This window comes from Canis lupus, chromosome 31 (assembly GCF_048164855.1).
Source record: "Canis lupus baileyi chromosome 31, mCanLup2.hap1, whole genome shotgun sequence".
NCBI classification, from domain to species: Eukaryota; Metazoa; Chordata; class Mammalia; order Carnivora; family Canidae; genus Canis; species Canis lupus.
In genome coordinates, this window is record NC_132868.1 from 3,219,504 (window position 1) to 3,363,682 (window position 144,179).

The window sequence follows — 144,179 nt, forward strand, 5'->3', positions numbered from 1 at the left end:
GTTATAGCAGCCTGAACTAAGGTGTATGGCATATACAAAAATAAAGTATTTGATAACAACAGTGCAGAAGATGGGAAAGAGGAGTGATAAATACACTTTTTTTTTAAGTTTTAAGCCATGCATGAAATAATATAATGTTATATGAAATTAGACTGTGATTTATTTAAACATGTATATTATAGATTCTAGAGCAGCCACCCAAAAGCATAGAAAAAGTAAGTATAAATTATGATAAAATGGAACCATAGAACATAATTAATAATAATGCAGGCAGAATAAAAAGAGAACATGCAATAAGAACAGATATAAGAAAGATAAAACAACTATCAAAATGGTAAATTTTTGTCCAATCATAGAATTCCATTAAATGAAAAATCTGAACAAATCACTTTAAAAAACAGATTTCTTAATTTCATTTAAAAAGACCTCATTAGGGATCCCTGGGTGGCGCAGCAGTTTGGCGCTTGCCTTTGGCCCAGGGCGCGATCCTGGAGACCCGGGATCGAATCCCACGTCGGGCTCCCGGTGCATGGAGCCTGCCTCTCCCTCTGCCTGTGTCTCTGCCTCTCTCCCTTTCTCTCTCTGTGACTGTCATAAATAAATAAAAAATAAAAAAAAAATAAAAAGACCTCATTAAAAGATATCTATTAGAAACACACTTTACATTCAAAGGAAAAGATAGATTAAAAGTGAAAAGATGGCAAACGATATACCATGCAAACACTCATCCAAAGAAAGCTGAAGCAACCATGGTAATACTAAAAAATGTAGACTTCGGAATAAGCGATGTCATCAGAGACAAAGAGAATCATGGCATAATGATAAGGAGGACAATTCAACAATGGACATACTGGTCACATATGTGTATGCACTGAAAAGCAATCTTCAAAATATCTGATGCAAGTATGAATAGAATGTAAAGAATAGACAAACCCACAAGTGGAGTTGGAAACTTCTACACCCTTTTTGGTACTTGATATCATTTTATAGATATTAGAACTGCTAAATTCAAAACTTCTGATGATTTGAAATGTTGATATAAAATGAGAGCACCTAGAAATGGATCATATGTCTAATGGAAGTTTACAATATTGCCAACACTTTGTGGAGCTGACAGATAATAGTAAAGCTAACAATATAACTACTCCATGGAAAGCAATCCCACTCTTTGGTATTTTATCAAGATAAGGGAAAACATTTTCTAACACAAAAAACTAATCAGAACAGTATTTTTCATAATGCTAAAATCCAATGTTCATCAATAGATGAATGGATAAACAAGCTATTGTATGTCTATACTACTTAGCATGGGAAGTGCTCAAATGAAGTATTTATAGATATAAAATATGGGTGATTCTCAAAACTTTATCCTGAGGATCAAAACTAGACCCAAATGAATGCATTCTGGATGAGTCTATCTGTATAAAATCCAAGAGGAGGTAAAGCTAATCTTGGGTGATGAAAATAAGACATTATTTGACTTTGAGGGAGCAGATTTTTCTGGAATTAATCATGAGGCAACTTATCAATACTAAAGCAATTAGCATACTGATAACAACATCTGGGGGGGTAAATTTATTTGATCAGGAGCACTTGGGTGGCTCAGTCCATTAAGAAGCTGACTCTTGATTTTGGCTCAGGTCATTACCTCAGGGGCCTGGGATTGAGTCCACATCAAGCCCCACATCAAGTCCTGCATGAGGCTCTGTACTCAGCCAAGAGTCAGCTTGAGGATTCATTCTCTCTCTCCCTCTCCCTCTGCCTCTCACCTCCACCCTTCCATCCCACTCACACGTGCTTTCACTCTAAACAAATAAAATCTTTAAAATAAATAAATTTAGGGACGCCAGGGTGGCTAAGCAATTGAGTAACTGCTTACAGCTCAGGGCATGATCCTGGGGGCCAGGATCGAGTCCCACATCAGGCTCCCTGCGGAGCCTGCTTCTCCCTCTGCCTATGCCTCTGCCAGTCTCTTTGTGTGTCTCTCATGAATAAATAAATAAATAAATAATAAATAATAAATAAATAAATAATAAATAAATAAATAATAAATTCATATGATCGGATAATATATACTAAAAATTAAATTTGAAATCACTCATTGAAAAATAATGCCAATTGTAAAATTCTTATATAATACCTGTTGCTATAGATATAAAAATACATATGCTATTATTGCTTTTATTAAAAATGCTTTTACATAGAATATGCAAATGCAACATTTAAACAGATTAGTATGACCATAAGGGACTCATGCAGATGTGTATATTTTATGTTTGAAACAAATAGAATTACCAAACCTATAGGAAAAACATGGATAATGCAATAACACTGTCAATTTTTTATCCTTTGGTAAAAAAGTAATTAGATCCTTACCTCCTCCTATATGTAACATAAATTTCCAGAATCAAAGACTTAAATAAACATCAATAGAAAAACTGAAATCTTTACAATAAATCATGCCTATGGAGGTTAACATTCTGTGAATTGGAAGATATCTCTTATGAAGTTTGACCATATATACATTAAACAACAACATTTCATGACAAATGTGTCATAAAAAGTGAGGTAATAAAGTCAGAATTGGAAAATGGTTTCCAAAAACACGTGGGTTAACATCTAACACCTTCTAGAAATCTTTCAATCCAATATTTCCATTCATAAGAAAGAAATGCAATATAAATTAGCAAGATAAATAAACAGGAAAATCTTAAAAGCACAAAGCAAAATAGGACAGTTCCAATAATTGAGGAAATGAAGAGACTATTTCACAGCATCATGTTAGCAAAGATTTAAAGATCTATAAGCATAATGAATTCAAAAGAAAATGGAATGTAAAACAACTTTCAATGGGCTGAAAATTGATATCTGATATGTAAAAATCTGACTATGAGTCCTTGGAGTTCCTAGCATTCCAGATGATGCTCTGATTTTGAAGAAAAAAAATACTTTTGCAGGAATATTTTCATTGTAATATTACCAAAACCTTGAAAACAAGATGTAATATACTTTGTTATAATTGAACAATGGAAATTACAAAGCATTAAAGTGAAATTAACAACACAGGCCAAAATAGATGGTCAAAGTATTTTTTCAGGATGTCTGTTAATTAAATGCAACTCAGGCATCTAGTTGATAATAGAATAAAGAATATTGCTTTAAGGGACATTAGTGAGAACTAGGAAACACTGGACTATGTACTGTGGATGAGATAATCATCTTGCATCAATATCGAACTTCCTAATTTTGACAATTGAATGCTAGTATGCAAGAAATATCCTTGTTCTTAGGATATATATACTGAATTATTTAGAGAAAATTGTCACAGTATCTTTAACTGTATACCGAATTATTCAGAAAATAAATTATATATGTGTGTTTGTGTATGTGTAGAGAAGAATAAGTGAAAAAGGAAATGTAGCAAAATCATAAAATTTGGTCCATCAGTGGGTGCCTTTTTGCAACCTATGAATTTTAAATAATAAAATAAAATATAAAATATTGAATAAAATGCAAGTTGCAAAATACATATTTCATGAGATAATTTATTCACTATTTCAATATATATCTTGTAACTATACATTACATATACATACTGCACAATTAAAAGACATGAGTAGGATGGGAAAAAGCAAGTTTATGAAGCTTTTGCTCTAAAAGAGGGCCATATTACTTTATATTTTCAAATCCTTTCTTTGATGCTATAACCTAGAAAAGGTGTCTCTCCCTTTAATCTGCTTTCTAAACCAATATGAAAGACAAGGAAAATGAAGCAAATGAAAAACAGAAATGATAATTATAGTTTTTATGATTTTAACAACTCCTTTATTCTCCAAACACGGTATAAATGAGGGTGGGTTCCCAAGTTCAATGAATATTAGATCAGCTTGAGAATGGATGCAACAAGAACATCCACAACCCAGGTAGCGCTTGCAGAGCACAGGATTTTCCAAATTAAGAAGCACAGGTTAAGAAGCAAGATCTATGATGGAAATACAATTGTATTGATTCTAGGAGCCTCCCTAAGAGCCATCTGAAATCATGGAATCACAGATGTACCATTTCTTGAGATGACCAACAGGATTGTTTTACAAGTTCAAGTCTATTAAGGACAGAGACATACATTAAAGCATAAACTTGTGGAATCACTATGGTGCACACCTGAAACTAATGCAACATTGTACATCAATTATACTCAAAGGAAAAAAAAAAAAACACCCAGCTACCAGTGAATTGCTACAGGATATCTACACATGCTTATACACTCATACACACATGCATGAGCACACACAGACACACGCACACACACGCATACTCCTTGTCAAAAGAGCTCCCGAGTCAATCAATATGATGTCTATCTAAATAACCTTAATCACTCACTACCTCCTTTTTAAATTGCTTTGCTGCAAGGAAGACGTGTAGGCATGCAGAGATGAGGAAAATTGGATCAATATTCAAAATATTGAAAAAAGAGGTAAGGAATGCTGAAAACAAATAAGAAACACTAGAGACATATTTTGTCTATAAATAGGTGAAGTTGTGACTAAAAAGGATTCAAAAATATGTATTAAAATGTTCAAATAGTGCACTCTATGCATGTAAATATCAAATAAAAATTATAAGGATTAATGAAGAAATAGCAACTCAACAATATAAATTAAGTTGCTGATGATAAAGTTAATAAAGCCATAGCCAAAATTAATGCCATAGAGAAAGTAGCAAAGTAGAATGATAAAAAAACAACTAAACAGAATAAAGAGAGCATTGTAACTCTAAAGAAAAGGAATAGGCTTTCTACATGTTCAAAAAAAAAAAAAGGCTAAATAAACTTGAGGCAAAGGAAAAAATACAATTTTATAAAGAAATTATCAGTATAAGCAAAGATAGTTCATATAATAAAATATATTTAAATAAAGGGCATTAAATAAATTATTCAATTAAAAATACTACAATATTTTAAAATTAGTTTTGAAACTAAACGTATTTCTCATACCAAATACTAACATATCTATTATTAGGAAAACAGTCTTAAGTTTTAGTTTATAGAGCAGAACCCAAATATATACTGCATTCCAATGTCACATCTAATATACATGTTCTTGAAATGTTTGAAAGTAGACAAATGGATATAACAATACCAGACAAAGGCAATAATAAAAGGAAAAAATGAATGAAAATATTAATAATTGTCACTTTAAAGTCTATCAAAAGTTGTTAAATGTGAAAGGGAAGGGCCCCACAATAAATAGCTTGTAATCATGAATATGCACGTACCAAGTATCATAGCATCAACATTCATGAAGCAAAAAACCAGAGGTATAGGAAAAAGTACCCTTCTGATGTTTCAGTTCATGATAGACAATACTGAGAAAATATTAGTAGTAATATAGAACACTTCAATAAAATAATATATAAATGTAATTGATATATATAAAAGAATTTACATAGGAAATACCCTGCCCAAATGTTCAGGAAACAATAACAAAATCTCAAAGTATATATTACTAATAGCCATGAAGAAAAAATATGATAAGTACAAGTAGAGAAAAAAATCTTGTAAATAGCATGTTAATATTTTCTTATTATGTAAAAAGCACACACATATACACATCCCTTATAAATGTTAAAGTACAAAAGACAGTTCCTTCATAAAACAATCTTCAAGCAAGAACAAAATAAAAATTGAAATTCAGAATATTTTGAAAATAATCATGAAATTACTGATGTCAGCACATACAAGAACAAATTATGTGATACTTATATGGACATATATATTCATTAATGACAGAATAAAGCTACATGAAATAAGATCTTAAAACTACATGTGGCAAAGTTACTAAAATGTATCAAAATATAAAAAGAATAAATTAATAAAGGCTAAATCAGAAATTAATAAATTACAAAAAAGAAAAATGATGACCAAAAACAAGTATAATAAGTAATATCTGGGAATAAACAAAACAACAATCAAACAAATCCGATTAGCTAACAAAACCTAAAATACAAAGGAAGAAGCAAAATAAAAAAAATATGAAAAATAGAAAAAGAATGGTGGAAAAAAAGTTGAATAAATCTCTCCATTCTATGGAAATAAACATGCCAGCCTAGAAAAAAGGAAGATTTAAAGAAATGTAAATAACTTGAATATGACATCAGAAAAATATATAATCTAAATGGAACACTTACCACAGCATAAAGAAAGATACAGATAAAATGAATGAAAATAGCCAATACATTTCTGAAAAAAACCTGAACAGAATAACAAAACTGCAAGCTGATGTACTATCTTCATTTTTGATCGTCTACATAACAAATTACCAAAAATTATCAAGCACTTAGCAATTTGAAACTCTTCATTATTTCACAGTTGCCAGAATTTTGGAATAATACATCTTGTTTCTGTGTACAGGATATCCCCACGGCTGAAATCAATGTATCAACCAGGCCAAGTTCTCATCGGGGATTTCGGTACTTAATCTATCCTCATGATCTTTTAATTGTTTTTCTCTTTTTCCCTCAGTTTCCCTCTTTGCCATCCACTTGTCTTCTATGTCACTCACTGGTTCTTTTACCTCGTTAACCCTTGTCGTTAGGACCTCTAGTTTGGATTGCATCTCATTTAATTGATTTTTAATTTCTGCCTGATTAGATCTATATTCTGCAGTCATGAAGTCTCTTGAGTCCTTTATGCTTTTTTCTAGAGCCACCAGTAGCTGTATGATAGTGCTTCTGAATTGGCTTTCTGGCATTGAATTGTAATCCAGATTTTGTAACTCTGTGGGAGAGAGGACTGTTTCTGATTCTTTCTTTTGAGGTGAGGTTTTCCTTCTAGTCATTTTGCTCAGTGCAGAGTGGCCAAAAGCAAGTTGTACTGGAAAAAGGAGAAAAAGAGAAGAGAAAAAAGAAAAAGAAGAAGAAAAAAAAAGGAAAATAAAGGGGGGAAGCAGACAAGAAACTAAAAACAAAAGGGAGTATCCTCTGATTCTATATACTGTAAATCCCTCGAGTTCCCCTGAAGTTTCCAGTGCTGCTTGGTCAATAACTTGCTTTTCCCCTGTCCAACTCAGTGGTCTTCTGGGGGAGGGGCCTGCTGTGCGATTCTCAGGTGTGTGCCCCTGGGAGCGCTGCCCAGCCCCCTGCCAGGTGCATGGCTGAGTGTGAACTGTTTTTCCTGTGAGGTCTCTGCTCAGTCCCAGGTACAAGGTGACACCAGGAAGAACAGCGACAGTGGTGGCGGCCAGCTCTCCAGCCCTAAAGTCAGCTACCGCAGTAACTATGGAGCTCCCAGTCCGCAGGGGCCTGGATCCTCCAGGGGCCGGCCCGGTGATCTGCTCAGCTCGGGGCCACCCGGCAGCTGGAGTGTCCTTGCTGTTCTGGGCCCTCCCGGCCTCAGCCTGTCCCTGGGGGAGCACAAGATCCTGGCTGTGTCCCTGGTGCCCTGGGCTCCCGGGCCTGCGCTGCTGGAATCGCGCTCCCAGCCGCGTAGCCCCCTCCGCCCGGAGCCTCTGCCCGAGCTGCCTCCGAGCTGCTCCCGGGTCCAGCTGGGCATGTGCTGCAACCCTTTAGGGAGCTCCGCTGGGGGTGTGGCGGGGTCTCCCTGGGGCGCAGGTGACTGTTAGTATCCCAGGGAGCCTGAGGGCATCCCTGCCCCTCCTGGGGTCCTGCTCTAACTCCCTGCGATTGCCTTTCCTCCCGGGAAAGTTGGTGCAGCTCCTGCTTCTCTGGGGCGGGGCTCTCCTGTCCTGGGGACACTAGCCCAGGCCTTAGCTCAGCTCCTCGTGGGGCCCCTCCCCCTTGGAGGCCTTTTGTTTCTTTATTTTTTTCCCCGTCTTCCTACCTTGATAGAAGCGTGAACTCTTCTCACTATAGCATTCTAGCTGTTCTCTCTTTAAATATCAAGCCAAATTCGTAGGTTTTCAGGATGATTTGAAGTCTATCTAGATAAGTTGGTGGGGACAGGTGACTTGGGGACCCTACTCTTCTGCCATCTTGCCCTGTCTCTCATATTGGTTTCTTATGGAAAAATATGAAGGCATGTAGTCCATTTATGATCCTTTGATGGTGTAATAACACTGCCCATGTTACATGTGTTTTTGTGTGCTAAATATTATGCATTGTGCTTTGGTGATTTACCCACCTCATCTTTATGATAACCCCCACGTAATTAATTCTATTTAATCAAGATTGTATACCTCCCATGTTTATTTGGCTCTAACCTCCTCTGAGCCATCAGACATTTACACAAAGGAAAGTGAATACACTCTTGTCCTAACACTGATGAAATCTCAGCCTCCTCAAATTGGCCCCTGGCCTGGCCTCCACTGTGCACACCTAAGCACAAATCTGAACCACTCTATGAGGCCCTTCTTGACTAGACTCCAAGAGGCTGTGGCCACTCCATCACATCAGGGCTAAAAGGTACACAATTGATAGTACCAGGCTTTGTCAACTGCTGCCCAGAAGAGCCTGGTGCCAGTTCAGAGGTATGGGAATGTTAATGTTCCATGAGAAATATCTTGACAAGAGGCAGGAGGTGAGGAAGAGCTGACCAAGTGGTTTTTCCTTTCTTTATCCCTACAAACTACTCCAAAGCAAGAAATTTCTATGCAACTCCCTTACAATTCATTTCACATTAGCAGAATGATTAAACGAGCCAAAAGGATGTCTAGTTAAATCTGAATTCCCGAAAAAACAAAAATCATTTTTAAAATATATTTTATCTAATTCTTTTTAACTTTTATAAGTGGTTGCCCTAGCATTTGCAAAATACATCTATAATTAATCCAAACCCATCTTTACATAACACTGTACCACTTCATGGGTATTGCAAGTACCTTATATTAATATAATAAAATATTTCTAGTTCTTTCCTCTTGTCTCTTATGTCATTGTCAACATTCAACTTATGCATAGTCATTATAAGCATGCGTACTCACATAGATCTGTACAGCCACATCCATAATCAAATACACTGTTGCTATTACTATGAAATGTTACCTATTAGATCAGTTAAGAATGACAAAATAGAAGTTTTATTTTACCTTCTACTAATTTGTCTCCAGTGATCTATTTTCCTTCGTGTTGATCCCCGTTTCTAATGTACATTACTTTCCTTCTTTTAAGACTTATTAACATTTCCTGCAGGGCAGGTGTACTGGCATCTTGTAATTTTTGTTTGTCATGAAAAGTTTTTACTTCCCTTTCACATTTGAAATATCATTTCATAGGATAAGAACTCTAGGTTGGTAAGGTTTTTCTTTCTATGCTTTAAATATTTCTCCTTTGTTTGCCTGCCTGGTTTCTGAGAAGTCAGATGGAATCTTTATCTTGCTACTCTATAGGCAAAGTGCTTTTTCAACTCTGGCTTTTCTGAAGATTTTTTTCCGTCATTTTTGAATTTTCTGTATTTTGAGTGTGGTACGCCTAGTTTGTGTGTGTGTATACACATTGTATAATTCTATTCTGTACAATTTATTCTGCCTTTTGTTCTCTGAGTTTCCTACAGTGCTATGCTCACCACAAGTGTTGCTACCAGTGGTCACCATACAATCCTCCTATAGTACAATTGACTCTCTCTGCTTACATTATCCATCTGTTCTTGCGTACTGTCTGCTTTTTACATTATGGTTCTTAGCACATCAATCATAGTTGTTTTAAATTCCTGCCTGATAATTTCAGCATCCCTGCCATATCTGAGTCTGGTACTGCTGCTTGTTCCATCTCTTCGAATCTTATTTGTTGCCTTTCAGTATGCCTCGTGATGATTTGTTAAAAACTGGACAGGATATACTAAGCAAAGAAATTCCGGTAAATAGGACTGTAATGATGTGTTGTAAGATGTGGAGAAAGAGAAAGTGTTCCATAGTCTTATGATTAGATCTCTCAATGAATTTGTGTCTTTATTGAGACATGAACTTCATGTGTACCTCTCAGTACCTCCCTCTGTTTGTGAGGTGATTTCTCCTCAAGATCATTTACTCTAAAATTTAAATTTTTTTTAGGGGGGATGCCTGGGTGGCTCAGCAGTTGAGCATCTGCATTTGGTTCAGGGCATGATCCTGGAGTCCTGGGATCGAGTTCCACATCGGGCCCCCTGCGTGGAGCCTGCTTCTCCCTCTGCCGGTGTCTTTGCCTCTCTCATGAATAAATAAATAAAGTCTTTACAAATAATAAAATAAAATCTTTTGAATCTATTCTGAATTTCTGTGCTACTGATAAGACATATACTATCATTCTGATTTTTAATTTTTAATCTATCTAGAATCTATTGCAATGTTTACCTTTAGTCTCTGGAGACAGTCTAATTAGATAAATCACTCAATTCCTAGAGCCAAAGATCAGTTTTGTACTTGCCATTCCTAGCATTGTAGTTGATAAACAAGCTCTTGCTTTCCTTTCCATGTATAAAATGAAGAAAATGACAGCTGTGTCGGGATGTATGGAGGTTTGTTTGAAGGGATTCCAGATGGGATTTTTTTTCCAAGCAAAAATGAATGACATAAATATGTTGTTAAATGTTTTAAGTTTGGATTTACATTAAAAATAAATAATGTCTACCTATTTATAGCTCATGACCCTTGGGTATCCTAGCATCCAGCATGCTTTAGAAGAGATTTAGCTGACACAGAGTTGTGAGCTGAACATCTGCATTCAGCATAAGCTCATTTGACAATGAATTCTTGCTTTTGTGGTTTTAAAGAATACGTAGATTTCCCCATTTTGCTGTATGATGCTTGGTTGTTGCAAAAGTCCCTTCATTGTGATTGGTTTTTCCCATTGCCATCTATATCTAAAGAAGGTAAACAAAAACAGGCTCAAAGGAACCTAGCGCCTGCATTCTGTTTAACTCAAATTGTGGTATAGCTCTTGCTGGAACATTTTTCCATTTCCACTTTTCTTAACTTGGCCTCATTTCCTTCATTAAATTCTTTACCTCAGTACTGCTGCCACAGCCACTTCAAAAGATAATTCCCTGGAGGACCAAGGAGCCAGCCTACTTCCCTAAAAGACAATGCCTTGTTTAGCAATCTGGTCAGATGCTTTAGCCCAGCACAATTGATTGAAAAACTGCTGTCTGTAGATATGGCTTGAATTAAGTTCAGTGAGCTTAAGCAAGGTACTTGTCACTAATTAATCACACTCACCACCACACACATTTCTAGAATCAGTTCTTAGGCTCATTTCCTTTGATTTTTTCCTTAGTAGAGAGTAGCTGGATTACATTAGTGTGATCCACTGAACAAAGTGTTCTTCCGCAAAAAGTTTAAAATTTTACATTACCAGAATAAAAAATTGAAAGACAAGCAATAGAGAATGACAGAAATACTCCAAAATCGTAATAACCAGTAAGATTTTTAATGTAAGTAGAATTAGGTTCACATGTGCATTAAAGCAGGAGAATGTTTTTTGCCAATAAAATTCTGGCAGTGATACCACCAAATAATTGATTAGTAGAAATTTGAAATAAAAGACAATTTAAGGAGATCTAAAACTATACTTTTTTTCTAAATTAAAAAAAAAAAACTATTCTTAGCTTAATCCAAACATTTTTTTTTTTTTGCTTTGTACAGCTATGAGATTTGACAAGCGCATGACATCACGTACCATCATTTCAGTATCATATGGAATAGTCTTTCTCCTTGTATGAGTTTTGTTAGTTTGTGTCTTTTAAGAAATTGACTTAATTCATCTAAGGATCGAATTGGTAGCCATAAAGCTTTTCATAATATTTCTTTATTACCACTGTAATGTCCATGGTATCAGTAATGAGGATCTCTTTCATTTGAGAAATTAGTAATTTGTGTCTTCTCTCTCTTTCCCTAGCTATTCCCTAGGAGTGGTTATCCTAGCTATATATTTATACATGTTATTGATCTTTTCAAAGAATTAGATTTTATGGATTTATTGATTTTCCACAATCATTCATTTGCTTTTAATTATACTGATTTATGCTTTTATTTTTGACATTCTTTTCTTCTACTTGCTTTTCTTTTGGCTTTTCACTTTGTAGTTTCCTAAGGTGGAAGCATATATTATTGAATTTTTTTTTTTTTTTTAGTAAGTGCTGAGGATGTGACCTAACCAGTGTTTCGTTGACCTTTGTGTTCTCCTACTTGGGACAGGAAATCTGGGTTTGGAGAGGAGACAAGGGTTGTTTAACTGCTGCTCTATTTGTTCTGATAAGACTCTGGTAAAGTAGTTTCTCTTCCAGGGCAGACCATTGTTATGAAGAATGCTCTGGGCATATTTCGACATTTTTGTTTCACCCTCCCCTGCTTAAAACTGGAGAGGACATTTTTGTAATCTTTACTGTGAGAACTCAGTGTAAGGGTGGGGCCCTTGTACTTATCATCCATGATCTTATAGGGTTCTTCTAGGACAAGAACTCTAGGAGCTCTTAACTCTCAAATTAACTTACTTCAGCCTGCAATAATTCATCAAAATGTATTCATCTTTGTTCTTATTGTGAGAATAAAAGTGAGGAGTTCTAAGCCTTTTTTCATGTCAGATCTGAAACTGGAAGTCCAGGAACATATCATTATAGAAGAGTTTTCCCACATCCAAGACAACTTGTACTTAAAATTATGTGTCTTTAATTTTTGAAATTAGGCTCTCTGATTTCAGTTAAATGATCAAGTATTAGTTTCTAATGCTGCTCTAGCATTAGTAAATTTTAGTGGCTTAAAACAATACAGATTTGAGGCACCTAGATGCCTCAGTCAGTTAAGCACCTGCCTTAGGCTCAGGTCATGAGCCCAGGGTCCTGAGGTTGAGTCCCATGTCAGGCTACCCCCTCCCTCAGCCTTCCTCATGCTCTCTCTTGCATTCTCTCTTTCAAATAAATGAATAAAATCTGTATTTTTTAAAGATTTTACTCATTTATTTGAGAGAGAGAGATAGCAAAAGAAAGCACAAGCAGTGGGGAGGACAAGCAGGAGGGAGAAGGTCAGGCAAAATGAGGCCTATATGTCATTCTGAATGAAGGAGAAGGGTGTAAGAATGCATGTACACATTTTTTTTCTTTATGTGCTGAGAACAAGTCAAAAGCTATTTTTATTTTTTTCTATATGGATAAATTCTGTTTTTTTTTTAATCTGGATGCTCATATTTTCATATGTTTTTAAAATTCAGGATTTCAATAACAATATTTATAGGGATTAGTCATCAGCATTAATAGTATCTGGGTCCCAGTATGGCTTTCAAAATAGAGACACAAGTTTCTAGCATTCCCCTGAGGTAATCATTGAAGTGACACTGTGTCCCTTATTTTAAATACTAATAGTCCTTTATTTGTATTATATAAGTAGATACTCAAAGTATTTGGAGTTTTTATTTATTTTTATTTTTATTTATTTATTTTTTTTATTTGGAGTTTTTAAAAAAAGATTGATTTATTTATTTGAAAGAGAGGACAGGGGGAGGGGCAGAGCAAGAGGGAGAGAGAGAATCTCAAGCAGACTCCTTGCTGAGTACGGAGCCCGATGTGGGGCTCAGTCCCACAACCCTGAGATCATGACCTGAACTGAAATCAAGAGTCCAACTCCTAATTGACTGAGTCACCCAGGTGCCCCTGTATTTTTTTTTTTAAGAAAAGTTTTGTTTTCACAGGTAAATAAAAATTGGCCACTGGAAATGGGGAAAGAATATATTCTATAGATAAAGGGAAGAGCAAATAAAAATAGCAAAAAAAGAATGCCTTTCAGAATTACAGGTAGTTCCATTTCCTAAGAATGAAGGTGAGTGAGACAGGGACATTATCTGAGACAAAAGAAATTGTCAAAAGAACAGTGTATACTGACCAAAATATTTTATTTATTTTATATACTTTATTTATATGTATTTATTACTGAAATATATTTGACATATAAAATTATGCAAATTTAACATATTCAACATACTAATTTGATACATTTATGTGATATGATTGCCATTGTATGAATTAGTACCATGTCACATAATTATCATTTCTTCTTGAAGATTGGAATAACTAAGTTCTAGTTTTTTTGGCAAGTTTGATAATTATAGTATAATATTGTCTATATTCACTATACTGTGCATTGCATCTCTCTATATATACTACAATTTCTTTATCCATTTTTCCATCCATGGTTGCTTAGGATATTTTCATATCTTGGCTATTGTGAATAATGCTGCAATGAACATGGGAGTGCAATTATCTCTTTTTGAAGTATTGATTTCATTACTTTTGGATATATACCCAGAAAAGAGATTGCTGGATCATATAGTAATTCTGTTTTTAATTTTTTTGAAGAACCTCCATAACATTTGCTATTCCTTTAACTGGAATGCCCATCTCCTGGAATTTCACAGGGTCATTTCATACTATTAGGTCTTAGCCATAGGTCACTACCGTGGTAAAACCTTCCCACTTACAGAGGTAATGTCCTGTGCCCTCCCCCCACTGTCAAACACACACACCCACACAAAGCATATCCTATTCTTCTTTTTCTTTCAATATCTCTGTAGTACTTATGATTGTCTAGTGTACTATGATCTTTCATTAATCTGTTTAATTGCTTGCTCTGATCCACCGAACATTATTTACACTTCTTGGAACAATGCTGAATGCATAGTTCCCAGAAGAACACTCAATGGTTGCTTGTTGAATGAATAAAGTAACAGTACTATTGACATCTTTAAATATGTTAAACAAACTTTTAAATTTCTTTTTGTTTTTATCATAGTATTTATTAAGAATATACCAAAATCCTATTGTATTTCTCTAGCTTTTTAAATTGTTTTTATCATTTTATAATGAAATCAATATCTTATAGTGAGTAAGATTGTTTATATATCATGTAAGAAATTAGAATAGGCTAAAGGCTGTACCTATTTGTTTAAATTATAATAGCTCAAAATAAGTTTAAGTCAGATAAACGTAAAACCATTTATTTAATATTTCATAAAAAATTGTCTCTTATTCTCCTGCTGCTCATTAGTGAGACTATATGCATTTTTATAAACAATGTGTGGAAGGGGAGGGCATGTGCTGTGATGTGTTTATTGGCACATTTCTGTGAAAGGTGCACGATGTTAGCAATGATCGGGGAGTCTTATCATCCAAGTACTCACAACATAAATTTACAGCAGGTGGTAATTGTCGTGAATCCATATAAAATAATTTCCTTGGAGAACTATTTCAATTTGAACACATATCTAAAATGTGCTATTTTATTTGTATCCATTTTCCTGAACTGTATTATTTTTTTCTTTCCACGACCATGAATTATAAACCAAAATTGATTTGATGGCAATCTTCTACTTGCTTTAGTCATAATGAATTGAATCAGTGCCATTCAGCACTTGAATAAATTTTTGATACTACAGTATAAGAGAGAAAAAGTCTGTGCATAACTGGATTATTTTCCAAAATCTGGTACTGTTAACATAAATAAATAAATAAATAGAAAAAGGACTAAAATATGAAAGCAGTAAATTTGCAGAGCCAATATGAGCAAGAGAAAGGAAAGCAGGAGTAGGGCAAAAAAGAAGCCAGTCTGATTCTATATTAGACTCTCTCTCTCCAAAGAGTCAACTGGATCTCATTTTATTTGACTGTGTTTTATTGCTTTTATTACCTTTTTTATGTTAATTCCAGTATTCTTAACAGTGTTATATTAGTTTCAGGTGTACTTGGATCCTATTTTAATCTATTCTTTATTTATGTCACTCACAAGTAAAAACACATTGAGCCATCTTAACATGTGAACTTTTTTTAAGATTTTATTTACTTATTCATGAGACACAGAGAGAGAGAGAGAGAGAGAGAGGCAGAGACACAGGCAGAGGGAGAAGCAGGCTCCTCGAAGAGAGCCCGATGTGGGACTCAATCCCGGCATTCCGGGATCCCCTGAGCCGAAGACGGGCGCTCAACCGCTTAGCCCCCCAGGCGTCCACAACATGAGAACTTTAAGTTGAAGCATTCAATTGATAAAATACCTGAAATGTAAAAAATATTATCCTTAATCCCTCAGCTTTATCCAGTCTATATAGCACAAAAATACTCACATATCCCATCTACGCAGCACAAAACTACTAGTGCTACTGTAAACACACACACATCTGGATTTTTAGATTTGACTTCCAGTTCTTTCTCAGTCTTTTAGCAATGGTACTCTGGGCATTTACAGATCTGTCTCAATCTATGTTTATAACCCCATTTCTTTCCATTCCCAGTTTTTCCGCTCTTCCTTTCAGCCACATTAACAACTCACTGCCTCCTACCATTTTCCGAACATTCTATTATTTTCACAACTCACAGCTCTGCACCTACTTCTTCCTGGTGATATCTTACTTCCTCTTTTCCATACCCGTTAACTATATATCCTCTAGAAAAATAAGATCCTATTTTCTCTAAGTAGTTTTTTCCTCTCTCTAATCCTTTAAGGGATTAAGGATTTTTTAAAGGATTAATTCCCATCTCACTAGTTCCATAGAATTTTATATCCTTATCATTGACACTCACAAGTGTTTTTATGATACACATTATTTTAAAGATTGTTTAAATCTTTATCTTTATCTTTATCTCTCAATCTGTGTGCTATTTATTATTTGAAATTGAGAATTATGACTTATTCATCCTTTTTTTTTTTAATTTTTTTTTTTTTATTTATTTATGATAGGCACACAGTGAGAGAGAGAGAGGCAGAGACACAGGCAGAGGGAGAAGCAGGCTCCATGCACCAGGAGCCCAATGTGGGATTCGATCCCGAGTCTCCAGGATCGCGCCCTGGGCCAAAGGCAGGCGCCAAACCGCTGCGCCACCCAGGGATCCCGACTTATTCATCCTTTTATTGTGACATGAATCCTATTTTCTGGCACTTCATAATTAAAATGAAGAAGCAGATGGTGTTACACAAAAACTCTCAAAATGCCCTCCTCCCAAGATTCCTATACTATGGCTATTCATTCAAACAGGAATCCAGGTACTACTATGAGGGACATTGCAGATGGAATTAAGGTTACTAGTCAGCTGACCCTAAATTAGGGAGATTTTCCTGAATTATCTAGTTGGATGGAGGTAATCATGTGAGCCCTTAAAAGCAGCAAAATGCAAAGGGGTCAAGTGGAGCCATGTTGCACACAGGGATGGAAGGAGAAGAGGCAGACAGGAAGATGAGAGGCATTTGGAGCATGAAAAGGACCTGCTATTGATGGTTTTGAGATGAAGGAAGAGCACTGTTAACCAAGAAGTGTGGGTGGCTTCTGGAAGCTGCAGATGACCCTTGACTGGCAAGCAGCAAGAAAACAGACACCTGGGTGCTACAGCCTCATAGAACTGAATCCTGCAAACAACTTGAATAAGCCCAGGAGCTCATTCATCTCAGAACATCAGAAAGGAATACAGCCTGACTGACACCGTGATTTAAGCTTTGGAAAACCTTTGCCAGGATTCTGACTTCCAGAAATGTGAGATAATAGATAAAACTATGGTAACTTATAGTGATGGTAGAGAAGTAATATAGAAACAATGACTTGTATTCTCTCTTCAGAAAAAAAAAAAGACTTTGTTCTTTCAGTGTTTCAGTTAAGGCTCCTTACCCTGGATGCTTTTCTACGGACAAAAAATACAATGGTGAACAGGACAAAGTGTCTGCTCTCATGGAGCTTAATTCTATTTATCTTGCCTTCTTGCTAACAGGATAAACCTTTTTTTGTCATGAATTATTTGCATGACAACAAGCAACCCAATGACTAATCAGTGTGGAGAATTAAGTTTACATGATTACAACAGATTCACTACCTCCTACTACCCTTGATTTAGGATTTATGTTCATATACCTACCCTAGTATAGATCCTGTGGAATTATTTTTCCCTTGTTGAATGGATTGTATACTATTTTTTTTAAGAAAATGCAGTGTTTTCCAGTTATTTTGAGAAATTAGATTGCCTAATGTTAAGAGGCGCAATTTAATGATGTTACTGAGGTTTTATTTTCTTAATATTTAATTATTTTCCAGATGATTTTGCAAAAACTGCCACATGTACAGATGTGGAATTTGATTTTCATCAATTTCCCTCAGATTTGATATTATTTCAGCTTTTGTCACCAAAATTGTGTGCATATTTTTAGTCAATAGTATGCATAATAATGAAGTAAGCTCTCAGTAGGAGAAACTGTTTTTAGAACTATTAACATGCTTTTCTTAGTTGCCTTTTTGATAACAAAAGTTTCATTCTGGTGGGCCCCTGTTGACTGTTATTTGTTTACTCTCTTGGACTGAGAGGTGGGAATGAGTTGAAGATTGGGATATTACTGAATTCATGTACAGAGAAGGAAGACTGCAAGGACCACAAAAAGTTGGGGATTAGAAAAACAAATAGAAATAATATAAAGGGTTTTGAGATTAGAAAAACAAATAGAAATAATATAAAGGGTTTTGAGATTAAACGTAGGATTATTTTAAGACCCTCCTTTTGTTTTGAGAAAAGATTTTCTAGAATCATTTTCCTCTACTGACAACATCGAAGGCTTGACCTGGAGGATTCAGCTTAGAGAGTCAACTCCTCCTGTGGAGAAGATTCCACCTCATTTATGACATCAGAGCTTGGAGATTTGCTCACGGGTATGTGTTAGAAGAGATGGAAACAGGACTGACTCACAGATAACTATAGAAAAATAAGTAAAGAGAGGTAGAGAAGCTTCTAGTTCAGATTTATTTGCCCCTTTCATGCCTTGGTCTTGAGGTAAGGCATTTTGTTAGATAGGAGAAGCAGATGTAGAAATCTTGCTTTGGATTCCTTTTTCGTGCTCTTGGGGGGAACCACTTCTATGCAGAAATAACTCCTAGGCATGCATCATCCAGCCTAGTGTAGAAGGTGCAGAGGGACACGTGGAGGAAGAGTGGGCCAGGCCCTAGTGGCATGGCACAGACTTGGCCAAGATTATTACAGCAAACTTCAGGTACTTTGATACTTCTTCTCAGGTCAAGGGCTCCAGGAATAGAAGAGAGTCTGAAGCTAGAGAAATTCTTAAGGAATAGCTGAGTCTTCAAGGGTATAGGCCAATGATCTCCAAGAGTTCTACCTGAGCCCCCAAAGCAAAACTGTATTTAACAGCTACATTGCTGCTCTCAACAGAGAGAAATGGGACATTGCCTTGGAAGCTAGGGAGAGTCAAAAATACACTTTCCTCAGGTCCTACACTCGGAGTTCACAAGGAGCCCACATGCTCCCACATGTGCACTCAGACACACCTATGGAAAGGGCACGGAAGGTGGATGGAAGGCAGAAAAGTCTGAGGCTGAAGATGTTACCGGAGCCCAAGTTCGACTGCCTGTTACTCGAAATGCCAAGTCGCAAGAGATGAGTGTTGACTCGAGTATGAGCTTTATTCAGGAGGCCAGCCCCCTGGGGAGAAGGTAGGCTTTTGTCCAAAAGGCAACTGCAGGTTTCTGCCTGGCCAAGAAGGCTGGAAAGAGTTGATCAGGGAAGGGGGGCAGCAGCCTGAAACATTTCCCGATTCCATGGAGATGTAGTGGTAAATATGAACAGCTCTCGGTGCTTCAAGGGTGCGCAAGGACTACTTCCAGTTCTGTGACTTGTGAGAGCTTCCTATTCTCCTCCTAGAAAGGGCCGTGAGATTTATAGATGTTGTGCTCAAGATTGTGAATCCGAGAGAGCCACAAGGAGCCGACACCGATGCAAGTACACGAGGGTTTATTAACAAGCTCGAGCTTGGGTCCAAGTACACCCGACACAGCGGAGCAGGGACTTGGACCCTTAGGGGGGTTACAACTGGGTTTTTATGGGCTGGTCTAGGGGATTTTCAGAAGAGGTGGAGGAATTTCTTAAGCTCTGTTTTCATTCCCAATACGGGACTTTCTGTCTCTGTCAAGGGTGTTCTGCGGTTTTTCCTGTAAAGTTCAGCTCTAATTCCCAGGGGCCTGAGATGGCTGTACTTGTGCTAATGCTGAACTTGAGGTGGAGTGGCCTTAATTTTTTCGGCCTCCACAATATACACAAGGAAGGTTAGTAAATAAATCACATGAATTTAAGAACATTTAAAGATCACCAGGCTAGTTATGAAGATCAAGAGCCCTCCAATACTCCATTTTTAAAAGAAAAAGTACAATTACTAAATTTTTGGACCTGACAGAGTAAACTCAGCTTCCACCTAAAATTATGTAAAACTTACTGTTATTATTTTTTACTGTTAACCAGCACACGGAGGATCATGGTAGGACCCAGGTTAGTTCCCGGCCAATCGAAAACGTCGGTACACTCAAATGTTAGTGCAAATTAAAATCTGTGGCTCCATCTTTTATGTTTTGGAAATTCCTTTCTCATTTTGGGGTTTTGCATTTTCTACAGAGCAGTTACAATTTTCCACAGTTAACCAAGTTTTCGGTGTCGTGTATTCTCTGGAGGCATATGACAGCAAGTACTTATAATCCTAGCACCTTGTATTCACATACTTTTTTATAGATTCAGTGTGCTTTCCCATGCATTAGCTTTCTTGATTCTATAAAAACTTGTGAAGGAGGCTGTATACAATTTCTCCTGCAGCATGCTCTGGCATAAATTACCTAGGTCTAACCACTGCTGCGGCTCCCAGGAGGAAATCACTGGGCTGCAGAAACCGAAGCCTGACAGGGTTAATCATAACGGTACTACTAATGGAAGCTAACAACTATTAAGCCTTATTTGCTGCACACCCTCTTTACAAGGCTTATGCTGATTCCTTCATTTAATTCCCACAGATACATTTTTCAGGGAGGCGTCTCAAGGTTAAAGGAACTAAAAGTCAGGACTCCTATGCCTGGTTCAGAAAAGTTTCTACAAAGTCCCATACTCAATTTTACACTAAATGTGTGGGGATTTAGAGTTGAAAATCCAGAAAGCTTAATAGTTAAATTGATTTATAATATATAACCCTAGGTCCCAGGGATTATTTCCAATACCACTCACTTTTGGCAGCTCTTTGTCATTTAGCCTTTAAAAATTAATCAAGCCAAGATATACTTTTCAAGATATATTTTTATTTTCTCTGGTAACTTAATAAGAGTCAAATGTTATCTCAGTTTGTTGAGCAATTTTTTGTAGCTTTTTCCTTAGATACCCAGTAACTGGTAAATTTAACTATTTTCAATGTAATACGTTTTTCTTAGAACATGCCTACTATAGGAGCAGAAATTTTCCCCCCCTTCTTCTCTTCAAGGTTCTCTGGTTGGTCTAATCATTAAATTAATATAAAGCAGAATAATGGAAGAAATACCAATTTTGTACATGTGGGAGCCCCACGAAAATATGAGACTCAGGGGTGCCTGGGTAGCTCAGTTGCTTAAGCTTCTGCTTCAGCTCAGGTCATGATCTTGGGGTCCTAGGATCCAGGCAGCATCAGAATCCCTGCTCAGTGGGGAGCCTACCTCTCCTTCTTCTGCCTCTCCTCCTGCTTGTGCTCTTTCTCTCTCCTACTCTCTGTCTCAAATAAGTGAATAAAATCCTTTAAAAATATGAGATCCAAAGGACATTCAAGTAATATCTTGAATTAAGGAAAGGGGTCTGAGGATACAGAGAGGAGGAAGGCCATTCCTAAAAAGGTTGACTTGTCATGTAATATGTTTCCTAGATACCTAGGAAAGGTATCTCTGGTGATAGCTTTCTTTCTGGTACAGGCTCCCTTTCCAATGTAAATTTATGCAGTTGAGGAGGTAAAGAGCTTTTTCTGAGTCCACTAAGTTGTTTTTTGTTTTTTGTTTTTTGTTTGTTTTTTTTTTTGTTTGTTTGTTTGTTTGTTTGTTTTTGAGTCCACTAGGTTTTGATTGCCTTTAGTTCAAAATAATTCTTCTGTCAAAGAGATATATTTTGGAGTGGCTAATTCTGTTCCCCTTCATGGTTAAATAAGAGTACTGTGGTAATTAAGTTAATGAAAAATACGGAATACCACTTGTTATTACAGTTTAAAAAATATCAAACCAGTGTGACAGATTTTGGATGGTAGACAAAGGTCCTTAATCAAACTGTGGTTGTTGTTTCTACTTTGCTGAGAGCCCCTTGATTTATAAATATGTTCTTGGCACTTTTCTCCTAACTAAAATAGTCTCAGTTAACCAGTTTAATTAAAAAGATAATATTCAGAGACCGAATTAATGTAAAAAATTTGTTTTATTCATGATTCCACTTTATCATTTGAACAAAATGTAAATATAGTACTTTTGTTCAGACTTGGAGATTGTTCTGTTAATATATCTAGACTACAGAAACATACTCAGAAAATGCATTTTATTACAAGGACCTAGATTCCATTTGGTATTTCAATGTATTTATACATTTACATCCTAGATATGATACAAATTAACTATCAGGGTATTAAAAAAATAGAGACAAACCTTTCATTAAAATGAATAAGAAAAAAATCAATTTAGGAAAGCCAAATGTTTTAATATAGAGCATCTGTTATTTGTGCATCTGTCATTGTGTAACTCTTCATCATTCCAGGCTACCGAGTGCTGTCTGCTCTAAAGCAAGAAAATAACCAATCTGATCATTTATTCTTACTTGGATCAGTTAGCGCTCTAGTCCAGACCCTTATACAACACACACGCAAAACACATTTTTTTGATCTCTAAGTAGAAACTACTGACAGGAATCAGGAGACTAATGGCACCATCAGTGCTGGAAGGAAGTACAGGGAATGAGGACCTGAACCATGATTGGTCAGAGGCTACACCCAGAACACAGGAAAATAGACCTACTTTTCATTAGGTCTGTGACCTTGGAGGAGCAAAAAGACTTTTCTTGGCACCATGTTTGCATCTGCAATGTCAAAGAACTTAACCAGAAGTTCCCAGTGTGTATGAATCTGGGTTCTTTGAAGCTCAGGAGAAGACTGATGCCCCAGCTCCTAGCCAGGCAGGCAGAGAGAGTAAAGTCTCTTCCAACTCAGTCTTTTTGTTACATTCAGGCCTCCAAGGGATTAAATAAGGTCCACCTGCATTAGAAAGGACCTGGTGCTTTACTCATTCTACAGATTCAAAAATTAATCTCATCTAGAAACTCCTTCCCAATCACACCCAGATTAATGTTTAACCAAATATTTTAACACCACATAGCCTAGTCAAGCCAACACATCAAATTCACTGCCACAGCAAACTTTATTCCAGATATTCTCTGTTCTGGTTTACTGATATTTTGCTAAACCAGATCCTCCATTCTCTTCCTTTTACTTTGACCCAAACCACAATATTTCCTTCCATGAAAACATGTCATATGTTATATTTTATTGTTTTCTCTTTTATACTCTAATTGTACTAGCATTGTGAGTGATTACACAACCCTGTGACACAGTCTACCATGTATTCTCTAGCTCTTTGACAACTAGGTTCTCTAGTCTTCATTCATCAGATCCCAGTCCCAGGGCTGTATCCTTGGACTTTATCTCTCTGAGATAAATTCAGACAATAAAAAGGAATCTCTTTTTTGCAGAACGAAAATGGAATACTATTGGCAGTTTCTGTTTCAGTGTCATATTACCGGTACATCTGTTCTAGAACAAATCAGGACATTGAGTTCATTAACTTTCTTTCTTAATTCTCTTATATTTATAGTCTCCTATGCCTGTTTTTCTTCTTGCTTATATGCTTAGAGTCTATCATCTAATATCAAAACATTCTTTAACCAAGATTCTTATCTCAATTTTCTAGTATCTTTCAGCCAAGTAAATATGGCAACTGCATTACTGACCAAGTTTAGCAAAAAATTGCAAATGAACAGATCAGATTTACTCTTATCTTGTGACATCAATAAAAGCTCCAATTTCACCCAACAATCTGACTCAGTTTTCCTATTCAATGCTCATTCACATTTTCAAAAAACAAATATTTCAATATTTTCCTTTGCTATCTTTCTTCTGTTCTCAGCAATTAACTCTACATTCTGTATTACGGCAAATATAAAAACCAAAACTAAGAGTTTTCTTGAACTTCCTATCATTAGCCAAACACCAGACAGCATATATACAATGCATTTTCACCTTTCTACCTAAATAAAATTAAAACTCGTCCTTTCTGCTATGTTGCTTATATTGATTTGATAGGATTTCAAATCTACCTGTTGATGAAAGAAAAAGAAAAATTGTGTTTAGAAGTAAAGTAGTTTTGATATAAAAATGAAGTGAGTTGAGTCAGCATGGGCACCATCAAATGTGTTCTCACCAATAAGAACTCAGTAGCTCAGCTACAGAGGGGCCCTGGTGGAGGCTTATCAACAAAAACATAAGTAGAAACAACTATGGCAAGACCACATTTAGATAAATACCCAGAGTTTGTGAAAAGTGCCCAAGAGTGTTCAGTCTGGTCAAGGTGGTTTTGCTGATCTAAAATAGCTCTCTGAAGACACTTGGGCAATGAGCTCCTGTTCCAGTAAAGGTGACTCCTTTACCAACAGTGACAAAAGCCCGTCAGATAATTCTGATTATCTTGCCCACCAATGGCAGTATCCGTGTTCCTTAGCAAGTCCTCCAGTGAAGGGCACTGGATGTGAGCTCTTGGTTGGCTAAGCTGTCCCTCCTGAGGACCAACTCATGTAAAGGTACACCTAACCCAAATTTGGACTTTGTTCCTTTCATCTCTCCTTGCCTAGAGCAACAGTGTGATTAATCTATTATTGGTATGGACTATATTATTTCTCTATTGGCTTGTTAATAGACTTTATCCGCTATGCTATTAAGCTTATGGAATTCCCAAAATGAATCTGTGTTAAATAAAGTATTGGCCAAGACCATTTCAGTCGCTGGGCAGTAATTTGCCTCTCCAAAATGAAACGTGTAAGTTAGTGTTCTCCATTTCTCCCCACTGTTTTTTTTTTTTTTTAAGTGCCTCATAATATTACATGCCAATCAATGTCCAATGTTTTCAAACTCTTCATTTTTACTGACTTGTTCCCACTATCATTTAAACTCAACTTCCTCCCCCAGAGTACAATGTCTGACCTCAAGTCTACCACCAGCTATCACCTTTCTCTCTCCTCCCATTGAGTTTCCTTTGATATTATCAAAACGGAACTATTTTTGTTTTAATTTAATTGTATACTTCTTAGCTCCTAGCATATACAAATAAAATTGTTTTTTGTATATTAGCTTGTATCTGTGTACTTGGCTTAATTCATTTGCTTCTTCTACTAGTTTCATGGTGGAATCCTATGTATCCAGTAATGCCATGAGTAAGAAGAGACCATTTTCTTTCCTTGAAAATTTCATTCCTTTAATTTTTTCACCCTTTTCTCATCAAAATGGCTAAGATCTGCCGTGTAATGTGTTACAGATGTAGTGAGAATAGGCACTTGTTTCCTATCTTGCAGCTGGACTTGGGAGGCTTGTAAGCTTATCTCTGGGGATAACTATGTCCACTTTTGACTGCTGACCAACTTGAGAAACCTTGTGATATGTGGTTAAATTTCAAAACTCTCTTGTAATACCAGGGCTGGGTTTATTTTTGATGTCTTTCACTTGATTCAAATGGTTAAATAGTCTGGTTTGGCTACATAACCAGAGGAGCATGAGCCAAGATTAACACTCAAGTCTTGGTTAAACCTGAAGAAGAGGGATCCCTGGGTGGCGCAGCGGTTTGGCGCCTGCCTTTGGCCCGGGGCACGATCCTGGAGCCCCGGGATCGAATCCCACGTCGGGCTCCCGGTGCATGGAGCCTGCTTCTCCCTCTGCCTGTGTCTCTGCCTCTCTCTCTCTCTCTCTCTGTGACTATCATAAAAAAAAAAAAAAAAAAAAAGTTAAACCTGAAGAAGAGCTTTCTGTGCCAGTGTTTATATAAGTAGGACCTTGAGGAGCCTGTACCTGGATAGCTCTTAGACCTATAATGTTGCCTGCACTTTTGTTTTCTTGCTGCATCATATATTTTACCTTTAAATGAAAGCCTTATGTGAATAAGTTCTGGGAGGTCTTTTGAGTCTCTCAAAATATCCAAACTTGAGAAACCTTTCCTCTACTTAATGAGGAAAGCATTCAATTTTTTGTGATTCAGTATGATGTTAGCTGCTGTTACTTTTATTTTCATGGATGCTTTTTAACAGGTTGAGAGGTTTTCATTAAATTCCTAGGTTCACTGTTCATTTTTTTTTTTTTAATGGTATCTTCCAATATGGTCACACAGTTTTTGTCCTTTATTAAAATGGCAAACTGCACTGTTTAATTTTTCAAAAGTAAACTAACCTTGCTCACTAGGACAAACTCTTCTTGGCCATTGCATAGTTATTGTATTTTATATTTTTAATTCAATTTGTTAATTTTTTCCATCTATACTCATGAGTGATATTGGTCTTGGGGTTTGTTTGCTTGTTTGCTTGTTCTCAATATTATTCACAGATTTTGTTTTGTTTTTTATTTTTTTTTAAAGATCTCATTTATTTGAGAGAGAGCAAGCAGGGGGAGGGGCATAGGGAGAAGCAGACTCCCCACTGAGCAGGTTGTCAAATCATGGGCTCAATCCCAGCACCCTGGAATCATGACCTGAGCTCAAGGCCCAAATGAGCCACCTAGGTGCCCCACAGATTTTGTTTTTATGGTTATGCTGGTCTTACAGAACGAGTTAGGAAATGTTCTTATCCTTTTTATTTTCAGAAAGTCTTTGTGGAAAACTAGGGCCACATCTCCCTTTTGTGTTTGACAGAATTTGGTACTGAAGCCATCTGAGGTTGAGCTCTCTTGAAGGAAGTTTGTTGATAATTAATCAATCTTTTTAACAAATACGGGACTACTCACCTTTTATGTTCCATCTGTATCATCTGTGTTAAGTTTAATTTTTTTTCAAGGAATATGTATTTTCCATGTAAATCAAGTTGTCTAACTTTTTGGTGTAGTGTTGCTCATACTATTTTCTTATTATCTGTTCACTTTTTATATGATCAGAGGTGAAAAGCTCTCTTTTGTTCCTAATATTGGTAATGTGCTTTTTTTATTAGTCTATTCAAGGCTTATCAATTTTACCAACTTTCTCATAAATCAACTTTTAGCTTTATTAATTTTCCTTATTCATATTCAAAATTTTATTTTCCTGATTGTTATTATCTCTTTCCTTATACTCATTTTGGGGATATTTTGTGTTTACTTTTCTAGCTCCTTGGTGGCTTTGGATCTTTGAGATTTTGGACATTTCTTCTTGCTTACATAAGCACTTCAAGCTCCAAATTTTATAATAAGCACTGCTTTAAACTAAATCCCACAACATTAGGTATGCTGATTTTTTTATTATCACTCAGTTCATAATCTTTTATTTTTTAGAAAGATATTATTTATTTATTTGAAGGAGAGAGAGTGAGAAAGCACAAGCAGGAGAAGGGCAGAGGGAGAGAGATAAGCAGGCTCCTGACTGAGCAGTGAGCCTGACAAGGGGCCCCATCCCAGGACCCCAGGATCATGACCTGAGCTGAAGGCAGATGTGTGACTAAGCCACCCACGGTCCCCATAATCTTTTCAAATTATAATTTCTTCTTTGATATGTATTATTTCATCCAAAGCTCACACATCCTTCACTAATAGGCTATTTTAATAAGTTAAAGTGATGAATAGAATCTTATATCAGAGAGTGAAATGAGCCCCATGGTCTGATTCTCTCTAGGGTGTGAGATTCTAGAGCAGGCAATGGGCAGGGAGTTCCTGCAATTGGCAGCATAGTAGAGTTTTCCTCTGGGTTTGGAAAACATTCCTATGACACCTCCATAGAAAGAATTCTCTCCTTTATTTTCTTTTCTACTTGGTCCCATGAAAGGTTCTAGATTTTCCTCACATTTTTGCTATGATTGTCTTTCAGGAGTCCTAGTACTCTACTAAAAGCTTTTAAATACCTGGGTGAAATACAGAGAAAGGAGTTAAAATTAGTGATAATGGATTAAAGGGATGTGTGGCTGCTTAGTCTATCTAGAAATACTAGTACTTCTCTTCATGAGCATTGATGGCTATCTGCAGCACAAGTGACATAGTTACTTCCACAAGTGAATCAGATGTGCTATACTTTTGAAAACGAGAATGGTGGATCTTATATGTCTTTGTGGTATATGTCCAATGGTCAGTGTTATTTTCGTGTCTTGGGTTTGTGTAATGTAAAACTGATGAAATATTTGCTTTCCTTAGGCAAGAGCTATAAGAAAACAGAAGTAGAAACTACGTTTAAACAGAAACTGCTCTGTGAATTACTTAAATATTTTAAGTTGATGGCATTCTCAAGGGAGGTCAAAATAGTTATTGTAGACTCAGACTTGCCAATCAGAAAGACATTTTAAAAAATAAAATATTTCAAAAAATGTTTGGTTCCATGTAATAAAAAATAAATAAGAAGTGTTTGCTTGTCAGCATAAACACAAACCAGCATTTATCACAGGGTATACTTTTCCAAAAAAATACTATCTCCAATTTGTTAAAGATAAACCTCCATAAAATGGGCATCACAGGGGAGAATATAATGCTGATAAATATGATTTTACTATGTGTCAAACAATAAAGCAATTTTTCATGCATATGTCATACAATAAGCACTAGAAAAGATTTTCAAATTCTGTCATCTCATAAATACATGTAAATATTATTTGTGGGTTATATACTATGAACCACTCAAACAACTCATGATGAAAGTCAATTAGTCATATTCTTGCTTGGGACAGGATTCATATGTCAGCAGCAGATTGTATATCCTGGGAAACAACCAAAGTATTCAGATCTGTGTATCTCAGAATGAAGTATCAATTAAGTACCAATAAATATAAAAATATTGTTATAAGCCATCTTGTTCATAATATATATTTTCAATAATGTCATTGAGTTTATATGTCACAAAGGGCATTATACAATCGCTGTTGGAATTTCCAATCCAATATTCCTAGGACATGATTTTGTCTCGAAAGTAACAGAACAAATACAATCATCAGGACTCATAAATAATACTCATGTTCTAACCTTTGTCCCACGTGGCTTATCTTTTGTCATTGCTGGTCCTCAGTTGCTATAAAATTACTGGATTGGCATAGATGATCTCACAGATGTCTCCATCTCTAACATTCTATGATTTTATGATTTTAAGGTTAATATAACAAGTACAGTACTAGCAGCTGTGCTAAGGGGTATAGTGCTTGACTTATATTAGTGTATTCCAGCAAGAGCTTTCTTAGCTAGAGTTATAGCTCTTAGTGCTTGGACATCATTGAAGTATACATGCTTAATGTAAGATGCTACACTGAGAGAGGTGGAAAAGACATTGAACATGGCCCCATTTAGCAATACAGAACTCAAAGCAGAGCATTGCACTTTTAGTGTATTAATAAATAAGATCTCAAACTTGCAAGTGGAAGGAAAGATACTGGAACAGAAGATATGTTGACAATTTATTAGCAACTTGGTACAGGTTCAGATAAATCAAAGCATATAGTGTAGAGAAGATAAATGTAAGTGGTATTTTAAATATGTGGTTTAGTAATGAAAAATAAATTTATTATGATTGGACATTTGCTTTGCATCCCAAATCATTTGAATTGTAGAAGTGGAAAGCAATCCTCAGCCTGATTTAGAAGAGGAAATTAGAAAAAAATGTCCTTTTTTCTCCCCAATGTACCAATATAGTTTCTCCCAACCATTGGAAAAACTGGAAGGTGAAACTATAGAAAATAAGATTCTTCCTCTATCCCCTCAATATAAACTGAGGTCCTGAAAATGTGAAACTAAATGGTAATTTTTTTCTAGTTACAAGAGGTTTAGGCAACTATACTTCATATACTTTCTAGTCAAAACTATATGAAGCATTAATGAAAGTTATTTTAAAGTACTCATAGCTGCCCAATGACATTGAGGAGCAGAATATCATTGCTTGTTTAAATCACAGAGGAGTTAAGGAAGGAATGTGCATGTGTGTATATGCACACATGGGAGTAAAAATGGGGAGAAAGAAACATTTTTTTCCAAAAATTGAAGGAAAGAAGTATGCAAAATTAAATAATAGATTACATACACCTATATGACACAGAAATTTTAGAGAGAGATAATGAAATTTAATTATACTTCATTAATAAGTATTAGGACTGTCAACAAAATCAACAAAAAATAAAGTATTCATAGTGATATTTGAAATGATGATAATGCCAGGTCAAGAAACTTTAAATCTGAATATATAGGCATTCTCAAAAATCTTCAGTCTTGAATGGAGTCACCTCTACAGCTTTGCAATAGCTAAAGCTTAGACTTGCAAGAAGAAAATTCTTAATTCAACCACTGTTGCTTTTAGCATCAATCAATACCAAAAATAACATGCATAGTGAGAGGAAAGGGTTGGTTAATAAGACACATGCAAGTTCTCAATGATGGAAATGCTTTGCTCCAGGTCTTACCATAATTTTCTACTTTCAGGAAAATTTAATTTCAAAGAAGTCCTTAGAGACGTAGCCTCTAAGAATGTTAAAGATAAAACAAATGGTTTGGGGGGCACCTGGGTTGCTCATTGGTTGAGCGTCTACCTTTGGCTCACGTCATGATCCTGGGGTCCTGGGATCCAGTCCCACATCGGACTCCCCATGGGGAGCCTGCTTCTCCTGCTGCCTATGTCTCTGCCTCTCATGAATAAATAAGTAGAATCTTTAAAAAATGTTTTTGGGACACATAAATATAGAGGTAATTTTTTCCATGTCTCATATGGTCTATATTGCTTTATGTTGAGTTGCTGCATTTTTTGTTAGCTATACCCCTAGTAGGCCATTTGTTAATATTAGATTATACAACTTTTGATGTAGAAAAAGTCATAGTAATGTTCATTTCACTTGGGTACATATTATTTTTATTGAAATATATTTGATATATAACATTGTGTAAATTTATGGTATACTTTTTGATTTGATTGTGATATGATTGACATTGTAACAACAGTTGATTACTCTATCATGTCACATAATTTTCATTATTTTTTGTGGTGAGGATAGTTAAGATCTAGTCTCTTACCAAGCCTGGTGATTATAATACAGTATTATTTTATATATGCTATATTCCTAAAGATTTATGGAGCCAACAAAAGATCCCAAATAACCAAAGCCATCCTGAAAAAGAAGCACAAAACTGTGTCACACCTCTTGATTCCAAATTATTCTACAAAGCTATAATAATTAAAACATATGTTTGGCATAAAAATAGATAACAGGTTAAGGGAACAGAATGAATCCAGAATTCAACTCCCTCATATATGGTTAATTAATATTTAACAAGGGAGCCAAGAACACCCAATAGAGAAAGAACAATCTATTCAACAAACTGGATAAACAATGCAGAAAAATGAAATTGGACCACTCACAAAAACTAACTGAAAATGGATCAAAAACTTAAACATAAGACCTGATACTATAAAATTCCTAGAAGAGAATGTAGAGCATAAACTTTTTGTCTTTGGTCTTGACAATGATTTTTTTGGATATGACACTAAAAGCACAAACAGCATAGCAAAAATTTAGTGGGATTACATCAAACTCACCTGTGTACATATTAAAAGGCAATTTGCCAAGAGCCCACTATTGATACCAAAATACTTTATTTAGGTTTGTGGAAATATCAAATATTATGGGAGTGCTTTCCAATGAAATTTGTTCAACATCATTAAGTATTGAGATCAGAAACTTATAACGGTTCAAATTAAGATTCTATAATAAAATTACTCTGTCTTTAGTAAGGAATATTATAAACAAAGGCTGTATTTTCCTTCAAAGGTATTTGTTTACCTAGAATATTGTTTTTGAAATTGTATTCGAAAATACTTTTGCATGGACCATCCATTCAGCAGTTTGCTATAGACACCACATGTTTCTATTGTTCAGTCCTTTCATACCTTAGTTTATTTGCTTGATCCTATAAGCATTTGGTTTTATGACTTTATGACCACTGAGTTGGGGTTTTCTTGAAAAAGCGCAAACATACTATAACAGACAGATCATGACTCAAACTATTATGCTTTTCTATATCATATCTTTGCAATAGGATTTTGCTTACCTGCCATCAAGCAGTAAAATCAATTTTCTAAAGACTTTCACATGGGCTAAACTCATGACTTATTTCTTCCAATAGAACACAGATATAGTGTTGTCCTGTCATTTATGAGGCTAGCCTTCATAATTAGGAGACAGAGCTTGTAGGAGAAGAGACAATGTGAAGGAGAATTGTTTTCCTAGCTGAGGCTGTCTAATCGCCTGCAGCCAAGCATGAGAGAGCCCAAGCACTGTCAGCTTAGATGTTCATCCACAGCTCACACAGACATGTGAGTGGGCCCAGTTGAGAATTAGCACTTCTCCAGTTGATTCAGACTATTAAACATTAATGAGTGCTTCTTGTTTATACCATTAAATTTTGGTATACTGACTTTTGACAGCAAGAACAACAAAGACAAAAACCCCTTGTATTACACAGACTTAATTTTTAATTTTCTGAAGGCTTCATGCTAATTGTACACAAAGACTGATTCTGCCTGATTGACCAAGTTGAGAAGCTACAAAGGGCAACTACACAAGTGCCTCTCCATGGAATGAATCTGGCAGAACCTGTCTCCTTCCTTCCCCCGTTCTCTTCCCTCTCTCTGACAGGTATTTATTGAACATAACTGTGTTCCAGGGACACAGCAGTGAGCAGGACTAACGGCCAACCTTTATGGAGCTGCCAGTGGGTTTTGGTATGGGGTTGCAGTACTGAACATTTGATTTTGGAAATATATATGTTGATCCCCCCCACCAATGTCACACACAAACCTTCTGAGCTCAGGAGCCTTTGTTATTACCTACTTCAGTAAAATTGTCAGTCTTTCTTTCATTGCTGCTGGATTTTTTCTGTGGAAAAAAAAAAAAACAGAATCCAGCAAAACTAAATCAAATACATACATAGATAGGTCTATAAAACTCCTCCAACTTTTATACCATCTGTAGAGCTCTGCTCTGTTAATAATCTCTAAGTTATATTACTGGTTTAAAATGGCATCATTCAAGTTCTCAAGCCTTGCTTTTTGCTAGTGGTAATTTTCTGAAACAGAACCATAATTAAGTAATTAATTATATTAATTACTGCAAAATACTTAAATAAAATCTTCCATGATTTTTTATTGCTGAGGGGTTAAAGTTTATTAGTGTACCATTAAAGACTCTTCACAAAGTATTTGGTACCAGCCTTAGAAATCTCACCAGCCACTAAACTCTAAGCAACTTTATTACAGACTCAAGGACATAACTTTTAAATGCACTAAATCCAGGGCAACTGGGTGGCTCAGTTGGTTAAGCTCTGATTCTTTGATTCTTATTTTTAGCTTTGGTCATGATCTCAGGGTCCTGGGATTAAGCCCCATGTAAGGCCCAACATTCAACAAGGGGACTGCTTTTCCCTCTCCCTCTGCTCCTCTTCTGCTCTCTCTCTCTCTCCTTTCTCAAATAAATAAACAAACAAATAAATAAATAATTTTAAATCTAAAATATTAAATACACTCTACTTGTTTTTCTTCATTATTTTCTACGTGTTTTTCTTCATGGAAAAACAAGTCATGCTACTGGTCTAACTGATGAGACTTTTCTCACCAAGGAAAGACAGGTTATTTCTATGACACAGCTAAATATTCCTCTCTGCAGTAAAGCTACGCTTGGTTCCGAAGACAATACAATTGCTTTCTATTTTATACTCTCAAAACCTCAGTTATTTTCAATTGCTTCATGAAAAATAATTACAACCTAACATCTACTAATTATCTCATGGTTATATACACCAAAAGTCAAGACAGAAAAAAACTGGATTCTTTGGTATGGTTTCACTCAACTCAAGGTCAATCCATGTACATGCTCATTTAGGTTGTTGGTCAAATTCATTCCTTGTGGTCATAGGACAGAGTCTCTTTTTCTTTGCTGGCTGTCAGTCACGGACCACTGAAGCTCCTAGAGCCATGTTACTTGCTCCCCTCCATCTGCAAACCAGAAACATCACATCAGATCTTTTCCACATTTCAAATCTCTTTGATTTTATTTTCTGCCACCAGCCAGAGAATACTCTCTGGTTTCAAAGTGGTCATATAATTGGAGATTAGATATTCTCCACGTACTCCGTGTAAACCAGTATCCACATAAACTATGACATAATCTCTCTTTTGGCTAATTCAAAATCAACTGATTAGTAACCTTAATTGCATCTGAAAAATCCCCTGCCATGTTACACGACATAATAAGGATGTTTTATCTCATCATTTTTATAACCCTAGATCAGGGTAGGAAATCACAGAGGTGAGTGGATGGGGGGTGGTGTTAGGATTCTATATAACACAGATATCTTCCATATATTGCTCTGATACTACCCGGAGTGTTGTGGTAGAGTCATTGTTTAAATATCTTCCTAGCTAGATCACTGGTTCCTTCAGCACAAATATTGTGTCTGCCTTCATCAATTCTTAGCATCCATTATGTATGGTACTTGCCTCAGATTAAGTACATAACAAATATCCATTAATAAGCAAGACTAATTGTTGATAAATAAAATAATATGGAATTCCATTCTCATGATATAAAAATTACATAAACACAGACCATCATGTTAGAAAAATAATCAAATTTGTCAACTGCTTAGAATAAATTTATTATAAGCTACTCTATCATAATTGCAAATCTCAATCTAAATAGATTACTTAAACATTTTAAAGAAAATACATATATATATATTTACTTTTTGAACTTTGGGTCCACAGTATAAAGGATTTCTATTTACGTCCTTGTCCCAGAAATTAGGACATTGATTAATTACTATTGGTTATAGCAATAAGAAAGTTAACGAGTAAAACTATTCTAATGTAAATGTAAAATTAAACTATTATATGGTCTGAGCCTATAATAATACTTTTCTTATGGCATCTGAACATACAATTGCAAAGGTAAAAGATGCTGTGATATTTGAGTTTACAGATTTCTATTTTCCCTTTTCATACAGCTATTTTTATAAGTAATACATTTCTGTTTCTCTTTTATGAGGCAGCATGTTTCAACAATCTCTGCCCTCTTGGCAGTGTGTAATACCATTTCTGCTTTCAGTACCCTAAAGCAAAGCTATTATCCATGTAGGGAAAACAGCAAGTTAGCATTTTTGATGTAAATCTTTCAGTTGATATGCATTGTATTTTACTTAAAGGCATTTTCTTTCTTAACATTTTATGCAATTACAAGCTGGGGAAAAAAAAAAACCATAAAATTACCACAAGAAGTAAAATACCATTCTTGTGGATCTGCCTTGAGGTAGCAGGATGAACAATTTTCCTTCTGACATGGATGTCATGTAGCATTAGCAAAATGACCTAAAGTGACTTACTTTATTGTCTCATTGGAGGAACATAAGACTAGACATTAAATACAAGTATTAACAATTACCATATCATCTTTGAAATATTCATCCTTTGTTTGCTATATATTAATGTTGACAGTGGCAAAAACTTTAGTAATTTATGAGTACTATATTGTTTGTTGCTTTTTTTTGGTAATTTCTCCATCATTAAGTCTATCTTCTACTCTACTTTCTAATGGAAATAGCATTTCCACGCCTCAATAAGCAAATAATAGTCTTTAAAGAGTTTTATAACCATTGTACCATTTGATACGTATCTACTCTATCATGTATATGGTCCTGGCAATTCACACATTCATATTTTCAGGTTTAGCTTTCACGTTTCCATTTCTTTCATCTATGGCATTTGCCAATAAATGAAAGATACTAAGCATCTTGATGATGTGGATATGGCTGTAAGACATTCAATTGATGTTTCAGCTATAAGAAAATGAATGAAAAATTAGTTTTCTCTCCAATTCGATTATAGTAAGTCAGGACTTTATAAATCCAATACTACAAAAACTTTTAAAAAGTGACATGAACAGGGGCAAAATTAAAGGTATAAGCATCTAAGTGCTTCAGTAAGTTGTTTAATTGGATAATTTCTTCTTACATATGGAGGAATTATCTGTCCCTTGCTAATAAAAAACCTTATTTTTATAATAATAAAAATAAAAGAAGCATATGCTAATTATTATGCCTATAGAAAATATAAAATCATAAGGAAGGGGATATAAATTATTACAGCTTACACACCTTTGAGAAAAGCTGCTATCAAAAATCTTATATAATTTTATATTTGAGGAAGTCAAGGAGAGGTCTATGGATTCTCACAGAATATGAAATAAATTTGAAGCTTTATAAACTAATAGAAGTGGATAGTCCTCAACTGACATATAACATATGGGTTAAAGTTTTTAAGTTATCCATTCATTTGTTTATTCAAAAATTTATAAGTGGACTTAACATAGTAAAAACACTATTTGAGTACTTAAATACACCTATGAACCAAATAGACAAATACTCCTAATTTCTTGGAGTTTAGAGTATAGTGGGGAAACCAGAAAATAAACAATAAGTATAATAAATTATGTTACATAGCATATAAGAAAGTGTTCAAGGGTTAAGGAAGAAAAAAAATAGAAGTACAGCCGGAAAGGGAATAGAAGCAAAAGCATTAACCCAGGAAATTGAACAAAATCCCCTACCCTTGGACAAGCAGAGCAGGACTGACTATTTTGGGCTGCCCCCGCCTTGCGCTGACCTGCTTATTATTTAGGGCACTGCCCCGCCCTAGTCAAGCCCAGGGCACACCCTAACCCCTAACCGGAAATCGGCTCAGCGGACCAGCATGACTGTGCAACTTTCTGCGTATCCCATGGGCCACTGGCCCCTATAAAGCTGCTGCGCCTCTTAGTCTCGGGGTCCAAGTCCCTGCTCCCCTGTGTCCTGTGCACGAGGACCCAGGCTGGAGCTTGTAAATAAATCCTCGGGAGTTTGCATCGGTGTCGGCTCCTTGGTGGTTTCTCGGATTCGCAATCTTGGGCACGACACTAGGATGACAAGATCTTAGTGAAAATCTGAAGGAGGTGAGAGGTAACCATGCACCTGGGCACAGGGCATCAGAGGCAGAAGGAAAAGCCAGAAGAGTTGTCAGGCAGCATGGAGCTTGACCGAGATTGAGGAACGGAAAGGAGACCATATAAAAGAAAAAACAGAGGAAAAAAAAACATAGAAGAAAGTGATAGGAGTGAAAATGGAGGAAAGACATAGAGTAGACATTGAGACTGCTCTGAGCATAAATTCATGGATGGTAAATCATGGAAGTATATTACAACATTAAATATTTTTAAACTCATTACTAAAGGAGTAGAAATGTAGAAAGCATTTCAGCAACTCAAAATGGTGAATTAGCTGTAAAACTAAAAAATGTTAAACAAAAACTTAAATATTAAAACTATCAGTGTCCCATCAGAGTAGAAACATAGTCAAATAAACTGTAATAGGGAAGGAATGGGATGGATGGTAGTTACACTTGCGGTGAGCACAGTGTTGTCTATGTACGTGCTGACTCACTAAGGTGTACACCTGAAACTAATGGAGCGTTGTGTATCAACTGTACTTGGATAAAAAATAAGTAAATAAAGCAAAGCACACTGAGCTACACTGTAAAAGATGCTGAATTGTAAAGCAGAAAATCTTTATAAAGTAAAAGAAAACTGAAGAGAACTTTTTTATTATTGGAGTATAGCTGATACACAACGTTCGATTAGTTTCAAGTGTACAGCATAGTGATTCCACGTAACCGTTGTGCTCACCACCAGTGTGGCTATCATCTGTCGGCGTGCGACACTATTCCAATACCACCTACTATAGTCCCTGTGCTGTGCCTTTTATTCCTGTGACTTACTCATTTCATAACCAGAGCCCGGATCTCACACTCCCCTTTACTCATTTTGCTCTGGGCCCCGCCATCAGTTTGTTCTCTGTGTTTAAGGGTCTGTTTCTGCTCTTTGTTTGTTTACTTGTTTGTTTTGAAGGACAGAAAATATTTTTAAAAGAAGAAAATGGAAGGAAGGAAGGAAGGAAGGAAGGAAGGAAGGAAGGAAGGAAGGAAGGAAGGAGGGAAGGAAACATCTAGAAGACAGGCACATGTGCAAACCTTAGTCAGTCCTCCTGGAGGGACTGAAGTACAACCTCACAGCTCACATCCTCAGGGCAGAGAGTGACAAGTGGGCCCAGACCTCTCACTTACCCTTCATGTGTGGGAGTTGGTTTATCTAACAAAGATCCAACTCTATTTCTAGCACAGAGGGCCACATTCTTGTCAGAGAGAGAGAGAGAATTTCATTTTAGAAACTTAATCTTTTATTGCCTCAGAGTATTGGAAATCCCTAATCTTTCCATGTTAAAATAGACAATAGTAACAAAAGGGAAATGCACAAAAGCCTCTCTCACGGGAGAAGTCCATCTTCTTTCCTCTTTACTAGCACAACTTGAGCATCAGCATGTTCTGTAGGTTTTCTCTCTTCTTTTTTTTTAAACCGTCAAATGTGATTTTAGTAGAAATCCTTTTCGCTGGATTTAAGTCTTGATTTATACCTCTAATTATATATTGCTTCCTGAAATAGTCTCATTAAACACCGAATCCATAAGCTTATCTTTATGAAGTATTTCAAATGTAGCTAAGCCTTTAACCCTCAAGGAAATAGATGAAAGAGTGGGGGATTTTGTGAGGAATGTTTGAAATATATTTATAATGCATATCTTCAGTCTTTAGGTTTCTATAGCAAGCAGCAATATATTAAAGCTACTACTTTCTGGATTCCATTTTATTTTCTTCTTTTTGTGATAATAGTTTTCTATTTCAGATAATTAGTTAAAATATTCAAAACTTTTAATTTCAGTGTTAATGAAAATTACCGATCCTGTCGCATTAGTTTCCTAGGGCTGCCATAAAGTATCATACACTGGTTTGCTTAAGACAACAGACACTTATTCTCTCATAGTCCTGGAGACCAGAAGTTCAAAATCAAGATGTTGGCATGACCATCCCTTCTCCCTCCAGAGAAGAATTCTTCCTTGCTCAACATATCGTGTTGGTGTTGGCTGGTAATCTTTGACCTGGCTTGCAGCTGCATTAACTCTAATCTCTGCCTCTGTGACCTTCTTCCTTCCATGTCTCTGTGACTGTGTGTGCTTTCCTCTCCTTATAAGAAGAATTTAGGATCCACCTTAATACCACATGACCTCATCTTAATTAATTATATCTGAAGGGATGCTTTTTCCAAATAAGGTCACGTTCTGAGGTTCTGGGTAGACATGACTTTTGGGGGAGGGATATTATTCAACATAGTATACCCAACTATCTACAAAATAGGGGGATTATGACATTTAAAAAGTATATTTCCAATGTTACTTGGGATGTGTGTTTTTGAGACGAGGGAGAACCTTCATCCTGGGACTTCCCTGAAATGCTTTCATATTCCCCAATTAAGACAGACTCTGAAAGAGTCTGATGTAGATGAATTACATGAGCACTGAAGCAACTCCCCTCTTTCTAGAAGGGGCATGCATCAGCAACTGCCCAACAGCTGGTGTTCCTCAATCAGCTTGCCTCTGTCAATGAAATAGATTTTTGCAGAATTTCTTAATTACTAGATACCCTCTAAAAATTCTATAGGAAAGCCATTCTAGCTAATAGATGTATGCTTTTTTCAAATTAAAAGTTCATATTTTTTTGTAAATTGCAGTTATGCTTTCCATATTCTTTCTCTCTGTGAGTTGCTTGTAGAAACTTGTGCTCATGTGATGTATGCTTTGTAGGCATTTGTAGACAGCAAATCCTTTGAGTGACAGGGCCTGTATTGTTCATTTATGAATTCACAAAATTAACAAGATTTCCATCGATGGCAGGAGCTCTGTGTGTATCTATCATGAATATATGGATGGATGGATGAGCTGTGACAGCACATTTTTTCTCTCTTCTCCTACAATATTTTGCACTGTTTTTTTTCCATTTTCATTTGTTGAAATGGATAACACTCAATACAGTTCAAAATATTCCCATCATTAAACAAGCCATGAGTTTATCTATTCTACAATGTAAGTATATAAATGTATACTAGATGGTGGTTTTCAAATCTGTGATGACTCTGCTTAACTATCAGTTGACATTATCTTTGAAAGCATGTGATTCTAAGTACTGAGCCTAGTTATGACTGACGATAGTGGAAATATAGTGCTTTCATATGTGAACTTTTAATTTCTTCCCTAATCTAGTGGTATTCATCCAGATTCATAGGTTAAATAGTCCATTAATAGATGAAACAGCATAAAGCCACATTCTCTTCCAGATCTTCACTACGATATGTATTCAGGCATTAGACTCCAATAGCTATTTGGAGAGAATTGGGCAGAGAGCAGAGTCATGTTTTATCAAGTATCTCTGGGATGATATGTAGTTTACACAGTAATCATGCCACCAACTGATATTAGGCAAAAGGAGTCATGGTTTTGACGTTCAGATTCTTTTTTTCTTTTAAGATTTTATTTATTTATTCATGAAAGACACAGAGAGAGACAGAGAGTGGCAGAGATACAGGCAGAGAAGTAGGCTCCATGCAGGGAGCCCGATGTGGGACTCCTGAAACTCCATCCCAGGTCTTCAGGATCACAGCCGGGGCTGAAGGTGGCGCTAAACTGCTGAGCCACCCAGGCTGCCCCCTTGAAGTTCAAATTCTTGGCATAAAGTATGGGAAGTCTGTACAGTCTGTCAAGTCTCACTCAAGCTGGGTGGAGTCAGGGAATGGTCTCAAAATGATCGGTTGGTAAATCTTCTCAGTGTCTATCAAGAAACACTTTTCTGTTCTTACTATATAAAAATAATACTTATATTCACCATAAAGGTCTTTGGACTGCCAAAAACCACCAAAATTCCTCACGGAAATCAGAACGTATGATTTTTAAATTTTTAACATTATAGAGTTTATGTAGTATAATCACATTTAAAAAATAAATAAAATGTATACCCATACTGATTCATATATAAGTAGGAAAAATTTCATGATAACCAGTGTGGTAACTTTTGCATTGCCTTGATCTTTTGACCCTGAATATGTATCAGTAGGGCACACACACACAAACACACACATATTCACACTCACCACATGTAATGCTGTTAATGTTGGGGAGATTACTTATGTGTAGAATGGACAGATGAAGTAGGTACAAAGTCTTCTTTTGAGAATAGAACTTTAATAATGTATATTCCTGTTTCATGTTGTGCTAACTTCAAGTTAGAAGTGTTTCAAGTTGTACTAACAGGTGCTTCATATCAGAGTTTCCAAAGACAGTTCTTTACCGAATATGGGAATACATGAATAAGCGAGTGTTGTCCTTTTTTCTAAGAATTATTTAAAACCTAGGGAAGTGAGGATGTTAAATCACTGTTTGAAATTATATTGAAAGTCCCAAATTTTTGCTAAATATTTCATACGTGTAACCTTTCTCAACTATACAATGTCCAAATACAGAAAACAATTTATTTGATTCTATAGCTTCTTATAGACATGAATTATGTATGCATTGCTTACAGAAACCATATTATTTATTACATTTAAATTTTAAAAAGATTCTCCAAAACTTTAACACCATTCTCTTATAAAATTTTTTATGTGTTTTTTTCTTGTTATGCAGGAATTGCCCTTGAAAAAATAAGAAAGGCCTAATTCCAGTTTGGACACAAATAGTCCTTAAATATAATTGTAGCTTCAAATCAGTTGTGTTTTTTTTTCCTTCTACATTCATTATTGATATATATTTTTGCTTCAGGTTTTCATAGCCTAAAGTAATTTGTATAGATTTAACATGGTTGGTTGGATATAAAGAAAAATGGATGGTTAGAAAGTCCCTATATCTTCTATAACTGTGATATATTTATTAAAATTAGGATTTCATATTCAATCTATATGTCTGATTAAAATAAGATCTCTTTTCTGAATGTTTTACAAGTTGGTCTATGTGTATTTTTAAATTGCTCTGAGCCATGTACTATGGCTAAATTTCTTCTTCTAGTCTTAATACTTTTGGTACTTAAAAGGATTTCAAACACACACTTTGTGTGTAATTTGAAAATAAATGTCCTGTTAATTTTTCTGTTAGTCTGTGTTAACATGAACACTTAACCATTGAACTATCCTATGTGTTGGTAATGTTCTAAGATATTGAACTCTCATTAAAACACCTGTTTTATTTTATTTATTTTATTTTATATATTTTTAAGTATGTTTGTCCCAGTTCTGAAAATAATACAATCGGAAAAGGACAAACATTATATGGTCTCATTCATTTGGGGAATATAAAAATTAATGAAAGGGAATAAAGGGTAAGGAGAGAAAATGAGTGAAAATATCAGTGAGGGTGACAAAACATGAGAGACTCCTAGCTCTGGGAAATGAACAAGGGGTAGAGGAAAGGGAAGTGGACAGGGGTTTGGGGTGACTGGGTGATGGGCACTGAGGGGGGCACTTGGCGGGATGAGCACAAGGTGTTATGCTATATGTTGGCAAATTGAACTCCAATAAAAAAAATAAAAAAAAATACATGTGCATAGACTCGCAAAATTACCATTTCACACTTTTGTCTTCCTTCTAATTTTCAGCTTTTCATGCTGTTGATGATATAGCTGTTTTATTTTTTATAAATGTGATTAAAGTATGAATAATACAGCCTATTAGAATTGAATATTATCTTATAACTAGAAAAGAAGTAAAGAAAAAGAAATTCAGATTGGGCTGGATCAGGCAAATTGGGCAGGATGGCTGAGACAGGGGTTTTGGAGCTGGTTAGGCTGCAAATATTGAAACCTGCTATTCCTCTTACCATCTATGCGACCTGAAACAAGTTACTTAATCTATCTGGGCTATCTCTATAAAGGAATTAATAGCAACTAGTTGATATACTAGATGAAGATTAAATAATTTTAAATGGGTAATTTCATTAGAACTGGGCCCATCATGTAGTTTCATAAGATTAAAAACAATTTTACATGAAATCAGTAGTAAATGTGCATTCAATACTTACGGCAGTGGACCGCGTCACAATTTATCTCACCTTTATGCATTTAAAGTTTGTCACATGACTGTTGTAATAAGTGAAGTAAAGGGAAAAGACTTCCAATGGCAGGAAAAAGTTCTGACTAAAATGGTATAAAAGGGGTAAATATTTATTAACCATTTTTCTTGAACCAGGTCTTAGCTATGATGTTGCACTTTAAACAAAATGAGCCAAGTCCAGTCATGGGCAACAAGGACAGTATAGCCTAATTAAGAAAGAATAAAATATAAATTGTAGTTTTCTCCTGAGAAGATACATTAAGAAAAATGAGTATATTTATAATCTGCTGAGAGGAATGAATGGCATTGAGGCACAGAAAACCGAAGTCAAGGCATAATGTTCAATCAATGCTTTTAGGAAAGGAATAAGTCCTGCCTTTGTCTTCTGTAGGTTAGTGGTAAGATATGAAATTAGACAAGCAGATTTGAGGTAAAGAATGAAGAGCCTTAAAAGAATCTTTTGGAATTTTAACTGTTTTTTTTTTTTTTGTATAAATATAAACATTTTTCAGGAATTTACTGACCATTTAAGTGTATTTCTGCTAATTAGGTTGGATGATGAGCCAGTGCAAAATAAAAGACTATATAAAGATACATACAATATAAAACACAACAAAATCATGAGATGAGGAAGTAACCAGTTATCTATTTAATAAAACCTGTGTATAAGACATAAAAATCCAGTACTGGTAACAGAAGAAACAAATTACTCATATGTTCCTAATGATAATGATACTTTAAATAGTATAGTCTAGAAAGGAACTTCACAAAGGATAGAGTTAAGAACTCAATCATTTATTTTTTCCTACATTCCACTTTGGTACTATTTATGTATTTTATACATGGATATACACATACATACAAATTCCTATTCATAAGGATAAATATACATATGCATCTATATGTTATATGCATTATATATACACACAGAGAAAATACATGTTTTATATAATATATATGAATATACCAAGTTATATAATATATAAATTTACCATTTGGTACATAATTATGAAAATGATAGTAATGATAACTAATATTTTGGTATTTTTCATTACATTAAATAATGTGCTATACATAGCTATGCATAGTATGGACATGCAGCATGAGGGAAACATATATGCTGGTTATATATGTTGGTCAAAACAAAATGTTGATTAAAATATAACATAAAACACAGTGTAGTCAATGGTCAGAAACATGAATGATGAAGAGGTATATTTTATATTATTATTTTTCTTGTAGCATTTTTACTTTAAATAATGGGAACAAATCCATTACATATTATATGTAACAACATATTCTAATTCCAGATTGGTGACATTGAAACTTTAAACCATATTTTATCATTATGCTATTCATCTTTATATTCTAGAACCTAGGCCAATGCCTGCATATAGTTGGTACTTCATAATTACCTACTAGAGTGAATTAATAGGTGACTAGCCAAATGAGCAAAGATAAGTGTTGGAAGAATGTCAAAATGGCACAGATCTAGGAGACATTATGTAGGTAGTACTTGTACCTCTGTCGTCAGTGGAATAGTGATAACTGTGTTATTTACCACAGTGAGAAACTAGAAAGGATGAACTTGAGACATGTTCTTTTTTTCATATAGTTAATTCAGAAATGACTGGACCTTATGTGAAGTATCCAATGGGCCACTGAAAATTCTAGACTATGCTCAGAAAGTAAGATATCACCAGATTTGAGAATTATCTATGTGATTGACAAGAAAGATGATACTTTGAGGCAAATAGATGGGGGAAAGTGGAGAGAAACTGATATACAGGAGATATGGACTAAAGATAGATTTATAATTAGGGACTTGATTTGACATAAATGAGCCATAATACAGAGGCTAGAAAAAACAGATCACACTTGAGAGGATATTGCCTTGTCAGAGGTCTGGTCATGATTGTCAAATGCTGCAAGGAGCCAAGGATGACCAGCAGTTGATGGTATCAACTTATTCTCTCTCCTTCATTTTAAGGGTTTATTGAATGGGGATAAAGATGGAGAAGACTTTGTTGTCTAGTACTTTGAAAAGATAATTGGCAATAAAAAGGAAATGAATGAGGGGTTATAGTTGAAAATGACTTTTTAAAATCTTATGGATTCAGAGGGGCCAACATCTTCAAAAGAGAGTCCTCGAGTTGCCAAAGGAGAAACAAGGAATAATTGATGGAGCAAGGTCCAGAGGAAATGGATGGAAAAAGGTTTAATTTTATCCAAAACAGATTTCCCCAATATGTGAAATGAATTCAATGGAAGCAAAAGATAAATTGCCCTCCATGTCTGAGAGCTTAAAAATCAAGCTTTTCTGCCATAAATTCGGTTTATTGGGCAGACAGAGATATGTGCCCCATTGTTCAAATTCTAACATAAAACCATGTATTCAGAACATGTCAAGGAGAAAACCAATTATGCTGTATTGCAAGCAAATGAGCTGTGAAGCTGGTCCAGACATAAAAAGGGGAAAAAAATCAGGTAAAGTGACAGAAAATATGAACGTATGGAAGATAAGAATATGCAGGGATATAGGGAGTAGTGGATGATTCATATATTTCAGCTGCCTGTTTAAAACACTAAAATTTAGCTTGGCCCACGGGTAGTTTAATTTTTAAGATAATTGCATTTTACTTCATCGTTAGGAACGATTCAATTTTACTTCTAAGTTCTGGGAAGCCTGAGTGGTGGAGTATTAGATTTGAATATTTCTGTCTGCCTCTCTTTTCTGTCTTTCATTTTTCCTGTAAGACCAGTGAATCATTGGAAGGAACTCACTTTATGTTATTTATCCTCTTTTTTCTTTTTAAATTTTTTTTAAAGCAATACATGATACTATTAGGTAGTTCAGAGAATCTAAGATGTTACTAGGCAGCACTCATGCTCCAAACCCCACACAGTGAGTAAGTAGATGAAGAATTTCAGTCCAGTTGCTGCTCTTAGAGAAGAAAGGGGAAAGGCAGTTCCATTTCTTATGTTTAAGGGTCTCCATGTTTTCCATAGTGGCTGTAACCATTTATGTTCCTACCAACAGTGCACAGGGATTTCTTTTTCTCCACATCCCTGCCAACAACACTTGTTATCTCTTGTCGTTTTGATGACAATTGTTCTAATCGATGTGGGATGTGTTATTGTGATTTTGGTTTGCATTTTCCTAATTATTAGTGCTATTGCGAACCTTTTCATGTACCTGTTGCCCATCCGTATGTCTTTTTTCGAAAATATCTGTTCAGTTTCTCTACTCATTTTCTAATCAGATTGTTTGTTTTTTTGCCATTGAATTGCATGAGCTCTTTATATATGTTGGATATGAACCTCTTATCAAATATATATTTCGCAAATAAGTCTCCCAATTCTATAGGTTGTCTCTTCATTGTTTTGCTGTGCAGAAGCTTGTTAGTTTCATGTAGTCCCAGTAATTAATTTTTGCTTTAGTCACTTACACTTTTGGTGTCAGATCCTGGAAACTGCTGCCTGGCCAATGTCAAGGACTTTTTTCCCTTTTTCTTCTTCTAGCAGTTTTGCAGTTTCAGGCTTTATGTATAAGTTTTTTCTTCCATTTTGAGTTCATTTTTTATGAGTGTTGGAAATTAGGGGCCCAACTTCATTCTTCTGCATATAACGACCTCATGAGTTTGATGAAAATCTTTTCCTTAGTCAAACATCAATTAAGACCCAAACTTTTACCAACATCTCATTTTGATTCTTGTGAGAGATCCTGAAGCTGAGGATTCATCCAAGCTATTCTCAGGTTTCTTACCCTCACAAACTCTGAGATTACAAAATGTGTGTTATTTTATGTAGCTAAGCTTGTGTCAATTTCACATGCAGCAATTGATTCAGATTTTGTTTACCTGGAAATGAGGTGCTATTTTAACAAATAAGGTAAAATGTGGGAGTGGATTTGGAATTGAGCAGTGGACAGAGGCTGGGAACCCTCTGAAGAGCATACTAAACACTAAATTTCCGGAAGCGATGAACCACTAAATTCTACACCCAAAACCAGTATTACACTACATGTTAACTAACTAAAATTTTAAATAATTTTTATAAAAAAGAATTAACATAAACCAAAAAATAAAAAGAGACAAATAAATAAATAAATTTCCTGGAAGAGATAGTTATGTGTCATAACTTTGAGAACACTGCCAGTGATGGATCAAAAGTAAAGGAAAAGTATTTTACTAGAAAATGGAGTAAGGGAGATCCTTGACATGTACCGGCAGAAAACTTAGGGACGTTTTCTTCAGCACCTTTCTGGAAAGTAGTACCACAATTGGTGAGCTTTGTTCTTGAGCAAGAAAGATCTCCAAGGGAAGTGTTGGGGATGCTAACTGGTGTCTTCTTTTTATTTATAGTAAAAAGTGTGAATAGAAAAATAATTTGACGGAAGAACGGTTAAAAAGAATATGAATATTTGGAAAACTCTGACCTTTTCTAGATAAAAAAGATATTAAAATTAGAAATTGTTTTTAAGAACTGTCAGGAAAACATGATCTTTACGGGGAGTGGCGGGGAGAGACCAAAACCAAAAATGAAGGCTGCGGCTATACAAATGTTCCCTAAAACCTCAAAAGATCAATTGGCTATTTAGTTACAAAACTGGTCCTTTGGAGAGATTGAGGTTTTGTCTCAGGTTGTGTCAGTCTAACAGTAGAAACTAAGAAGCTTGATCACTTGGCCTGCATTGCCTCAGCATCTAGTCCTAGATAGAGGTGGGATTATCTAGAAACAAAATGTGGGTATAGTTTTGTTTTTTTTTTCCTCTAATGGAGTAAACTCTCGTGAAATCCACAGAAAATCCACACAGCGTTTGAGAAAATTATTTTACCCAAAAGGTTGCCAGCTTAGACTGAAAGGAGGAAGGGGGGATCCCTGGGTGGCGCAGAGGTTTAGCGCCTGCCTTTGGCCCAGGGCGCGATCCTGGAGACCCGGGATCGAATCCCGGGTCGGGCTCCCGGTGCATGGAGCCTGCTTCTACATCAGCCTGTGTCTCTGCCTCTCTCTCTGTGACTATTATAAATAAATAAAAATTAAAAAATAAATAAATAAAATCTTTAAAAAAAAGTTGAAAGGAGGAAGGGGAGTGGAAAATGAAAAGAAGCTTTCATGGTTTTGAAATTCTACAGGCAGGAAGCAAGTGCTAGAACTATTGGGCCACTGATACATGCTACTTTGATGGAAGAGGGAGGATGACTGGAATGAGGAACACAGAGGGAGGAGGGAGAGCCTCAGAGAGTCATTCCCAGGCCTGGAAACTTTTCAAGAGATGGCTGGCATTTCCCTGGCACCATCTTAAAATCACTATGGAGCAGGGAATCCTTTGCACCTTCATTGTCACCCTTTTGGAACAGAGATGTCTACATCTGTTACCCTGCCTGCTCCACTACTGCAGGTGGTGTGGCCGGGGTGGGGGGGCAGATAACCTGCCTCTTGAGTTTATAGATTTTTTTTGAGTTTATAGATTAATGAAGAGTCTCATCTTCACCTGGATCTGCTCTAGATGACAAATATCGACACTTAGAACTGATAGCTTAATGGGATGCATCTCTTGGGGACCTTGGAAGCAGGTGGATGCATTTTTCCTGTGGGAAGGACACAGATCACTGAGGGCCAGAGGATGGACTGTGACAGGGAGACTCTAGCATGACCCAAATTAGCCCCACTTCTGTGTCTTCACATCCCTCTGTAATCCTATCCCTTTACGTGGGGGCAGAATCTGCAAATTGTTTCTAATAGAAAATAACAGAAGTACTGAGATATCACTTCAAAGCTATTTAATCTCTCCATGCCTTACTTTCCTTATTTCCTGATTATGAATGAGTAAATAAATGCTAATATAGGAACTTTATAGGTAAAATTCTTACAGGAAGATATTTTCACATACATGATAAGTTGTACAGATTAGCGGGCTGTACCCCCCACATCCCCTCATAACCCCCAGTTTGCTCTCTATTTTCATGAGTTTGGCTCTTTTAGGTTCCACAAAAAAATGCTATCATACAGTACTTGGCTTTCTCTTCCTGACTTATCTCACATAGCATAGTACGCTCAAAGTCCATCCATGTTGTTACAAGTGTCAGGATGCCCTTCTTTCTTATAGCTGAAAAAATATATATCACCTCTAATTTGTCTATTTATCTGTTGATAGGGACTTCGGGTGTTTTCACATCTTGGCTAGTGTGATTAATGCCGCAGGAGACATGGTAGTGCAGTTATCTTTAATAACTTATTTTCATTTCCTTTGGGTATATACTCAGAAGTGGAATTGGTGATCGTGTGGTAGATCTATCTTCAATATTTTGAGAAATCTCACATTGTTTTCCATAGTGGTTGAACCAATTTATATTCCCATTAAAGCTTTAGAGATCTAATGCATTGTATAGTGAATATATGATGCATATTTTATTATAATCATAAAAACTTGCTAAGAGACTCAAACTTAATGATTCCAACCCCTAAAAAGAGGAGATAATTACATAACATGATAGAAGAGCTAATTATTGCTACAATGACAATCATATTACAATATATGAATGTGTTAAATTATCATGTTTTATATCTTAAATTTACTCAATTACATCAAATTATTTCAGTAAGAAAGATTAACTGATATTGTTCTTAAGGTTGATGCTATTATTATTAATATATTAAATCAGTCATGTCATGTAAGATTAAAAATATAGACAAGAATTATGATTAACGAAGCATGTGACAAGTGTCGAGAGAGAAGCATATCTTAATTTAGCAGAAGAATTTTGGAAGCAATTGGTGGTATTTGGGAAAGATTCCAAGAAAAGTTACCATTTGTGCTAGATCCAATGTGATGAACTTCATTTAGGGGGATCCCTGGGTGGCGCAGCGGTTTAGCGCCTGCCTTTGGCCCAGGGCGCGATCCTGGGGACCTGGGATCGAATCCCATGTCGGGCTCCCGGTGCATGGAGCCTGCTTCTCCCTCTGCCCGTGTCTCTGCCTCTCTCTCTCTGTGACTATCATAAAAAAAAAAAAAAAAGAAATGTATTAACATGAGATGTGGGTGTTTCATTGAAAGAATGTAAAGAATAATGGTCTAGTGTTGGTTGTACAAAAAAAGTATATGCAAGGAAATAACACAGAAATTGCACTGGAAAGGAAATTTTAGAGAAGATGGAGATGTCCTGAAATAGCATATTAAAGGTATGGATATTATTTTGTATAGAAAATGGGAGTATGTAACTCTTTAGTTCCCACAGGAAACTCAAAGCTATTTCCAAATGATTACTTACAGTAATTTTAAAGGAGGATCGGGTATATGTCTTTGCATACCCTTTTCTAGTGGCAATGTTTCTTTTGTTCACTATATTCCAAAACTGTGAAATTGTTTGGCTCTGAGTCCGTTGTAACATTAGTTGAATTAATGTCAAATGAAATTAACATGCCCTGTTATGAATATGTGTACAGAGGATTATCATGGTGCTTTGGACCTCTTAATTTATCAGTTTGTAATAGCATCTGGAACACTAAAAACAACAACAACGAAAACCCAAAACAAAAAAACCCCACAAAAACAAAAACAAAATCCATCTGTATTATTTGGAGAAATTAAAAAAAAAAAAAAACTACCTGCATTATTTGTGGAAATAAAGGACGTACCAGGGAATTACTGATGAGAAATACATGTAGAGGACTAGTAGATGACATAAAATTCCCTAATAGCCATGTGTTTGTCCATATACCCAAGAGACACATTTTCAGAGGAGTATTGTTGGTTAGAACTAGCCTTGAACATACTGGATTGGGGCTCAATTTTAGTGGCACATTCACAATGACACTCAAGACACTGTTTAAAACAATTCAACAAGTAAAACAAAATGGGATTAAACGACATGCGTCAACTCACAAAAATGTATTAGGTGTATGATATTTCAAGTAGGTATAGCTCCTTGTCAAAGGAAGACAATTAGTGTAAATTATCCAATTATCCTCTCCACAGTTTAGAAGATGAAACTAGGCTTAACATTTGAGTCTATCAATTCCCTAATCTATTGATGTTACCTGTCGTTTTTCTCATAGTTACTGAAATACGTTTATGGAAGTAACAGCACCTTTAGGGTACTGTTAGAGGCAGTGATTCTTTAAATGTTATGAGAGATTATATTCCAATGGAACTAATTTTATCTGGTCTCCCAATACATTCATTTTGTGTTAACCATTCACCACCATTAATATAAAACCTGAGATAGAGATTTTATTTTTTTGCCAATATGACCTACAGGCAGAATTGACTTATAACCACTGCATACTTTCAGCTTCAGCTTCATGAACTTAACTTCATTTTGGCTTTTGCCTTGAGTTGCTCTTAATCAATTTCTCTGTTCCACTTGGCTAAACTATCCTTATCTTTTTTTTTTTTTTAATTTTTATTTATTTATGATAGTCACAGAGAGAGAGAGAGAGAGAGGCAGAGACATAGGCAGAAGGAGAAGCAGGCTCCATGCACCGGGAGCCCGACGTGGGATTCGATCCCGGCTCTCCAGGATCGCGCCCTGGGCCAAAGGCAGGCGCTAAACTGCTGCGCCACCCAGGGATCCCTAAACTATCCTTATCATTGATTCCTTCACTTGAAGCAATTACTGTTTTTTTCTTTTCAAATTTTCATGATTATTTCTTATTTACTGTACAAATAGTGACATGTGATTATAGTATTTTTGCATCACAAGTTTAGAGTGAGTCAAACGGTTGAGGGTTGCTTGCCTTGTGGCCCACTGTGGCTGTCTTTATTTCTTCAAATTATGAGATGACAAACTGAGATGCTGGTATGTGTGATTTACCATAATGGTACTCAGAAGGGCTTTGAATATTTACATTTGCCTTCCACAATAATATAAGCACCATGCAGTATAAATGAAGAAGATAAGCTTATCCCAAAATAATGTATCAAAAGTATTGATTAATTGGTATTGCCAACCTATATTTTAATATTGATACTAAGAAACTAATTTATAATAATCTCAAATAGTCTTAATCAGAAGTATTGTAAATGTTCAAAATATCTATTGTACTAAATTGTTTCAAATAAATATCCATCTTTTATTTTTTCACTTAGAAAATAATCTGTTGATAATTTGAATGAATTGAATATTATTACATACTCCTGGATTTAAGTTATAACTAGTGAGACTCAGAAATAACGTCAAATAAGCAGCTGAATTATTAAAGCAACAAAAAAATTTATTCATTGCTTAATTAAAAATATTGAGATACATAATTGGTAAGATGGAATATACATAAGCATTTAAGAAATGGTTATATTTGATTACCATAACACATATTCTCAGGGCTGCCCTCCCTATGTTGGCAGAGTGTTTAATAGAGAGATACTCTCCAAATATACACATTTTGATCACTCTCCAAGTTTTGATGCAGAAACTTTGAGCAGAGATAAGGGCTCTGCATATTCAATGAGCATTCAAATATTCATGCATCATCCCTGCAACACTGCATGGACCATTGTGTGGGAACCTGTACTTCCAAACTGCCCAACTGAACAGCCTTGATACCAGCTGTATCGCCCATTTGAGATGATTTTGAAATTAGATAATTTGAACTGAGGTTGTATTTCATAGCAAATCTTCATGTACTTATAAATTAGGCCATATGGGTTTCCTGGAAATTCCCTTCACTAATTAAGCAATTGAAATATCAAATCCTAAATAAAGAAAAAGTACATAAGTTGTATTAATATCTTTTTTTACTCCATATGTATTTTATAGAGTACTTACTTGCTACATCTCAGTTCTGAAGAATCTGAGACATGTAGATGAGATGGGGATCTATATATTACATCAGTGTCTAGTAGAATAAATTAACAGTTTGTGCTATAGATCAGGCCAATTTTGTAAAAAAAAAAAAAAAGGCTCTAAAAATAGTATAGAGCTAAGTTGTACAAGTTTCAGAATTTAAAATTCTGTATTCTATTCCTATGTCACTATGATTTTAAATATACATGATTTGAAACAAGGAGAAAAATTAGAAAAATGTTCATTTCTGGGCAATTAAATGCTATATATATGCAAATATATACACATATATATGTATTTATTCATTTTAATTAAAAAAGGGAAAGATAGTTTATAAATATATCCATTTAATTAAAAAATATAAGAAAACTTCATTTGTTTAATGCAAATAAATTCATTCTATATTCTATATATGTACTTATATAAGTACACATGTGTGTATTATGAAATTTTAATAACAAGATATAGTTGATAATTGTTTAATGTTTTTAATATTAGTAATTTATAACCTTTGTGTTATTCATCTGTATATAAAATCATAAGCATTTAATTTTAATGACAATGCATTTACAGAATTTACATTTAAACATTCCTAAAATTTTCATTTTTTGAAAAATACAGCAAACTATAAAAAAAGTTTTCAACTAATTTTATAGTCCAACTGAGAAGAAACAAAAAGAAAAATTGGTTTACTTCTGATCTTTGGACAAGGATTTTTAATGACAAAACATGGAAATTTTTTCAAATGAGAAGAAAAAAATTTGATTCATAATATATGGAACAATTATCAAATACTTAAACTTTTAAATATGTTTTGGTTGATGTTTAATAATACTGTGTTTGAGAAAATTTTCTTTTCTCCTGGTATAAGTATGATAATTTTCAATTATATCTTAATTTATAATTAATAACACTGATTTAGAAAATATGAGTATCAGTTCAAGGACACTTAACAGGACATGAGTCACACACCTATCCCAATACAGAAAATTGAATTTTATGGCTTTTTTGTTGTTGTCCATTTGTATTGAAAATAAGTGGTTACTTTTACAGAAGAAATAAAATCTTATTTTCCATTTATGGTTTTTTGAAGTAAAAAAATAAGGTATTCTATCTCAGTAATACATCTGAATTAATATAAAATAGTTCGTGAATTATAAATGTAATTCTTTCTTCAATGTTTTGCAAGATATAAAGACTGTATTATAATTAATTAATATATGTATTTTAATTTCTTTTTTGTAAAATATTAATCCTAAAACCTACTAGTTAAACAAATTGGATAATGTAAAATCAGATTTTTATCTTACACAATACTCAAAGGAATTCCTAGTGAATCTATTACTATAAACACACAAAAAGAATGTCCTTTTTCATAGATTCAAAGATAGAACTATACAGGGAATCAGTGATGAATTTCACTACATAAGTGATTCTGCTCTAAAAAAAAATTTTTTTTTAAGATTTTATTATTCTTCTGAGAGACAGAGAGAGAGGCAGAGACGGAGGGAGAAGCAGGCTCCCTGCAAGGAGCCCGACGTGGGACTTGATCCCAGGATCCCGGGATCACCACCTGAGCTGAAGGCACTCAACCACTGAGCCACCCAGATACCCCTGCTCTAAAAAGCTTTAATTTTATACAACATTGCTGTTTAAAAGTTTTGGTAACTGCAGAGGTTGATGTATATCAATGTATGAAAATTTGTTAGTATTTACTACTTAAGATACTAGAAGAAAAATGTTTTGGTAGGTAGGAAGACAAAATATAGATCACAGCAACCTTTGTGAAGGCATACTTCATTTTATTGCATTTCACACATACTGCATTTTTTTTTTACAGTACTGAAGGTTCATGGTAACCCCTATATTAAATCCATCAGTGCCATTTTCCAACAGTATTTACTCACTTTGTGTCACATTCAATAATTCCCACAGTATTTCAAACTTTTTCACTCTTATTATATTTGCTATGGTGACCTCTGATCAGTGATCTTTGATATTATCATTGTCATTCTTTTGGGGCGCTTTGTACAGCACCCAAATAAGACAGGGAACTTCATCGAAGTATGTGTTCTAACTGTTGCACGGATGGGCCATTCCCTGGTCTCTATTTCTCTCCTCGGGCATCCCGGTTCCCTGAGACACCACGATATTGAACATCACCAACTCGATAACCCTGCCTTGGCTTCTAGGAGTTCAAACGAAAGACAGTTGCTGAGGCCACTTCATTGTCTTATTTTAGGAAACTGTGCATCGGCCACCACCTTGATAGTCAGCAGCTGTCAGCATAGAGGCAAGACCCTCCACCAGCCAAGTGTATATATATTTCTACTTGAAACTATGCTTCTGGGATCCCCGCGTGGCGCAGCCGTTTGGCGCCTGCCTTTGGCCTGGGGCGTGATTCTGGAGACCCTGGATCGACTCCCACGTCGGGCTCCCGGTGCATGGAGCCTGCTTCTGTCTCTGCCTGTGTCTCTGCCTCTCTCTCTCTCTCTCTCTCTCTCTCTCTGTGTGTATGACTATCATAAATAAATAAAAAATTATTTTTTTTTAAAAAGAAACTATGCTTCTGTCAAATCGAGCTCAAAATTACTAGTAAAAATTAGAATCAAAGTGATGATTAATATGAGGCTAATAAAGGAGGAAGGCAAAATCTTAAAATGCCAGATGGATTTTGAGAATTGGGTATGTGTGGTAGTTCTGGAGAATGTTAATGAAGGCAAAGAAAGTTCCGGAGGTGTGAGGTAGGGGACGTGAGAGTGTGTTAAGTTAGGTTCACTGTGGGACAAAAGATGACCATGCAAAATGAACACATAAATGCAATATGAACACGATACACTGCCACCTCGTCTTAATTGTTAATAAAAAATGCTTTATTTTTTTTCCTGTAGAGAAATGTGGTTTAAAAGCAACTTATCTTTAATTATGTGTGTTCATTTAAGAACTTCTTTAGAGAACACTGTTTTTAAACACTATTGTCCTCAGTGTTTGACAATTGAATTCAATCCTTATTGTGACAATGAACATCATCTAATTTTTTACAACAATTATGGCTACTTTGAGTCAACTGGTATGGCAGAGATATTCACAAGCTAAAAAGAAATGAAAGGGATCTTACTATTGTGTGATTTTATATGTTACTTTTTGCTTATCACAAAATTATACTTAACAGGTTTCTTTGATAAAATGATGTGGTTTCCAGCTACTTTGTATTGTGATTATATAATTGACACAAGAAGCCAAACAAATGATTGTTTCGTCATATTAAATATATTTATAGCGAGTGTATAAATCTATATTTGGCCAGTATTTTGGAGATATTTGAGACGAGTAAAATGCTACAAGTATTAGGCATATAAGATTAAAATAAAAGTATACTTATTAATAATGCATATGCATAAGTTACAGAGGTGCTTTTTCATATCTGATACATAGCTTTTAAAAAATACTGTATTTTTAGAACAAATTTGGCTTTAGAGGAAATACTGAAAGAGAATACAGCTTCCATATATTCTCTCATTTAGTTACTGCTTTATGACTAACAAATTACTATGTGCATTTTGTTACAATTAATGAAACAATACTACCACAATATTACTAAATAATTCCATATTTTCTTCAGATTTCCTTAGTTTTACCTAGTGCATTTTTCTCAGTTCCAGGATTCTATACAAAATGCCACATTGTATTTATTTTTGTTTCTATGTTCCTTTTGGCTGTGAAAATTTTTCAATGACGGCTTCAAAAGGTGAATTCTAATAAATATTTATTTATTTGTTTTAAGATTTTATTTATTTATTCATGAGATACAGAGAGAGAGAGAGAGAGGGAGGGAGAGGCAGAGACACAGGCAGAGGGAGAAGCAGACTCCATATGGGGAGCCCGATGCAGGACTCGATCCCGACACTCCGGGATTACGACCTGAGCTGAAGGCGGCGCTAAACTGCTGAGTCACCTGGGCTGCCCTAACAAATATGTAAAAGAAGAAGAAACATCAGTTCTTTACATCTTCTAGCACATGAAATTGGGTGGAACATTTGCTAACTCAATCTATGAAGCTATAATTACTTTGACATCAATGACAGAAAAAGACACCCCAAGAAAGAACAGGACATATCCCTTATGACTATAGATAGAAATATCCTCAATATATAGTTGCAAATTGAATTCAGCAGCATATATAAAAGAATAAAACACCACGAACAAGGGGTTTATTCAAGGAATGCAAGGGTGGTTCAACATAAATACACTACCTTAGTGTAATATACCACCTCAGTAGGAAACAAAATCGCGTGTTATCTCCATTCATGCAATAAAAGAATTAGATATCAGGATGCCTGGGTGGCTCAGTGGTTGAGTGTCTGCTTTCTGCTCAGGTCATGATTCAGGGGTCCTGGGATGGAGTCCTGCATCAGGCTCCTTGCTCAGTGGAGACCCTGCTTCTTCCTCTCCTTCTGCACCTCCCTTGCCACTGTGTGCATGTGCTCGTTCTCTATCAATAAGTAAAATCTTTAAAAAATAAAAATTAGATAAAACTTATTTCCCTTTTATAATAAAAACAATTAATAAACTAGAAATAGAAAAACATTTCTTCTACATGATAAAGGGCTTTTATAACAACACCTGCAACTCACATCATACTCAGCAATGAAAGATTGAAAGCTTCCCCACCAAGATCAGGACTAAGACAAAGTTACCCACTTCACTCACTTCCATTCAACATTGGACTAGGGAGTAAAACCAGATCAATTAGGAAGAAAGATAAATAAAAGCTATTCACTTTGAAAGGAAATAGTAGGGATCCCTGGGTGGCGCAGTGGTTTGGCGCCTGCCTTTGGCCTAGGGCGCGATCCTGGAGACCTAGGATCGATTCCCACGTCGGGCTCCCGGTGCATGGGGCCTGCTTCTCTCTGCCTGTGTCTCTGCCTCTCTTTCTCTCTCTGTGACTATCATAAATAAATAAAAATTAAAAAAAAAAAAAAAGAAAGGAAATAGTAAATCTATCTCTAGTCACATTATGGTATATATAGAAAAACCCAAAGAGCACACATGCACAAATCCAGAAATATTGAAAAAGTTCGACTTAAAATAGCATCAAAAAGAATACTATACTGAGGAGTAAATGTAATCAAGGAATTGAAAGACCGGTACAATGACAACCACAAAACATTGCTGAAATAAATTAAGAACATAAGTGATGTGAAAGATATTCCCTGTGTATGCATTCAAATATTTAATATTGTTAAGATGGCAACACTCCCCAAAGTAATCTACATATTCAGTGTAATTCATAAAATGTCCCAATGGCTGTTTTTTTCAGAAATGAAAAACTTATCCTAAAATTCATATAAAATTGCAAACTACCCTAAGTAGTTGAAATCATTCTGAAAAATAACAAGATTAGAGGACTGACACATCTTGATTTCTAAACTTATTAAAAAATCTGCAGTAATCCTAACAGTGGTATTAATATAAGGATAGACACATAAATCAATAGAATAGAACTGAGAGTGCAGAAAGAATCACACATTATGGTCAAAAACGTTTTACAAGGATTCCAAGACCATTCAATTGGAAAAGAATACTCCCTTTATTGCTGGAACAACAATACCAAAATGCAAAGGAATGAAGTTAGACTCATATTACATTAAATATAATGATCAGCTCAAACTAGATCAAAGATCTACATATAAGAGTTAAAACCACATAACTCTTAGTAGAAAACAGGGTAAATTTCATGACTTCAGAAGTGGCAATGGTTTCTTAGACATGATGTCAAATGCACAAGTAACAAAGGAAAGAACAGACCATTTGGACTTCATTTGAATTAACTCTTGTGATCAAGGATGCTATTGAGTTAGGGAAAAGTATGAATGGGTTTGAAAATATGTGATATTAATTACAGAAAGTAGGTTGATAAAAATATGTTGACTAAAAAGACAGTGCCTATTTCATACATTTTATTTTTTTAATATTTTATTTATTTATTCATGAGAGACACAGAGAGAGAGGCAGAGACACAGGCAGAGGGAGAAGCAGGCTTCTCCAGGGAAGCCTGATGTGGAACTCGATCCCAGGACTCCAGGATCACAACCTGAGCCGAAGGCAGATGCTTGCTTAACCGCTGAGCTACCCAGACATCCCTTTTTTTAAAAAGATTTTATTTATATTTCATACATTTTAAAACAACACAGCACTTGAGTTTATTTATGGATAGATATATTATAGAAATATTGTAATATAATAAAACAGACAAAAACATGTAAAGAAAACTATCCAACTTCACAATAATGTTTTCTCCAGAAAAAGAATTAGTGGCAGAGATTTGGGAAAGGTCAGATATGTTTGTAATTGTTTTCCTGATAATTAACAATAAAAACTTTAAAGGCAAATGTAATATAGTAGGTGGTTGTTTCTCATGTTATTCTTTGTGGTTTCCTGTATTGTTAAGTATCTCCAAAACAAATGTATATGTATTTTTTATGAGAAAATAAAGCATAGTGGAGTATAGTATTTTGTTTCCCGTACAAAAAAGTCAAGAATATAAAATTATTAAAGAAGAAAGTTATAAATGTACATATGTTCATAATCTATGCATTTTGCATAAATATATTTACCAATGTTAAAGATAAGTATGTTGGGCAGCTCTGGTGGCGTAGCAGTTTAGCGCTGCCTGTAGCCCGGGGTTTGATCCTGGGGACCCTGGATCGAGTCCCATGTCAGGCTCCCTGCATGGAGCCTGCTTCTCCCTCTGCCTGTGCCTCTGCCTCTCTCTCTCTCTCTCTGTCTCTATGAATAAATAAATAAAATCTTTAAAAAAAAAAGATAAGTATGTTATTTTATACATATTGTTGACATACAAGTTTCTAGCATTTATATTCAATTAGCAAAGGACCATAGGTACAATACTGAAAATAACAAAGTTCATTTTCATGCTTAGTTGTGTATCCTAGGGTTACCTTGATAGGAAAAATCATGGTGGCTTGATGTTCTCTATAGTTTGTTGACTTGTTAAATTACACTTGTCAAATTGAGGATCTTAAACCTGTATTCCATGGATTCTCTTATTTAATAGTTTTCTTTGGTAAATAAAGTCTGACAAATTGGAACATTTATTACCTGCTTTCTTTGAAACTGAATGCATTATTAAACAGCTCTTTCAAAAGTCATTGCAATAAGTACTGTAAATCCCATGTGAATTAAAACCTGATTTTTAACTAAGCAATCCATTTATTTCATTCACAGTAACTTTTGTGGGTTATATAAAAATACAGAAAAAGTTAAAAAAAAATCAGTCAGGAGTTTATAATGGCTCATATCTCACTTGTGATATGTTTTATTTTCTAGTTCTAAATTTTCTTTTAAGTCGATATACAGAATTATCATAATTTACATTCCAAGACAGATACCCACACACTCATGTATTTCATACATATACACTTGTGGACCTCCAATGATATATTATTGAAAGAATATTCAAACTTCTCAGATTCAGAGAGATTTGTAATCCACACTGAACAGATCTTTTTCTTCCCAATTTTTGGGCTAAAGGCACATTTTAAGTTAAACAAATGGTTATGGAACTATGATTGTAATAATTTTAAGGAGCCAGAAGTAATGATGAATACATATAGATATAAAGGAGAAAATTATTTTTTCAGACCTTATATCAAGCTAGGCATGTAATCTGGGGAGTCATTTGTTAAAGTAACTGGTGTTTAAAATACTCTTGAGGGCAGCCCCGGTGGCCCAGCGGTTTAGCGCCACCTGCAGCCCAGGGTGTGATCCTGGAGATGTGGGATTGAGTCCCACGTCGGGCTCCCTGCATGGAGCCTGCTTCTGTATCTGCCTCTCTCTCTTTCTCTCTCATGAATAAATAAATAAAATCTTTAAAAATAAATAAATACATACATAAATAAATACTCTTGACCTGCTTTAAAAAGCTCTTCTAAATGTTATTGAAGTAAAACGATGAGGTCAATTTGGAAAAGGCTAATATTTAAGCTTATTAAATTCATTTAAAGCATTTACCAAGAAGCTATTATTTGTTTGATATTATGACAGACCCTGCAGCAAACAATAGTGGGCAAAATACTCTTTCAAGGACATTTCAACCACTCTTTCATAGAGCACTTGAAGGTTGTAGTGAAATCATCAATCTTCTGGCATTAAATGTTGTGTCCAAACAATTGTTTCTCTACCTTTGTGTAAAATTCATGGCCTCCTATTTACTCATGTGATCTGACAATAAGTTGATCTGTTTGTGAAAATTCAATATAAATCAATATGCAAAAAAAAAATCAATATGCCAACACATACACAAAGAACCAGTTCAGAATAGTCCATAGGTAGCTAAGAAACAAGCTCCTCCATTGAGTGATGGCAAAAACCTTCAACAATAGATTTGTCCTAGGCAAAAAGGAATTGGCCTACTTTTGAATATGTTTGGGGAAAACTTAGTTAAAAACAAGAAAATACCCATAAATGCCTTTAGTAGGCTAATGGATGTTGAGGACCTCAAAATTCAGTGGCATTTGTTTTCCACAAAAGTACTTTGGACTCCTGCCCTTTTTTTCCCCTCTAATATCTATTCTTCTAAGCTACAGAGTGAATACTGTGCATTCAGTTTTGTTTCTCTGTGTGTATGTATGACATATCTTTAATTTTTAATTTTTGTTTTGCTTTGCAGCGATTTTGTGTTTCTTCTTGTGGTCGTAGTTTGCTTTAAGTTCAGAAATTAAGTGTATGGATCCTTTCAAATCTTGTTTGGAATGAAGTCTTAGGAACATTTAAAATATTCAGGATGTTACTTGTAATATTTCCATCTTAACATCAAATTATCCATAAAAATCCATCGCATTTTGTTTGATGAGCCTCATTTTATGTTACTGATGGTAAATGTCTAATCCATTAGGACCATAAACCACACTTCAGTGTGTCACTAAACATGTTTGTTGCAGTTTGACCAGAAGGAGTTAATGGCAGCCCTTCTGTCATTTGGTATAAGCAGGTATAAACCTGCTATTTCTGTGTTAGCCTCTTGGTAATCCTGTGTCATCTTCTTCACACTATGGGCTCTCTTATACTAAAAATTGTGTATTAAAAGTGTGGCATTGCCATAAACATTTTTTTAATGTGAAATTAGTTTTGACACTAAATGGCATGTGGGCCTTGAACAATGATGAATAAATTATTAGCAAAGATTGAACAATTGGTGAAAATAGAGTATGTAATTTGTGTCCGGAAAAATGATACTTAGAGTACCGAAACAAGTGCCCAAACTTTTTTTTTTTTTTGCACTAACTTAGCAGATATAAAATATGTTAAAGACATTTGGATTTTATTAATTTTATTTTTTAAACATTTTTATTTTATTATTTTTTAACAGGTTTCCTTTCTTTTTTCTTTATTTATGATAGTCATCACACACACACAGAGAGAGAGAGAGAGAGAGAGGCAGAGACATAGGCAGAGGGAGAAGCAGGCTCCATGCACCGGGAGCCCGATGTGGGATTCGATCCCGGGTCTCCAGGATCGTGCCCTGGGCCAAAGGCAGGTGCTAAACCACTGCGCCACCCAGGGATCCCAACATTTGGATTTTACTAAGGCTAGATTGAGGCAGATTGTTCAAAGTGTCAGCTAAGTGCACCTTGCTGAGCCTGATAAGATACTGCAAGAAAAAGATGAACTAAAGAAAGAATTGTGATTTTTAAGCAGAATTTAAAGGGAACATATGGGCCAGTTGTGTTGGATTGGAAAATAATATTTTAAAGTCTAGTTTTCTAGCCAATAAAAGATTTTGAAATGAAGTAAAGCCTATGGACAAAGAGAAAAGCAAGAGCAAGGTTGTATGTCTCTTTGAAATAAGATGGTAACTCCCTGGAAAGGAAAGGTTACTGTGATACTGTGATTTTTGGTAAATAAAGTGAAAGTGACTCAAATCAGTGCATACAAATTTCAAAATTTTTTGAGTAACATATGCCTTAAAACACTACTGAGTTTGCTAAAATTATCTGAGACAAATCAAATTGCAAAAAGGCTTTTGGGACTTGAGTCTTATATAAACAAAAAGCAGGCTACTTAAGAACCATAGAGAAAGCCATGATGAACAACGAATTAGGGAGCCACTCCCAGGAAGAATTATAGCTATTTTGAGCAACTATTTTCAGAGAGCAGGACTAGATCCTAATCAAGGAACATTTTGGTCCTGTTTTAAGAAACTTGGAAGTATTTTCCCTTTGTGATTTCAGGCATTACTCTGGACTGATGATGAATATATACAGATTAGCTGTAAGCATTAGAATAATTTAATTTGTAACATGCTTAGATTGAGAGTTGCAGCTGTCATGAGCAAATGAAAACACTGCACTTATTGGTTGTCATTGTTCTCATGTAAGTGAAAGTGCCCAGTCAGATGCTACAGATCTGAGAAAAATGGTATCTCCAATTATATAACCAATTCATTCCACTAAATTTCCTAAAAAGCCTACAAATTAATTTGTACAAACTAAGATTGTGGTTTTTCTTTTTTAATTTCAGAATCCCATCTTCCTCAAAGGTAAGACTTTTCACTAATGAATGCATTTAAGTGCTATTTCAATTACAGTTAAATGCACATATGGACACACACTCAACATACAATTAAAAAACAAAAATATTTAGTAATATCCAAACCAAATAAAATTTCCCTCATGTAAGTCACTTTATCAGAATGTATTTGGTAAAAATCACTTACTCTGGGGCAAAAAGTTCTGAGAATTATCTAATAAGATTTCATGCACTATAGAACAATCACAGGACAATATCCACTAATTCAAAGCCTAATTTGGTCAGCACAAATAATATGTAAGAAAATACTGCATTGATTTTCTTTATAAAATGATTCCTTTCCAACTGCCTTTTTAAATTGATTTACAACATTAAGGTGTTAGATGATAAAAATTTTCCAAAGAGTATGCTGTTGCATTAATATTGTGCAAAAAAAAAAAACCAAAAACAGCTTTTATAGGAAAATGAAATATGATGGTCATAAGCAGGGTAGATGGATGATTAAAGTCACACACAAATTCTAATTGATCTTTTTATAACTTCCTCTACCATGAGAGCCTACAGTCCAAAAGCAATTGGTGATTCATTTGCTACATAAGTGAACGATTGTCTTTCAAAAACCTTCAACACATCTGTATTGGTTGTTTATTCCTGGGTAACAAATTGTCACAAATGTGGCTATAAACAACACATATTTCTTACGTTTATTGTTTGGGTTGACCAGCAGTCTAGGTACTGCTACTGCTTAAGTGGTCCATTGCTTCAGGATCTCAGAGGCTCTAATAATGGTGTGGGTCATAGCTGCAGTTCCATCTAAGGATCCACCGGAGAAACATCTGCTGCCAATTTCATGTCTTTCTTGGCAGCATTAAGTTCCTTGAGAGCTGTATGGCTAAGATCACAGTCTCTGGTTGGCTGTCAACCAGATGACTCCAACGATTCCTAACTGTTTTTTGGATGGAGACTACCCTCAGTTGCTTGCCATCTGGGCCTCCTCACCATGATCACTTATTCTAATCAAGTCAATAAGGGGGAAAAGCCTACTAGAAAGAGGGGCACTACAATTTCGTGTAACACAGTCCTAACAACGGTCATTCTATGCTATATCCTATGATTTAGGAGCAAGTCATAACTCAAATAATCCCTGCCCATACTCAAGGATATTAGGAGGCAGAGATAATCTGGGGCCATCTTCAAGTCTGTCCACAACAGTTTCCCATTGCAATTAGAGTCACTTTCGAATTTTTTACTATGTCTACTATTTTTACTATTTTACTATGTCATACTATTTTTTACTATGAAGCCTTACATGATCTTCTAATAATGTCTTTTACACCTCCAAATTTGGAATACACCTCCAGAACACCACCAGATTTAGAAATTGAAGTTAAAATATTTTATGATATATACTTATCAACATTTAAAATAAAAAAACTATACTGACAAAGCATTCAAAATAATAAAAAATCCACATTCTATTACATAGGTATATATCTAATTGAAGATAGAGCTTAAAGAAATATATTGCTTAAGAAGAGTAAATCTCTTTGGACTAGATAATTTTTGAGATTTCTTTTATTTCCAATTATCTGAGAGTAGTTAAAAGAGAATAAACAAACTGTGATTGAGACTTTTACACTTTCTTTAAAGCTTAATTTTAGACATTCTCACAGGTACAAAATATATTGAACAATTTATTGATCATAAGAATATGAAGTTACATCTCAATCCATTTGGCATCAAAAATTATAGCTTAATAATTTTCAATGTTCCAAATGTGATACAATTTTATCTTTAATTTTATAAGTAAAATTTATAAATATTAATGAGTTAGTATGGAATCAAGTTATAATGGTCTTTAATTGTAAAGACAGAATTAGAATAAGAGAAATGGAAGTAACAGATTGTTCCCTTTTACAAGCGTCTGTGAAGTCTAGTCATGTCTCCTAAGACATTACACTGTAAAAAGTAGCAGTAAGGAGGTCTGTGGATGGCTCAGTTGGTTAAATGTCTGACTCTTGATTTTGACTCAGGTCATGATCTCTGGGTGGTCAGATCAAGCTGCATGTTAAGCTGTGTGCTCAGTGTGGAGTCTGCTTGAGATTCTTTCCTTCTCCCCCTTCTCTCTCTCTCTTTCTCTCTCAAATAAATAAATGAAGATAATTAAATAAAATCTTTTTTTAAAAAAGCAGAAGTATGGCATGGTTATCAATGTGCCATATGGAGAAACAGAAATATTATGTAAAAAGCTTCACCAGAGGATCCCCTAAAATGGTTCAGAGGTTTGGTGCCTGCCTTCGGCCTGGGGTGTGGTCCTGGGGTCCTGGGATCGAGTCCCACATTGTGCTCCCTGCATGGGGCCTGCTTCTCTCTCTGCCTGTGTCTCTGCCTCTCTCACTCTGTGTCTCTCATGAATGAATGAATAAGATCTTTAAAAGAAAAGAGAAAAGGAAAAAGGAAAAAAAATAAAAAGCTTCACCAAAGAAGAATTACAGTAATGTTAACATTCACTAAAAGAAACACCACACTGAAACAATAAAATCAGATGAAATAAAGGAAAAGTAAATATGAAATAAACAATAATGTATTACTATTGATTTTTTATTTTCAGTAATACTGGATTTTAGCTGTGAAATGCCATTTCAATTGAAAATGTAAGTTTATCTTGATAAAATATTATTTATGCCAGAAGTCAGGAAACTACGGCCTGCAGCATTGAATAAATCCAGCCCTCATCATTTTGTCATCCATTTATTTACTGTCTGTAACTACTTTTGTACCATAAATGGTGAGTAGTTGTGGCAGAAACCATATGGCCTACAAAGCCAAAAATATTTATTATCTGCCCCTTTACAGAAAACACTTCCCCACGGTTAATTTACACTAACTATGTACCAAAAGATTTTTATGCATACTTAAAACTTTCCTATCTGTTCTGTGATTATATTGGTTAGAATTTAAAACTAATATTTTAATTTAATATTTTAAATAAATTTCACTGGATGAGCATCTGATATTCTGATTCCACAAGCTAATGATGAAAAACATTGTTTTATTACATCTAAATACTTCTATCTAGCTAGCTAACTCTAGTCTTATTTTATATTCCCAAATGCATAAATCTAATCTGTTACTTTAAAAAGCACTAGCTAACTAAATGCCCCAAATATACATTTTTTCATTAAATATTCTTACTCTTTTATTTAAGATTTTGTTTATTTACTTGTTAGAAAGGGAGAGAGCACAAGCAGGGGGAGCTGCAGGCAAGGGGAAAGGGAGAAGCAGGCTCCCCACTGAGCAAGGAGCCAGGATGGCAGGAGGACCCTGGGATCATGACCTGAGCTGGAAGGCAGACACTTAACAAACTGAGCCACCCAGGTGTCTCAAATATTTTTACTCAAAATAAGAATAGTAATTAACACAAAAAAATAGGTACAATTATATTAAACACATGAATCATTATAGGGTAACATGGTTCTTGCTCATAAGTCTTTAAATAAGAAATCAAAATAAATAATAGGAATCGAGAGAAATCTTTAGAAAATAGTGAGATGCCGTTTTTATTAATAACTACTTATGAAAATAAAACAATACTCATATTTTATTACTAACCTGACAGATATAGCATGTAAGATTAATCTGTTTATAACTGTGACTGAAAAGACCTAAGTTAATTGAAATGAAGTAAAAGTAGTTAAAAATCCAAAATAGTGTCAGTAACAATTGAGGTATCATAAATGCCTTAATTTCTAGACACAAAATTAGCACTTATTAAAACAAATTACATATTAGAATATGTTTACATTTATGAATGGCCAAGGGCCATAAATACCAGGTTTGCATCTCATTTTGTACAATGAGTTTATGATATTTAATCCACAGCAGTGAGCTGAGCATATGAAAAACATGCTCTAGAGCTCAATCTTAGACTAGTGAATAGCTATAATCAATAATCTGTTTAAGTTGACATCTTTTTTCCTCACTCCCTCTTTTGCTGCTCCTCCTATCCTTTTTTTTCCTTCTATCCTTCTTACCATTCCTTTCATAAATCAGTTCTATTGTACTTTTCTTGATATGATTGTAAGATTCTTTTCTTACTCACTTTATTCATGGATACAATGTTTTGAATATATGTGACTTTTATAGAGGAAGTTGGGGATCCCTGGGTGTCTCAGCCGTTTAGCACCACCTTCAGCCCACGGTGTGATCCTGGGGTCCTGGGATCAAGTACTGCGTGGGGCTCCCTGCATGGAGCCTCCTTTCCCTCTGCCTGTGTCTCTGCCCCTCCCCATCATGAATAAATAAATAAAATCTTTAAAAAATAAATAATAAAAAATAATAATAATATTTAATAAATAAATAATAATAAATAATACCCTCCTCATCTAGTTTTCAGAGTTAATCTTCGCCTAAGATACATTGTTTGATAGACTGCCATTGTACAAGATTGTAAAATATATGTCTAAACTATGGAAAATATACCTAGATATAATTATTAATTATTTCAGAGGATTTCATGAAGAGGGTACTTAAACTCTTTAAAACAGTGCATATTTTCTAGTATTTAATGGCTAACTGAAGAGTGCTGATCATCTACAATAATCAAATTATGCTGATTTTTAAAAAATATTTTATTTATTTATTGATGAGAGACACAAAAGGAGAGGCGGAGACATAGGCAGAGAGAGAAGGCTCCATGCAGGGAGCCTGAGGTAGTTTTCGATGTCAGGATTCCAGGATCACCACCTGAGCCAAAGGCAGACCCTGAACCCTGAGCCACCCAGGCATCCCCTGAATTTGAAATATATATTTTATAGGCATATATTTTCAGTTTCTTTCTCTAATCTCAGTCATAGTATAAAAGACATAATTAAAAATAGGCATACAGATGGCATGGCATGATTTCTGGAAATTCATGAGTTTCCATATTATAATATTATAAATTAAGTGTTTCATCTTTTATTCAATTAGATATAATACATACACACACACACACACACACACACAGGAGATTCATATAGCACTAAATGAATCCCAAACTAAGCATTGATGCATGACTGCATAATGGTAAGTTAAATTAATATACAATTTTAACGCTTATTAAACTCTATGCTATGAACTCTACTAGAGTCCTTGATAATATAAAGCATAGTCTCTAGTGGATTAAAGAGAATATTTAATAATTAAGTTGAATAATTAATGATATAAATATTTACAATCCAGTAAAAGTACTATAAAAAAAAGTGCATAATACTTTGTGCCCAGATCCTGTTTTCTAACAACATTCTCCAATAAATGGAAAGAGGGCACCTTAGAGAAATGGTTGACTCTAGAACTGGGAAGGAAATATACAAAATAAACATCTCATAGTACCAGCAAGCGAGGAAGTGATTAAAAGTAATCAAACAAAAACTAAAAACTCACACTATTGGGGATATACCAAAGGGACATAAGACCCACCTGAAAAAATACCTAATAGCCAAAGCTAAAATAAATTGAGGAACAAAATACAGTTGTATTGAATTATAACTCAAAGTATAAAATAAAACATTCATGAGCCCAGATTCACGTAAATAAATTATTAAATAAGTAAAAAGTGAGAGATAAATCCAGATTATGTATAGATTCCACCCTTACTGAGGTTGAAATACTGCTCCCCCTTCTTTAGTGTGGACTATATACATAGTAACTTCCTTCCAAAATATACTGTAAAGGGAAATGAAGTGTTGGAGGTGGGCAGAGAGTGAGTCACTTTACAGTGCACAGTGTAAAAACCTGGCAAATACCACCTGAGTCTGCTGATGAAAGTCAACATCAAATATGGCAAGTCATTATGATCATGTGCAATTGATAAGTTGTCTTGAAGGTGGCATTTAACCCTGTCATTCTTCCAAGAGCACAGAACCCCAGTTTGCTCATAAAGAAACATTGCACAAGCCAATATAAAAACACACTGTAAGTTATCAAGCCAGTATTCTTCAAGATTGTCAAGGTATCAAAAAGAAGGAAGCCTGAGTAACTGTAACAATCAAGACAAACCTGAAAAACATTACAGCTAAATGTCCTGTGGTATCTTGGATGATACCTTGGAACAGAAAAAGACAAGAGATAAAACAAAAACATCTGCATAATGTATGGAATTTAGTTAATAATGTTTTAATGTTGTTTTGTTATTATAACAAATGTAACATATTAATATAAAATGTTATAAGAGAAACTGGCTTCAGTCTGTATGGAAACTGTGCTATCTTCTTTTATTTATTTATTTTTCTGTGCTATCTTCTTAATATTTGTGTATATCCAAAACTATTCTAAAAAATAAAGTTTATTATTTTTTTTAAAGGGTGCGTCCCTAATTGTAGTTTGTAATGAGAGACAGACCTCATCTAGGAATTCAGAGAAGATTCTCCTGAGGACATGATACCTAGACTGAAAACTAAACAATCTGTTATTAAAATAAAACTAGGTGAAGATTCTTTAAATAATGTATACAGCAAAGGTAAAGAGAGGAGTAAATCAACAAGATGGGGAGGACTGTGGTAAAATTCAATGTCTACAGAATGTTTTAGGAGAGAGCAAAAGACGTGGATATCCTGATAAGCCAAAGCTGTAGATGGAGATTGCAACATGCTTGGCTTGAACATTGACCACCAGCCTGTGCCTTATGTTTCTATGTGGAAAGATGTGACCATAGCAGCATTCTTGGCTTCTCATCCAACCTTATTTACTCTTTCCGATGGAAGACAACAAATTACCTATGATTCATAAGGGACAGTCATCAATTTACACTTTTCAATTGGGCTTGGCTATTCAAATATAAGTATGTAAGAATGTATACCTAAAGCCAAACCATTGAGTTCATCCAAAGTTCAGATTTTCTTAGACTTGTGTAACAAAAAAAAAAAAAAAGAGAGAGAGAGAGAGAGAGAGAGGACAAGTTAATTTCTAGTTCCAGCTAAAGTGTTTTGCAGACATGGAATATCCAAAGCATGTTTACTAGAAATAGAGGGAGGCCAGGAGAAGGCTAACAGTTAAAAGTAGGATGCCAAAATGAACCAAAAAATAATACAAGAGATATTTTAATAAAATTCAAAGAAGAAGAAAATCCCCAATTCATTTTTCTTTTATGGCAATAAAAAAGGATTTTATTATATAGCAAGTTTTTTAATTGCTATATTTACAAATATTATTTTGCAACTATATGAGGATAGCTCAGCCTCTAATGTGAAATTTCTTTAAGATTAAGTCTCATAGCTGGGAACCATGAAGTAAGATGGAATGTTTTTTTCTAAGACACTTATGAATTAACCTTGAAATGTAAGGCAGGAGATAAGCCATTATTTTGTAAAATCAGAAAATGCTAGAGTTTAGATTTACTGCTCAAAATTTCACAAGTAACCATTTAAACACATATATGGTTGATTTCAAACTTTGCTGCAAAAGTCTGACAGCTGTGCCAAGGCAAATGAATGACAGAGTCTACTACTCAGTGTTGTATGACATCTACAGAGCAGTTGTGGAGATGGCTGATCTAAAATATCTAAAAATGGTCAACCGCATAGTGTCACCAACATAAATCCTAAAGGGTGGGGTTGTTTTGGCGATTACTGAAACTGTTTGCACTTAAACTCATTTTCATTTGCCAGGGCATCTAATGGGGGTAAATTTAGAAGGGCCTTGCCAAAAAAGCAGGAGAGAAAGGAAACTGGAGAAGACAGGATAAAACATTTTGTATATACATTGGCTGCCAAGGCATGATTGACACTGGATGTTTATATGTGTTCAGAGATGGAAATATGACATTTTAGCAGAAATATACTGCATGATGCCAAGACGGAGAATTAACAGCAGTTACTGGCTTGGCTTCCAGCAGCCACTTACTTTAATACACTTCTAAATAAAGAAACATGAAATCATATTTCAACATATTTAGAGACACATATTTCTCCAATGATTTTAGAACCCTTTGCAGTGGAATGAAAAATGAAATGTTCATAATAAATGATGAATAATACATTATTCATCCAAGATCACCAAGTGCCAACATTTTATTTCAGGATGAGAACAATTTGATAACAGTATTTCAAATTTTGCTTTTTCGGTTAAGTGGGGTTAGAGTTTTTTCCCAAGGTAGATCAATGTTTGAAGAATGACAGGATATTGCTGGAGAGAATTTTCCTGATTCATAGCCCCTTCTATCTGTATAGGAGAAAGAAATTTAGCAAAAGAAAGCATCAGCACATTCTCTTAATTTGTTTTTTTTTTTATTTTAAATTTGTTTAAAGATCTTATTTATTCATTCATAAGAGACACAGAGAGAGAGAGAGAGAGAGAGAGAGAGAGAGAGAGAGAGAGGCAGAGACCCAGGCAGAGGGAGAAGCAGGCTCCATGCAGGGAGACTGATGCAGGACTCGATCCCGGGACTCCAGGATCACGTCCTGGGCTGAACGCAGGTACTACACCGCTGAGCCACCCGGGATCCCCATTAATTTGTTTTTTAAATAATATTTTCATAAATACAAAGTTCACATATTTCCACTAGTCTTTAGTAAATAACTTTATTTTCATATGTAACCATTCTTATTGTTCCGTGATGACAAGATAGTCATTTTTTCATAATTTACTGCCATTTGAGCATGCTTTATTTTAATATTTTGAATATTTTGAACTATGTGAAAATCACAATATTATCAGTTTGTATCTGCTCCCTAAAATCATATCCCCTATGTGCAGAGAGATCTGAAGACACACATTCAAAAACTGACATTCACAAATTCTTTATGTACTTAAAAGAAGTATTCCATTTATGCCACCATTTTGAGAAGCAGATTCGATTTGGATCAAATATTCTTTCACTACTTTAATGAAAAATTATCCCTGGGTAACATTTTAAAATAATTTTTAATTGAAAATAATTTTTCCCTTTTATTCATGATTTTAAAAGTTTTGATCATATATAGTGACAATTTTAATTATATGCAATTTAGAACTTTACTATTTTATTTTTATTTTTATTTTTAAAATATTTTATTTATTTATTTGAGAGCGAGCATTCATGAACAGGGTGGAGAGGCAGAGGGAGAGGCAGAAGCTGGCTCCCTGCTGAGCAGGGAGCCCAACTCCAGGCTCCATCCCAGGACCCTGGGATCATGACCTGAGCTTAAGGCAGATGCTTAACCACTTAACCTTCTGAGCCACCAGGTGCCCCTAGATTTTTACTATTTTAAATTTGAAAGCAATATTACATTGTTTTCAGTGTTGGATTACATTATAATTACAATTATAAAACTGAAAGCAATTTTACACCATAGTTGTAAAAATATAAATGGAAATGTTGCAAATTTATTAGTATCTTTAATATTTTAACCAAATGTCTGATACAAATATATTTAATGGGTGGTGGTATGGGAAGAGTACCTTATTTTGTTGGAAATAGGAGAAAAAAAAAACAAATTGACATGTCGTTAGCATGAAGTCAATACAATACACCTAATACTTAAAAAAAAAAAAAGAATATAAGAATGTATTGAAGGCTAACGGGAAAAAAAAAACTATTGTAGTAAGCTAAGATAGATGAATTTAATTGCTTATAGGGAAAGAGAAATCACAAAGAGAGGAAAGGTGAGAACAGAGGCCTGATATTCTATGAACCAGTATTTTTAAAATGATTTAATGCTTTAAACTGTGTGCATATATATTGGTGCTTTTCTTGTTTTGTTTTGTTTTTTATAAAACTGGTAAAATGAACTTGAAATGTATTCTTTTGTAAAATTATTTATTTATTTATTTATCTATTTATTTATTTTGTGAGAGAGAGAAAGAGAGCGCTTAAGTGGGGGGAGGGACAGAGGGAGAGGGAGGCAGAATTTGAGGCAGGCTCCCTGCCCAGTGTGGAGCCCAGTCTCTCCACCCTGAGATCACGACCCGAGCTAAAATCACGAGTTAGAGGCTTAACCTGCTGGGCCACCCAGAGGCTCTAGGAAACGTATTCGTAATAGAGGTAGCTCTCTGTGCCTCTAATTAAGAAAATGAGGGTGTTTTTTTTTTTCAATCAGAAGTGTTTAAAAATGGGGCACCTGGGTGGCTCAGTGGGTGAGCGTCTGCCTTTGGCTCAGGATGTGACCCTGGGGTCCTGGGATCGAGTCCCCCATCGGGCTCCCTGCAGGGAGCCTGCTTCTCTCCCTGCCTGTGTTTCTGACTCTCTGTATCTCTTATGAATAAATAAATAAAATCTTGAAAAGAAAAGTTTAAAAACTATAAACTCTAGTTCATAAGTAATCGAAATCTTTGTAAAATATAGAAATATAGAATTATTATGAGACATAATACTTGATTCATGTTATAACAGTTAATTTTTAAAAAAGATTTTTTTTTTTTTTTATTTGAGAGAACGAGAGAGCATTAGCAGTGGAGGGGCAGAGGGAGAAGTAGACCTCCTGCTGAGCAGAGAGCCCAACCTAGGGCTGGATCCTAGGACTCTGGGATTATGACCTGAGCCAAAGGCAGATGCTTAACCCACTGAGCCACTCAGGCATCCATGGTATAACAATTTAATAGATTATTGCAATGATAACTAACGTCAAAGAACATTTTTTCACATATGAATGTCAGGCAGATTCTTTTTTTTTTTTCTTTCTTTTTTTTTTTTTGTCAGGCAGATTCTAATTCCAATTTGTACTCAAGTCTTCTCTTTGAAACTGTTTCTTTGAAAATATGCACAGTTCTCAGTGGCAGATTAAAACTTTCTCAAAATATATACATCTTTTAAAAATATAATTTCACATAACAACAATTCAAGTGATTTTTTAAGGTCCAGAAGTATGCATTGTATTAAATAATGTATATTTATTTATATTAATAATTTGTATTACCTAATGTACAGTGTAGTTTATGTGTGATCTTTGACTAAGGTGAAAATTAACATATATAAGTGTAGTATGATAAAACTGTATTTTTAAAAAGTTTAATAGCAAACCTTATTATACAGAGTATATTTTTCCCCAGGATTCTAATTAGTACAATTTAACTGTTAGAGTTTAGATTCCTTTTAGGTAGCCATGATTTTTTATGGGCAACAGAAATGCTAGGCCACTCATCCAATAATACATTTAATTGGATTAATTATAGAAATGATGTTGAATGCTAAATATACACACAAAAATGAATTAACCAAGAGTTTTAAAATCTAGTAGGTGTGGTGGGGGAGAGATTCTAATGGAAATGTTTTTCAAAATTGCATTATTCTTAATATCACCAATTCACTTTGAAATTTCCTGACAAAAATTTTTTAATAATTATGTTTGTTGGTTAAAGGTGTTGTGATATAATATCTTAACTCCCCAAATGCCTTCACTCCCATATCCACTCAATATTCCCCAAACATGCATTCTCATGTAATTTCTCTTCTTACAACTTTTCAGTAGGTGCTCATTGTTTTCACTGGACATCCAAGTGTGTTAGGCACCATCTGGGGTCTTTCCACCACCAAAATTTTGAACATTTGAACTTTTTTTTTTTTTTAAGATTTTATTTATTCATGTGAAAGAGTGAGGCAGAGACATAGGCAGAGGGAGAAGCAGGCTCCCTGTTGGAAGCCTGATGCAGGACTTTATCCCAGGACCTGGAATCACGACCCGAGCAAAAGGCAGACATTCAACCACTGAGCCCCGCAAGTGCCCTGAACATTTGAACTGAGTGCTTTAACTGTAGTGAAAAGCTTTGTGATGGTCCCAATTTATCAGATCTTTGTATCTTGGCTCACCCCACTGCCTCCACGTGGAAGGAAAATATTTGTACTCTCTTCCGACCAGCCCATTTCCCTTTAAGAGATGTGTATTCCTCATCATTTATCCTTTCTCTGACTCCTTTGATACTTCCTCTGCCTCTTGGCAACAACTGACCACTCTCTTCCTTGAACTTCCCTTTTATTCTTTTCAGATATCTGTTACATGAACTATAACATTGTATACATTATGTGACTCCCCTACTGGGAGCTCAGTATGTTATAGATTCTTTATGATTCATTTTTGTGTCCCTTGTAACTATACAGAAGAGGTACAAAATAAATGCTTGATGAATAACAAACATCCAAGATAATAATATAAAAATAAGAAATTTGGCCTAATTTTACAAGAATGCTATTTGCTAACCTAGTATATCTTTGGGGAAAAATTGCAAACAAAAATTAAGCTGTCTTCACTGTCATTGAGGGGCTGAGAAGCTAAAACTTGAGGACTACAAAGTTATACTAAAAATATGTAAGTATACTTTGAGTTAATAAGACTTTTCTCAGATCTCTTAGTTGTAATCAGCTCAAGGAGTAGCACTAATATATGATTCCAGACTCCTAAAACATATTTTAAATTATCATTAATAATGCTATGTTTAGTAAATGAACATATTTGTTATTTATTGAGAAAGACCCAAAGGACAAAGAAACAAACCAGAAAACTAGTTGAAATATATTAAGTAGGGACATCTGGGTGCTCAGTGTTGAGCCTCTGCCTTTGGCTCAGGTGGTGATCCCGGGGTCCTGGGATCCAGTCCCTCATCCGGCATCCGGCTCCCTGTGAGGAGCCTGCTGCTTCTTCCTCTGCCTGTGTGTCTCTGCCTTTCTCTGTGTCTCTCATAAATAAATGAATAAAATCTTAAAATATATATAGATACATATATATATATATATATATATATATGAAAATGTAGCTCAAGTATTTCCTTTTTTTAAAAAGATTTTATTTATTTATTCATGAGAGACACAGAGACAAAGGCAGAGGGAGAAGCAGGCTCCATGCAGGGAGCCCGACGTGGGACTCAATCCCAGGTCTCCAGGCTCACACCACGGGCTGAAGGCGGCACTAAACCGCTGAGCCACCCTGGCTGCCCTCACTCAAGTGGGATGAGCCCTCACTTATCCCATTCTAGATCAGAGTAGGCACATGTAATTATGGAGTTGAATGATCCATTCTTATTTCCATACTCTAGACCATATGAATGAATATGTCTACTCATCAGAAGTGTTTTTTAACTTATTCAATGTAATCTTTTGAGGTAAGAAAATCATAGTTTAAAATGTTTAGAAAAGCAAATATCATCATGAACAAAACTGTATGTTCCCACATGACCTGACTGCATATAAGTACAAAATTGTAGAACAATATCTCTGATTATTATATTTGTTACTGAATTATTATATCTCTTATTGTGAATATCACTAAAAATGAATTAACCATGGAGTAAAATGAATGTGGGAGCCTCTGCAATAATTAATGCTTTTGGAATAATTTGGATTTTCCAGGGGTGAAACTAATGTATTGGTTATCTCCTTCTTTCATTTCATGCTCTGTGGACATTTTGTGTTGTGTGACTGTAGCAACCACTAAAGGATCTGACAGTGGCCTCTTTAAATATGAAGACATCTGAGGCAAGTACGCAACTTCTGAGACTTGGATGGCTTGGATAATGTAGTATATCTCTGGACAGGAATTTCTCACTGCTGCCATCGGAGATCCAGGCAACTAACATCCGCCTTCTTTTTGACTTCCAGTCATGTCATGTCCTCTTCCTCATGATCTGATCACTTAATTCAGACTCTTCCTGACCCTTCACTATCACTAGTAGTTCTGGGAATTGACAAGCTGTTTTTTTCAATCTCTTCATAGATGTTGGCAGTCTCTTTCCTCCCATTTTCCCAGTCTCCCTCTTCTGATTTTACACAGAAAATTTTTCATTTTGTGCTAAATCATGCACCAATTCCTGAGGCAATTTTCACTAAGGCAACAAAATCATCCATAGCAGTCCCCTCTGAGTCAGGAGCTCTGAAATGGTATAGCACCATCCATTACTGTGTGACTGAAGACAGTCACCTAAGTCATCTCAGATACCCCTCTTATATCACCCAGATATACATAAATAAATAAAACAACAAAATGGAAGAATAAGATTGTAGGTTCATTTATACAGTCTACATCTTATTAGTCATTCTTATCCCATTCTAGATCAGAGTAGGCACATGTAATTATGGAGGCGAATGATCCATTCTTATTTCTACTACACAATAACTAAATTACTACAAGAACACATACTATATCCTGGAACATCAGATGATGTATTTTACCAGAGTGAGGGTATTTTGGGGTCTTAGGCAGGAAAAATTTCAGTTATGGATCTACTTTTCTTATCCCATAAATATACTCTTCTTCTTAGAAGTATATATGCCCATCACTCATTGCATCATTTTGATTTCCAAATTTTATGTAATTCTGATTTTTCATGCCTTACTTTGTATATTTATCATACGTAGCTTTGAATCAAACTATCTTAAAACGTACTAGCTTCACATATAAACATTTTATTGTATCTCATGGTTTTATGAGAAATTGGCTGGATGATTTTTAGGCTCTAGATGGTATTGACTGGGATCACCCCACAGTATTTAGCTGGCAGCTAAACTCTGCTGGAAGGTCAAAGATAGCTATACTCACATTCCTGGCATCTTGATGAAGACAGCTAGAAACTTGGGTCCTCCCAATCATTCTATCTATCCATGCCATCTTAAGTTATCTCCACATAAGCCCTGAGCAGAGCAGTTTTCTTTCATAAATGAAGGCTCTGATTGAAGAGACAAACACCGAACTACTGACTCTCTTTATTCTACTTATCAAAGCACTGATGAGGTCAAAGCAGAGAAAGTAGACCAACTTCTCATTAGGGGTCATGTCAAACAATCTGTGGCTACTGTTGATCCATCATGATCATCTTTTCAAAATTTCTTGACTTGACTAATTTGCCAAAATAAGTCAACTTTCTAGTACCTTTTTCTCTTCCAAAAGTGGTTAGCTTGAAATTTTGCATTTAAGCACTTGAATACTAAGACAGTTCGGGCTCAGTCTCCTTGCTTTTCACATGAATTTATTTGGACTGTGAATATCTAACAACAATGTACATCACAGTTAATTTAGTTCCTTGGTGTTTTAATCTGTATGGCCCTTTCTTCGCTTATGCTCCACAAGTGACTCTCTAACATTTAGCATCTGTCAAAGGGGGCACAGATGGGGAGGTTTACCTAGAGGTTAGGGGGGATATCTTCTGTCAGAGAGTTCAAATTACTCTGCTCCATGTTGAAACCTAAAAACAAGCCCCCAAATAGTATCTGTATGTGTGTGTATGTGTGTATTTGTACATGTGTGATACATGTCAACAAATGGCTTAAAGGTATTCCTTTACTTTTCTTACTTGTAATTATATGCCTTGTACTACCAGTTCCTGTAATGACCATTCAACCCTGAATGTTAATTTGATATCATATCTATTACTCCAACTTGATTTCCAACATTTGTTTAATCTATGGATCTAAACCAAATTTTTACTATTTCCTACTATTCCATGACGAATTTTTTTGAATTCTGAACACCTCTACACATTATTCCTACCCATTACTCAAGGTGACACAACTGTTTACTTTGCAGTTCCAAAGTATCACCAGTGGTATAACTATATATTCAGACCATGCAAATTATTTGCCGAAAACAAAACAAAGTAGATGTTACTGAGTGTACACTATGTACCAGGATTTGTGCTAGGAACTTGATATTTAACAGTCAATACAGATCTGTGAATTGGAATTGTTTTGTTACTGTTTTCTAGTTAAACAATCTAAACCCAATTGCCTGCTGTCATATATGTCTGTTTATTCTCATGATCATTTACCTTGCATTTTGAGGAACAACCACAAAAAGCTTTTTTTGCTATTTTATTGCAATACATATTGAAGCACCTCACCAATCAAATAATGTAAGCATGGAAGAATCAATATGTAAGGGACTTAGTTTGACATTATTATAACTGCCCATGTGTCTACTTAAAAATTTAAAATTCCCTTACAGTGGAATAAAAAGAGAAATAGATGTTAGGCACAACTATCTATACATCACACAGAAATGGTGAATGCAGATGCATAATTTTAACAAATATGTACATAGGCAAAACTAAAGGACCATGCAGAAAGAGGAGCAGAGTAGTTGAATTTTGTCAAATATGCTAAAAATAAAGGAACTGTTTTAGAATTTGTGTAAATATGCTCATCCAAGTCATGTAAATTTGAGAACACCTGGAGGACCAAACCTGTTGTTTTTCTAGCTGACCTAGATTAATGTACTTAATAAAAAGAGCACTTGTTCATACATATTCTGCTAACTGGTCAGCTGGGCTAAGAGAGGAAGCATGTGGTCAGAAAAGACAGTAGCTCTACTCATGTCTTGCTAGAGATTTCTGTAGAATTTAACAATCTAGGATTGGATTGTGGTTTGGCTGACTCTCAGTATCCTCATCATGACCTGGAAATTGGAACCCAAGGAGAAGAGAAATTACAAGAGACATTATATGTACACTGTTTGAGCTGGATTTTGCAGAAAACTTAGATACATTTGGTCAACACACCTGCCTGAGGAGGGAGGAAGTAGGTCCAGAATGATACTAAAGAAAGATACTGATAGAATGGAACGTACTTTCAAAATGAACCATCCCTAGCTGTACTTTCTATTAGGTCAACATATGCTAAATTTATTATAGGGCAGACTTTAGGAATTGAGATTTGATTTCTAGGCCTTAACATGTAAGTGCCCCTAAGGGTGGAAGTAAATGTCTCAAAGGTAGTGCAGGAGAGTTATTTGGAGGATGGGAAAAAAAGACTCACAAACTGTAATATTGGGATTAAAGGATTACAGTCTCATTAAATATGTGTATTAGAAAAGCAATAGGTTCAAGAAGCAGACTTAAAACTGAAGAAACCAGTGACTTGAAATTTTTAAAAATGAACAGTTTTTATCTGTAGTTTGCCTTTCGTTATTTTTTTAAATGTTTATGTCTATTTACAATATTGCTTAAGCAGGATTTAGGGACGCTTGAGATCATCTTGAGGCAGTTTTCAACCTTTGCATTACTGACAGTTTAGACCTCATGAATTTTTTGTAGAGTGAGGACTATATACATTATGGAATGTTTAGCAACATTCCTAGCCTCAACCCACTAGATGACAGGTGTACCCTCTTGGTCTTAACAATAAAAAATATCTCCAAATATTGTTAATTTCCTTTTAGGAGGCAAACAAGGTGATCTGATTTAAATATATGAGACATTAGGGCACCTGGGTGGCTCAATGGTTGAGCATCTGCCTTTGGCTCAGGTTGTGATCCCAGGGTCCTGGGATAGAGCCCCTACAGGGAGCCTGCTTCTCCCTCTTCCTATGTCTCTGCCTCTCTCTCTCTGTATCTCTCATGAATAAATAAATAAAACCTTTAATAAATAAATATATTTATAAATATAAAACATATTGATGTATCCAAATATTTATATATCTCACAAATACATACATACACACATGCATATGTGTATATATTTATGTATGCACACAATTCTTATACACATACATGCATATATGCATATAAGATACATTATGCACACACATATATACATATAAACATTTATATATGTATGCTGAACTAAAAGTTTGTCATTGATGCTAGTGTTGGTAGTGATAATGATGTTGCTTTGGCTGCTTTTGAGGAATTATTAAGAATTAGGAAGAGATGATGATAAATAGCAGGTAATATTTCCTTAGAAAAAATATTAATCAGGGATCTCTGGGTGGCGCAGCGGTTTAGCTCCTGCCTTTGGCCCAGGGCGCGATCCTGGAGACCCGGGATCGAATCCCACGTCGGGCTCCCGGTGCATGGAGCCTGCTTCTCCCTCTGCCTGTGTCTCTGCCTCTCTCTCTCTCTCTCTCTCTCTCTGTGTGACTATCATAAATAAATAAAAATTTTAAAAAAAGAAAAAATATTAATCAAATACAGACTAGGGTGGATTCTGAATAATAAATTTGAAGTTTTCAATATGCTTTCACGATAGGGAATAATAGAATTAAAATATCTAAAATAGCCATGAAAATCTTTTTATAATATACCCATCAAAAGGGAGAAATACAGTTTGTTAATAGATGACTATGGCTAATTAAATATAACAGATGTTCAATATAAATGATCAATAAATAACATTACTAGAGAGTGGAGGCTTCAGATAAGTTACAGGCTTTAAAATGTATGAATACTTTTAGAATAATTCTTTAGTAGATGTATTAAAATAGGTTTATGAGAATTACCACAGAAATTACTAAATGAATGTTTAAATCCAGGTATGATTTACTGGTTTGAGAAAAAGTGAATTAAAATTAAAAATATACCTTGAACTATTAACATAAGATATGACTAGTTAAAGACAAATATATTAAATGCTATATGAAACAAAGTGGATGTAGTGATCTCTGCATTAGTCAGAGTTCTTCAAATACATAGAACCAATATTGCTTATAATCTATTATAAAAAATTGGCTTACATGATTATGGAGACTGAAAAGTCCCAAAGTGTACTCAGCTAGCTGGAGACACAGGAGAGCTAATGATGTAGTTCCAGTAGGAGTCTAAGGGCCTGAGAACAGGAGACCTGATGGTACGGGTGCAGTCCAAACACCCTTCAGGCTCAAGATCCAGGAAGAGCCAAATTTTCAATCCAAGTCTGAAGGCAGGAAAAACAGCTGGAATGCTGTTAGGTAGGAGAAATCCCCTTTTATTCAGGAGAGGGTCAGCCTTTTGGTTTCATTCAGGACTTTAACTGAGGGGTTGACGCCCACTCACATTAGGGAGGGCAATCAGCTTTGGTCAGTCTATTGATTTAAATGTTAACTCATCAAAAAACACCCTGAAAGAAACACCAGAATAATATCTGACCAACCGTTTGGGCACTGTTGTTGTCCAATCAATTTGATAAATAAACCATGACATCTCCTACCACCATTTCCGAAATGTTTGTGTTTATTATTTCCAGGAGAAAAGAAAACACAACAGAGAACACACATGTATTAGATGCACTAGTGTGGGTACTTTATCTCAAAGACTTAAAACAGTACGTTTTTACAGACCTAAAGATAATCTCAGGAAAAGGACAGCATATACCTAGTTTATGAGGATTTAGTGCATCTCCACAAACATTTAAACCCTCAAAGAATTTTTATGTGACTTGGCTTTGTCTTTTCTTTTCTTTGTATTCACCTAATATGTTTTCTGAAATTGGTAATTTGTCTCCATGATCTCTATTTCTTTCTTCTGCATATTTCCCAGAATTTCAAATATTTTAATTAAACATTGAACCTAAAGAAACAATTTCCATTATCTAAGCAGATTTGCATTTCAAGAGCCTGCCTTTGTTACTCCTATCCTGTGTTCTAAAGCATGACTCTGTAGCTTTTCCCTTTCTAATTTGCTGAATTATTACCTATAAAGACTGAAAAACAATGTAGTATTATTAAAATTACCCAATTCAATGACTTATGTGTTTATAAATCCCTATGAGTATTGTCGATATAACCCTCATTATCTTTAAATATTCTTACTTTGTAATCTCCATCAAATATAATACTGTAGGCCAGTCATAGTGCTAGCTGTTTAGCAGTTTCTCATGCATTGCTCCTTTTGCTATTACATAGTAAACATAAACTACATAATGGATATCGATTCTCAACAATAGTATCATAAACCTGTGTGTATATGTTAATGCTTTCCTTTTTGTTTTGTTTTTCTTCTATAATTTATTTGACTTTTACATGGAAGATCAATGGGGATTAATAAAACATCTGTTATAAGATGTAGCAGGCAAAAACTGTCTGGCTGTAAGTGTGCTTCTTAATCACTGCCTAGTTCTCAACACATTTTTCGAAGAATTTAGTAATCTTATATCTCGAAGTAGTAATGAGTTTTTCTCTACCTTTGCCACAATATAAGAATCCAAAAACATGTAGAGCATTATGTGCAGAGATAGAGTTACAAATGGAAGAATCTGACCACCTATGTTTAACTAAAGCATAAAATATATATTAATTGTTGCAAATCACAACATGCTTTATTTTGAAGAAGAATATTATAATGCCTCTTCACTTTATATTTGGCATTAAAAGAACATAAGGCAATCAACATGAAATATTCAAAATAACAACTGAAATTTTCTCTCTTTAAGATAATTGATCTGCTCATGTTAAATCTAGTGATGAACTCACGGAAGACCTTCTTCATTTTTCTTACTCTCTCTCTCTCTCTCTCTTTTAAGATTTATTTATTTAAATCATTTCTACCCCTACTTGGGGTTCAAACTCATGACCCTAAGATCAAGAGTTGCATGCTTCACTGACTGAGCCAGCTGGGAGCCCCATTGTTTTATTTATTCTTTTTGATTTCTAGGATTTCTTTTGATTCTTAGTTTCCATCTCTTTGCTTACATTATCTATCTTTGCTTCTATGTTGTCTACCTTTTCATTTAGAGCCTTGAACACATAAATCATTATTTTAAGTACTAGATCCAATAATTCCAACATCTTTGTCATAACTGATTTTCATTTTGATGATGGTTTCATGTCTTCAGACTGGTTTTCTTACATTTTGCCATGATTCATTTCTGTTGAAGCTGGACATGTTAGGGATTAAGATAAATTGGTCCTTTAGGGTGAAGTTTTATGAGCATAAAGTGTGAGTTTTTAAATATATTTTTAAAATAAGTTCAAGTATCAGAATTATATGAATAGATGTATATCTTCACAGATGGTCAAGTACATTAAGTAGCCAGAAAAAAAAAATATAAAGGGTGACCTCTTTGTGGTGGCTTTCTGTTACTGACAATTTAATGTGCCAAAAACATTGATCTCTTCATCTTGATATCCTCACATTAGAGGTAGCTGCCTAGATAGATTACCATAAAACTTAAAATAATAATAATTTAGTTAAACATTTATAATTCATATTCCTCACAAACAGGAGAAATTTTGAAGTAGGTTACCATTTTATATAATTGGAGTTTGAGACTTGGGCTGTAATAACTTATGATTTGTTGGTACTCTTTTGTGTTGTTTTTAGGGACTTTGTAATAACTTAAGGTTTATTTTACTAATTCAGAGTACAATTTATTATCAGGTTTTTATCTTTTACTCAATAAAAACCTATAATACCGACCCAGATAATCCCACAACTTTTGCCTTATTAATGCAATTCTAACATACTTCGAATAATACACATTTTAGTTATAATCTATTGGTTGTCTGCTCTGTGTCAAATGTTTATTATATAATGAATCTAATCTTAGCAAAACATGGCAATAATGCTATCCTCCTTTTAGAAACGAGGAAATTATCTTAGAAAGTTTAAGCAATTTAATGTATATAATTAGTAAGAAATATAACCTGGACTCAGATAAGCCTCCTCAGTGCATAGCAAAAAAAAAAAAAAAAAAAAAATACTCTCAATACAATACTTTGATAAAGACATAGAAAATTTCCATGAATACATTTAATGGTTGTTCAAATTATATTTCTGAAAGAATATAAGAAAACACCCCATATGTAATGTTACACTGAGGTTGCATGTTGTCATACTCTAATTTCAGTATCAAACAGATTAAATGCATTCAACATTTTTAAATTATTTTTAAAGATTTTATTTATTTATTCCTGAGAGACACACAGAGAGAGGCAGAGACAGGCAGAGAGGGAAGCAGGCTCCCTGTGAGGAGCCTGATGTGGGACTCAGTCCCAGGACCCTGGGATCACAATGTGAGCCAAAGACAGACACTCAACCACTGAGCCACCCAGATGCCCCTCAACATTTTTTTTTAACAAACAATTATAAGTTGCCCATTAGTTCCAGACATTGTGATGAGAGTTGGGCATATAGATGCCAAGAGAAGAAAAAAAGAGACACACATAGATATAAAAGCAGATGTACATTTAGGTATAAAGACAGGTATAGATATACCTCTACATACACTGATTTCTAAACTGCACTCATGAACCTACCCCTCAGACCCATTCCTCTTACATCTTTTCTTTTTTTTTTTTTTTTTTTTTCTCTTACATCTTTTCTATTATCAGTAAAGGGTCACAACTTTTTGGTTGCTTTGACCATATACATTAGTCATTTTTTTACTCATTTATTCCCCACATACCTCACAGTCTGTCAGTAAAACTTCTTGGAAATAATATACTTTCAAAATATATTCAGAATTCAGCCCCTTCTAACCACCCAACCATTATCACCCAAGTCAGTATCACCATCATTCTTCCCTTGACAAATCTAAATGACCTAATCATGGGTCTTTCTGTGTCAATTCTCCCACTTCCCTTTCCAGCTCACGACCTATACAGCAGCCAGAAGATTCCAATGAAAAAGAAGACACATCAAGTCCATCAGCTCAAAATACTGCAGTGGCTTTCTGATTTACTGAGTCAAAACTCCTTGCCCTTCCTCCATTCTACTCTACCTTTATCTCTCCTATCACTCCTTCATCAAATTCTAACCACCATAATCTCTTCCTATTCCTCCTCTGACCTGCCTGCTAAGCAATTCTTTTTCTTCAGGGCCTTTGCACCCCCTGCTCGGAGGATCCCTCCTCAGCTGTTCATGTATTATGAGTATCTTTACAATTTTCATATCTTTGCTCAATTGCACCTCCTCAATTAGACCAATGAAGTCCAGGATATTTAAATTTGAAATCTGGCTCCATTTGGAGCCCTTCCTATTGCCCATTTCATTTCCCCATAGTACTGATTGTCATCTAACATAGTATATATGTCACACTTTTGAGTTTATCAGCTGTGTCTCCACTCTTGAATATAAGCCACAAGGCGAGGAATGTGGTTTATTAATTCAGTGAAGTTGCTACAGTACTTGGGAGAAGGGTCATCCCTAGTCTAATTATAAAAATACTTGATTGATTTATGGATTTATATATGTTTATAAAAAACATATGGATAGCTATAACTATATAGTATATTTCTATATTTATGAATATTTTCTTTTTTCTTAAATTTTGTTTCTAAGTCACTTAAAAGTAAATACTGAAAGTGTGAAAACTGAATTGAAAAGTAAAAACAAAAAAAACAAAAAAAACAAAAAAAAAACAAAAAAAAAAAAGAAAAGTAAAAACAGTAATGAGTCTTTTTTTTTTAACTAATGAGCCTTTAAAAGGCATAAATCATACAGGAGTTTTTGTAATGTCAGAAATTGTGATACTAAATGAGGTAGAGGAAACTGCACTATTAAGCAAAAGTTAAAATTAAATAAATTTAAAATATTTAAATTTTTTCATGTTAGTAGCAATTCATTTTAACAAAATCTGAACTTTTATTTATTAAACTATAAATGCATATATATACTTTAATTTAAATAAGTGCTGATCAACTGATCAACATATGTTTCTTTTGAAGTCATCCAAACTATTTAAAATCTTTGTTTATAAAAGAAAGTTACAAATCTGCAGGCTTTCTCTATCTAAAATAACTTTCTCAGTTAGGAAGCAACTTAAATCATTTTATCTTTATGATGTGCTTAAATTTATCCTACTTTTAAATGTAACAACATTTTGTGAACAAGGCTAATGAATTAAGGTTTTGTATCTATATACTACTTGTCAAGGGAATATGAATGTGTACCTTAAGGCTGTCTGCAATAATAAATGCCCCTTATTTACAAATTATGCTGCCTCAAAAATGTTAAAGTCTTCCAGAATTGCATGTCACAGTGGCCAGCTTTTCAATTATCAAGTCTCATTTTTACAACATCATAATTCAAAGGAAATACTTACACCTGTCTGACCTGCCATGAAGGAGATGGCCGATGAACCCATTTTTAGTGCAAGGTGGCTAATGTCTTTGTAAGACTACGACATGACATGAGCCCACTTACATCTACCAGGTAATGCTACAGTATTCTGATGGATGGTAGGTAGAAGAAGGCAGCTATTTTGAGACAGGTGTTTTATATAAATATAAACATCTGTCTATTTATCAAGGGAAAATATTAAGATTTCATTAAACTATTTCAAATTTTATATCTCAGCTATAAAGACAATTCACATTATGCAAACTATACTCATGCATTTTCAAACATTGTAAAATCTCAGATAAAGTACAATATCTAGATTTAATTTGTAAATGAAATAAGTTTCCTTTCATAGGCCAAAGTGACATTAACAAACATCATCCACAAACAATGCATTGTGATTTTTGCAAATGCGCAAAAACAAATTTCTGAAAATAGAATTCTTTTTCTTTTTTAAGATTTTATTTATTTATTCATGAGAAACAGAGAGAGAGAGAGAGATACAGGCAGAGGGAGAACAGGCTCCATACAGGGAGCCCAATGTGGGACTCAATCCCGGGTCTCCAGAATCATGCCCTGGGCTAAAGGCGGCACTAAACCGCTGAGCCTCCCAGCCTGCCCTCATTTTTGTTTTTATATTAAGTGCTGTATATGACACAGTTTGGATTATTTCTTAAGTAGCATTGGTAAATAATATGTACGTAATAAAAGGAATTTTAAAAGGCCAATATGGGTCAATGTTAAAGCTAATGAGATTGGTTACACAACTATAGGATTATGCTTAACACTACTGTACATTTAGCAATAGTTAAAATTTTAATTTTGTGTTATGTGTTTTTTGTCACAAATTTTTTTTAAAAATAAAGAGTGATGGGATGCTGAGCTCAGTGGTTGCCTTTGGCTCAGGGCATGACCCCAGGGTGCCAGGATTGAGTCCCATGTCAGGATCCCCAGAGGGAGCCTGCTTCTCCCTCTGCCTGTGTCTCTGTCTCTGTCTGTGTGTCTCTCACAAATAAATAAATAAAATCTTAAAAAAAAAAAGTGTGAGAGAGGGAGACGGAGAGCAGAGAAAAAGAAGAAGAAAAGCACAGACACATAAAGTAGAGGAGGCAATGTGACTCCAGAGGCAGAATTCAGTCATGCAGCCAAGCAGAAGCCACAGGACTGGGGTCACCAGAAGCTGGAAGGGGCAAAGAGGGATCTTCCCCTGGAAACATCAGGAAGAGTACAACCCTGCTGACAGTGTGAGTTTGGACTTCTGGCCTCTAGAACTGTGAGAAAATAAATGTCTGTAGTTTTAAGTTTTATCCAGGGGGTGACAATTCTTTTGTGGCAGCCATAGGAGGAAATAAGACACCATTTAAACCCAACTTTGCTCAGATTAAAGAATAGGAAGTAATGAAAAAGAATTAAAGTAGCTCATTGACTAACTAAGATGGCTGGAGAACAAGTTGTAAAACAAACATCAAGGGAGGCTGAGGCCAGGTCCACAGACCTAATCACGTAGTGGGAATTATCCAGAGAGGAGGTGATCCCCCCGTCACAGGCAGACACTGGGCACAGCCCCTGGCATACTATCAACTTCAGCCTTCAGAAAATGTCACAGTACCTGCCACCCTCCTAATCTTAATATATAAGGTGGGGGGATTCCTCAAAGGCGGTATCAGTTAATGAAAAATGAAGCCTCTGCTTATAACCAGAATATTAAGTCTTTTATAAAATGGAATGAATTAATTCAGCTTTCCACATTGTGATAAATCACACTTAGGTAATAATTCATTACTCTTGAATCTCTAAGAGAATATTAACCTAGTAATTATTGTAAATGATGTGGGTTTTGTACCCTTCCTAGACTTAAAAGTGAAACTAATCCAATTTGAAATGTTGAAATCTAGTTACAACTACTTTTTTTTACATTGTCAAACATCATTTATAACAAAAAGTAAATTGAAATTAAAAATAATACATTAGCTTTGCTATGTCTGTTTGTGTGTAAGTCTTTAGGGATAACCAAGAGAGTGAGTGATTTAAATTGTATTTTAAATCACATTACCTTCCTTATTAATTGTAGTGCAGGCTTGCATTAATATTATTGCTGTGATAGAAAAGGCTAGGAAGGCACTGTATGGCTAAGAAGGATTCTTTACAATACGTATAAAACATCCCGAGAAGATTCCCAATCACTAAGACAATATCAGACTTCCAACATTATGATGGCAAAACCATAATTAATGAAACCCTGACAGGAAACTAGGAAAAGTAAAGGCAACATTGTTTAACTTCATGCCGTATTAACCATCAGGATGTCTAAAACCTGGATCAGTTTCACCATTAATATATTTTTAGTTATAGGCAAATTACAAAATCTCTTTGTGTTTCTTCAGGAAAAGGAGGAAATATTACTGCCTATTTATAAATATAAAATATTTATAAATATTTTTATAAAAGCCACATGGCATTCATACATACATACAGGCAAATTACAAAATCTCTTTGTGTTTCTTCAGGAAAAGGAGGAAATATTACTGCCTATTTATAAATATAAAATATTTATAAATATTTTTATAAAAGCCACATGACATTCATACATCCTTATTCTCATCCTTCATTAATTAAGTATGTATTACATCAATTTAACTATCATGTATATTTATATACATATGAATAATCATAAATAAGTCCTCCAATGTAATGGAGGCCATGTAAATAAAAATCTGCAATATAATGACATAGGTGTTAAACGAGGCCATGCTTAGATAGTTCAAGAAGCCAAGAGACAAATGGATCCACACAGGAAGAAAATCATTCTCCTTACCCAGTGTGGCCAAATGGGCTTCAGATTCCTTAAAATTTTGCTAATAAAATCAATTAAGTCTTACTCATGGGGAAAACATAATGGAGAGTTAGGACAGAAAGAGTTTTATTAATGGCTCATTTTATTGTTACACCCTTTCCTCTTAAGGTGAAGTATTAGCAACAGTGAGATAATATGTCTCCATACATTTTTTTTTTTTGCTCTAAATCCACTGCAATTAAAAACTAAACCTATCATCAACTACATGTGTGGTGGTGTTAGGACAAAGACCAAAATTTTATTGGGGAAGCCCTATGTCTGCCTTTCTCAGGTGACTAATCCAATAGCACCCACTGCCTCTTCCTGGAACTGTCAAACATTTCTTGCTCAAATACAAACAAATGAATGAAAATAGGACATTAATTAAGTAAATTTTAAAGGTACATTTTAGCATAGGCCAACAATTCAATCATTCCTCTATTTCTTAGTTAAAAGTTTGACCATATTGCATAATTTTTAAACTATATTTGTACAAAAATTCAAATGACAGCATTAAATATGCAAATTATGTCATCAAATGAACTTCCTTCTAACATGAAATTTCTAGGAAAAGCTGATTGATAATAGTTGCTAAAATAATTCAATTCTGATATTCCACCTTTTAACTTCTCTTCTCCAATATCAACCATGAATTTTTATTTACATGATTAGATGGAGGCATATTTCATTATCATCCATATCTTGATCTTCTCTTACTGGCAACTATATACTTGTTTCAGGATTTACAAAGCTAAATTAATACACTCTGTAGTGGGGGACGCCTGTTGAGCCTCCAGCTCTTGGTTTTGGCTAAGGTCATGATTTCAAGGTCTTGGGATTGAGCCCCACGTAGGGCTCTGTGCTCAGCAGGGAGTCTGCTTGAGGATTCTTTCCCTCTTTCTCTGCCCTTTCCTTCACTAAAATAAATAAACAAATCTTAAAAAAGTACACTCTGTAGTTGGCTATATGTCCTATTATTTTTTAAAAAACACAATCTTCATCAGAATGATCACTGTGACATCAGACACAATAAACACATTTTTTTAAAACCACAAGTGAATCACAAATCTCTGAAGTAATTTTCTGAATCAGAATTATGTTTCTAGAACTCAGTAAAGAGTTCAACCCAAATATCTATTTCTTCAAATTGTCAAGTGTATTAAAGTACATTATAAATTGCTGGAGGGAGGTGGGCAAACAAAAGAACAAAACAGGAGAAAAGATTAAAAAATCTGCTTGATTTTCACTAAAGTAGTATGCAAGTTAAGAACGTACAAATTGACAACATAAGTGAGGTGGAAGGAGTCTCCGATCACATGCATATTCTCCTTCTTCCAGGAGCCTTGAAGGCAAATAAATGAGTTAGATGAGTGGTGAGTGTGCCAATGTTCAGACCTTACTTGCAGTACTTGTGTTTCCCCTCAGTGACTATCTGATTAAATATCCTAATTTCCATTGAAGATTTGATATTTGAACTTCTGTCATTTCAGAGCTAAACTGAGTGCAAGTTAATCCGATGACACATCTTTCACTTGCTCTTGTGATACAATGCCATACCTTTACAAGTACATTTCCAAATATCAGAGTGAGATATATTAGAGCCAGTCAGAGGAGTCTCCTAAAATAATCTACTTACCAGTGACATTACCAACTTCTTTCTCTATGGGAAAGTTTTTTTCAGGTGGTATGCTCCTACAATTTCAACACTTACCCCAAGTCTTGATAATGGAATAACCTCCAATTCTTTCCCTCATATGCCCAACCTCATATACTCATTGGAATCCTTCTAATGTTTAATTTGATACTAGTGCCATAATGTTGCTTAAATGCTCAATACTGAACTTCCCATTCATTCTCTCAAAACTTTCTAAAAAAATTTCTATGTTTTTTTTGGGGGGTGGGGATTAGATTGTTTTAGATTTCTTTGAAAGATTTTCTTTTTAATTCTTTGATTAGAATTTCATAGATCTTCCTCATCCTTCCAGATATGCTAAAACTAGTTAAACTAATTCTTAGTCCTGTATTTATTATCATTTTGGAAAGACTACATCATTTCTCCCTTTATCATCTGTCTAAACTGGCTTCCATAAATTCAACTGTTACGTTAGAAGAATGCTTCTTCTTTCATTTCATTTTTTCATTCACTCACTTTCATTTATTTCCTTAGAATTGTTCCCATTTTTTTCTGACTATAGGACTACAATATTGCAAACATCAAGCTAATGCCTTTTCATTTCTCTCAGTGAACTTGATTCCTAGTAAAAATATGTTCAAGTACAAACATTTTTACTTTGCTTGTAACATTTGGCCACTTATAATTTCATTAATATTTTCCCCTCAACTCAATGAAAATGCAAGAAGTTTGTTCAGGGTAGAAGAGTTATAAGGTGGTTGTAAAAATGGTATGTGGGGGTCAAGAAGAGAGACATGTCTATGGGGAATCGATGCTTCTTGAGATTAAAGTGTGTTCAGTGTACTTGAATGTTGAGAATGATCTAGTTGAAAGAGTGTTGTAAACTTGCAGAAGTCATGATATAATTGGAGTCCTGTATTCCTGAGAAGCAAAGATGTGCTATCTAAAGTGAAAGATTAGTCATACGTTAGCATGTAATGCTTTTAAAATGTTAGAGGAGGAATAAGAAAATGAATGAAAATGGAGACTTTCTTTTAAGTTTATTAGTTGGAAGGAAGTACTTATCCAATAATTTTAGATTTTTACCTGTGAAAAAGAGAAAGAGAGAGAGTATATAAATTACTATGATCAGGAAGGAAAGGTGGAGCATCACTACAGATCCTTCAGGTATTAATAGGATAATAAAAGTAATACAATGACTTTGTGGCAAAAAACTGACAATGTAGATGAAATAGGTAAATTTCTTAAAAAACACACACACACACACACACACACACACACACACACAACCTGCCAAAATCGAAACCAGAAGAAATAAAAAAATTGTAGTTTTTTTAGATTTTCTTTATTTATTTGTCAGAAAGAGAGAGAGAGTGAGAGAGATCACAAGTAGGGGGAGTAGCAGGCAGAGAGAGCGAAGTAGTTTCCCCTCCGAGTAAGGAGCCCCATGCAAGACTTGATCCCAGGACCTTGGGATCATGACCTGAGCCCAAGGCAGATGCGTAATCAACTGAGCCACCCAGGCATTCAGAAATGAAAATTTTGAATTGTTTTCTATGTATTAATGACATTCTATTAAAAATTAAACCCATCTCTCAAAATACAGTCCAGACCCATAAAACTTTTCTGGTGAATTCTATCAAATGTTTGAGAAGGAAATAAAGCCAATCTTGCCCAAATGTTTTCAGAGAATCATGAAGAAACAATTTTAAACTCACTTGAAGCTTAATGTAGCTTGGCACCAAAACCATACATAGATATTTTAAGAATGAAAGACACAGACGAATATCCTTCATGAATATTGACACAAACTGTCTTAACAAAATATTAGCAAAGTGATTCCAAAAACATATAAACAGGATAGTACACTGTGACTAAATGGATTTTACCAAAGAATGTAAATTGGTTTAACATTTGAAAATAAATGTATTTTATGCTTATCAGAAAGGGGAGAAAATCATAGAATATTCTCAACAGAGGAAGAAAACCATTTGACTTAATTTCATAATCACACATGGTATAAACTTGCAGCACATTTGTAATGTAAAGTTATATTTTCAGTCTGATAATGGGCATCTACAAGAATCCAACAGCTCATGAAACACTTGTTCATTAGGGCCATCAAGAACAAGGAAGAATGTCCTCTGTCACCAATAGAATAATCATTGTTTTACTGAAGATACTAGCTACAGAGTAAGGTAAAGAAACAATATAGATTCAGGCAGACATATTTGATAGGAAAAAGTAGTTTTTTTTTCTTATAGTCAAAATAATTGTCTGGGTAGAAAATCCTAAAGAGTCTTGCCCCAAAACCAACTAGAATTAACAAAGATAAAACAAAAAAACAAAAAAAACAAACAAACAAAAAGAAAAACGCCTAAAAACTACTCTATTTCCATACACTAGCAATTCCCAATTAGAATCTGATTTAAAAACTTGACAGTTTTTGATAATCTCAAAACAGAAATTGCTTAGAAATATACTTAATAAAATATGTGCAGATTATATATACTGAAAAATATATGGAGAGAAATGAAAGAAATATTTAAGGAAATAAAAAGATGTATCATGATAACATATGGGAAGGCTTATTGTTACATGATGTTTCCTCAAATTTATATATAGACCAATACAATTCAATGGAGGAAGAGTTTTCTCTTCAAGAAATTGCTGGAAAAAAAAAAAAACAGTTCTTTTGGTATAAAAAGTGAGCCTTGCCTTCTTACACAAATTATACACGAAAGATAATTTGAAAGGGATTATAGACCTACAGTCAAAATGAAAACAATAAGACCTTTGTAAAAAACAGTGACTAAATCTTCTATCATGTAGGCAAATTTTACACCAAAAAAAAGGCACTAGAGCATGATGAAGAAAGCATAATAAATTAGAATTTGACAAAAGGTAAACATTTATGCTCTTTAAAAAACACTGTAAGAAAATGAAGATACAAACCAGAGACTGGGAAAAAAAAAAAACACTATAAAACACATTTTTAACAAAGGGCTTTGCATCCAAAATATATACTTTTTTTAGTGGCCAAAAATTTAAGCAAATATAAAAGAAGATATGAATGACTAATACAGACATGAAATATGCTCAATATGCTCACTATCTCTTGTCAAGTAAAAATTAAGATCATGGTAGAAATACCATTTACATTCACTGAGTAGCTAAAATTATAAAATCTGATTCTGTATCATGTTGGTGATGAATTCTTGCAAACAAAACTCACACAGTCCTGGTAAAAATGTAAATGGTCACCAAAAAAAAAAAAAAAAAAATAGAGAGAAAAAAGAGAGAATGTAAATGGTACAACCACTTTTGAAGAGTTGGCAGTTTCTTAGATAGTTAAGCACACATTTACCATATGACTCAGAAATTAATTATAGTTATGTATATTCAAGAAAAATCAAACCATAACTTCACATAAAGCACATACACAACTGTTTATGGAACATTAGAATTTTTTCCTCCATAATATTCCAGAACTCAAAACAGCTCAACTTTTTGTGTATAGGTGAATAAATACTGATATACCTACATGGTGAGATCTTACTCATAAGTAAAAATGAACAAATTAACATTGCCATAACAGCACAGATTAATCTTAAAAAATATTTTGCTGGGGCACCTGCGTGCCTTAGTTGGTGAAGCATCTGACTTCTGCTTAGATCATGATCTAAGGGTCCTGGGGTTGAGCCCAGGGTTGGGTTTCTCACTGAGCGGGGAGTCTGCTTGCCCCTCTCCCTCTGCCCCTGCCTCCACTTGTGCTCTCTCTGTCTTTGAAAATAAATAAATGAAATCTTTTTTAAAAAAACATTTGACCAAGGAAAATAAGGCATTAATACATCCAGTATTATTCCATGTATATAAAGATTGATAATGGACAAAAATAGTAAATGGTTGTAGAAATCAAATTATTGATTACTTGGGGTTGTTGGTGGCAATAATTATAAAGTTGAAGAAGGAACTAGGGTGAGTGATAGAAATGCTCTATGTGCAGATTGACATAGGATTACATGGGTGTATATATATATATATTTTTTTTTTTACCAAAAATCTTTAAATTATACACTTAAAAGCATACAGTTTAAGTGAATTATACCTCAATGAAATTATTTGGAGAAACACTGACAAAAATTAAATATAGGTGAGGATATGGAGTCACTAGACATTTTATACCGTGCTGTGGGGAGTACAAATTGGGATAAATACATTATTGGAGAATGCTTTGGCTTGTGCACCAAGGTTACATATATTCACACTATGATCCAGAAATTCTAATCCATAGCATATATGCAAAAGAAATGAGTATAGACCTGGACAGAAGACAAGTTTATAGCATCATCATAAACTAAAATCTCTAACCAGAAACAACCATTAAAATAAGTAAATAACCTAAATTAGTTCAATCAAGTATTACACAAGAATTAAAATGAACAATTAATTATTGCTCCACAAAAATCATGTGTAAGTCTCTCAAACATAATAATGAGAATAAAAAACAAAAGCTAGACACAAAATAGTATTATAGAATAAAAATTAAGGGGGGGATCCCTTGGTGACTAGCAGTTTAGTGCCTGCCTTTGGTCCAGGGCGTGATCCTGAAGTCCCGGGATCGAGTCCCATGTCAGGCTCCTGGCATGAAGCCTGCTTCTCCCTCTGCCTGTGTCTCTGCCCACCCCCCCCCCCATGTCTATCATGAATAAATAAAATCTTAAAATTAAGCAAAACTAAACTAGGCCATTGGAAAGCAGGATAGTGGTTCTCAAGGAAGTTGGTGGGTAGTCACAAGGACTTCTTCAGGTACTAAAATGACTGTCTTGGATCTGTTATACAAATGAGTTCATTTCGAGAAAATATATCAAATTAGATGTATAATTTCGTCTAAACGACGTTTACCTGTATGAATGCTATATTTCACTTAAAAAAACATTTTATTAAAAATCTATGAAACACATTTCTAATTTGTTACTATTTTTTATTTTAAGGTTAAGCTATTTAAACTGATTCACGTTGGTTAAACAGGTCAGTAAAATTACTTTATTTATTGTCCTATAAATCTTGCAGTACATATCTAATGTCTATTTTTGTCTATCATGAAATCTAATCAGGTAAAAACTACTACTAAATATAACCAAATAGATAATAGGTTATGTGGGTAGTTTTAGAAGAAAGCTAAAACATCTCCCTCTTTCATTACATGCCTTTTGTTATCTGTTTTTTTCTAAATGATGAGGGAAGGGAGGTACCTTCTGTGACCAGAAAAACAGCACCTAATAAATTAGACAACACATTATTAAAATGTTTTCTGATTGATATGCAATCTGATCTTAGAAAGTAAGTAAATTATAATAACAATAAGTTTAATTTGCCTTTCACTGATAAACTCATAAGTTGTTAATATTTGATTTATATAACTCATTTGAAGTTATATAGTTGGTTTCCAAACACTAGAATTATAATGACCCTTTGTATTTTGTACATAGTCACGCAGTAGTGTAGGTGTACCCTTTTATTGGTTTATTCCTAATTTTTCATCCTTTTGTTTAAACTGTAGTTTTGAAATACAAACTTCAGCATATATCTTTATATTTTTAGAATTTACAGATACTTTAACATAAAATATTAAAGATGCAGTTTCACCCCAAGTTATCAGATGCCTTGGTGGCTCAGTCAGTTGAGGGTCTGCCTCTGGCTCAGCTCCTGATCCCAAGGTCCTGGGATGGAACCTGGCTTGGCCTCTTGGTTCCTCCGGGAATCTGCTCCTTCCTCTCCCTCTGCCCCTCCCACCACTCATGCTCTCACTCACTCACTTTCTCTGCTAAATAAATAAACATATACCTATATAGTAAGTTATAACTTCTTTTTCATCTCCTCTTTGCATTTAAACATGAAAGTGAACTTCATTGAAGCATAATGCATTAGAAAGCATTGAGTTCATTATTGATAAGATAACTACTTCCATATAAAGATTAGCTCTATTTAAAGAAAATGCACATATATCTCTAAATCTGTTGCTTCTGTAGTATAATAAACTATCCAAGCCTTCTGATTACTTCAAAATTTTCTTTTGAGGGCACCTGGATGACTCAGTCCCCTAAGTAGCTGCTTTCCTCTTAGGTTCTGATCCTGGTGTCCTAGGATAGAGTCCCACATTGGGCTCCCTGCTCAGTGTGGAGTCTACTTCTCCCTCTCTCCATCTCCTTCTGCCCCTGCCTTTTTTGCTCGTGCTCTCTCTCGCTCACACATTCTCTCTCAAATAAAGAAATAAAAATCCTAAAAAAAAAAAAAAGAACAAGTTTGTTTTGAAAAGAAGTCACTAGAGCATTTGCTTTGTGTTATATAGTGATTTGAATTGCAACCAATCAAAATCATAAGCACACATTTGTAAACAGACCAAGGGGAAAAAAAGTAAGGATGCAGTAATGGTTTTAAAGTTTATGTATAATTAACTAAGCTTGTAATTACCTGAGTGCCTTTTGTGGGGATCAGCTTAGGAAGCCCAATGGTAGAATTAACCCCCTCTATGTGTTGGAGGCTCCACTGTTCCCTTTCACTATTCTATTTGTGTTCAGGCAGTCTTTGCCGTGCTCCTTTGCTTCCTTCTATCAGCCTCCAGCCTCTCCAATTAACAAGGCTTATTTTCCCATGCTACCACCCATGGCTGAATGTCGTAAGACAGTACGTGAGGTTCTCAGTGAAACATCTAATAAGTTCATTACTAAAAACATTTGAAATAATAGTTTTTTTTAAAGCATTAAACCAGAGTTTTTGAATGGATAAGTTATCTTTGGTTTCGTATTAGACACTGAAAACCACATAAAAAATGAGCTGAAATTTGTTAAATTGTTGCTATGTGTCAGGTACCAATTTCAAGTGCTGGGACTTAAGTGAAATACAAAATATGCTGAAGATCATGTTGCTAGAGAGAGGCAAAGCCAAAGGCCCATGTTTACCCAACCTCAAATCTCTAACCTCAAATCTTCTTTAAATGCCATGGTATTCAGTTTTATGTATATATATGTTTATAATATGGGTATAATATCTGTATTATATATGTGTATAGACACCATATGTCTAAGTTTATGTAACATATGTATATATAATACAGATGTATATATAAAAATATATATGTAGTTAGGTGTATACATAATATGCTTTAGGGATATGTATGAAAGTGTGTGTGTGTATGTATATTTTGAAAACTCGAACTATGTCAGCCTGAGAAAATTACTTAAAATCCTTGTGCCTCAATTTACTCTTTCATAAAATGGGAACAATAATGGAACATAAATCAGAAATGTTAGAATAATTATATAACCCAAAAAATGGGCTTATAATAATAAACTGCACAAAGAAAGATTTCAATATCTTTATTGAAAAATGCATATTTGCAGGCTACCCTTATTTATTATTTAGTTTAGAGTTATTTTTCTTGCCTTATCCTGGCTCTGATAATTTTCTTCTCTGAGCCCCATATAATCATTTTACCAATCTATAAAGATCTAGGATGGTCATTTTCTTGTGCCCAAGTTTAACATTCTATGTGTTATAAATCTGACCAAAGTTGATGCAAACTATTTAATATTTATAGAGTGGCCAAATATTTTGTCATCTAATCCTAGACATCTTTCAGAAAGAAAGGAGGTGCTACGACTAATACCAGGAAAAGAAGCCTAAACTGAGACTATTATGGGAAAATGGTGGCATATGGACCTGAAACCATGTTTTGCCAGAATGGCTTTGCGTCTGGGTGGCTTCGTCAGTTAAATGGCCCACTCTTTTTTTTTTTTTTAATAAATTAATTTTTTATTGGTGTTCAATTTACCAACATAGAGAATAACACCGAGTGCTCATCCCGTCAAGTGCCCGTCAGTGCCCGTCACCCAGTCACCCCCACCCCCCGCCCTCCTCCCCTTCCACCACCCCTAGTTCATTTCCCAGAGTTAGGAGTCTTTATGTTCTGTCTCCCTTTCTGATATTTCCCACACATTTCTTCTCCCTTCCCTTATATTCCCTTTCACTGTTATTTATATTCCCCAAATGAATGAGAACATACACTGTTTGTACTTCTCCGATTGACTTATTTTACTCAGCATAATACCCTCCAGTTCCATCCACGTTGAAGCAAATGGTGGGTATTTGTCATTTCTAATGGCTGAGGAATATTCCATTGTATACATAAACCACATCTTCTTTATCCATTCATCTTTCGATGGACACCGAGGCTCCTTCCACAGTTTGGCTATTGTGGACATTGCTGCTAGAAACATTGGGGTGCAGGTGTCCTGGCGTTTCATTGCATTTGTATCTTTGGGGTAAATCCCCAGCAGTGCAATTGCTGGTCGTAGGGCAGGTCTATTTTTAACTCTTTGAGGAACCTCCACACAGTTTCCAGAGTGGCTGTACCAGTTCACATTCCCACCAACAGTGCAGGAGGGTTCCCTTTTCTCCGCATCCTCTCCAACATTTGTGGTTTCCTGCCTTGTTAATTTTCCCCATTCTCACTGGTGTGAGGTAGGATCTCATTGTGGTTTTGATTTGTATTTCCCTGATGGCAAGTGATGCAGAGCATTTCCTCATGTGCTTGTTGTCCATGTCTATGTCTTCCTCTGTGAGATTTCTCTTCATGTCTTTTGCCCATTTCATGATTGGATTGTTTGTTTCTTTGGTGTTGAGTTTATTAAGTTCTTTATAGATCTTGGAAACTAGCCCATTATCTGATATGTCATTTGCAAATATCTTCTCCCATTCTGTAGGTTGTCTTTTAGTTTTGTTGACTGTATCCTTTGCTGTGCAAAAGCTTATTATCTTGATGAAGTCCCAATAGTTCATTTTTGCTTTTGTTTCTTTTGACTTCATGGATGTATCTTGCAAGAAGTTACAGCGGCTGAGTTCAAAAAGGGTGTTGCCTGTGTTCTCCTCTAGGATTTTGATGGAATCTTGTCTCACATTTAGATCTTTCATCCATTTTGAGTTTATCTTTGTGTCTGGTGCAAGAGAGTGGTCTAGTTTCAGTCTTCTGCATGTGGATCTCCAATTTTCCCAGCACCATTTATTGAAGAGACTGTCTGTCTTCCAATGGATAGTCTTTCCTCCTTTATCGAATATTAGTTGACCATAAAGTTGAGGGTCCACTTCTGGGTTCTCTATTCTGTTCCATTGATCTATGTGTCTGTTTTTGTGCCAGTACCACACTGTCTTGATGACTACAGCTTTGTAGTACAACCTGCAATCTGGCATTGTGATGCCCCCAGCTATGGTTTTCTTTTTTAAAAATCCCCTGGCTATTTGGGGTCTTTTCTGATTCCACACAAATCATAAAATAATTTGTTCTAACTCTCTGAAGAAAGTCCATGGTATTTTGATAGGGATTGCATTAAATGTGTAAATTGCCCTGAGTAACATTGACATTTTCACAATATTAATTCTGCCAATCCATGAGCATGGAATATTTTTCCATCTCTTTGTGTGTTCCTCAATTTCTTTCATAAGTGTTCTATAGTTTTTAGGGTATAGATCCTTTACCTCTTTGGTTAGGTTTATTCCTAGGTATTTTATGCTTTGGGGTGCAATTGTAAATGGGATTGACTCCTTAATTTATCTTTCTTCAGTCTCATTGTTAGTGTATAGAAATGAAATGGCCCACTCTTAATTCGGCTCAGGTCATGAGATCAAGTCCCATGATGGTTCTGCACTCAACAAGGAATCTGCTGGAGATTCCCAATCTCTCTCTCTCTGTCTCTATACCTTTCCCACCACTCTCTCTAAAATAAATAATTAAAAAAATTATTTTGTGTCTAATCAATATGCTGTAATAAGGCATGCTGTATATCCTGCAGCTATTACTTTTTATATTAGTATTGCCTATGAATAAGCTCTACTCATCTGAGAGAAGATCTGTCTTTTATGACAAGTTCCATTTGTTTTTCTCCTCTGGCTTCCGTGAGATAATAAGTAATTTAAACTCTGAAATTTTGGTAAGAAAAATACATTTTAGGGTAGGGCCTAATAACCCCAATTTGTACTCAGAAAAGGTTCACACAACTTTTATTTGAAACAAATGGCCTGCCTTTCATAGTCTCTGGTTTTACACTTTTACCATGTCATGACTATATTTATGAAGACTGTATATGATTATTATGTTATTGCATAGGGTTGTAATTCCTCAAATCATTTAGAATATGAACAGAACTTAAATTATAAGTACATCTGAATATTTAATTTTTGATTATATATTCTATTAATGTACCTTTTAGCCAATCACTTAGGTAAATTGATTCACATTCTGAATAAGATCAAAATTTATAGATTCACTGTTTTTACACATATATCTCTACTAGCACTTGGTTATGTAATTTCAACAGGCATATTAAAAGTCTAGAGTTGGGGCTAACTGACAACAATTATCATGACCATACACAACTTTTACAGCTTTACCCTAGAAAGAGAAATGTAAAAAATGTCCTGTCAATGTATCAGGAAACTACTCAGCTACATAATGGAATCAGTAATCAAAACAAGTTTAAAATTTTGGAATGGCTTTCCGGGATAAAAAAAACCCTTAATATTAGATACTGTAGTAGTTAAGATGGAATGATTCTGGGTTCCTAAAATAGCTTATTAAATTTTTCCTTTCTATTACTGTAGAATCATGAATGAAGCAGAACTGAATTTGCAAAAAAATATTGTAAGAGAGGCATGGATTCTGAATATGGGGAAAAATCAGAGACTGGGATCATATTCAGATTCTAGGAACAAAAGAGATAAGTAAGTTTAGATGTGAGTACCTTGCCCTTTGAGTATTGTCCTGCCCTAACCTTCCAATGGCTTCACTTACTTAATCTAAAATATACATTATAGTCATTTTAATAAAAGTGAACTTATTAAGGTAGAAACCTATTAACACATCTTTATTATCGCCATACACAGAACTCTTTCAACTGCTGAGCCACAGCAAATTCAGCAGAACACCTTAATAAGTCAGGATCAATACGTTTAGATCAGGAGTCTAATTTGGATAAATGACAGTAAGGAAAATTCATCTGTTGAAAAAAGTGAGAGTGATGTTAGGGGCTAAGACTGATGGATACATAGAGCAAGTAAAGTAAGAATAGAGAAAATGACATTCATTGAGGCCTCAACAGAGGCAAGGGCAAGCAAAAACAAATGAAGGAACAAAATCAAAATCAATTCTGTGAGTCAAGTGTGTAACATTCAGTCTTAAATTGTTGATTGCATTACAATGTATTCTGAATACTTGGTTACTCCAAAACTTCAAAAAGAAGCAGTGCATTCACAAAAAGTGTGGAAGGAAGGAAAACAGTGTAGATAAACATGCTGTAAAAAGATTCCAGATTCAGTGGGGCCAATCATACAGCAGAGTTCAGTGGTCTAGGAGTTTATAAGAAGACGAGTGCCAGCCCTCTGAGGATTCTCCCAGACGACTAATTATTGGTGACTGAAATACTGTATTTGAACATTAGAGACAATGATCCCCTCAGGCAGGTTTCTCCAGACACCAAAAACTTGAGTTACTTAAAAAAAAATGTATTTATTTATTTTAGAGAGGGAAGGGAGAGGCAGAGTGAGAGGGAGACACAGAAACCTCAAGCGGACTCCCCACTAAGTGCAGAGCCTGATGCGAGTCTCAATCCCAGGATGCTGAGATCATGACCTCAGCTGAAAGCAAGAATTGGCCACTTAAACGACTGACCCACCCAGGCACCACCCAAAACTTGAGTTACTTAAAGGTATATTTGTCCATGTATGTTACTAGAATGGTATATCTTCTATACTCACTCTTCTAGTAAAAACAACTTCAAAAAAAGAGGATTCATCTGAGTTTTTAAAGCAATTATATGCCCAGAAATGGTCTTAAGATAGGTGAAGAACAATGAATTATTGGGCCTCCATTTGTAAAGTGTGGTCTGCACAGAAGTTTCACTGGTATCAATTTGAAAATTGTGGAACATATAGAACCTCCAGCCCTGACCCCAGACCACTGAATCACAACCTGAAATTTATCAAGATGTCCACATGACTCAAATGCTTCCAAATCACCATTGATTTCAGTTGCCTCTTGCTGTGTAACAAACTAGTCCAAGTTTATGGCTTAAAATTAAAAAAAATACTGTAATATTGCTCATGTGTTTTTGAATTGATTGGTCCTTCTGCTGGACTCCTTGGGAGTATTCTATGCTGCAGCGACCAGACAGTAGCTCATGCTGGAACATTCAAAATGGCCTCATTCATGAGTATGTACCTCAGTGGGAATAGCTGGAAATCTGGGACCTCTTTTTCTCAATCTCTCTTATCCCTCCTTGTGGTATGTTAGACTTCTTTTCAAAATAGATACCAAGCACATTGCAACAAAAAACAAGCTTCAGAGTACATAAGCTGAAATGCTTACCAAGCTTTGACTTATGTCATATTTGCCTACCTTCCATTGACCAAAGCCAGTCACAAGACCAAAGTCAGAATCCATGTGGGAGGGGGAAATTCAGTCTTTGAATTTCAGTGTCATGGTTCTTTAAGGATCAATAAATTTATAGTATGCCCCACTATTCTCAAGAATTTCAGTTCACTACAGTTCATGTTTGCCAGTGGAAGTGGCAATGGCATAAGCCCATTACAGGCTGTCCCTTTAGTCAAGATGTAGTACCAAATTAAGGAAAAGTCTATACTGACAAAAGAAAGAGTGACTAGGATGGATTTCTGAGGGCCGGTCCTCCCTTTCCTTACAGTCTATACAGCTAACCCCCAACAATACAAAGCAAAACATCAAAAATAAGTGGAGTCACTAGGGCCAGTAAACATCAGCCTGTTTGTCACCACTTCATCACATCAGTGAATTAACTTTCTTGATGACACTGCTGAGAATTGCTAGACCAAAGAAAACCAGATAGCAGTACCTAGAAAAGGAAACTGTATTGGCTAAGATATCAGCTTTTAATTAATATGCGTTATTCCTCATGAAAATGTTGTTCTTAGAGGTAAAACACACCCATCAATTTTCTAAGTGATAAATAGTGGATCATTTTGCATTTGGCAATCAAAATAACAGGGGCCCTAAACCCTATTTTCTCAAGGCAAAGAAACATTATTGAGACTTATGTAGGACTTGTGTTCAAACACAATCAATACATCTTGTCCTTTTAATAGGTAAATGAATCCAAACTTGATTAAAAGAATTAAGCTGGCCAAAAAGAAGTATGGCTAGTTACAATAAAAATTAATTATTTGTTCAGGATACTCATTTGGTCTGCAAATGTAAAATAAATAAGATAAACAGAGCTCTCTACCATTATTGATCATGATGTCTTATAAGAAAAAGGGAATTATATGGCATTCTTTAACAGAATTTGACTTCCACAGAAGGGTTGCATTAAATTGAGTTGCCTCTAAGTCTGAGGAGTAAGAACATGAGATCATTGGGTGACCCTCACATTTAAAATCAGCCATAATTTTACATTACTGTCTACAAGTAATTTGGCAAGCCTGTCTGAGCATCAGTTTCGGCTAATATAAAGTCTCAGCTATAATACACTTTTGGAAAGTTTTATATGTTGTAATCAGAGTTGAGGGCACTAATGGGTCAGTGATAAGAAGCCTCAGCTTCTGGCATATTCATTGTTCCATGACCAGAGATAACATTAAAATTTATATGCATAGAGTAAGAACAGCTTCATTCATCTTTGTAGTCATAAAGCGTAGTCACCAAACAACACTTCTCCACAGAAATACTTCTGGGAGACTTATCCTGCCTTCCAGTCTCCGGAGACCTGAATATATGGCCATGTCTCACATAGTTGCATCACTAGAATAAGAAATCAAATACTCAAAAAGTCACAATTTCTCAAATAATGGATCTTTTCGTTCTCTCAGAAGTTGAAATGCAATGCACGGAATTCGATGATAAAGGTCAAGAATAGAATCCATAAAGGTGCAAATGTCTTATGTAGTAAAATGATAGCAAACACTCAGGCTTTGAGATAAAAATCAGAGCTTGAGTTCTGTGAAGCCAAGGGAAGCCCTTCAGTGTGAAAGACATGGCTTCCACTATTTTATAGGTAGTCTTTCTGAGGAGTTGGTGTAAATTTTAAATGTTTTGATAGGTCCAGGGAAGAAGGGCAGTGGAATTGATACACTATGTCTCTTTAAGACTGTCCTGAAGACATTCGACATTTGTTTGCCTTTACCTGACCCCTGTGTAACATCCTTGGGTTAAGGCAAATTTAGAAACCTCGTAAGTACATATAGTTTACAGGGAAACAAATAAGATGGCAAAGCCACCTGAAGTTTAAGAGGGAGAGCCTGGAAAGAGAAAATCTCAAAGAGTCCTCCTAGAAACCCACCCAAATATGTGGATCAGGATAACCTGTGCACATGTGCTAGCCTACATACAGGCAGGAACAATCAGAGAGAAATAGGAGCACACCTGCTAACATTGTTCAAGCTCTACATGCGCTCAGCAACACAGGGCAGAAGCACAAAAGGAATGTCAGAAAAGGAATGTTTTAGCAGACACAGAAAGATAAACTATACCTATGCCGGGTCAATTCCTATCAAGATAGACTTAAAATAGCATCACACTTAACCCTGGCACTCTAAAACACTGTGCACAGGACCAACTTTGCACCTTTTTTCAGGACCAATCGAGGGACAACTTCCAAGCTTATCCCTGACTGAATATGGCAGTCATGGGTTGGGTTGTGCTCTCCGTTCATGTGTTGGAGTCCTAACCTCAGTACCTCAGAGTGCCAGCTTATTTGGAGATGGGGTCTTAGAGAGGTAATCAAGTTAAAGTGAGGTGATTGGATGGATCTCCATCCAGGATGACTGGTGTCCTTTCTAATACACTTGCACACAGTCACGAATAAAGGTAAGACGGTGTGAAAAAGCATACAGAAAAGACAGCCACCTACAAGCCAAGCAGAGAGAACTGGGAAGGATTCTTCCTTTATAGTCTCCAGAAGAGGCTAACCCTGCTGATACCTTCAGGTTGGACTTCTAGCTTCCAGAATTGTGAGATAATGAATTTTTGTTGTTCAAACCACCCAGTCTATAGTATTTTGGTACAGGATCCCTGACAAACAATTACAAGGGTATAAAGATCTGCAAACCCCTTGGACTATAATATTGGCTAGGCATACATGCAATAGCAGAGGAGAGAAATCTAACTGGCCAAGGGGGCATAAAGCACAAATTCTGAACAAAAAGTGGCAGATGCAGATCCAGGGATGACTCTTAGGTGATTAGGCCAATAAAACACAGGGAAAGATCTGTGTGGGGACATCAGAGGCTGTACAAAGTGGGAAAACAGACTTTGCAGAATTAGTCCATCATGTCTCTAAATAAAGAAATAAAGAAGTAAACAAAGACGACAATATCAATATCGAGAATGGATCATGATCCAGAGTTGCTAAAGTATATTATTTAAATTATTTTCTACAAAACGTGAAACATGCAAATAGAAAGGAAAATTTGAACCATACACATTAAAAAGAACAGAAATAAAAACTGTCACAGAGGTGGACCTGGTAGGGTTTGCAAGCAAAGCCTTCCCAGTATTGCTTGTAAATATGTTAAAAAATCTAAAGGAAACCATGCTTAAAGAATTATAGGAAGGAAAGATAACAGTGTCCCATAAAATAAGCAGATGTGTATAAAAATTATTTTAAAAAGTGGAAATTATGATATGCAAAAGTACAATAACTGAAATTAAAATTTCAATAGAGGAGGCTCAATAATAAATTTGAGTTGGCAAAAATAAAAATACACAAACTTGAAAGTGGGACAGGAGAAGTTGCAATCTGAAGAAGGAAGAAAGATGAAGAGAGCTCCAGAGAAATGTCATAAAACCCACAAATGTATGATTTTATTTATAAGAAATATTCACAATAGGCAGATTTATGTGACCAAAACAGATTAGTGGGATTTGGGGTTCTACATAGAAGGAGTTTGGGAGTTATTGCTCTCTTCTACCAGGAAGTAAAATGCTGAATAGAGCAATAGTTATTGCTCTCTTCTACCAGGAAGTAAAATCCACAGTCTTCTTGGAAAATCACTGCCCCCAAGTTTGGAGAGGCAGGTGTTTATGGGGAATTGCAGTTTACGGGAGCAGAGGTTCAACGGGGTTTCCACCAGGGGAAGTAGTGTCAGAGTAGGAAAACCTGCACCGTAACTGATGAGATGCTTGAGGTCCAGCAGGGAGACTTGAGAGTTAAAACCTTCTGTGGGAACCAGTCTAAAACAGACCCCACAATATTGTGAGATTTACGTCATATTTACACATTTAGAAATCACAGGAACACCTGGGTGGCTCAGTGGTTTACCGTCTGCCTTTGGCTCAGGGAGCGACCCTGGAGTCCTGGGATGGAGCCCCACGTCATGTCCAGCAAACAGCCTGCTTCTCCTTCTGCTTGTGTCTCTGCCTCTCTCTCTTTCTCTGTTTCCCATGAATAAATAAATAAAATCTTTTTTACAGAAAAGAAATCATATCAATTTCTGTGACTTGAAAATCACATATCAGCAAATGGAGAAAAAGTATTTGGTGAAATTCAATACCTGTTCATGTTAAAAACTCTCACTAAACTAGGAATAGAGGAGGAACTTCCCCAACTTGATAAGTAATATCTATGAAATACCTACAGCTACATCATACTTAATGGTGAAAAACTCAAAGCTTTTCCACTAAGGTTATGTCCAAAGCAAGGATGTCCCCTCTCAGCACCCTTTTGCAACATTCTGCTGGAAGTTCTAGCTAGTGCAATCAGACATAAAAAGTAGATGAAAAGTATACAGGTGGCAAATGCAGACATAAAACTGTCTTTGTTCAGAGGTGATATGATTGTCTATGTAGAAATTTGAGAGAATGAGCAGGAAAACTTCTGGAACTAATAAGCTATTATAGCAAGCATGATTCTAGTTCTTGCTCTTACAATACTGTTGGAAGTGAAAGTCCATCCATATGTCTTCAATCTCTCTCTTTTTCTTCTTCAGAGAGGGTAGTTTCTTTTTTTTTTTTTTTTTTTTTTTGAGGGTAGTTTCTTTTGATCTACATTCAAGGTCACACATAAATTTGTCTCCAATTTGCTATGGGTCTAAACAAGCATTTTTATACATTTTAGTGATTCCACTTTTCAGCTTTGAAAATTTTATTTTTAAAAACATAATTTCAATTTCTCTTTTGATAGTCTTTACCTGAATATGTATTTTCCCTTATTTAAAATATACACTTAGGAGCCTCTGGGTGGCTCAGTGGTTGAGTGTCTGCCTTTGGCTCAGGGCATGATCCCGGGGTCCTGGGATCGAGTCCTGCATCAGGCTCCCTGCAGGGAGCCTGCTTCTCCCTCTGCTTATGTCTTTGCCTTGCTCAGTGTGTCTCTTATGAATAAATAAATAAATCTTTAAAAAAATAAAATAAAATCTACATTTAAAAATTAATTTAGGTGCAATAGCTGTTCTATAATCTTTGTCTAATAAGTTTAATTTCTGATTGTACTCAGAATCTGTCTCCACTGACTACTACTTTTCTTTGGTGTGTCTCATTTTCCTATTTCTTGTTATTTCTAATGGTTTGAATTTGGAATTTGGAAATTGTGGAAAATATACCATTGCGTCTGCTGTTCTAGATGGCAGTTAATTTCGTTGAACTCAACAAAATTTTTCTTCTCTGCATTTCACAAAAATGCCTATCACGTTCTTGTGATTTCTCAGCATTGCTGTTTTATCCAGCCCCCTGGGGGTGTCTCTCTGATTCCTGTGCAATTTACAGCTCTCTGCCAGCCTAGGCTCTGACATCTGACATTTTAAAAACGAGGGCTTCCACTTTCTGTTTCATGAGGTGCAGAATTTTAGGAGTGCACTGTTATAAAAGCAAAACCTTACACATTTTGCCCCATGTGGCTCTATGGTTCAAACTGTCTGTCTCCTCATTGATTCTCTTGGGCCCTGGGGTCTCCATAACTCGTACATATTTATATAGTAGCCAGAGATCTGTGGGGAGCATATGCTCAAGATATGTGTTGCTCCGTGATATCCTTGCTACCTAACTTTCCTCCTTGAATCCCTGACTGTAAACCCCTATTTCTGGCACCTGAGCTAAAGCTCTGTTTCTACTGCTGTTTGCCACAGTTTCAGAAAAGAAGTTTGGTCAGAGATCTCACGTTGGAAAGCCTCAAAATCCTAATTCTTCTGCCTTCTGTTTGCATTTTTTTGAAAGCTTCATTTTTGTGAAATGCTCCTCTGACTTTTGTGTTGTCAGATGCTTCATGGTGTCACCTTCTCCTCCTCCTTCGTCCTTTTTACTAAAGAAACCGCATAGTTTAGTCTAATTCCCAATTTTAACAAAAGGTACAGAAACATAGACCTAATAATTCAAGTATACCAGTCTTATTTCACTATGTAAGAAATGATCAAGCACGAGAACTAAAAGAAGCACTTATATCAGGAAACTAGAAAAAGCAGAACATTATAGACCAAAGAAACTGGGAGGAGAAAACTAGTAAAGGTAAATAGTGAAATTAATGAACTATGCAAAAAAAAAAAAAAAAAAAACAGCCAAATGCATAAATAAACTCAGTAACTTGTTACTTTGAAAATACCAGTTACTATTTATTTATTTTTAATATTTTATTTATTTATTTGACAGAGCGAGCAAGCACCAACAGGCCCAGAGTGTAGGCAGAGGGAGAGGGAGAAGCTGAGAGCCCAACACAGTCAACCCAGGACTCTGGGACCACGACCTGAGCCGAAGGCAGGCACTCGACCACTCAGCCACCAGGTGCCCCACCAGCTACTTTTTTTTTTTTTTTAATTGTATTGGAGTTCAATTTGCCAACATGTACCATAATACCCAGTACTCATCTTGCCAAGTGCCCCCCTTAGTGCCCATCACCCAGTCACCCCAAACGCCCGCCCACCTCCCTTTCCACTACCCCTTGTTCGTTTCCCAGAGTTAGGTATCTCTCATGTTTTGTCTCCCTCACTGATATTTTCACTCATTTTCTCTCCTTTCCCCTTTATTCCCTTTCACTAATTTTTATATTCCCCAAATGAATGAGACCATATAATGTTTGTTCTTCTCCAGCTACTTTTTAGATAAATCACTGAACTGCACCTGGAGCAAAGCATTTCACCAATATGTTTTATCTGACTTTTAAGAAGCAAGTAATCAAAAAAAAAAAAAAAAAAAAAAAAAAAGAAGCAAGTAATCCCAAAGTAATCTAAAAGTCTCCAGATGATAGCCAAAGTTAGAAACTTCCCCAATCAGTTTTGCAACACTAGCGTAGTATTTGAAGGTATGGTAAATAATATAGTTTAAGCTGAGGCCATAAAGACATAAATTCTATGCCCTCTTTTTGCTGACAGTAACTGAACATCGAGAAGAGTTTTCTCACCTTGCAAGTCCAGCCCTTTCAGCATCCCGGAAGAAAAATGGAGGCTCAAGAGACACCGGAGGACTATTCAAATTAGCATTACAATCGACGGGAGATTTATCTAAGTCATCACCTAGAAAGATATCTCCTCCTTTCAAAGTTAATTTATGAGCACACGAAAAGCTAATCTTAGATTTCTTATTATTTAATGCATCTTTACACACTTAGCTCCCCTCCTGTGAACAGAAGATATTACTTTTGAATGAAATTCTATGGAATTACCCTTAACTATCCTAATAGCAGAACAGCTGTGCATGATTAATGTTATTATAATAAATACTATGAGAATTTGTAATAAATTGTCAACTGCCATTATCTGCTACCAAAATAATTCATCACTTTTTAATTTCTTAATTCATAATTACCAACCTAATTAATCCATTTTAAGATTACTCAATTCATTAGACAATTTGATTTGGTTCATTGGCCAGGCCCCAGTATGTATGTAAAAACTATACTTTAAGTCTGTTAATCAGCTGCCCTCTATTGGAACAATGTGCTGATGACTTAATATGTTATTCATGTGAATATTTTATGTATATTCATGTGAACTTTAATTAACCTTATTGAGCTTTGGGAATAAAAATTAGCAATGTTTCTACTCTAATATCCAATAAATGTGCAATCCAGACACTTTTGTCCAGAATGCCACAGGGAATGTTTCACTCATTTTTTAAAATCTATTTTGTTCCTTCTTATGATTAGTAGGAAGTGCATTTTTCTAGCTAATGTGAAAGGTGGAAGTTCAAGCAAAGAAGAATTGCATTATTAGCTGCCTTGTTAAGACATTATATTGTCATTAACTATCACTGCTCAATGTTGAAATTCAAATGTCTATAATATGGGCAAAGGTAAAACATTTTAAGTGTGTGAGCTTTCATTCATATGTTTGTGACAAATATTAACGAAAAAAATGTTTCCACCATCTGTGTTTCCCGTCCTCACAATACTATATGTTGTTGGTCACATATTTCTTTTCCTTTTGCATTCCACAAATGCATGTCTACTTGTCTCAGAATGGTTTGGAAGGCTTTTGTGATTTAAAAAAATGTAGACACAAACAGCAGTTAGTATGATAAGTTTGTACTGAACAGGAGTGCAGGGAAAACTTCCAAGGGTTTTTGATGAGAGGCTGGCAAAATTGTTACAGGGTATGAAGAAACTAGACAAAAGACGGAAAGATACTCACTGGCTCTCTGTTTCTCTCTGTATACAACACTAGAACTATAGCGTAAACTTCCTAACACTTAGAAATGATTATTTCACTGATGGCCTCAAAATTTCGGACTCAAACTCTCTTCTATAGTTGAATCACGGGTTTCACTGCCTCCACTTGCCATAGTGTGAAGATTTCCAACTGATACTTGGTTTTAATTTAGCAAGTAATTGTACTATACGTAAACGTGCTACACTCACACGAGGGTGGCAAACCGTGTGGGGACTTCATAGTTCACTAAAGTCATACCTTTATTCTTTCATTTAATTTTTCCAACAAAGTTGCATAGCCTCCAGAAACACGCAGTCTTGTCAACGTCTCCAAATAGCAGATTAGCTAGACCTGCTGCACCTAAAATGTTTACTGGTTGGGAGTATAGCAGTAAATCCCGGAAAATAGACTTGGGTCAGCATTCCTTATGTGTTGAAATGGCCTGGGTGGTGTCAAGTCATTGGAAGAAAAAAATGGTGGGGATGACGGGTATCCCCCACTTTTCCTTTCTACCATGCTCTGCTCTTCAGGGTTTGTGTAAGAATAACTAAAAGTTGGAAAGCCAGAGTGGTTTCCATTGTCTGTTTCTTCTTGAATCCATGAGTCCAGGCAAAAGAAAAACAAAAATAAAACAAACTAAAAAAAAAAAAAACAAAAAAAAACAAAAACAAAACAAAACACCTTAATTAGAGTTGGAAAAAAAACTTCAGTGGATCAAAATGCATTAAATGTCCTATGAAAATATTTTAAAATAAACCTGTCATTTTACCAGAGTTATTGAACTTATTTACAATATGATCTTAAGGTATTTATAAATGTATTGCATTGCTATTTGTTGCTATTTTCTTTCAAGTTAAAAAGCTATAACAACTGCATTTCCCTGAACCTATTTTTCAATTAAAATTAATGTTTCTTACAATAATTTGAATATGAATAGATTTCCGGACTATTTTTTTGATAATTAATCACTAAACAATAAGTTATTATTCTTAAGCGTTTAAAGGTGAATTGAAGAACCTCAAGATACCATTTACAATAGTGCTGTGGAATTCCGATTTAAAATTATGTCACTCTTGGGGCAGCCTGGGTGGCTCAGCGGTCTAGCGCTGCCTTCAGCCCAGGTGGGATCCTGGAGACCCGGGATGGAGTCCCATGTCAGGCTCCCTGTATGGAGTCTGCTTCTCCCTCTGCCTGTGTCTCTCTCTCTCTCTCTCTCTGTCTTTTCTGTCTTTCATGAATAAATAAATAAAATCTTTAAAAAAATAAATAAAATTATGTCACTTTAATGTTTTATGTTTCACATGTGCGCATGCAGTCAGGGATCACATAAATCACATGATCGCCATGCATTTCACTTTAGCATGTTTCCTCTAAAATTGTCATAAATACATCACTCTTATATTTATTTACAAAAAGAATAAAATAAATTCAATTGTGGTTGTGTGTTCAGCAGCCCAAATCTTAGAAAATTCTTCCTTGATCATTTCCCAGAAATATATCAAAAATAGTTAATTCATTGATAGTTATATGCAAAATTAACTCTGGAAATCACAGATTTCATCGCCTATGTGTATTTAGCGACATTTGAAGTATCTGTTGCACCTCTTTGATATCTTCTATTTAAATTTTACCCTGTCACAAATTTTTTCTGACAATTACATATTTTTAGTTTAATTTCCTAAGATGATGTGGAATGAGAAGAGTAATAAGAGCATATTTCCTGGCTATGGGAAAATTTAAATGGTGAATGGAATCATTAAAACCACTATACACAATTCCTCTGACACTGCCAATAAACACATGAAGTTTTCTTTTCAGATCTATACTCTGAAATCAGTGTTGCTTTGCTTAAACTACAATTAAATTAAAAAAATTGCATCTGAGGGTAATATAGTCAATAAAATTGTAATATTTCTGTATGGTGCCAGATGGCAGCTACATTTATCATGGTGAGCACTGTGTAATGTATATAATTGTGGATTTGCTAATTTGTACACCTGAAATGAATATAACATTGTACATCAGCTATACTTCAATTAAAAAATAGCATCTGAGATCATTTTTCTCAGACGTTAAATTCTGATAATTCTTGGAAACAAAGCAATTAACCAACTATTTAATGGCATGTGTTTAGAGAACTTTCAAGAAATTAAGGACAATAAGAAAAACTTCATTTTTCAGGAAGTACTATGATCATTCTAGTGACAAAACCATTTTCACCATCAAGAACTTGGTCATTAATAGGCATACACCACAAATCTGGCCATAGATAGGCAGTTTTTGCTAGACATTTGGGAGAAGTCTTTTCTACTCACAAGAAAGAATTTGGGAAGCAGACATTCATTGCTTGCTGAACGAGATGGCAAGGTTCTATGTCTTGATACCCATGGTGACCAACCTACAAGTATTGAATTTACCTTAGAATGAAACTTGCAATGTTGCCAATAATTCTGATGATGAATAGATAGAAATAGTCACAAATCCTAAGTACTGACATTCTGCAATTATTGGTAATGTTGAAACTCTGAAGGCTAATTCTCAAAGTGAGTTCAACAACCACTCACCTAGGAAGTAACTGACTCAGCTTAGCTCAAAATCTGCCCAGACTGATAAATATATTTCCAACATCTTCTCATAAAGTTCATTGTATTGTTCTCCAAATATTATTTTGTACTAGAGAAGCAGGATGTCTTATGTAAAAAATGGTTATGCTTTTCTTTATATTAAAGAGTTGGAGGTGCAGTGGGAAAGGAAGTGAAAATCCATTTAATATTTTTGCTTTGCAGGGTCCTGTAGCTAGCATTTGTTTCCCTGTTATCCTCATGATGATGTTTATCTGTTATCAACTCTGACTTACCAATGAGAAAACTAAATTTTTTCAAGACATTTATAAAGTCAGTAGTGTCAATAGAGATGTATAATATATTTATATTTTTACCTTGTTTGCACAAAATAATTTTCATCTCAGTGACTGACTATGATCTACTTTCATCTGCCAGCAACAGTGGGAAGTATTCAGGATTTGAGTTCTGTGTTCTATAGTTCTTATAGTTCAGAGTTGTTTGCAAGTGAATAGCTATTGCTAAATTTTCATTAAACCCCAGACAAGTTAGAATATCTCCATCTTATCATTTCTTTAACTTTAAATATTTCTCTTAGTAAAAGTTACCAATATAATAAATTCAGAAATAGTCATGATGTAAAAAACAGCAAATGGAATTTTGTACATTATTTAAGAGCCTTTTTGGTCATAGTAGAATTTATCATAAATAAATCATTTAATAGTATAAAGTTTTTGCTCTTGTTTATTGTATGGTTTTGAAGACAAATTGAGGACCTTAACACTTAATATTTGTTAATTGCATTATGATACAAACTTGCATTGCAAAGTAATATAGCCATTAAATAGGATAAATTTAAGCCACATTTATTGTCATGCAATTCTCTGCCATCTTGAGTTAAAATGCAAATCATGTTAATAAACAACATAATAAAATATGTAATGTATATGTAAAAAATATTTGTTTTATAATATAAATGAATTTTATTACCATGTAGAGACTATTGTTAAAGGTGGTTACCTCAAATGATGAGATATTATTTGGTTTTTATTTTATCTCTATAATTTTTTTTTTACACATAAGGATGATTTTAAAAGCTTTGTTCTGTTTTTAAATTTATTTTCCTTAAAAACAGTTCTTAATTTTTTTCCTCAGAGATCTCTTTCAAGATCTAAGGAAAGAGGCATAGCTTTTTCCCTAAAGAATGCTTTAAAATATCACAGTGACTAAAAAAATAAAAACAAAAATAATATAAAATAAAATATTGCAGTGGCTAAGAAATTAGTCATAATTGCCAATACCAATGATTTCTGATGTAAAAACAAATATGTCATGCTGTCTAATGGAAGACCTCTATCACTAAAGCAGCAACACTAGAGTCATTAATGTGTTCATTTATTTATTCAACAAAAGCAACTGAGGGCTGGATATGCTCAGAATTAATGATAGTGACAGACAAGGTGTGGTCCATAAGCTCATGAAATATTCTATGCTAAGGAAGACAATTCAAATAAATAGATAAAAGCATATCATAATGCAGGGCTCTACCAGTGGTATGAATACAAAATAAATCTGGGTGATAAGTGATTGAGAAAAGAGTGCGAGACTGAGAATGATGAACAGTTTTTTTTTTTTTGAGAAGTCATAAAAAAAAATCTGTGATTACATGAAAATTGAGATCTACATGAAGCAATTGACTTAATGTGTGTCAATGTGTAGATTTGTAAATGTTTTAATTATACTTTTGAGTTTTTATGTATAGCACCATCATGAAAAGAAAAATTCCTATTTTGACCTCTGGACATGGTATAATCTGATGTTTTGCTCAAGATGGCAAATATTTTATTTTCTAAAATGAAAACTTTCCAATAAGAAAAAGAAACCTATGTATTTCATGAAGAAATAGAATGTCTACAACTCTGAGTCACATGTCTCTTGTGATCTGTTCATCCTTGTTTCATTTTTAAAATTTTATTTTTTTATTTTTATGTATTTTATTTTTTTATTAGTTTTTGCTCATTTGCTCAAGTGTGTTTTATTAGTTTTTGCTCATTTGCTCAAGTGTGTTTTTATTAGTTTTTGCTCATTTGCTCAAGTGTGTTCATTGCTCATTTTTATTACTTTATTACTTAAAGATATTATGCCTTTTCTTTTAGAGAAAGAAGTAGCTCTTTCAAAGTATCCTTTTAGGGATGCCTGGGTGGCTCAGTGGTTGAGTGTCTGATTTAAGATCAGAATGTGATTCTGGAGTCCTGGGATTGAGTCTCACATCGGGCTCCCTGCAGAGAGCCTGCTTCTCCCTCTGCCTGTGTCTCTGCCTTTTTCTCTCTCTTTCTCTCTCCCTGTCTCTCATGAATAAATAAATAAAATCTAAAAAAAAAAAAAACAAAATATCCTTTTAGTCTCAATTACTGAAGATTTATTGAAAATATTTGCTATTGACTAATGGATTTCTTTCCATTAAGACTTTCGTGATCATTTTTGATGAACTGATGGATGAGTCAACATGTATAATCTGTTCAATGCCTGTTTCTATTCCTTGACTGCTTTTCTCATCTTCTGGTGATCTTTTATCATTCCCTATCAACCATTCACTTATCTTGGACTAATATATCACCTGCAAAATCTTGATATCAAAGTTACACTCTCTTAACATTATCCCTTAGCTTTACAAATAAATTCATCACAACTTCAGTGTGCATCGGGTTACTTGGAGTGCTTTTGAAAACAGATTGCTGGGTCTGTCGCCAGCGATCTGATTCAGCACGTCTAGGGTGGGACCTTAGGATTTGTGTTTCTAAAAGTCCATAGATGATATGTGCTGCAGGTTTATAGACTGCATTTTGAGAAACACGGCTCCAGACAATGAATTTCTCTTACCCCAACCACACTCAAACATCCACAACCCTTTCCTTTTGCCCTCAGTGTCTTTCATAACTTGCTCCCATTTAAATTCAAATATCTATCTCTTCTGTGTCTCTCCGAAGTGGCATAAAATGACAGGCTGTCTAGCTTCTATTCACATTTTTCTGATCAACTTACTATCCTGCTTTCCAAAATGGTCACTCTTTTTCCTTTCTCAACCCCTTCTAAGAGTTATTATTTGCTCTTGGAAAAATAAGATGATATTACGATTGCCATAGCTTTGAAATCCAAAAACATCATAGTTACTAAGGAGAATGTCAACGATAAAAAAATGAGTTATAGAGATGAAAACTACAAAGATTTTGACTAAAAATATTAAGGTAACATGAACACAAAAAAACCACAGAGATTTTTCTTACTAAAAATATATCCTTAGATATTCTGGGAATAATAAAAAAAAACTTTCAAAATCTAGAAGAATGTTTCAAATTAGGACAAAACAAGAAATCAGAGACTGAATGAATTTCTAACTCATAATTTGATTGATTCTACAAAGTATTTATATTCAATCAATTATTTTAAGAAATTTTAATTATGCCAATAATACCTAATCATTTCCAAAAATCTGACATGTATAAGGAATCGGTAAGTTTTTAGAGAAAATTGAAATCCTAGAAATTGAAGTGTGTGGATCATAATTTTGTTCTTACTTTTTCCTGAAATATTCTCTGAAAATTTTAAATTGGTATATTTTTACACTAAAATAATACAATTAAGTATTTCAAGACGGTAATATATAACTCTGATGTATACAGATTTGAAGCCCTTGAGATATACTTGAAATTCCATAATTAATAGCTATTGACACAAAGAAAATCACTCGAATAAAAACTTTATTTCAACCATCCACTTCAAAGCATTCATACATGTAGGAATGTATTTTTTTTTTTTTTTGATGACTAGGGTAGTTTTGAGTAAGAAAAGTTGTGTACTGATTTTCCCTTTCCTGTATCTTATTTTTTACAGAATATTGGAATCATACACAATCAAAGGTTATGATTTACATTTTTCTGAAAGAAATCAAGATCAGAGAGTAAATTATTGATAACTGGCTACTGAATTTACATAAAACAGTACATGGTTTGATGATACATAAGAATAAATGCATACTTTCTTCAAAGAGTGACTTTTATACTTTATTTATGGTATGTCAATACATAAATGAGTGCACTCTAACCTCACAGCTCATAAAACACAAGAAAACAAAATCCTTTATCTCCTAATTTTCTCTACAAAGAGAAAATGTCACAAATATTTTCATTCAGGCACTTTCTACCAGTGTACCACGCATTGCACATTGAGAGCTTCATGAAATTCTAACTTTTTTGATAAAGAGTATAATTTTTTCTGCCATAGGTCTGACAATAATAACATAGAACAATAATCATGTCATTAGACAAAGATTTTTTCCAAAAACGTGTTTTTTCTTTTTGTCTGAGGGTATTTGTCATAACTTTCCATCACATTTTATGAGCCTCTTAGGATAACTGTGACTTTTTTCCAGCTTTTACAAAGGAAAGAACAACTTCGAATAATGGCCCCATAATTTTGTTTTCTTCCTCTTCTTTAGCTGCTACACTGAATGCTTATAGTGAAAATCATTATTTAAGCTCTCTCTCAGGAAAATTCAATAAATTAATGAGAAAGAAACTTTGAATGTTGTGCAAAAACCTTAGGCTGCTTCTATAGGATCTACTTTCATTTCAGACTTATGGCAGACTAGACTATTGTCCTAAGGTCACTTTTCTAATAAAATTCATTTTTCACACATTTTAACATTTTCATATTTTTCCTGTTTCTTCAGTATCTTTTTACCAGCAAGATTGGTTGCCTGACAACTATAAATTTGCATTTTGTCATCTTTTAATTGTTTTTTTATAGCACATTATTATTTAAGTAAAATTTAGTGATGAATAATGCTTTACTTTATTGAATTTAAGATGCCATGTAATATAAAATTCATCACTCTCTAAAAAATACTTTCAATTAAACTTATACACAATCTACTATCAGAAATGTTAACATGAAATATGGGTCATGCAGCTCTTAAATGATGGCATACCTACAATTAATTTTCAAAAAGTTGACCCATTTTTATAAAAACACAGTAAATAATAACAAATGTAAACTTAATACAATTTTTTAAAATTCCAGTAACTTGAAATCAGTAAAAGAAGCTTCATTAAACAAATCTATGGAAATTAGCTGAAAAAAACATAGTTCCTTGAGCTTTTGTAAACTTGAAGAAGGTAAGGTTTAGTATGTATGGATACTTTGAGATTTCTATATGAAAATCTCAATCTTTCATTTGAAGTTTATGAACTTCATAGGAACAGAAATATCAAACAGCTTGCATACTGTTTGCTAGTCTACCATTGATCTACAGTACATGGTCAACAGTGACCCTGAACTTAAACCTACAGCAATCCAGTTGAGAAGATACTTAGCTAGTTTCACTGAGCCTATTATTTGCCAACTCAAAAAAGTGCAGATTTTAAAAAGAACCAGTTCCTATATTAAAGAAATTTAAGTTATGATAGGAACATTGAAAATAGAGCAAATAGATCTAGAGGAACTATCTCCTCATTGATCTGGGTGTTGGCTGATTGAGTAGGCATGTGCCATCCATAGGTCCAAATTGAAGGGCTCTGTGCAAGGACAAAAATTTTAGCAGGTATTGATGTTATATATTTGTATATAATGAGATAAGATGCTCCGTCACGGGGTGGCACCTGGGTGATTTCAGTCACTTGGACATCATCCAACTCTTGATTTTGGCTCAGGTCATGATCTTGGGGTGGAGGGATTAAGCCCTGCAATGATTCTGCACTCAGCTCAGAGTCTACTTGAGATTCTCTCTCCCTCTACTTCCCTCTTCCTCCTCCTTTGCCCTTCTCCCTGTGATCTCTCTCATTAAAAAATAATAATAATAAAATAAAATAAAAAACTAAATTAAAAAAAGATGCTCACGGGGACAAGGAACAAATTATATAGTACAGTTCAGAGAGATATGGGCAGGATTAAAATGTTGATGCAACATAAATGAATTAGGATTTTTATCTGTGAGTAGCGATAAAAGTTTTTTTTTTTTTTTCTTTAAGGTACATGGTGAGCATTTTTTCCCACATTTAATTGCAACCTCTCATCATTCCAATCAATGTCTGGTGTAATTAGACTAAGAAACAATAGCTCTGTATTATAGACTTCTAACACACGACAGGTAAAGTTGTTCTAAATGACTTAATAAACCAAGTTAGAGGTCTTTTCACATATTTGGTGCTTGGATGTTAAGAAAAATATACACGGGAATACATAAGACATATGACAGTAACATTTTCATTTCTCTATAACTTATTTCCAATAAGCCATTTCATTTCATTGGTTTGGAATATTATTCCTAAGTGTTTCTCATCTTCCAGCTGTTATCTGAAAATAAATGGAAGTGATGCATTTTGTGTTGTTCTTGTCATCAGCATTCAGAATCAAGAGTTTAAATAATCTTGGGAGCAGGGGGATTTACAGTAAGTATTAAGCTGGGTCTGTACCAGGAAAACATTGTAGCTAAAACTTCCCTGCTCCCTTGATAGATTAATAGGTCCTATTCTTATTTCCCATTCTGCATAATAAATTGAAGTTTCACAATGAATTTGTGTAGTGACAATTTCAAACTTGGCATTTTGGGAGAACATATGCTTGTAAGGGGGTTTGGCTGAAAGTCAAATGTAAGCTTTTCTGAGTTATTAGAGCCCAGGGATCTGTTCTAATACATAAAGTGCTTATGGGAAAAACATTTAAAATAAACATCCCGAGAACTGTGGGAAGGTTAAATGAATCTCCTCTGGTGACCCATCCCAAGAGCATATCAGTCACAGCTTTGTAGAACCTGCAAAGCATCAAGGGAAGCCATGGGGCTATAAAGAAACAAAGAAAAACAGTACTTTCAATCCCAACATGAAGTCCAAGCTACTCACAGTATCAAAATCACTTGTGCATGAAGTGTTAAATTACACAATTTTTAAGTATCATGATGTGTAAAAAATATTGATTTTTATATTTGCTCATTTGCCAAGTAAAAGCAGGCTACTCTTTTTATAGGTTAGGATTTTTAATTTATGTACATTTTATAATTAAATATCACCCTCTCATAGACTACCAATGGATAATAAATTCCAATTTCATATAACTATGTAGATGAACTATTTTATTAATGTACCTTGTCATAAAAGTTGAGAAGTATTAAAACTGTTTTATATGGGCATTTTAGCTATATATGCATTACTAACTTCACTTGCTACTGCATTTCTCTGATTATAAGTGCCATGATCAATACCAATTCGAAAGGTTCTTCCTATGTTAGAAGGAAAAGATAACTTTAAATTAAAGAAGTTAAAAGATCTGGACACCTGGGTGGCTCAGTGGTTGAGCGTCTGCCTTCAGCTCAGGGCGTGATCCGGGGTCCTCAGTCGAGTCCCACATCGGGGTCCTCGCAAGGAGCCTGTTTCTCCCTCTGCCTGTGCCTCTGCCTCTCTCTATATCTCTCATGAATAAAAAAATAAAATCTTGGGGAAAAAAAAGAAGTTAATGTATCTTCTAACTAACTGGCCAATAGTCATTCATTTGAAAGACATTAATTAGGTAAACATTGTTCAAATCATTAGAATAAAAAATAAGAAAGGAAACGTTAGCAAGCCCATATTTAAATTTTAAAAAATGTTATAGAAACAGAGGTAACTATCCAAACTTGACACTCCTATGAGTATTCAACTAAATACATGAGTTGTACCAAATACAGACTGAAAGATACTATACCTGGTAAAAATATTTACGAATATTGAAGAGTGTTGAAAATTATTGCTTTATATGAGGTCACATTGAAAGAGAAAAGTTTAAAATTGTGTGGAAATTGAACACCAATAAAAAATAAATTTATAAAAAAATAATAAAATAAAATTAAATTAAATTAAATTAAATTAAATTAAATTGTGTGAAGACGGTGATGATGGAGTCCTTTCCTGCTTCAGCTCTAAGTAATAATGAGGAAATAGGAAAATTTATCTCCAGAGACTGCAGGATTGGGGTATGTTTTTTGGTTGTAGACTGATCAACTTGACCAAGCTAAAAATGCCTCTGAAACTACAAGCAAATGTATTATCTGAAAATTCAGGTTCTTTAATCAGTGAGCCCTCACTATCACATTACTCAAAGCATTTCTCAGAGAAAGCAAAAGCTATGTCTTGTTTTGATATAGAACTAGGAAAAGACCCTTAGTGAAATAACAGGTGAGGTGTAGAATGACAAATGTTGGAGAAATTACAACAAAACACAACAGGTGCTGTTGTATCCTAGTCACATCTATGTTGTCATATTTCACATTTTCTTACTGTAAGAGTTCTACTAAGTAGATACTACTTTCATTTTTTATACAGAGGCCCATAGAGGTCAATAACTTCACTGACTGTCCTTATATTCTGGTGTCCATGGTAGTTTTAAAATATGCCTGCAAACTATTATAACATCCTCCCACTGAGTATCCCCTACTCTCAAATCCGGTTGGATTTGAAACCAATATAGCCAAGAGAGTATAGGAAATATAACACAATGAGATTTCCAAAGCCATATCAGAAGAGACGAAGTTTCTTCAGCCTTATTTATTTGGATATTTGATCCAGAAGAAGACAATTGCCTGTAAAACCTGACTCTCCATGTTTACAGTCCATGTATAATTTCTTGGGTACATCTCCCAGAAGACAGCCAGCATCAATGCCAGCGAGTAAGTCATCTTGGGAATCCAGTACAGCCTAACTTGCAGATGACCTCAGACAGCTGACATCTGACTGCACTGCATGAGAGAACCAGACAAACTAGAACTGCCAAGACAAGCTCTGTCCTTATTCCTGACTGGTATACGTGGAATTCTATGATGGCTCCCAGGTAGACCTGGCCTGGAGCACACACTCTGTATATTCGCTTTCCTTTGAGTGTGGGCCAGAGTTGTGAATACAACAAGATATTCACTCCCTTGATCATGCCATGTTCTATGAGACAAAGATAATGGAAGTGTCACTCCTGTGATTTTATTTTATAAGATTCTATGGTAGCATATCAAAGAGACACCTCCTCTGCAGGCTTAGAAAATGGAAGCTGCCTTGAGTACCCTGTAAGCAGAAAGTGCACTATTTTATGGCCAGACTCCTAACCTACAACAACTTTGTGGTAACAAATAGTTGTTTTAAGCTCCTAAGTTTTTGGTAACTATACAATAATAAAAAATCAATATACTGGCCCACAAAAATAATGAAAAAGGTAAGCCAGTTGTTTTCAGATGCTCAAATTTTTGTAACTTGTTGTAAACATTAGTAAACAGAACTGGGGATCATTTGTTATGCAGCAAAAGCAAAAAGAATAGTTGCCTTCTCTTCACCCTTTTTTTCATTGAGAAAAATAGAACATAGGTCATTCACCAGAGTCCACGATACTAAAGGAAAAGAGATGATGTGGAGTATTACTGTGAGATTCAGACTGATTCAGAAAAATAAACCATTAAGTTTAAGACAAGAGAAAGTGTAAATCACATATTTATCTATGTATTGTCTATGTATTTGCCATAGAAATCAGTTTTTTTTAAATTATTTATTTGACAGTGAGAGATTACACAACCAGGGGAACAGCAGGCAGAGGGAGAAGAAGAAGCAGATTCTTCAATGAGCAAGGAGCCCCTTGTGGGGCTCAATTCCAGGACCCTGGAATCATGACCCAAGCCCAAGGTGGATGCTTAACCAACTGAGCCACCTATGGGCCCCTTGTCATAGAAATTCTTGAAAATATCTTCTGCAAGTTTATAAGAAAGTAGTGAGTTCCCTAACTGAGTTCCATGAACTGCCAAGTGTTTCCCACCTGCTGGACCTACAGTTCTAGTATCTGTAAGATACGGAGGTCCCATGGATTTTCTATACCAACATGAAAGCTGGTTGCTTCATCTCATTTCTAAAATAATCTCACCACTCACCCTCTGCAGGGGATTCAGTAAGCTACTTCCACGATTTCTGTGGTCAAAGCAAACTTGTTTTCAGTGTCACTACCCCCAGAAGTGTATTTGTTCATCAAGCAAAGTCTCATCAGGCTTGTTTCATTTATCTATTCAAAAAAACCACCTCTGTGGTTTAAATAGATATGGTTTTCGAGTATTAAAAAAGCTGTTTGAGTTGAATTAACGTATCATAGTTTGCTCTTACTACACTGGTTTCCTATAGCTACTGTAACAAATGACCACAAACTGGATGGCATAAACAAAAGAAATTAATCCGCTCACATTTTTGATGCTAGAAGTTCAAATCAAGACAGCAAGGGCTCTCTCTCACACTCTCTGAAGTCCCCAGAAGATGATCTGCTTCGTGGTCCTTCTCTCAGTTCCTGATGTCATTGGCAACCTTCGACTTGTAGACACCACTCCAATCTCTCTCTCCATTGCCTAATTACATTCTCCCTCGGTGCACACATTGTCTTCTCATGTGTGTCTTTTTTTTTTTTTAAGATTTGTTTATTTATTTATTTGGGAAAGAGATAGAGAGAGCATGGGTGGGGGGAGTGGCAGAGAGAGAGAGAGAGAAAGAGAGAGAGGGATTGAGAGAGAGAGAGAAACTTAAGCAGATTCTATGTGGAGCTCGGAGCCTGACTCGGGGCTTGATCTCACAACCGTGAGTTCACAACCTGAGCCGAAAGGAAGAGAGCATCACTTAACGGACTGTACCACCCAGGCGCTCCTGTGTGTGTCCCTTTATACCTATTCTCCTCTCATAAGGACACTTGTTACATTGGATAAAGGGCAAACCTTACTTCAATATGATCTCATCTCAATTGACATCATAATACCATCAGCAAATAAGGTTTCACACCCACAGATACCAGGGGTAAGGGTTTTAACATATCTTTTGAGGGACATAACTTAATTCACAATGAACGGTGAGATAGATTGCCAAGGGAGAGACAGCACTAAGGCCTAGAAAACACTTGAATGTAGAGGACTGTTGACAAATAGCAGGTGATACTTTCGGCATTTTAGCTCAACCATCACAACTCGCCATCACATGCAACTTCCCCATAGGAAAACCCCCCACATTCCTCCTACCTCAGCTTCAGAAGGCCATTCATGCAGCATTAAACTCCATCCTTATTACTGATGTCCTATAAACCCATGCATAACTTGACTATAGCTTCTTGAGTATATTTTTAAAATTTCTACAATAAAGCAAGTAAAAGGCAGTGGGGGGAGAAGTGGGTAAAAACTGAAAGAGTCACTCCAAAACAAAGAATGTCAAAATAATAAACACACAGAAGCATTCAAATGCAAACCCATATGTGTATATGCATGATTTGCACAAAAGTAGATTTTTGGTTTATTTATTATGGCATTTACATAATATTGTACAAAAAGACATATGCCTTTTTATTAATAATAAAAGCTCTACTCAATCTATATGAATGTTAATACTTATAATTATTCTCATCACTTTTGCCTAAATTCTCCTTTGAAACAAAGTATTTTAATTCATGAGAGTGTCATCTCTAGTTGGTATACAGACAAATCATTAAGATCTCCTACTTTGTGCATTTTGTCCTAAAATTATGTGGGTTTAGGGATGCTTGGGCCAGTCAGTCAGTTGAAGAGCGGACTCTTGATTTTGGCTGAGGTCATGATCTCAGGTCCTGGGACAGAGCCAAGCATGGGCTCCTTGTTCAGCAAAGAGAGAACTCTAGATGTAGATGGAACCATCATGTTTTTTTTTTTTTCCTAGAGGGAAATGCTTTTTTCCTTCTCCATCTTCTTTTGTAATGATTACTGCACCATCTTTACATATTTAATGAGGTTTTACTCTGTAGTTCTATGTGTATTGGTTTGAAAATCTTTACTTGCTTCCTCTTAAGAACAACTGAGGAGAAATTCCTTTTCTCTTTCTTCCGTGTTTTCTTGCCCTGTATCAGTCCTGACTAACAACAATCCCATATGAGAAGGATGGGTAATTCTAAAAGATACTATGTATTAAAACTTGTGGCATTTTGTCAATAGAGATGACCTCCCTTCTAGTATAAGAACCATGCAATATGACTAGCTCAAGCACAAAACCAGGATCAGGTATCAGATATAGAACTAGTTCTATTTAACTTCCGATCAGAAAATCTTGCCTGCTCTACAGAATGTATTTTTCATGCTTGCATTTAGATTTGTTTTTTTTTTTTTTTTTTGCTTGTGTTGTTTTTTAGTAACAACAAGATAAATGTCATATGGATACTATAAAATAGGAAAAATCCAATCCTTCACATTCCACTTATTTGATAGACTGGACATAGGTGGCAAAAACTAAATATTATGTTATCCTTTGGGTGTATTAGAGAAATTGAAAACACCACATTCCCTTTAAAGTCTTGATGAGTTAGTATTTTCCTCTTCATCCTGTGTCTGGATCCTGTCATTCACCTTTCTTAGTACTGGAGAGGCTTTCTCTTAGGGTTTAACTAAACATACTGCCACGGGAAAAGATCAACACATTGCAGTGGTCATAAACCTCTCCCTTCTCTCTACCCCTTTGTTTACTTTGTAACTAATGAATTAATTTAATGGTGACTGTGCAGGGAAGTCCTCACAATGTCTTTTTGTTTTGTTTTGTTTTTTCATTTTGGAAAGAAAAGCATGTCGCTGATGAGCAATTGTTTTTCCTATGTTGGGATATCCTAAATAAAGCCACTGTGAATATTTATCATGGGCATATGTGTAAGTTTTCTAGGTACATATGCAATGGAGCAATTGCTGGGATATTGTTACTGGTTTTCAGATGTTCAATTGTACCAGGAAGCACCAAGTTCGTTTCTTTTTTTTTTAATTTGTTTTTTATTGGTGTTCAATTTACCAACATACAGAATAACCCCCAGTGCCCGTCACCCAATCACTCCCACCCCCCGCCCTCCTCCCCTTCCACCACCCCTAGTTCGTTTCCCAGAGTTTGGAGTCTTTATGTTCTGTCTCCCTTTCTGATATTTCCCACACATTTCTTCTCCCTTCCCTTATATTCCCTTTCACTGTTATTTATATTCCCCAAATGAATGAGAACATATAATGTTTGTCCTTCTCCGATTGACTTACTTCACTCAGCATAATACCCTCCAGTTCTATCCACGTTGAAGCAAATGGTGGGTATTTGTCATTTCTAATGGCTGAGGAATATTCCATTGTATACATAGACCACATCTTCTTTATCCATTCATCTTTCGATGGACACCGAGGCTCCTTCCACAGTTTGGCTATTGTGGACATTGCTGCTAGAAACATTGGGGTGCAGGTGTCCTGGCGTTTCATTGCATCTGTATCTTTGGGGTAAATCCCCAATAGTGCAATTGCTGGGTCGTAGGGCAGGTCTATTTTTGACTCTTTGAGGAACCTCCACACAGTTTTCCAGAGTGGCTGCACCAGTTCACATTCCCACCAACAGTGTAAGAGGGTTCCCTTTTCTCCGCATCCTCTCCAACATTTGTGGTTTCCTGCCTTGTTAATTTTCCCCATTCTCACTGGTGTGAGGTGGTATCTCATTGTGGTTTTGATTTGTATTTCCCTGATGGCAAGTGATGCGGAGCATTTTCTCATGGGCTTGTTGGCCATGTCTATGTCTTCCTCTGTGAGATTTCTCTTCATGTCTTTTGCCCATTTCATGATTGGATTGGTTGTTTCTTTGCTGTTGAGTTTAATAAGTTCTTTATAGATCTTGGAAACTAGCCCTTTATCTGATACGTCATTTGCAAATATCTTCTCCCATTCTGTAGGTTGTCTTTTAGTTTTGTTGACTGTATCCTTTGCTGCACAAAAGCTTCTTATCTTGATGAAGTCCCAATAGTTCATTTTTGCTTTTGTTTCTTTTGCCTTCGTGGATGTATCTTGCAAGAAGTTACTGTGGCCGAGTTCAAAAAGGGTGTTGCCTGTGTTCTTCTCTAGGATTTTGATGGAATCTTGTTCTTCTTGTTTGATGGAATCTGTTTCTACACTGGTTATAATTATTTCCACTTTGCCCCACTTCCCCTCACAGTGGAATAGAGTTTTAGTTCCTTTATTCTCACCAACTCTAGGAAGTAATAGAGTTTTTAGTTTTTTTCTATGTGCTATGTGTAGCAGTATTTCATTGATGTTTTTTGTTTGGTTTGGTTTTTGAAGATGTTATTTATTTATTCATGAGAGACACACAGGGAGAGGCAGAGACATAGGCAGAGGGAGAAGCAAGCTCCATGCAGGGAGCCTGATGTGGGACTCGATTCCAGGACTCCAAAATCATGCCCTGAGGTGAAGTCAGGCACTTAACAGCTGAGCCACCCAGGTCTCCCTCATTGATGTTTTAATTTATATTTCCCTATTTGTAATGAGGCTGGGTACTTTTTCATTAGTTCTTAAGAAACTTGGATTTTCCCTGTGTAAATTATTTGAACTTTAGGGATGCTGAAATAAATGACACACCATCACTCAGTCAAGCAAGCATGCAGTTTAGGGTGGAGAACTGTGACTAATGGAATTTGTGAGGTAAGAAATTATAGGGCTATGCACCAAAAACTAGAGGACTCATGAAGATATAGAGCCTGGGAATCAGGAATGAAATTGTGGAAGTGAGGCTATCTGATCAGTCTAAATGTATGCCTCAAGGAATTTAGATGAATAAAGATGGCAAGGCTATTTCAAGGAGAAAAAACAAGTAGGCGAGGTGCAGAAAACAAGAGTCTACATGGTATGTGCACGTATCCTAGATCTTAAGCTGTAGAATAACCGTTCTCAAGCTTGAAAGTATATCAGAAACACTTGGGCAGATTCTGGACCCTATATCTAGAATTTCTGATTTGCTGGCTTGAGGATGCAGCTTGAGACTTTCATTTCAAATAATTTCCCAGTTAATTCTGGTCCTGCTGTTCTGTGGACTTTGCTTTGAAAACCATTGTTGTTCAATTTTTTAAAAAATTTCATTTAGTTCAATTTGACAGTTCTTTAAAATATGGATTTGAAGCAGAAATTGGAGGCAGAGTGGCAAACTTAATCACAACTGTTCTAAAGAATTGGGAAAAGAGCCTGAGTCGTGTCGATAGATACAGAGGTGATAAGATGCATTGAGAAATAGAGGATGTCAAAGAAAGGAATTTCAGTTGATCGGAAACAATAGTGAGAGAGAAATCCAGGATAATTTCAAAGCTTTTCTGGATTTACATGTATGATTGTGCCACAGCTGAAAAAATTTGAATAAAGACAGAGGAATAAAATTCAGAGAAAAGATGATGAGTTCAAAAGTGTATGTACTGATATAGCAATGTGCGAAGTTATTCCTAATACACATGTTCTTCAGACAACTGGACATTGAAATTTAAAGTTCAAGGGCATAACAGGATAGAGTTATGCATTTGGAAGTAGTAGGATGTCAGTTAATAATGACCAAAGGGAAGTAGGGGGTGGGGAACAGGAGGGGGAAGATGTTTAAAAAGTGATGACAGAAGGAACCTTGAGAGAGGCCGAGATTTTAGGAAAGGAATGGACATCACGGAAGCCTCAAAGTAAAGTGAATGGTGTCCATATGTAGCAATTTGGTGGTCGTTGCTATAGGCACTTCCCTATTCACACTGAATTTGCATGCAAAATACTTGAAACAATCAGTCTTCTGAGAAACTTGAGTACATATGTTGTAAAAGCCACACACCAGAGTAATTTCAAAACAGTCTGCAATAGATTACTCTTAGATTTCATCCAATTAAGTTAGAACTGAATTGGTTTTCTTTTTGCTTTGAGATTCTTCTGGAGTTAGGCTGTAAGCATTTTGATAATGTTCTTTACATTGGAAGTAGTAGGATGTCAGTTAATCAAGATGGTTTTGCTTATTTTAAAAGTATGTATGTGTGTGTGTGTATGTGTGTGTATAAAGACAGAAGAACTTGGAGATAGATATATATATATATATATATATATATATATATATATATATATATAGCAATTTGCTTATCCTGCTTTAGCTTACTTAACCAAAATTGAGAATGGTGACAAGGAGACCAGAAAGAAGTAGGTCTAAATTATACTTATTTTTGTATATACATTTTCAGTGGCTCTACTGAAGCAGAATTAGGAACAATTTGGTTTCTTTGTGTTCCTTTGTAGTTACTTTTATTGCTGCCCAAATTCTCAAGATGCTGAAGACTTCACTAATTTTAAGAGTTCAATCTACACTTATGTTTTACTGCCATATGGTATTACAGATTCAGGTGTTTTGCTAACTCTATCTAATTATCCTAAAGACACTGGGATTTGTTTGGCCCAGGTGCATAAAAATTATATAATTTAGGAATAAAAGCATCTAAACCCTACATAATTTATGTAGAAATCAATAAGCAAAGTAAAAGATGTATAAATTACCCACCCTATCAAATCACACCATAGGATAAACACGCCAATTTAACAAGTTATTTTCTAATTAAATGACATTTTATTAATTTATGGTTCTTAAATATTAATATGTGCAGTATATTTTTATTTGCCAGTGGAAGAATATTGTGAAAACAGCACAGCAAATAATAAATATCTGTTCAATACAATGTGAATATACTTCTAATTTGTACATAATGACTGCATTGTGTTAAATTAAAGAAGTTTCTATTTAAAGTTTCTTTCATGTTACCTTGAAAAGAACAGCTATATGGTGAAATTATATGCTGAAATTATGTTCTAAATAAGCTAATAGTTATCATTCTTTTTCTAAAGAAGGTCTGAATTACGAGATCTGTTGACTGGCCATGGTTGCATTCTAATAGAAGAGAGGTGTTTGACCCTTTATTCTTGTCTGAGCAATTCTTATGGTATTGAGAATCTCAAGATAATGTAGAGAGATTACTTTAGTTGATTTTATTAAGAAAATATTTATTTTGCATAAATTCATGAAAATTTCAGTAGATGTATTGCTAAGAAAAACAAAACCAAGTGCATAATATAAGTAGTAGAACAATAAAGAAATAAAACCAGCTACTGACTCGTTATTCCTTATATTGATTAAACCTTTTTTACTTCCTTGCCCTTTGGATCCTGTTCTACCCAATACCTTATGGCAGATACATTAAACACCATTTCTTGCATGGAACTCTAGGAATTGTCAAAAATAGATGTCAAAAATAGATAACAGAGCACTGGGATGGCTTGTTGATTAAGCGTCTGCCTTCAACTTGGATCATGATCTCAAGGTCCTGGGATCTAGCCACACATTGAGCTCTCTGCTCAGCAGGGAGTCTGCTTCTCCCTCTGACTCTCCAACTGTGCTCTCCCCCACTTTCTCTCCATCAAATAAATAAATAAAGTCTCTAAAAAATAGATATATTTTTCTTTTTCATGATGTTTTTATGATGTTTGTAGTCTAGTGAGGAAAGATAGGATAGTAAATGCATAATCATTCTTCAGTATGTTGAGCTCTCTGTTAGGGATAATAATGGGAAGAGGGACTTAGCACAATAGATTTAAAAAACTCTGTGATATGTCATATCCCCAGAACTAAAAAGGCTCTTTGAACATAATGACTAGCTACCTTCTACTCAATTCTAACATTCTGTCAGACGATGATAAAATAGAGGCTGAAGAATGAATGTGGGCTTCCTAGGTCCTTTTTGAGAGTCAGCCAAACGAGGCTTTGGCTTGTCTAGATGGTCTCCGTGGAGTCTGAGCAACTTCTAAGACAGAAGACTTAGGCTGGCGTCTGGAATATATAAGTGTTTGAAGAGAACTGACCTTGTCAGATCTGCTCATTTCATTTCACAGATGAGAAAATGGATCTAGATCAAAGATGGGAGACAGGACTCAAACACTGATTTTTCATTTCAAACACATTGCTTTTTCCCACTTTATGATCGTATCCTCACATTTCTGATTATCTCGCGGAGAAAATACTTCCAGTTTTTCAAAGAGTTTTAGTTTCTTAAATTAATCATGACTGAGGAAAAACATGTTTCATTTCTTTTCACCCAAGGAAATATAAGACAGCATCCTAGTGATCATACATGCATTACTATAGCATAAGTTCCATGAGTAGGATTTTTTCTGTAATATTCAAATGCTTTTTATCTATTGTATAAAATGAAATAAAACAGAAAAATTTGATATACAGTTACTACCAGTACTTACATTGGAATATTACCATATTCAAAATGGAATCATGAGTGCTCAGAATATGCACTAAGCTGTTTACATGGTTTATATAAACTTTTTATACCTGAGATGTGAATTTTCCTTCTTTGCCTATTACTTTGTCAAATGTCCTAACAACAGGACCCGTTTGATATGCCTGTTCTTGTAGTCATAGAAACATACTACATTATTCATTTTGTTGTCTTAACATTTTTTTCCCTTTTCTCCAAATAACAAAAAGAAAAGTAAATAAGTGTCTTCAATTTATCATAAACACAGACTTTTTTTAAGTTTTTTTTTTTTCTGGCATAGGCTTCTTGTAAATGTTGTTTTGAAAGAAGTAAATATGGATGGAATAAATCTATTGAGTTATTAAAATTACTGAAAGCAATATAATTTTTTAAAAGATGAAATTGTTTTTCAGATATGTTAGTATTTTCCCCCTTGAGGTATTCTATAAGACAAGAATAAATATTAAAGCTAGGAGTGCAGGGCTAGGAAGCCGTTCAGAGATCAATTTCCCTATATTCATTTAATTTCACCTACAGTCAGGGGGCCTTGATGCCATGGACACCTGCAATCTGGGTGAAGTAATAGCTGCTTGTTAAATGACTGAAATCTCATTGAACACATAAGTATCCAAATAGAAAATATAAATGTGATACAGAGCCTGGGTAATTATGAAAGATGAGCTGTATAGAGATGGGAGTGAAGAGTTGATTTAAGTGTCTTATAGTGCCCCTGATGATTATGAGTCCTGATGGTTCTTCTACAAAGAAGCAAATGCCATTTTAATTACAGGAAAATAAAAATATACTACATAACGGTTTCCAATGGATGTGGCCATCCTATTTTATATAACAGGAGGGGCGTCATATCAAGATTCTAAGTATTCCATTCTACCCACCAGAAAAATTCTTATTGAGAATATGTATCCTAACCCATGTGCTTATAACATTTTCTAGGATCAATGAACTCATGTTGAGGCCTAAATCTCAAGCCAATTGCTGTTGCCAAATTCCTATTGAATAAAATTATTTCCTAGGGCTGGAGTTCATTCTCTATGTCAGAAACTTGGTTTTCCTAAGCCAGAATATAATGCTAAGGAGATTTATAAACAGCTGTTGGCCCTTTGTGTAACTGGAACACAAAAAGTTATCTAAATATTGAATAACTTTGTTCCCTTTATAGAGTTTGGAGTTTTGTTGACTGAGACAGATACACTTTGCTTTTAGCCAGAATCCTTAAAGCTTAAGTGAGGCCTATATTTTACCCATGTTTTTTCAATGAACCACTAAAGAAAATTAACATATATTCAATACAGAGTTTACAGAGTTCTGTTTTAAACAGAAATATCCATATTTCAGCAATTATTGATTAAATTACTCTGTAATCAATGTAATATACTAGATGCCACGGTAATAAAGGACAGTTACAACACAACTTGTGTCCTAAACTAAAACCATAATGTATTAACCTGGAATATTAATATCTTAGGTCACATCACAAACAGAAACACTGGCCAGGCACCTGGGTGGCTCAGTCAGTTAAGGGTCCACCGTCAGCTCAGGTCATTATCTCAGGGTCCTGGGATTGAGCCTTGCATCGGACTCTGTGCCTGCTTCTCCCTCTGCCTCTGCCTCTCTGCCCTGCTTCTGTTCTCTCTCTTTTACAATAGATAAATAAAATCTTAAAAATAAATAAATAAATAAATAAATACATGCACTAGATGCTAGTTTTCTTTTGCCAGGTCAATTACAGAATACACTATATTTATATCAAGGTGCTTCCTTCTGTTTCTCTTAATTTAATTATTTCACAATATGCTTTGAACATTTACTATGAATAAGGCCGTGAAAGAAACACTCTGGACCCAGAAAGGCATTTTAATAACTTGTGGCTCATTCAGGACATTTCTACTCTTTTAAGGAATTTAAGGAGAACTTTTTAAAAATTAAATCCTCTGAAAAAGCTCTTGGTTCATAAAAAGTTTAGGTCTTATGTTGAGATTTGTTGTGATGTAAGAAGGAACTGTGTCATATTCTTTTCCTATCTAGATTTTAAGACAATTGAGAAGTAGAGTATATAAGTAAGATATTGGATAAAATATTACCAATACAGTTGGCCAGAAAGCATTGTGGGGACAGGAAATGAACTTTCCACACATCCCTATCTGAATTGAACTTTGCTTCAGCATTTATGCCTTAGTGATCTAACCCAGAGTTGCTGTGATAATCAAATAGGAGAATGTATAGGTAACATGAGAGAGATGGGCATAAATACATGAGTTTAGTGATGAGCAATGAGTTCATAAGGGAAGGATGATCCAAATCCTCTGTGATAGGATGTGCTCTTATGAGAAGCTTGGCTTCTTGCCATGAGAACAGCTAAGGTTCATTTAAGATTTTCAATTAGAGAAAAATAAAGATTAATTTTTTTTTGTTTTAGAAAGTCCTCTGTGCTGTGTCATCAGTGAAAGCTAAAATAGAGAAAAATCAGGAAAGAGGTTATTTTATAGAAGTTATTTTATATTCATTGCAGTTATTTTGTGACAATTTAAGCCTATGTCAGTTTTAGATTATTATTCTGATTCATAGATATTTTTCCAGTGATTTTATATCTGATACTTTTTAAAAATAAGTTGAAAGATATGCTGAATGTTGTGATCTCACCATGGCAGTTGGTTATATATTTATGCTACATCATTCTAGAAATAATACAAAGTGAAGGAGGACATTTATAGGAAAATAAAATTAAAATAAAATAATTTTGATAATTTCATGTTGTAGACTTGGTAATTGATTCTAATTATGCCACAGAAATGAAAGAAAACCCTTTAATTTTAAATCCTAATGAAAACATTCAACATTTTATATCAATACTCATAAGAAAAATTAAGGCAAATGTTTTGCAAATACTGTTTTTAAATTTGAAATATATTTTAATTAGTCTAATTTAAACAAAAGAATCAAGAATAAGGTGATGATGGTCCTTTATTTTAAACATAAAAATATTTTTATGTGAAAAATCAGAAATGAGGCATCTGATCATGTTTATCAATCCAAAGATAAATTATGTTAAAGTTAAGAGCAGTACCTTATAGTTTCAAAGCAAGCACATTAACCTGGACACAGTAGAGACAAAAAAAATTCTTAAAAGATCTGTATTCTTGGGATGCATGGGAGGCTCAGCGGTTGAGCCTCTTCCTTCAGCTCAGGGCGTGATCCTGGGGTCCTGGGATCGAGTCTTACATTGGAGTCCCTTGTAAAGCCTGCTTCTCCCTCTGCCTGTGTCTCTGCCTCTCTCTGTGTGTGTCCCTCATGAATAAATAAATAAAATCTTAAAAAAAAAAAAGATCTGTATTCTCTTTGGGAAATCAACCTAATGGATATTTGCATATTCAAAAGTTATTTTGTTTCAGAAAGGATAAGGAAATATAAATTAAGATGTAGAACATATCATGGAAAAGCAGTGTGTTTATGCCACACATGATATATGACTAATCTTATGAGCCTACTACTGTTGAATTTAAAGGGAAAAACACAACATGTTTTGCAGTATTTGGTAAATATTCAGACATTGTTTTTCATAAAAAAATATTTGATGCAACTCTGTAGGCAAAGTGATGGTTTGGTCAATGAGAAGTGAAGGTTATTGTATCACTACAGGATGTGATGATATGATCTACTTACACTGATATTATAAGATGGTAAGATGATAAGATCCACCGTTATAAAGTTCTATTGTCAAAGAGTACTATTCCATCTCACTTAATAATCCCAAACCAAATTACTGCCAGAAAATTTAAATTGAAACTCATACATACGAATTAAGGAAAACTAACTAGCTGTAACTCTCTCTAGCCCTTTGCAACCAAACCCTGATAGACTTTCACAGAGAATGTAACTTTCATTTAGGATGACTCCTAACCATCTTAGGAGGTTGGTGTCCCTTCTACCCTTTTCTCGATTGTGTTGTTAATTCTTATACTAAGGTAATAGCTTTTCAAGAAATTCAAAGCAGTCTTTGCATTGTACTCAATCTAACCTGATATTAGCTATTTTTCCCATCTAAGTCTAGTCTTGTAAATCAATACCTTGATGGTACACTAGTATTTTAACTATTTTATCACCAGTCTATTTTGCATTCTATACTTGCATTGCACCATTAGACATTTAAATCTTTACCCTAATTAAAAAATCATCTCATTCACATAAAGTTGCACAAGAATCCTTGGCAAACAGGGGGTTTCCTCTTCACATATTTTTTCATATATTTATTTCTGAAATATATTATTTCATATTTATGAAATTTTATCATATTCTATAAAAATGTGGTGCCCATATGCATGAGCCATGGATCTCATGGAGCTGTTGGAAATAAGTAGAAAAAGTGAGAATGGAAGAAAATTTTTAAAAAGTCAACAGAAAATGTGGCAAAGGAGAGTAGAGATTTTACAGGAGAGCCTCTTGAGTAACAAAAGTTAAAGAAGGGAGGTTAGACACAGGATCTGTGTTGCACCCTGTGGATAGCTACTAAGAATAAGAATGTGTTGCCAATTGCAGTAGAGATACTTAAAATTTTGGAACGAAAACATAACCACTTTGCAATTAGTTATTCATATTTTGGGGGAAAGCAAAGATATAGTCTATCCTGCCATATATATCTGAAACATTACCGGGGGAAAGCAAAGATATAGTCTATCCTGCCATATATATCTGAAACATTACCATGAGAAACCAGGATACCTAAACTTGTTGTTATTTGGGAGGTGTTATTTGACCAACCACATTATCAAGTTGGGTGATCACAGATGAATTTCATTAAGTGAAATTGGTATGCAGACATAGAACTCGAGAAGTTTCTGAATGCAAAACTAAGTAGAAAGAGCAGTAAGTTGGACTCTTACAACATTGAGTGCAGCTGTATGGACACTTCTCCTTTGACACTCACTCATGGCCTTGTGAGAGCTCTCTGTATTGTCAGTGCATTGAAGAAATAGAAGAAAACCATGGGGTTTACCAATGATGTACACATATACAAATATCACCCCAAACTGGAAGTCTGCAGCATGCCAGCTCCATACTAGTGTTCCTTGGAGGACGGTGAGAAAGAGAAATGACCCCAACAAGTGTAATATGAATGGTGCATCTGATTACTCACTTTGCTTTAAGAGGGAGAAGGCAAGTATCTGGCAGTCACTAGGCATTCGGCTGAATAATCAGTGATCTACGAAGTACAACATAAGAAAATTGGTACCACAGAAGCCTAGGAATAAAGATTGTAGATGAACCTCTCTGAATGAGCGAGAGTAAAAGGGTATTTTTGTCCTGTGTGAATCTCATTAAGGCATTTATTTCAGTGAATGTTTTCCATAGTCAGGAGTTCAAGATGACCTATTTTTTTTTTTTAAGATGACCTATTTTATGGATATAAGGCTGTTCAGAACCACATAAAAGTCTTTTCTGTTCTTGCCTGATGATCACGTGAGTGAGGTGGCCGTGGGACAAAGGTACATACAAAGATAATGCATGATCTCAGCAACATGTGATCTCTTCAGCCATTGCAGTTTAACACTGAGCCTTTAACAGGGGCATGACCAAGAGAGCTAGCAGCCTCCTGGTGACATACTAGTCGCATTGGACTCCTTCGTACTGGAAGGGCAACAATATGTTTTAATTTAATTTACTGGTAAGCATTGTTGCTCTGCATATGGATTTGTCTTTTTTCCTTTCAGTTCTTTTGCCCACCCTCTTTTCCATGAACAAAATGAATATTTTATTCATTGCCATATTTTTCCATGCCAGGGTACTTATTTTACAGAAAGAAAAGTGTAACATGGCTCATTCATTCAATCTTTATCTCCATCTATTAGAGATATTTTAGGCTGAGTACTCTGACCATTTGTTTCCCTCCCCCTGATGTTGACCTTAGCCATAGAGAATAATGTGATTATGAGATTAACAAGATTAAGTCTAAGAAAGTCTCTCTCTGGTCTACATCATTCAACTTTTAAATTCTATGGAATTTATAGCTGTTCACTTGGAGTGTCTTTAGAAAGAGTCTGGCTGAGCAATAATCTGGTATCAGAATAGATAAAAGATGAAAAATCAGTTTTAACTAACATTTTCTGTCTAATAAACCAGTGACCTTTATAAATTATGGTTCACAAAATATTGTTAAAAAGCCAAAGATAAAATGCAGAAGAATATAGTGATGTAAATTCCTAAGTTTAAATTGAGTAAACAAATGCATAAATCAGTTATATTCTTACTTTAATTAATTTTGAAATATAAATGTAGTTTAAAATAAATTATAATAACATTTATCAAAAGAATTTGGACTCATGTGCCTGTTTCCTCTTACAGAAGGCTTCATAAGCAAAGATATTTTACTTTTGTCCTCGTGATCTTTTTTTTTATATGAGTCCAAATTCTTTTGTATCATCTCTGATGATAATTCAAGAGGTTTTTCCTCTCAATTTTGGAATCAACATTTTGGTTTTTCTTTTTTTCTACGAGAAATTTGGGAAATGAAATTATATTTCTACTCTTATACCACAATAAACATGGCACTATTTAGCCAATATCTTTCCATAGCTATATCAAGTATCAGGATCTTTTAAAAATTTGACAGTTTATTGTTTTGTTTTTAACAAATTGAAGGATGGGGATCTAACACCTTCTAGCAGACACACATAGGTTTTCTGTAGAATGTTTGTTATCATTAGCTTTATATTATATTCAATCCATTAATAAACTTAAAAATCTCAAAGGAGTTTTTAAAACACTGAATGGTTTGGAAACAATAATGTTTGTCATATATTGATTTATATATGAACTGAATTATAAATCCACAAATTTATCCTATCTTTTGGCAACTTTTCAAATCCCTTTGTATCCTCCATTCTTTCCAGTTTAGGCTCTCCAGGATGGTCCTGTACTCATCTTTCCTGCTTCTCCTCTCTCCAGTCTTACCCCATCTCTACCCCAACTATTAGACCACACTGCTTCTCATACTCAAGGCCTTCATCCCAGGGAAAACTTCCTACAAAGAAGACCACTCCCCAGGACCAACCCTAAACATCTCAAAAGTGATGACCATCTATTCATCTTTCGAGACTCAGTCTGTTCTTCTATTAAGCCTTCCTTAAATGTTTCCAAAAGTCTAGAGTAAGAGCACAATGACCAAGGGTAGAGCTCTACTAATTAAAAATTGTATTATCTAAACTTCTATGATCCTCATTGTTCTCCTATTTAAAAAAAGTATTGTGGGGAAAGCGAATAGAGGACAACAAAATATATATAGTTCTTATTAACACCAGTATAATGTGTCTAAAATACACTATACACATGTCTATTTTGCCATCTATAATGAAATGGAGATTAAAGCCATTTTGTTTTTAATACTCTATGGATATCTTCTTATGGTATAGAACGCAAGATACATTTTCAAAAATGGCATTCTCTGATTTAAAATATCATCTATAAATGTGAGAAACACATTAAAATAAAAACAAATAATAAATGTAACCAAATAAGCCCAAAATTAAATCGCAATTAAAATATTATTGTATGACTGTAGTACCTTATAGATAACTCTAAATATGTGTCTATATGTAGTTAATTCTATTTTCTCTCTCTCTCTCTCTCTTCCTTCCTTCCTTGCATCTTTCTACAGACACATATGTGTGTACATGACCTTCATCTATATTCACCTACATATGTATATTTTGATCCACTTAGGAAATAATATAAATATATGCAGATACATACCTTTCAATGTTTATTTAGTTGGATTATTCTGGCTTTTAAATGAGCTTTCTAGGGGATCCCCGGGTGGCTCAGTGGTTTAGCGCCTGCCTTCGGCCCAGGGCGTGATCCTGGAGTCCCGGGATTGAGTCCTGCATTAGGCTCCCTGCATGGAGCCTGCTTCTCCATCTGCCTGTGTCTCTGCCTCTCTCTCTCTGTGTCTCTCATGAATGAATAAATAAAATCTTTCAAAAAAATAAATAAAATAAATAAGCTTTCTCTTGCCCAAATATTTTAAGTTAGCTGTTAAGTTGGAAGAGGAACCCTTTTTCTACTGGTTAACTAGTAGTAAATGTTTAAAAGTTTTGCCCAATATACTATCGGTGTTATGATGACCATGATGATAATTATTATTAGGATTATTTTTAATATATTAATCCATGTCAAAATTCCCTAGACAAAAATAGTATCCTCCTAATGCAGGAAATTATCAATATTTTTCTCAAAAATTTGATATATTTTTAAGCTATGTTCTTTATGAAGGATTTTCAACTTTTAAATTATTATATTATTTTATGACCATCTTTAAAAACTTGTTTTCTGTATAGTATTTCGTTTTATTTAGATGTTATGACCCTTGGCTTTATTCTTAGGACTTGTGAACACAGTTACCAAGTGAACATTTCTATCCTTTTTCTTCAATTACAATCTTTAATTCTAATTTCTTAATTTTCATGATGCTCTGTTTTAGTTTTTAAGAGAGCAACTTTAAAAGAAGCTGGAAAATCTATAAAGCAATACGGTAATAAATGAAGAGAAAATATAAGACAGAAGTCCATATAATATATTTAAGGAAATGAAATCAATGTGCAATGGAAAGAATATTTGTGACTCCTCAAAATTCACATGTTGAAATCCTAACCACCAATGTGATAGTTTAGTTTAGAGCCTCTGGGAGAGATTTAAGTCATGGAGGTGAATGATTCATGAATGGAATTAATGCCCTTATGAAGACTTCAGGGACATCTCTCATTTCTATTTTGCCACATGGGGTACAAGAAGTTCATCTTCTGACTGAACCAGGGAAGAGGGCCCTTATCAGAACCTAACCTGCTGGCACCCAGTCTCTGACTTCCAGCCTCCAGAACTGTAAGAAATAAATTGTTACTATTTCTAAGCCACCCGGTCTACGGTAATTTTCTGTAGCAGCCCAAACTACAATGCAAAGTTAAATTTAAATTGGTAACATAAAGGGGTGCCTGAGTGTCTCAGTCAGTTAAGGGGCTGATTCTTGATTTTGGCTCAGGTCATTATCACAGGGTCCTAGGATTGAGCCCTGGTTTGGGCTACCTGTTCAGTGGTGACTCTGCTTCAAGATTCTCTCTTCCCCTCTCCCTCTGTCCCCACTTGTTTGCTTTCTCTCTCTTTCTCAAATAAATAAATAAATAATCTTTAAAAAATTGTAACATATAAAAATTGGTAACATATTATCTTTTCTTTTTTCTCCAACTTTATTTAAGTATAATTGATCAGTTGATATTGAAGTAGAATTGAATTAATTGATAAAGTGATAAAGATATAATTGATACATTGATGTATGATTGGCAAAATTGATGGTAAAAAGTGATATGTATTTAAGGTACAACATATTTTTAAAGATATATTCATTGTGAAATGATTGCTATGATCAAGCTAATCAACATATCCATCATCCCATATACATCATTTGTGTGGTAAGAACACTTAAGATAGACTCTGTTCATAAATTTCAAATGTACAAGACTTATTGTCTTTCTGATCGTATGGGCATCCAAATGTATCAACCACTACTTTTCACTATACAAAATAATTATTCCTAAATGAATTGCTTATCTAAATATAAAAAAGATTAAACTAAGAATCTTGGTGAGTATATAAGAGATATATACTTTATTACCCCATATAATATTCATTTCTTCATTCCCTTGGGGCAAAAAAACCCATGTAATTTCTAGAATAGGGAAAAAAAAAAGCTTTAATCTATAATCCTCGATTTGTTATCAAAAGATGTCATTAAGAGAAAAAAATATCTGAGTGAGATGTTTCCAGCACAAATACCTAAGGACTTGTATTCAGATGATAAAAGCACAACTACAAATCAGTGAGAAAATGTTAAAAAAAAAAATAGAAGTCTTGAAGGAAATCACAAGAATATATTCAAATAGCCAATAACTGTATGAAAAGTTTACTCAACTTACTTAATCATCATGAAATCCAAATTAAAATACAATACAAAATAGCTACATAGACATCAAAATAACAATATGAAGGGAACATATCTTTGGTATTCTGAGAGCAATTCCAATGGTGAGCATGGAGGGGTGGGATCCCACACCAACAACACCAAGCAGTTCTTGGACACCAGCAGGATGTTTGAGATTCAACTCAATTCTGATACCATGTGCTTGAAAAGAGTATCAGATTCCACAGGTTAAAGGTTCAGTCATACAAGACTACCTACCCCACCTCCCCTCCAACTGCCAGTGGCAAGCCCAAGATGTCACCTGGACTTCTGACCATTGCACTATCAATTAGTTTCTTAAAACCCTCTCCTTGTGTTTGATTAATTTGCTAGAATGGCTCACTGGGACTCAGAGATACATTTTACTTACTATATTACCAGTTTATTATAAAAGGATATAACTCAGGAACAGCCAGATGGAAGAGATGTGTAAAGCAAGGTATAGGAAAGGGGCACAGGGCTTCTCTGTCCTCTCTGAGTCCACCATTCTCCTTTAGATATCCATGTGCTCACCAACCCAGAAGCTCTCCAAATCCTATACATTAGGGTTTTTATGGAGGCTTAATTACATGGGCATGATAGATTAAATCATTGGTCATTGGTGACTGATTCAACCTTCTGCCCCTCTCTCCTCCTGAGACATCAAGAGCGATGCTGAAAATTCCAAACCTCTAGTCTCTTGGTTGGTTCCTCTGGTGATGACATCCATCCTTAAGTCATCTAGGAGTACTCCACTTTATTAGCAAAGTGTAAGCCACTTTTATCACATTTATCAGTTTTAAAATTCCAAGGGTTTTAGGAGCTCTGTGGCAGAAATAGGGGCAAAGACCAAATATTATGTTTCTTATGTGTATTGCAGCATCATATTACACAACAACAAGTGCTAACAATGGAAGTCAAGCCACCAGAACTCACATGCTCCACCAATGAGGATACAAATTGCTATAATCTCCTTTGAAAACTGTTAATAAATATCAACTAAAACTGAATTACTCATAATCTAGGACCTAGATATCCTCTTCCTGAAATTCTCAAGAGAAGGGCAAATGTGTTAAAAGAATCACATAGAAAGATGTTCACAGCAGCATTATATAAAATTGTCCCAAGTAAAAATATGTAATAGCCCATCAATAAGGAAAAGAGTCAAAAAATGTGGGTATACTCGCACAATCAATCCAAAAAAGCAACAGGGCTGGGTAGGTTGTAATAACACACAGGAATATGAATGAATCTCACAAACCATTTTTTTTAAGAAAAAAGGTGAACAGAGAATATAAATAGACTATAAATTTCCATTTTCATAAAGTTCAATATGCAAAACTAATCTGTGCGGCTGAAACTCAATGCGTTGCGTGCAATTGAGGCAGTAATAATAACGAGATGGCCCCAGGGAGGCCCCCGGGTATGGGTG

General features: G+C 34.9%; 1 long non-coding RNA gene across 1 annotated transcript; it reads left to right on the forward strand.

Moving 5' to 3' along the window:
* The first annotated feature begins 18,596 nt into the window (after positions 1–18,596).
* On the forward strand, positions 18,597–111,459 carry LOC140622368 (uncharacterized). The gene is made up of 4 exons (XR_012022134.1): positions 18,597–19,383; positions 102,083–102,202; positions 110,088–110,219; positions 110,807–111,459. It is a non-coding gene; the product is annotated as an uncharacterized lncRNA (long non-coding RNA).
* Positions 111,460–144,179: the final 32,720 nt, after the last annotated feature.